The sequence below is a fragment of the Podarcis cretensis genome (assembly GCF_951804945.1).
Source record: "Podarcis cretensis genome assembly, chromosome: 11".
Lineage (NCBI taxonomy): Eukaryota > Metazoa > Chordata > Lepidosauria > Squamata > Lacertidae > Podarcis > Podarcis cretensis.
Window position 1 is genome coordinate 27,106,036 of NC_137180.1, and position 144,179 is coordinate 27,250,214.

General features: G+C 42.7%; 1 protein-coding gene across 1 annotated transcript; it reads left to right on the plus strand.

Annotated features, from left to right (window-relative positions):
• Positions 1-16,172: 16,172 nt before the first annotated feature.
• ST8SIA4 (ST8 alpha-N-acetyl-neuraminide alpha-2,8-sialyltransferase 4) lies at positions 16,173-105,827 on the plus strand. Its single transcript, XM_079995761.1, has 5 exons — positions 16,173-16,565; positions 28,632-28,763; positions 39,802-40,059; positions 50,967-51,260; positions 104,365-105,827. Exons 1-5 carry the CDS (start codon positions 16,453-16,455, stop codon positions 104,645-104,647), a joined length of 1,080 nt encoding a protein of 359 aa, XP_079851887.1. The 5' UTR covers positions 16,173-16,452; the 3' UTR covers positions 104,648-105,827.
• The last annotated feature ends 38,352 nt before the right edge of the window (positions 105,828-144,179 follow it).

Sequence of the window (144,179 nt, forward strand, 5' to 3'; positions counted from 1 at the left end):
GAGTGGCGCGATGACAATTCCCCCCCAAGCGCCACCCTCTGTCCCCAACCAGAGAGAAACGAGCGCAGCCATTGAAGGACTGTGCCCTGGATCCCCACGTCGGCAAGGCGGTGGTCCAGGAGTTCGTGATCGACCATGTCGAAGGCTGCTGACAGATCTAGAAGAATCAGCAGCCCCGACCCGCCTCGATCCAGCTGCCTGCGGAGATCATCTGTTAGGGCGACCAGAGCCGTCTCGGTCCCATGGCCAGCGCGGAAGCCGGACTGGAATGGATCCAGAGCAGATGTTTCATCCAGAAACCTACCAAGCTGTTCAGCAACCACTGTCTCAATCACCTTACCCAGGAATGGAAGATTCGAGACCGGGCGGTAATTGGATAGATCTAAGGGATCTAATGTTTTCTTTAAGAGCGGACGCACCACTGCCTCCTTCAGTTCCCCTGGGAATATCCCGGTGCCAAGGGACAAATTGATGATATCCCCCAGGGGGGCCCGCACCTCGTCTGGACACGCTCTAATCAGCCATGACGGGCACGGGTCAAGAGGACAGGTGGTGGGCTTTCCAGCTCGGAGGAGTCTGTCCACTTCGGCTGGAGATATCCGGTCAAAGTGGTCCAATACTGGACCCGAGGACAGTCGAGGGGCCTCCAGTTCCTTTATTGTATCCAAATTGGCAGGGAGGTCATGGCGGAGCAACAGGACCTTCTCCGCAAAAAAGCTCGCAAATGCCTCACAGCTGTGTGTCAGATTATTATTTAAATTTGGCTGTCCTAGCATCACCCTTAACAAACTCCAGAATTCTTCGTGGATGCCATGACTGTTTAAAGTGGTATCATCGTATTTTAAATGTATACTGTAAATGTAGTTTGGGTGATTTTGAACCAAACACCCTCTCTCAGCCTAACCTGTCTGACAGGGTTCTGGTGGGGATAAAATTATATGAAACCACTGCCATCAGACTTAGTTCCCGAACTGGCAATCACACTACAGTCATACATCGGGATGAATATTTTCGGGTTGTGCTCTGCGGTGACCGGGAAGTAACGGAGTGCATTACTTCCAGGTTTCGCCACTCATGCATGCGCAGGTGCTAAAAACAACGTCACGCACATGCGCAGAAGCAGCAAATTGCGACGCGCACACATGCAGATGCGCAGACATGGGTTGCGTTCACTTCAGGATGCGAACGGGGCTCCAGAACAGATCCTGTTCGCATCCAGAGGTACCACTGTATTTAAATGTTACAGAAACACAATGGGATGAATCCAGGGGAAGTAGCTTCCTTTTTATATGCTAACTTTAACATTCTATCAAAATAACAACAAAAATAATAATTAACAATGTACTAATAAAAGACAACAGCTTAAAATTCATTTACAATATCAAGCTTAAATAAATATCAGCTTTTACACCAATCCGTCACAATATCCTATATCCTTAATTTACAAAGTTTCAATAAATGGGTGGCAAATGCTAGCCCCAGCTGGTTAAAATGTTCTTAAAATGCAAGCATAACTGTTGCAAAAGATTATTTGTCCTACAAATTCTCAGCAGAGAAGTGAATTATTCCAAAAAGTTTCATTAAAAAATCTGTTGAGTTGTTTTGGAGATAAGAATTGGGGGGGGCACCTACTTTACACATCAAGGCTAATAATACTACTTTTTATATATATATAAAAAAACCAGAAATAAGCAATTTAACTAGAAAGGTTTTTCCAGGTGTTTTTCTGCACAGATAACTCAAATATGATGTAAGTTTAACACTTCAAACTCTGTATGCGTATAAGGCTGGATTGTGTGTGACACAGATAAACTCACTGCTTCATCCAAAGTGCTTAGGCAACTCAACTTGCATTGAAGTGAAAAATGAAATGCGTTCTCTTTGCCTCGTAGAGATGCTCAACAGTTTTTGAGGTTTTCAAAGAAGACTTAGAGTATATATAAACTGAAGTTTACAGGCTTGTTTGAAGAAGTTAGACCTAAAAAAAAAGTTATAGCTGTTTATCACAATTCAAACTGCAAATAGCATTTGACTTGAATGGATTTCTTACGAGCAAATATAATATTTCAGTTGCTGTTTAATAGTTTATTGCCCAATTAGGCATATATCTGTGTCCCTTCAAACCACAGTGGGGAGGCCCACACATTTAAAAAATATTCATTGACTATAAAAGGCTAGAGAAGAACCCACAGAGTTTTCTATGAATGGAAGAGCATTCATGTCACTGAGCTGTATAAATTGGTATAGTCCAAACATTGGCCCCATCTGCACTGTACATTTAAAGCAATATCATTCCACTTTAAAAAGCCTTGGCTCCCCTCAAATAATTATTTGAACTGTAGTTTGTTAAGGGTGAAGGCAATTATTAGGAGACCCCTATTCCTCTCACAGAGCATCCATTCCCAGAATTCCCTAGAGAGGGGTTGGTTGTTCAACCACTCTGAGTACTGAAACTCTGACAAACAGAACTCTTACAACAACTCCCATCACCCGTAACAAACTATTATCCTATCAGCAACTCTAATAGCACCGTTGAATCTGCTCATTGACCACACAAGCATCCTCTTGGCCCTGATGGAACCTCTCGTGACATGTGGCACACATCCTCACTGAACTTCTGTTATTGTGGTTTGGAAGAACCCACAAACGTTCTGTAGCTTTGACCCTCTTAACAGCCTTCATGCTCACTTTACCACAGTTTGTTCCTGTGTTTTATAGTATCTTCTTTATACAGTGCAACTATTCCTTTTTAGCCTCTGAGATACAGATAGATAGATACAGATGAGTCAAAAACTATCTATCAGCGAGTTCTTGAATAATTAGAACATTCGGTAGAAATGCATCTCAGCGCCACCATAAGAGCTCTAGCATAACGCCTGACAAATGGAGCTTTAACTTCACAATAGGTCTCACAGCAGGCTCGAAACACGGAGGAGGACGCTGTGGGCTTTTTCCCCTTCTTATTGTTTTATTTATAGTGTGTCTTAATTTGTTCCTGGATAGGAAAATAGCCTAGTTAAGGCATTTAGAATCCGCATTAAAAACTTTGTGGAGATGACGACATAGAGGGAGTGCATGTTTGGAAGGAGAGAGCTAGGAAAGAACATGGGCAAGTATGTGGTCCAGGTGAGACTGAGGTTAAAGTTCAGAGCAGTGAACAAATTTCATATGGGCCAGATTCAGATTAGGAAGATGAGAAGACTTGAAATATGGTAGCCAAAGGCAAGGCCAAGCCATATGAATGACCAACAGTTCTGTCATTGAAAATGTCTCAAGAGGAAGATCTTACGTCTTTCCCCCAACTTCTTCTAGTATCATGTCCAGTTGAAGATTTGCCCTGTACATTATCATCTCTGCAGGATCGTCTTCATTTTTTTTTAATTAGGTGAGCATCAGTCTCCATTTTGTTGCTCACATTTTTACTTGGAAAGTACAGTTTTCATTAGGCTAAAAATATTCACTGTTCTTTGAAAAGTCAAGTTCATTTTTCACAATAATCTTGCTTTCAACTCCTAAGCTGCACATCATCAGGTCTGTAATTAGTTTGATGGACTGCTCATATGACTTAGCTTTGCCATGTCTGTCACAGATCATAGTATTTTTTGAAATTCAAAGTGCCTTGATCCATTTATAATTTCTTTCACACTCTCAAATTAATGTATTACATATCTCTTGAATTTCTGGTCTTCGCACACATAATGCTGCAGAAAATATACCCTTCAAATATCTTTCCAAAATGACTAACTTCAAGAAAAAGAACAGTCAAGTTTCCAAACATTTTGTTTGGGGGGTGAAGGATAAAGATGAATCAAGGTTTGTCATGTTTGCAATCTTACATGTAGTGTAACTTAACTGCCCAATTATCAGTCCTGATATGCTAAGTATTTAAGCTTGACTATCTAGATTTAGGTTGATTTCGTCCCCTAGAGTTTGATGACATTAACTTGATTTAGCTTGAATATGAGTGCCCATTGAAATGGTTGGTCTATAAATGGTATAGTTGGAATTTCTTGGTCCAAATCCAATGCCTAATGGCAAGGTTACATTATGATTACCATATATAATGGAGTTAGCCCATTACGTTGCAACATAGGATAGGGACTTCTCTGTTGTGGTTTCCTGGCTTTAGAATTCCCTTTTCCTGGAGGCATTGAAGGCAGAGACTTTAATATAAACACATTTCTGTTCTCCTAGACAATAGGAGTCAGTCCATGAGAGTCACTGGTGTTCTTGATTTCTAGACTGCTGCCATACTGCACTGATTCCTATTGGTTGTTTTATTGAAATGTATTTTAAATTTAGTTGCTTTTTCATGTTGGAAACTGCCCTGGGATTACTGAAGTGATGAAGGACAGTCTATAAAACAGATTGTTGAATAAATAAATAAATATTTCCTGTGTTATAAGTTGGTGAGGGAGAAGTAGGCTGTACGCCGCCCGATATGTCTTAAGCATATCCAGCTCCGTGGTGCAAAGATCCCTTCAGTGCCCTCCCCCCCGTTTCCCAGACCTTTTTTAGGGGAGGGAACGCCAGCAGTGGCGGAGGAAGCCCCTTGGGAGGGGCCGGTGCTGCTGGCGACATGCCCAGCTTTGCGGGGCTGGAGGAGGCGGGCAGCGGCTGTAGGTCAGCTCCTCCGGCAGGGAAGAGGTGGAGGCTGGGCGCAGCACCTACCAGCTCAGCTGGCTGCTTCGTGCTGCGGTGGCCATGGCAGGTGGCGGCTCCAGGTGCAGTGCTGCTTCGGCACGGCATGGCAGAGGCAGGTGAGGGCGGCAAGCGGGCCGGGGGAGCCGGCCCTGCGGAGATCCGTGGTACCTGATGCCCGTCTCAAAGACAAAGATGGCTAGCAGGAGGGGCACCACGCGTGCCTGCGCCTCAAACCAGTGGGCAAGCGAGCACACTGAGCAAGCGGGCCTGCGCCAAGCAAGTGAGGGCACATGTGCCACGCCTGCCAAGCGTCAGCTCATTTTTTCCCCTTTTAGCCTTCTGGCACCCCGCAGAATTCGGTGCCTGCAGGCTAAAAGTGAAAAAACCGAGCCAATGCTCAGCGGGAGCGGCGCATGCACTCTCGCTCACTCAGCGTGCTCATTCAGTGTTCCCTGGACTCTCGCCTGGCACCCTCCAGAACTTGGCGCCTTGGCGCCCCGCACCACTAGTGTCTATGGGTAAGACAGCCCTGCAAGGGAGGTGTTCATGGTGAGTTCCAGCACCTCTTTTTCTAGAAAAATAGCACTACTGGGGAACAAGAGTAGAGGGGCATTAACATCATTTCCTGCCCATGGACTTTCCATAAGAATCTAGCTGGTCATGGAGGAAAAGGATACTGGACTAGATGAACCTTTGGTCTGATCCAAAAGGGCTCTTACATTCCTAAGGACACAGCAGCATTTTAAACTTTTGAATGGGGCAAGGCCCTGAGGGGAAAATGCAAGCTCCTTTTCTAATCTGTTACATCTTAGCACTTCTGGGGGAGACCATGAGTAGGAGGCTAAACCTCTGAAACTTCAGACTGAACCTGGAGACCTGGCAACCCTTGGAAGGAATAGCATAGAAACATTACCCTAGATGTGAGACTCTTCCTCCAGCAAAGTTGGACTAGAGTATTAATGGTAGCAAATCTAAGGGAAACGGTTCAGGCTTAAATAATTAAAAGTTATATGTAATGGACATCCCCCCCCCCAAAAAAAAAAATCCATTTAAAAAATGTGGAGGTAGATTATGGTATTTTTATTCAGACATCTGAGGCCCTGGGCCACTATCCTTAACTTAGCATTCTTAAGGTTCGTCCAAATCTGACTTGTATCTACTGAGTAAAATAGCAACAGTTTAATCTCTTTTGATTAGTAACTGAACACAGCTACTAACTGCAAAGCAGGATGCTTCAAGGCTGGGAGAATTGCCACCATTTTATTTCTTCTAGGTGAAGTAGAGGGTAATGTTGGAGGTCACAGTGGCAGGGTGAGCAATTCCCTAGCTTAAATGGGATTTTGATAACCTTATAACCTTCCACTAAAATAACATATCATGTGGCTCATTTTTCTTTCTTTCATGTTACACCAAACACTAGGCAGGAACTGATAATAACCCCCTCCCCTTCATTGCACACCCTTCCAGTATTAATTAGCATGGTTCCACACTCAACAAAGATCCCTGAAAGGCCCCATCTGTCTGGCAAGCAGTGTTTCACCCCATGATTCGTATCAGTTTGTGCAAAGCTGGGTAAAGATTGGAAAGGTTGGATACCTTGTACAGTGGTACCTTGGGTTACATATGCTTCAGGTTACAGACACTTTAGGTTAAAGACTCCGCTAACCCAGAAATAGTACCTCAGGTTAAGAACTTTGCTTCAGGTTGAGAACAGAAATCGTGCTCCAGTGGCACGGCGACAGCGGGAGGCCCCATTAGCTAAAGTAATAATAATAATAATAATTTATTATTTGTACCCCGCCCATCTGGCTGGGTTTCCCCAGCCACTCTGGGTGGCTTCCAACAAAGATGAAAAGTACACTAAAATGTCACATATTAAAAACTTCCCTGAACAGGGCTTCAGGCTAAGAACAGTTTCAGGTTAAGAACAGACCTCCAGAACGAATTAAGTTCTTAACCCGAGGTACCACTGTATGCACAATAAGCCCTGAAAAGTCTGTTAATACTGCTCATGACTTAGTTTATTATCATTTCCTGTTGTAGCAACACCTTCCACCCTGGCCTAGTTATAGCTGGCCTTCCTCATTGGGTGCCCGGTGGGTTTATAAGTCGTCTGATTATTTAGCAAAAATTATATACTGCTTATATGAATATATTCTAGGGGCAGATTTATGGCTGTGTGAGCAGTTTGCATGCACTAGGTGCTGAGCTGAGGGGACGCTGTCTCAAAACCCAGTGAGTAAGGCACTGAGCTTTGAGAAGGAGGCATGAGGCTCTTACACAGTCCCCCACTTTCCTAAAGCCCTATATATTGCTTTCCCAGCTTTGGGAAGGAGGTGGAAGGTTTCTAGGACCCTGCCATAGCCCTCGTACCTTCTTCCCAAAGCCGGACACCTCCTTACCCACCTTTGGGAAGGCAGTGCAAGGACCAGGGGGGAGGGGACAACCAAATTTTGGCTTTGCACAGGACACCATAGTACCACCACTGTCACTTCCCGGTGGTGTTTTAAAGGAATGAATGCAGAACCGAAACAAATGGCCACTACTATGAATTTTTCCATATAGTTCTCTAGCCAAGTAATGTGTGCAAAAGAAGGGCATCTACTTGAGTAAAGTGTGTGTAAAATGCACATATTAGTGAAAAAATAATACCAAATGTCTTAGGAATACAAAATGTGTATACGGGATTGTGCAAAATTGCATGCAGAAATGTGTATATTCTGCTTATGAACTTTCATCAGGACTTTTCAAACTGAAGAGGAAATGGGGGGAGCCAACCATGAGATTGGAAAAATGAGAAACTGAGGAAAAACCCCAAAATGACAGATTCATCCATCTCTAGTAGGCAGGTAGACTGCATCATTCCTCCTGGTAGGACTCACTTGCTAGGAAATTAGCATAGTGACAATGTCCCACCCAAAGATCTGATTCTGGTGGCATGTGACCAATGTTCTCAGAAGTCCCTAATTTGTGGACTGTCACAGTGTCTCTGTAGATGCTGGTCTTATCTTTTTGCTATGTTCATATTTTCTGCTTGTGTTCCTCCCCAACCTTCTACCCCAGCTAAGCACACATAGGATTTGGTGGGATATCTCAGGACCTGGTATTAGGTAACTATAGGATTGCTTGGCCTAACAATTAAATTCAGGACACTACTGGGCCACAAGGTATTAGCATATTCCTCATTGGTCATTTCGTCAACAGTGTTTGCAAGAAGAAAGAGTCAAACATGGATTTTAAGGACTGATATTTCAAAAGTCAAAGTTCAAATTATGCCGCCAATTTGTTAAGTCGTGTTAGCTTCAAAAAGGACTACTGCGTTCAGCTATAACTGCTTCTAATATTATGCCTTCCTCCATCAAAGGAAGTATTTATATGTGACAGGCATAATTATGCTAAGAAATAAGCAAAAAGAATGTTTTTTATTTTTTTAAAAAGTGAAATGTTCTTTATAAAGGAAGAAAGTACAACCTTCCCTAGTTGTTCTTAATAAAAGCGTATTTGAAAAGTTATAAAAGTGCTCTGAAGACGATATAATACTTATTTTTCTCTGACGGGAAAAAAATATTTCAGTACTGAATAGCTTCTAAAAGACTTTGATACCTCTTTTATCACTGTGGCCAGTTTAAACATTTCCATGCTTTAAGTTAACAGGATATTTTAAAATACAGTCTCCATTTCACTGGGGGAGATTGAAAATAATAGGATTAAGATTCTGATTGAAACTTTTCCAGTCATGGGATACATTGGTGATTAATTCACTTTTGTTGGAAACTTCTGGCAGCCAAAAGATAATATTCAGTACAACTAACCCTGGTTGTGTACATTAAAACTCTGAATGCAACCCTATGTGTTTGAGACCTAGAACTGGGTTTTCCACTCTTTGGGGATCTGGCTCATTAACTGCACATCTTCAAGGCCTAGTTCTAGTATAAACAACAGAAAAATATAGCCGTATCTCTTTGTTGTTATTATTTTGCTAAAGTTAAGCCAACACAATTCCTGCCATTCCTTCTCATTTTTAGAAACCACTAAATCCTTTCTTCTTCTTTTCTTTCTTTAATCGGGACTGTGTGTTTTAAATGTGGGAATTCATAACCTCCTACAGCACCTCGGTTGCTTCATCTTCCTATCACCCCTTTCTCCCACTGACATAGGGTGGGGAAACTCAGGCTCGAGGTCCAAATGCAACCCTCCATGTTTTTCTGTCTGCCCTGGGGACATTTCTCAGACAATAACCTTCCTCAGAGGACGCAGGTGGCGCTGTGGTATAAACCACTGAGCCTCTGGGCTTGTCGATCAGAAGGTCAGCGGTTCGAATCCCCATGATGGGGTGAGCTCCCATTGTTCTGTTCCAGAAAGCACATCAAAGTGCAAGTAGATAAATAGGTACGGCTCCGGCGGGAAAGTAAACAGCATTTTCATGCACTGCTCTGGTTTTGCCAGAAGCGGCTTAGTCATGCTATCCACATGACCCAGAAAAACTCTCTGCCGACCTATGTTGGCTCCCTCGGCTGGTAAAGCAAGATGAGCACCACAACCCCAGAGTCGTCCGCGACTGGACTTAATTGTCAGGGGTCCTTTACCTTTTTAACCCTCCTCAGACTACACCCATCCATGTCCACAGCAAAACACTGAAAGGAGACAATAGTGTGTGAGAGAAAGAACATTGCCCTATATCTCAAGTTCCACAAGTGCTAGAATCCTGTCTCTTTTCAATGAAAGATAGGAATCTGGGAATTTACCCCATATGGATGTCCATGGTCATCACCACCCTACTACTCCTGTTCCATGTCCTCCTATAATACTAGTTGGAATTTGTCCTTGAGCTATGGTAATACCTTTTGCTTGCCTAGATTGTGGATTATTATTTTTTGTAGGGAGCAGGAAAAAGGATACAGAAACTTCTAACCTTTGTATGACTGGTATGTGGCCTACTGTACATGGGCAAATCATGTATCTGCTGCTCTTCTCAGTATTTGCCTCCATGACTGGCACATGGCTGTTGGAAGGCTGTTTATGAGGGAATATGTCCCTCAGATTGAAAAAGGCTCCCCACAGTTCTGCTGATGATCGTGTTGTATTGCCAATCATGGAACCTCAGACCCTCCAAGTGTCCTTATTTTCCAGGGACAGTCCTGGATTTACAGAAGTCATCCCGGTTTCTGATTTGATCCCAGAATGTCCTGCTTTTCCTTAGGATGTCCCTATTTTTAATCAGAGAAATGTTGGAGGGTATGGATTTATGCAACTCCCGAGTCAAGGAGATAAGATACCACCTTTAGAAGAAATCTGAAGGCAGCCCTGTGTAGGAAAGCTTTTTTATGTTTAATGTTTTATTATGTTTTATACGTGTTGGAAGCCACCAAAGTGGCTGGGGCAACTCAATCAGATGGGCAGGGTATAAATAATGTTATTATTTATAAATATATTGTTTGTTTGTTTGTTTTGGAATAGGACGTCCCTATTTTCATTGGAGAAATGTTGGAAGGTATGGGACAATCCTGATACCTTTACAAAAATTACCGTAAGTCCTCTGTCAGACGTATGGGGCCGTTTTGCACTCTCCTGAGAAAACATACAAAAGGAAAGCCAAGCTTGCTCACTGCAGCACTTACTTGGGCATCTTGTGTGCAGCCAGCAAGCACTTGAAGCCTGGAGAGAGTATTATCCTGTCAGGATTATGGATGTTTCCACTGCCCCAGAGACCAAAGGAGACTGCCTGGCTGACCCACAAAAGACAGACTCAGTCCCTTTCCAATGCTTTATTATTACACACATAAGTATAGGTTCCCCTAGCACACAAATCTTAACACTAATAATCTAGCAGCCGATAATATAAATTTACTCGATCAGTCTGAAAACACTCTGGCTGGTTGCTCAGACCAACCAGAGGGCACACATCTTACCAAACGCTGCAGAGAAATGGGTGCCAGGAGAAATCTGAAGAGCTGTTTCGTGGTAAAACACAGGGGGCTTTTAAAGGGTTAGAGCTTGATGTCCCCAATAAGTTGGTCAGATGACGAAGCTCAGTATAAATTGCCTTGGGCTTAATGGAAAAGAAGATTCCTAAATTAATCTATTAATTATTATTAGTAGTAGTAATAATAATTTAGTAGTAGTAGTTTAGTTGTTGTAGTAGTAATAAATGGCTCAGTTGCTCTTCAGTAAAGCCCTCTTTAAAATACAGGTATATATAACAGACAAAAGCCCAAACATGAACTGCTGTAACACAGAGGAGGTGTTTATTGTGCAACCTATAATCATTTGTCTGTTGCATCAGCAAAGACTGGTTCCAAGGGTGGCTGAATTATTTATTCAAGAGTCAGAAACTGCATTGTAAGCCACAGAGGGGGAGAAACGGTCTTGAACAGTAGCCACCTGGAGAAAGCACTGTTATTGCATACATAGGAGAGCTTCATTTGCAAATTGGGAGGGTTTACGAAAGCATCATGGGAGTTGAGTTCAGGTGCTGTAAGCTGCCTTTCTTAAGAGTTAGCTGATGTTTTGGGAAATTAATTTGGAGGATGTTTGGAATGTGGCTCTGCTTTTTTTTCCTTTCCCCTTTACAATGAGGAATCTGCCTAAGAAAGCACACAGGCTTTCTTAAAAAGCGCAATAACGCTTCTTTACAAAACAAAAAGCCACTATTCCAAACCAAAAATGAGGGTGAGGTTGGGGGCTCTCTTATCTGACAACAATTGAAAATTGACTATGGTTATCACAAATTCGAATGCAAAGCTTCCTTCTCTGAATCCTAATCCACGGTATCAAGTTGGGCTTCCCACAGAGGATTGCTAGCAAAATTACAAGAGAGAATCCATGCTTATTAAAAACGCAGAACAACCTTGCTAAGCCGTACACCTTATGATTCACCAGACGAAAGCTCTCTCTAATTCTTAGCAAATACGGTACAACTAAAAAATCTAGAAAGGTGTTCCATTTCCTCTTATTGTGGTGTCCCTCTCTTTCTTCAAAAGTTCAAGCACTCTCAACCTTGGGGTGTTTTAACCCACTTGAGCGTGTGACACTTGGCTTAAAGTTGGGAGAATCCAGAAGGAGCCACACCAGGTTTTTGGAAGATCACCCCTTCTACTGCGGTGGGCATGGCTCCCAGATTTATTACGTTCTTATTCCAGCTTGTCTCTAAGAAGCTCAGAGCAATGAGCCATGTTATCTTCACAATCATCCAGTAAAGTAGGGGAGGCTAAAATTCTTCTTTTTTGCTCTGGCAAGCCTGCTCAGATGTGTACATCTGACATTTTAATATCTAATTTTATTTTATAGTGTATGCGTTTTTAAAACAGCTGATTTCAATAATATTTTGTCATTTTTTTTAGATCAACTTGTGTTTAAAATCTTCTTTTATTTGTATTTTTAATGTATATTCTATGTAAACTGCTGAGGGGTTTTTATTATTAAGCGGTGTTTAAATCCTGTTAAATAAAATAAAGATACTGGGGTCACATTTGCACATTATGCTGAGCTATAGTTAAGACACAACAAGCTTTGTAAGCTAAACAAACTGTGGCTTATGTTAAGCTGCAGAGCTAGGCTTGGATGATCAAACAAACCATGTGTATTTACTACTTAAAATGTTAGTAAATCATGGCTTAGTGTTATGTGCAAACCAGTCCAATGACTGTCCAAAGGTCACTCAAAATAAAAATAAAAATCCTTCCAGTAGCACCTTAGAGACCAACTATGTTTGTTATTGGTATGAGCTTTCATGTGCATGCACACTTCTTCAGATAAACTGAAACAGAAGTCACCAGACCCTTATATATAGTGAGAAAGTGGGGAGGGGTATTATTCAGAAGGGTGGTGGGAATGGGTGATTGGCTGATAGGTGTGGTAAACCTGTTGACGACTGTTAACGACTGCAATTGGTCTTACAGGAAAAAGCAAGGGGTGAGATGGCTCAAAATAGCTTTATCATGTATAATGAGATAAGAATCCAATCCAGACCAGGTCTCTCCATGGTTTTAAATTTGGTAATAAGTTGCAATTCAGCAACTTCTTTTTCCAGTCTATTTCTGAAATTCTTTTGTAATATGACAACTACTTTGAGATCTTGTACAGAATGTCCTGGGAAATTGAAGTGTTCTCCTACTGGTCTCTCTGTCTTGTGATTCCTGATGTCAGATTTATTTCCATTTATCCTTTGGCATAGGGTTTGGCCTGTTTGTCCAATATAGAGAGCTGAAGGGCACTGTTGGCATTTGATGGCATACACAATGTTAGAAGATGAGCAATTAAATTGTCCTGAGATGGTATGCTTGATGTTGTTGGGGCCAGTAATGGTGTTGTCCGGCATCTGGGTTTATTGCAGGCTCTGATACCGGTGTCCATGTTAAGTCTGGTTGTTGTATTATTGTGGGTGAGGAGTTGTTTAAGATTGGGTGACTGTAGGCAATGAAAGGTCTTCCTCCCAGAGCTTGAGAAAGAGAACTGTCATTGTCTAGGACAGGTTGTAGATCTCTGATGATGCATTGAACTGTTTTAACTTGGGAGCTGTATGTGATTACTAGAGCTGTACCACTCCCCACCCTCTCACTATATATAAGGGTCTGCTGACTTCTGTTTCAGTGTATCTGAAGAAGTGTGCATGCACACGAAAGCTCATACCAATAACAAACTTAGTGGGTCTCTAAGGTGCTACTGGAAGGATTTTTTTTATTTTGTTTTGACTACGGCAGACCAACACGGCTACCTACCTGCAACAAAGGTCACTCAGTGAGATTTATGATCAATGAGGATTTGAACTTGGCTCTCTCTGCTCTTAGTCCAATACTCTAACCGTTATGCAGTAACTGCCTCCATTTGTGTTCAATAAAATGTGGTAATAGAAGTGCAGTTAAGGCTTTTGCATGATAATGCTTTTTCTTCTTTTTTTTTTTACGAGATATGTAGTGCATTCCCTAAAACGCACACTGGCTGTGCTAATTAGCACATTGTAATTTGAATAGCTTAAATGTACAATTATTTCTATTATTCACATTTGCTCTTTCAGGACCACTTCATGAAGCAAACTGTGTCATCTTTAACGGCCATGAAACTGGATTTTTCTCAGCTGGTGTCTTCATTCCTTTAATTGAACTATTTAGCATTCATACATAGAAATGATTCATTTGACACAAGCCACATAATTTATATTTCAATAGTCAGCTTTGCTATCAAATAACTGGCGTTGTTTGGAAACAGGGCTTCCATTTCTTGTCACTTTTGTACCTTCCCACCACTGGAACACAACTTAAAAATCACAAATCTATTGGGATACTCCACTTCACAAGTAACACCCACCCACTCACCCACGCAAGCAAACATATCTCACAGCTTTTGGAGAACTATTATTGATTTTATTATAGGCTGAGTTTGGAGATGGCTTGTGCAGTACATTATTCTGCCTGGATTATTTTTTCCTTCAGTAGATGTGTTTTGAATTGAAATAAACATTATCTTTGAAAATTAACCATATATCTTGTGTATGAATGCAATGGGACTCTTATAAGTGCATATATAAAATTGCTCCAGAAACATGTCACTGGTTAGATTAGCTATATAATTTGACGTGGAATTTTATTTTGAATTAAAGTTGAAAATACAGACAACAAATACTCAAAATACATGTGTTTACTACTCAACTATGCCATGGTTCAGAAGTAATGTTAAATCAGGGATAGCCAACATGGTGTTCTGAAGATGTATTGGGCTACAACTCCCATCATCCCCAACCAATGAGTATGCTGACTGAAGATGTGACAGCTGGAATCAAAAAGGTCTGGAGGGTACCACATTGACCATCCCTGTGCTAAACCATAGTTTCGTGTTACCTGCAAGAGTATGGCCATGAGGAGGAGACAGGACACTTTTGCTTCTGTTTTCAGTTGACTGGTTTCTTATTGTTTAAATTGGGAACTATGGTCGGTGCCACCTATAGTTTATTGAAAGAAGGCGTAATTATCATTCATGGTTCAACGTTGGCTTATTTCAATCAATAGCTATTAATTATCTCAGTTGGTCCAGATTTGGATGGAACAAGAAACTGTGATTAGTTGAAAATAGAATCAAAGCTTCCCATCTCCTCCCTCTTACAGCTGCAGTAGAGAAGGGGAGAGGAGTGTGCATCAGTCCAAGGCTAGTGTGTGCAATGCTGAACTCTGGTTGGGTTTTATGTTGAATCTAAGACACAGATGCACCCATCACAGACTCTACTAATAGTCCTCACAGCATAGGAGCCAATTTACAGGGGCTGTGGGGGACCCTAGAAATAAAATATTTGAGCGGGGCGGGCCCCCACAAAGTTGATGGGCATTCCCATTCAAATGGTGTGTGTGCACTGTGTCATGCGATCAGTGCTTTTCTTCTGGGGGTGCACAGGGGTACGCATACCCCTAAACATTTTGTGAAACTAGGTTTGGCCTCACTGAGGGGCAGTATTTCAGTATGAGTAGGAAAATGAGAGTACCCCTAAACATTTTTTTCCAGGAAAAAAAAGCACTGCATGTGATGAATTATGTGGGGTGGGGCTTACCTGGGCCCCCACAATATTTTATTCAAGTTGGCACCCCTGCCTCACGGTTGTCCAGTTAACATCCCCAGCCATCTCAAGCAAGAAGAATTGGGGTAGGTATTTCTAGAATGGCCCAGCCTTTGAGCCTGAATTATTTGCTCACTTGTCTTTGAATGTTTTTCTATACCACTGAGTCCCAGCTATAAGCAGCCTGGAAGTTTGGAATGCAGCTTAATCCAACCTAAAACGCCCTTGAAACCCGTCCTGGGTTGTCTATTGAAGCTTGACATTCAAAGTCCACGCACATGGATGCGTTTATTGAACACGGTTATATACAACTCCAAGGAAGGATTTCTCCTAGTGGGATGGGGGAGAGAGAGAGAGAGAGAGAGAGAGAGAGAGAGAGAGAGAATGGAGGCTGGGCTGTATTTACAGTGCACCATAACTTACTGCACCTCAGTATAACACAGACCCAGCCGTGAGTCTGCTCCAGGCTGCGTTGACAGCACAAGCTTTTCGGCACGAGACCCTTAACCTCAGGGTCGTGGGTTCGAATCCCACTTGGGGCGAAAGATTCCTGCATTACAGAGGTCGGACTTCAGATGCGTCCTCTCCAACCATCAGTTGTCGTTCACATCTTTCGGGTCTCTACGAACAAAACCGGGCAGCGAGCTGCAACTTAGGATCATTCCTCCCGAGGGCAAGGCAGCAATCCTGCGCAAGCTCCCTAAGCCCCGCTGCGTTCATTTAGAACTTATTTCCGAGCAAAACTGCGCCCCGGGACTGAATTGCAACCCCTTAGATGGAAGAGATGCTGCTGCGTTCTAGAGACGCTTTTTCCTCTCCGCTTTGCTGAGCAGCGCCGAGCCGGGAGCTGTTTTAAAGTTCGGGCAGGCGCCGTCTCCGCCTCCTCTGGCCCCCTATTGGCCGGGCTCGGCTCATCATTTCACCGCCAGGAAGAGGGCGGCGCTAAGTGACGCCCCGGAGACTGGCGGCTGCCGCCTCTGCTGTTACCTAGACTGGAAGGCAGCGTGAGAGGAGCGCGGAGAGGCTGGAGCGAGGAGCTCGCGGGAGCGCGTGGGCAAGAGGACTTTGCCCAGGGGAAACAGCCGCCGCCGTCGCCGCCTTTGATCCCTCCAGCATCCCGCCGGCTTTTGATTTTTTGCTGCTGGTCCTGAATTTGATCCCTTGCTCTTTTTCTCCTCTCCTTTTTCAAAACCCATCCTGCCAAACAAAGGAAACAGAAGGAACATACACACAAACGCGCGCACGCCTATTTGCCGGAGGAAGGAGACATGCGTTCGATTCGGAAGAGGTGGACTATCTGCACGATAAGTATCCTCCTGATTTTTTACAAGACAAAAGAGATTGCGAGAACGGAGGAGCACCAGGAGACACAAGCCAACGGGTAAATGCAAAGAGTCTGGATGTCTGTCTGTTTGTGCACACCTTTTATTTTATTTTTCTTGACCAAGGGGGAAAGAGCGGGTAAGATGCAAGCGCCGCGTTCGGCTTGCCCCCCTGGACCTCGCCGCTTCCCATTCATCAGACCTGCCTCCTTTTGATGATGTTCGCGTGCTTTGATCTGTAGCCTGAGAACAACCCCCCCCCCCGCCTAATTAAGCGTTCCGATGGGATCCAGGAGGAGATGCCTTGCAAAAGGCAGAAATAAATCGCGGGGGTAAAAAAAAAAACGTGGTCTCAAATGATTAATGCCGGTTGGGTTAATTTGCAATTGATGAGCTGAACAAAGCGAAGGGATGGAGTGCGGTTTTTTGCTTTTTTAAAAATAAATAAATTTCTAGCTTTTGGTACGAAGGTAGCGGGAGGTTTGCAATGCAGAAAGCGGTGTCACGCCGGCTTTGTTATGTTTCTGTGTTGATAAAGGGGGAGTGGCATTTCTCCGAAGTTTGGCTGGCACCGATCTTTTTCCCGGAACTCCTAGCCGGATCCTTCCTGCTGTGCACTGGGAGTTACTCCCAAGTAAGTGTGCACAGGATGGTGGGCTTTGCCATCTCTCTCTGCTGTCCCAGAGCAGCGTTCCTCATAAGTCCCCCTTGTACCCCGCCCATAGTAGGGGAGTGAGCCTTCCAAGAGCCGTTGCGCAGCACGATCCTAAGCGTGCTAACTTCGAAGTAGTTACCCTTCGCAAGTTACCCTCAGAATGAAATGAATGGGTCGACTAGGAGGATAATAAGGCCGGAAAGGCGATTTATCTCCAGGTCCGACTGACGATTTATCTCCAGGTCCCATTGACGGGACTTGCTTCTTAGCGAGCGTGTTTTAGATTTCGGCCTCTCTTGATCCCCTTGAAGTTTTATTCTTAGCTAGTTCAATGACACGTAGGATAAGTTCCCTGGGACTCTAAATACTATTCCCTCTCCGTGTTTGTCAGCGACTCGCTATAGAAACAGGCGCCTCATCTCTGACAAAGATCCCCGTCTTTTTCTTTCTTTTCACTCTTTTTTATTGCCCCAAAACAAAACAAAAAACCCAAAGTCTCGTGCGGGTTCCCACTTAGGGCTTTGCTGTCCTTTCTCGTCTGTCAAGCGTGGTGAGTTGTTTTGTTGGTTTTTTTGTTTCGTTTTTAAAATCTTTAAAGCCTCCTGTGGAAAGTTGCTTTGGAATCGTAGAATCGTATCATTGCAGAGTTGAACGAGTCTTTGAACAAAAACTCCACTTTTTAAATTTATTATTGTTTTCATCCTGTACCAGATCGCATTTGGTTTTCGGAGGCTTGCCGAACTAGCTACACCAAGGAGAGAGAGGGAGTGGTGGGGATGGTGGAATCTGGAGGTTGTTCTATTTATGTCGGCGGCGGCGGCAACAAACCGGAGAGCTTTGATAGCTCCGCGGAGGGTATTTGTTGCTGCATTATTTCATTGACGACTGCAAGCATTTCCAAGCGTGGCAATAATAGCTAATGCTCAAGCAGGCTGGTTTGGCGTGGGGCGAGTTGGGATGTGTGTGTTTGTGGGCTTGCCTTGCACAGATGCTGTGGAGAGGGTATATGAGGCGCCTAGGAAATCCAGCATGGATCATTGTGCAGGAAAAGAAAAGCAAGCCTTTAGGAGTAACTGCAACCCTCTGCCCATCCAATGTGCGATTTTTTATTCTTCCGGCGCGTTGTCCATGCAGCCGGTCACTCTGTCTGTCTCTCCCTCCCTCTCCCTCGCTTTTCCATGCGTGGCTAGGCGAAGTGGTAGCGCCTCGTTCCGAGAAGGGAGGGATTGGAGGCAAGCGTGTGCAAGAGGGCATCGCCTTCCCTGTATGGGCAGCCTCATCCCCGCAGCATCTTTCCTCGAGTCTAATGAGACATGCTTCCAAGAAGGCTGCCACACCCCTCACTTACCCGGGAGTAAGTAAGCCCCGTGAGATTCAGTTGGATTTGCGCCTGTATAGGCGCCTTGAAGTTTATGCGCAGTGCGTTTAGGATCGCGCGCGGCGCTGCCCCTCCCACGCGGCATCATTGCGCACCTGAGCCCAGTTCCAAAATTTGCCGGCGAGCTACGGATCGTGTAGTCTGTGCTGGCGCTCTCTCTCTCTCTCTCTCTCTCTCTCTCTCTCTCTCTCTCTCTGCTTCACAGCTTTCTAGGCAGCCGTGCCAAAAAGGGGAGGCGCGTACGTTTGACTGCCCACCGCTGGGGTTCCTCCGCTGCCTCCATCTCTCCTGCCTGCCGCTTGCATCCCGGGGCTACGCCAGGCCAGATGCGCACAACTGGTTCCCAGCGGAGAGCACGCAAGCAGCAGAAGCCAGCCCTCGGCAGTGCTTTAACGCGAGCAAAAAAAAAAAAAAGAAAAATAGGCGGGGGAGGGGGCCTCTGCGCTTCCTCTGCCTAAAAATCCGCGCGGCGGTTTTGCGAGGTTTGCACAAACAGGAAAAGGCTCTCCGCTTGGCTTTAGATCGGCGCTGGCTTCCCGTGTACGAAAGACAAAAGACGAGACTCTTTGTTCCACTGCCAGCTAGATAGGAAACCTCCTGCTTCTCGTCTCCCGCGAAGAGTTTGCGCAACCCGTAGAGCACGAGGCCTCTTCCTCTATTAGTCCACTCATTACAACTCTGGAGGGGGTAACACATTGTGCAGAGAACCCTTCTTTCATTTTTCACCCATCCTTCCTGTTTTGAGTTCGTTTGCAAAATCAGAAACTCCCAGATAAGACTTCTGGAGGCTATTTACTCATTCCAACCCAGAAATGAGGAACTTGTGGTTGAATTAGTTGAATTAGTTCCCATTATCTGTGGCCATTGGTAATGCTGGCTGGGACTGATGAGAGTTGGGGTTCATGAGTATCACAAGTTCTCATCCCTGTTGGCTTTCCTGTCCAAACTTTGCTTGCTTCCAGGTGATCTGTTTATTTGGCATTCAACCTGATGTTTCTGTCCAATATTTGCAGGCGGTTTAGATGACCTATGTGATCTATTGATTCCTTCCAATTTTGTTTGCAGGGAGGTTATATGACTGTGCAAAAAAACCAAAAACATTATCCCACACTGCAGTACATTTCCCCCCTGCTGTTTCCGACTTTGTGGAGTGCCAAATTGGCTTTAGTTGTAACACCTGAATTTTCCACTATGTGATTGAATCCCACCTGATAATAGCGACAGTTTGAAAGTGCCCTTGATGTATTAAAAGCATAGGTTGAGTGCATATCAGGGGTTTTTTTTGGGGGGGGGGAGGTCCTCCAAAGCTTTTAAAACGACCTTCTGCGCACAAGATCTCTTTAACACCCTTTTACTATTAGACTCGTAAAGGCCATGTGCTTTCCCCATCCTTTGACTGCAAGGTTTCAAGAGAAGGAAAAATAGGGGCAGAGATGTCGAATCAAGAGTTGGTTGCTCTTTGCTGGGTACTTGCGATGCTACTTAACTTTACAAGACATAATTGGCAGGGCAAGGACTTGCATAAGGTGATGGGACCTTTCAGTGGAGCTGCAGCTAATCTTGTTTCCATCTGTGACAAAAAAACCACAACCACATTGTGAAACACATGTGCCCTAAATCACAGCAAAACCGGAGTCTGTATTCCCTGTCTCCTTGTTGCTTGTAAATGGAGCAATCAATACTCTTGTTTTTTTGGAAAGCTTTTTGCTCCCCTGCTAGCTTCCTCCTGGATCATGTATGCTGATGTCACTTTTCTGTGGGCAGAGGAAAACAACAATCCACCTGCCTCTTGTTTACCAACCAGAATAGTGGATCTTGTTACTAGCTCTCCAGTCTGAAGCCCTTGGCTTGAAAGTTCATCAGGAAACTTCCTTCCAAGTCCTTTAAATATTTGTTTAAAAGATTGGCTTATTAGAGAGCTGCAGCTAAATAATATTGCAAATAGGAGCATCAGCATATATTCATCCTTCGTTTACATTTTCTCATTTTATATCTGCTGCTGTAATTCTTTAAATGCTTATTTAGTATCTGCTTGAAAGATTTTATGGAATTCATGGAAAATAAGCCTATTTTTATAACATGAAATAAAAATGCATTGAAGTAAAATAAATGTATCTACAGACAGCTTTAGCATCTTCTGAATGAAATAACCACTATTTCCTCTTGCATAGTTTTAGTCATAGCTTGCTTCCAAACTTCTGTTTGCCTTTGAGATATTTTGTAGTGCAACTTGGTATAAGAAACTAAGACTTCCCTTTTTACTAAGATACCTAATCTCAGTAAAGGCTGTCTGCTAGATATAAAACCTACATTTTTTTGCATGTGGTGCAGATGTTGAACCTGGTACTGTTTTTGGCATGATGACATCTGCCTATCTCAGGAGACAATGGAGGATGTGACTTTGGAGGTCAAGTCAAACTGTTGGACCTGCTATTTGAGAAGTAATGTTACATGGTATCCCTCACTCTAGACTTCTGGTAATGTGCCTTTTGAAACAAACATCCATAGCAATTAGTTTTAACGGTGTGCTTCTATGATTTGTCTTTTAAAAGTTAATATCCTTTATGTTGTAGAATGTACATATGATGTTGTAGAAGCAATGGTCAGGGCATTGGTCCTAATCCTGCAGCCATAGCTTGTCAGCTTGCATTCCAGGGTTGTGTTCTGTTCATTTAGTTGTTGACCTCAGTGACACCTATTTCTGAGTAAACTCGCTTAGAATCAGGCTGTAAAAGTCAAGTTCAGGGATGAGTGGACCATAGGGTAGCTCAATGCAGACGAAGCAAGGACTCCTGCCCCTTTAATAGTTGTATAGGAGAGGGAATTTCAAGCAAGTGTAGATTGTGTGAGAATCTACATGGGTTAAAATCCCTTCTTCTATGCAGCTGTTATATATAGCCCTATGCACCATCGAAGTAGCACTTGAGTTTTGGACATCGAAGTAGCACTTTTTGGACAACTTCCTTACAAATCTGGAAAGACATTCTTGTTCTCTGTATGCTCTGCCTACTTGCCACAAACAGCAAAGCATGCTTTCTTGTGTTAAGAGTGTTGTGTTATGCTGACTGCTGATAATATGGATGATGCGTCTAGATGAATTGTCTTACTAGATTTGCCTTGGGTTTAAAGCTAAGACTGGCTTGCCCTTTTGTAGGATAAGAGAAGCTTGCTTTTAAACTAGGGTAAGGCTTTGCTGTGGTGAATAAAATAAGAAGAAGAAGAAGAGAAGAAGAGTTTGGATTTGATATCTCGCTTTATCACTACCTGAAGGAGTCTCAAAGTGGCTAACATTCTCCTTTCCCTTCCTCCCCCACAACAAACACTCTGTGAGGTGAGTGGGGCTGAGAGACTTCAAAGAAGTGTGACTAGCCCAAAGTCACCCAGCAGCTGCATGTGGAGGAGCGGAGACGCGAACCCGGTTCCCCAGATTACGAATCTACTGCTCTTAACCACTACACCACGCTGGCTCTCTAAGCAATACATAAAGAGAGATTTTGCTTAAAAACATTGGTGGGGTCATAAAAATTATGCTCAGTAGCTCAAGTAAGAGAGGCATGATCCAGCTAACATTAAGCACACTGAAGTCCCAGTGGGATTTAAAAGCAATCAGATATTGCTGAGATCCCAAGGACAGTGTCACAGTTTTGCTGGTTGAAAGAATGTCTTTTAAATGACAAAGTGAAAGTAAACATGAACCAAATGCATCAAGAACATCTCCTTGAGTGGGGATTTGGAGAAATGTCTTAATTATAAACAGTTGGGTCCTGGAGTGCCCACAACAGATTTAAGGTTGCTTTAATGTACTTTAAATCTGTTGGTGGGCACTCCAAGTAAATTGTGAGCTCCTGGGTCTGCTGTATTTCAGTGAAGCATTAGCACTTTTACGGACAAAAATGTTGTGAAAAGCTAACCTCTGCTCCCCATGCCATTCACTTCCTGAAAGTTCTAATGGGCTATACTTAGTCCAGCACAAGCAAGAATCCTTTCCATTGCAATTTAATGCATTTTCTTTCTTTCTTTCTTTCTTTCTTTCTTTCTTTCTTTCTTTCTTTCCTCTCTCTCTCTCTCTCTCTCTGTGTGTGTGTATATTGCAATGCGGCAGAGGATAAAGAGGGAAAATCAGTGATGGTTGTTTTGTGAGGACTTTTTGGAATATATTGCACATTGAATTAGAGGACGGAAAAACATCTTGTAATGAATCTCGATGTTGCTCTTTCCCTCTGGATTCATATAAGTAGTGTTCAGTGAAGATCATATAATTTTTCTTCACGGCATGACACTTTAAAGACCATGGTTTTTAATTTGAAAACCTTCCCCATCCCACAAAAATAATTGTGTCTGAAATGAGGAGTAAAGCACGTTTGGTTTTTCAGTAGGTGGCACTCTTAGCTGTAAATCAATACTGCATATCGGATGAGGTGCAAATCCAGTATATATTAATGTATGATCATTGATCCTATAATTTCTTCACATAGTCAGGTTCCTGGATGCTTTTGAGCAAACTAAAGCCTCTATGCATACCAATGTATTGGGAAAGATTTCTACCTGCAGTGCACAGAATTCCACTGACTTTTAAAGTGACTTGTGATCTGCTGATGAGAGGCTGCTTGTGGATGTTCAGACCCGGGTTTGGTGTTCTCCTTCATTTGCCAGCACAGGAGCTGCTGGGCTAGTGGAAAGGCAATAAAAGTGGTTGAGCAGTATGAACTCCAGTGCCACAACTGAACTAGCAGAAGCTGGTTGTGCAACAGGAAGTATTAGGGCTAAAGCAATCTGTTGAGTAACCAGCCACATGAATTGTGATGGCTTCTTGCACTTTCTTTTGCAGAAGTCATTCCACAAGCACAGCTGGTATACTGCTAAAGGACATTAACTCGAATCCCAGTGTGGTGTAGTGGTTAAGAACAGTGGACTCGTAATCTGGTGAACCAGGTTCACATCCCCACTCCTCCACATAAAGCTGCTGGGTGACCTTGGGCTAGACACACTTCTCTGAAGTCTCTCAGCCTCACTCACCTCACAGAGTGTTTGTTGTGGGGGAAGAAGGGAAAGGAGATTGTTAGGCACTTTGAGACTCCTTAGGGTAGTGATAAAATAGGATATCAAATCCAAACTCCTCCTCTTCTTCTTCCCTCCCTAAGTACACACACACACACACACACACACACACACACACACACACACACACACACAGTGAATGTTTGGTGAAGGCACTACAGTTCATGTTCCAGGTTGAATAACCAGTGTCTCTAGTTAAAAGGATCAGGTTGTAGGTAACAGGGAAGACTCTCTTGGGAGCTGCTGGCAGTCACAGTGAACAATACTAGACTAGATGGACCATGTAGTTAGACCTAGCATATGCCTCCCTAGACGTGGCTGGACTTTCTCAATTGGCAAAGAAATATTCCGCGTACGTATTTGATAAGAAAGAGGAGGTCTTTTTGGTAGGAAGAGCTTTCTATAGGTAGGAAGGTCAGTCTTACCTGTTCTTGCTCATTCTACTAGTTTTAAACATTCTGAATTTAAGAGCTGCTCAGGTTAGAGAGAGAGAGAGAGCTGTGTTGCCTAATGCATGAGACTCTTGCCTCCTGTGGTTAATAAAGGAAAATAAGAAAATAAGAAGTTTGTATGTTGTTAGGAAGTAAGCCAAACAGGACTCCTACTCATACAGCCTAGCCCAATGATTTCATACAGAATAATTTCAGAAAGCGAGGCCATGTTAGTCTCTTGTGGCAAAAGACAGCCTGTTAGCATGCTATAGGTTTCTGCTGCAATGCTATGCAGGCATGGGAGTAAGTTCTACTGTGTCAATTTGGCTGGTGAGGGCATGAATATAGAGTGGAGACTTAGTTAGTTTATTGTGACGTGAATTTCCAGGGGAAGATGTCAGCCAGATTTCAAAAACAGTTTGGCATCAAGGTGGGAACTGGGAAGTTGCTGTTTGTGTTGTCAAAATGTACGTTCAAGTTTGGGGCCATTGATTTAGAAATAGATAACAAGATTGCAGAATAGCTGTATGAATTCTTTGCATCTGTTTTCACTTTGGAAGTTGTGTCAGTTTCTCAACCAACTTCACATATGGAGTGTCTTGGTTCACACATAACACTAGCTACAAGTTGTTTCTTGGTGATAAAACAAATCATGGCTTGTTTTCCCCTCAGAATTTTATTGTTTCCCAGCTGCCGTTGTCTCATGTCATTATAACTTAGCAAGCACCTGCGGTGTGATGGTGAAACCAACCATGGTTTGGGAAGAATGCTGGGTTTACACGTAACACCAAGCCATAGATAAAACAAATCAAAGTTTGTCAGCCAGCAACATACTGGCTTCAGAACACATTTTGTTGGCAGGAAACAGACAATGGAGTTATGCTGCTGGGCAAGATTCACAATAAAATGCAAGCAGAACTGAATTTCTCTCCCATCCCTTAATAATGGTATTGTTGCTAGAATAGTGGTTGGTGGCTCTTTGTTTTTGTGGCAGATGAATGGGCTGGAGTATCCTTTTCCTTTGCTTCTGCATTCCCAAGAAAATTGACTGTTGGAGCCAAGGATTCTTCCTGGCAGGGAGAAAGAAAGCAAGTCTCTTGTAGCTGCTTCTTTCTGGCTGATGAATGGAACCATGTTGGTTTCCCCTGTTCCATTCCATGATATTCTTCCTGGGAGTTCAATCATCCAGTGGTCTTTGGTCCTCTTGGCCAATGTCTGAAGTCAGAGTGTGCTTCCTTTCTGCTCTGCAATCCCAGAGCAACGTTGGCTGCATTCAGACTTCACATCATTCTGCTTTTCCTGATATTTCCTCACTTTGTGTGTTATGTAATCTTTCACACAATGTAGAAGCTACCTACAGAAATCTATCAGAAAGTAGTGGATGTTCAGAGTTTAAAAAAATACGCAGCCTTGTTCTTCTACCGCAGCAGGGAAACAGCCAACTTTCCTATAGTACTTGGAAAAAAACAAAAACAGTTTATTGTAGCAATAGCTTTTTGTGGGCAAAAAACTAATATTTTTTTAGGATGCAGTGATGCTAGAGGGCTTGAGGGGCAACACCCTAGCAGGAAGCTTATATCTCTTGGGAAGGTGGGGGCAAATGTTTCTGAGGGTTATTTCAGCCAAATAGAAAACAGTTTGTTTCTTTGAAGGAAGAGAGAGGATTTTTGGTAAATTCTGTCTCTGTAGGACAAGGAGCATAGGAAGCTGCCTTATTCTGAGCCAGACCATTGGTCCATCTAGTTCAGTATTGGCCACACTGACTGGTGGTGGCCTTTCAAAGTTTCACACAGGGTACATTCCCAGCCATACCTGATGATTCTGGGGATTGAGTCTGGCAGAAGCTCTACCACTAACCTACAGCCCTTCGCCTGAGTAAATTTCACAATGAGTAGGGCTGGGCGATATCAGCTTTTCTGCATCGCAGTGTAACACCAGCCAAACATCACAATATAGTGATACAGTGGTGCCTCGCAAGACAAAATTAATTCGTTCCGCGAGTTGTTTCGCCTTGCGATTTTTTTCGTCTTGCGAAGCACGGATGCACCCTAGTACTGTATTATGAACATTATTACAGTACTCCTTTTATAATGAGAGAGCAGGCAAAGCACAAAGCGGGTCGCTCCCCAACAGGAGGAGTTTCCCCAGCCTGGAGGATCTGTTGCCGGGAAGAGGCAAAGACACCCCCTCCCACCTCCCCACGAAAACAGTCCCCCTTCCTCTGTCGCCAAGCCTTGCCGCGTCTTCGCTCCGCCAAACCGCGTCCCACATCAAAGCCCCAGCCCGCTCCACTCTCTCCATGAGGTGCCAAAGGAAGTTTGAACACAGGAACCAAGGGCGGACGCACGAAGCGCCCGGCGTGGACTCTCCCTTGCTCCCCCCGTTACCTTGCGCCACGCCACCAGGCTCCCTACAGTCTCGGCAGCTGCTCCCGGCTTCTTCCCACCCCCGCAAAAGCGACTTCGCGGCGGCCCAAGCGCAGTGGATGCCTCCTCCTACTCCTCTTTAGTCCCCCTTCTCCTGCCTTCGCGCAGTTAGGGCAAAATGGAGCAGCCACGTGGGGAGGGGGAGAGAGAGAGAGAGGCAGAGGTGGCGGCGGCAGCGCAGAGACCCAGCCAGATCTGCTGGATCCCAGCCCACCTGCCTCCTCTGTGCCCTCTCCAGAAGAGGATCCCTCTGCGTCATTCTGCTAGATCCCGCTTCTGTTGCACCCAAGTCCGTTATTTGTTCTTTGGCTCCTTCTGCAGTCTTTCTTTCGTGCGCTTTTACGCACACGCTCTGTCTCCGGAGTCTCTCTCTCTCGCGCGCGTTCATTCGCGGAGCGAGACGCTCTCCTTCCCCAAGGCTGAAACTGGAAAAGGTAGGTCGCTCCCTCGCTCGCTCCCTGCCAGCCCAGTTCCCGCTTCAAACTTGGTATAGTATTACAGTAACGGTTTTAAGAAAAAGGAAACAAACTCGCAAGACGTTTCGTCTTGCGAAGCAAGCCCATAGGGAAAATCGTCTTGCAAAGCAACTCAAAAATCGAAAAACCCTTTCGTCTTGCGCGTTTTTCGTCTTACGAGGCATTCGTCTTGCGAGGTACCACTGTACATTACAATGTTGAAAAGCGGATGGAGGAACAAGCTGCATCATCCCCGGCCCCACGGGGTGAAACTGCCTCAGCTCCCCTCATGGGGCCAATGCATCTTGTTCCTCTCTCTGGGTGCTGGCGACAGAGGGAGTCAGGTGCAGGCAAGCCCCACCTGTGATATACTGTGGAGTGAAGGTGCCATCGCACTCTGGCCCTCAAACTAGTCCTGGGCAATGTATCAATACATTGCCCAGGCCCAACAATGAGTACAGAAGGATTTATTCATTAACTATATCCGCCACAAACATATTTATTCATAGTGTTTATATACTGACTTTCTGCCAAGGCACCCAAGGTGGCTTACAAATCTTTAAAGTCCTAAGATAACATGCAGACTTGGGAGGGGGTGGGGAAAGAAGGAGACAGTTTGGCCGGAGCACGCCTTGATGTTGTCTGTGTCTGCCTCCCTGACATGCTTCTTCCTCATCACAGGCAGGTAGTTACCGTTGGCCTTCAACATATAAATAGGTCTGGTATCAACAGTTAGCCTTCCACACCTGGTACTCTGGTTGGGACTACAGTGGTACCTCGGGTTACAGATGCTTCAGGTCGCAGGCTCTGGTAACCCAGAAATAGTACCTCGGGTTAAGAACTTTGCTTCAGGATGAGAACAGAAATCGTGCTCCAGCGGTGTGGAGACAGTGGGAGGCCCCATTAGCTAAAGTGGTGCTTCAGGTTAAGAACAGTTTCAGCTTAAGAACGGACCTCCAGAACAAATTAAGTTCTTAACCTGAGGTACAACTGTAGTTGTGATGTTGACATCTGCCCTGTTCTTCCCATGTGCTCTCCTCAATACCTTGAAATGACACCAGGTAAGGTGCCCCAGGGCATTGTGAGAAATTGAAAGGGTGGCTCTCAGTTACCCTTGGAGTAGGAAGTGATCCAGTGGGTGCTTGGTGCAGAGCCATGATCCTACATGGATATAAATAAAACACCACTGCTGTTTGTGATGTAGATAGGGCAGGAAAAAAAGGTTTCTGGATGGCTAGTGCCAAGTGTCAGGGAACTGCCATCAGAGCCAGAGGGAGAGGGAGGGCTCCAGAGAGATTCCGGAGAGCGTACCGGGAGGGAGAGAAGCAGCCCATCTTCTGGGGAAGGAAATCAGTGTAACACTAGTGGAGAAGGGGGGCAGATGGGGGAATCGGCGAGGTGGCTCCATGACTCCTCGTCGGAGACCAGCAGGGAGAGCACGGGTCCTCCGCTGCCCACACCCTCCCTGCGCAGAAGGCTTCCGCGCAGGGAGAGTAGGCGGAGACTAGGCGTCAAAGAGCTTCTTTGCTGGAAGAAGTTCAAGAAACGCCCACTGACGGATTCTGCCAGGGATTGAGACAGACACGGTTGAGTGGCTGTCCGGACAGAAAGGGTTCACCTAGGTAACTCAGCCAAGCGTGGCGCCGATTTACGCACGAGCAACCCCTAGAACCATTACACCAAGCTAATTTTTAATGCTCTCTTTTTGTATTGTGTTTTCAGAGACGGTGAGCTAAGTTTAAGTAGATCAATGGTCAATAGCTCTGATAAAATAAACCAAAAGAGTGGCTCTTCAATGTTCCAGCATTCCGTAGAAAGATGGAAAATCAATTCTTCCTTGGTACTGGAAATAAGGTGAGTACCTTAAATAACGCACAGAACTCATTTATACATTGTGGTAGCTTGTTACTGGGTATATGCAAGTGAGGACTGGCAAATCTGTCTTTCTTTACAGCTGTTGGTCTTTACCAATGTGGAAGACAAAAGTTTGGGGATTTCAGTGTAAAAGGTGTCTCTTTAATTTTGAACATTCCTTCAGTAAAAACTGAATCCTTTACTAAACTAAATTCTTCATGCAGAATAGGGTCTGTATAGTGGCATCCAGTAAGTTTGACTGGATTGGTTGCAGCATTTCAATGTGCTGTATAATAAAGCACAAAAAAGATATTAATGGCATACAGCTAATTAATATGTGCAGAGTTGCATTAAAAGAAATCTGCAGGAGGCCTCTAGTTTGATAGCTCTTGGAAGGCTTCGCCTGTGAATGATCCCACTGTTTCATCACTGTAAAAGCAAATGGCCAACAGTGATTCTGACAACTTGTATTTCAGTACACTTGACTGACTGATCTTTTCTTTTATGATCTTACTAATATCATTGTACACACTTGGTTAAGAAAAAAGTATCAGCAAATCACTTCTGTTAAAATAAAGTGTAGTTGCTTGCTTTTGAAGAGTTTGTGTCTCTGAGTCATATCTTTCGTTTTCCGTTGCATCAGTCTAAAACCACAATGGCAGAACGGGGCTGGGGAGGGGGGATTCCATTTTCTTCTGTGAGAAGGAAAAGGGACATCTTTTAAAGTGAGAAGTGTTGGGGCTCACATCTGGCTGCAAGTCTCTCCCTGGATACATCCACACATCGGTTTATTCTTTTCTCCTAATTTAATTTCCATGCTATATGTGAGCTTTCACATGGAAACCATTTCTGGAAATCTAATGAAATATAGTGGGAGTTTAGTTCTCATTTCCATGTTAATTTCTTCCAGAAAACAATTCCCTTGCAACCCCATTATTTGCAGGAATAAAGTGACAAAATTTGGGGTGGTATATTAGCATATGGTTCTTTCCTGCTTAAAGCAGCATCATAGCACTTTAAATGTATGGTGTGAAGGTGACCTTGGTTACTCCTACAGTAAACACGATCAGTTCTTAGTGGTGCAGATTATACCCTGGACAGGACTCAGGCCACCAGGCATTGTGCAGCCTGATGTTTTACTATGATCTTTTCCATTATTGGTTATGTTTAAGGGCAGTTAAGGACTGTTTTCTGCTGTGCTGGGAGCGTTCAAACCCTTTGCTCTGGGAAGGCTAGTGCGTGTATCTTTTAAAGGTGGTTCAGGGTCAGATTTCAAGCGTGTTTTGGTCATATCTTCATCTGGGATTGATAGTTCATGCAATACTAAAGACTAAGACTGTTGTTTTATTATGCTTTTGTATTTGTTGGAAGCCATCTAGAGTGGCTGGGGAACGCAGCCAGTTGAGGGGGTACAAATATAGGAAGAAGAAGAAGAAGAAGAAGAAGAAGAAGAAGAAGAAGAAGAAGAAGAAGAAGAAGAAGAAGGTGGTTCAGTTTTCTGAATGTGGATCTTTGTGTAGGCAAGACTGGGCCATCCCCACCCAAGAGGGAAGTACTGGCTGACTTGGAGAAACCTCAAAGCTTGCAAAAGACCAAAAATACTTTACTGTCCCCTTACATTTTCTTATAGCACCCACCAAACAGGTGAATAAGCAGAACTGAGCATGCTTATTGGTCATGGAATGTGGGGGCAGCAGGGTGAGGAAAAACAGGGTGGGATGGAGTGTCCTACAAGAGGACATAGCTGTGTGTATGGAACCCCAAACTGGATCACTGCACACAGCAACCTTTTGTTTGTGGGTCCCACTTATCCTTTTAGTTTCAAAGCCAGCTTAAGTCAGTCATAGGATGGCTGTAGCCCAGGAGGACTTGCCCATTTAAAGGCAGTAGGGGGCTGGCAATTCAAAGGACACAAGCCATGATTGCTGTCAGCAGACATCTTTTAATCCCTGCCATTATGGATTCATTTACCTCCTTTTAGCCTCATCCTTTCTTCTTCACACACAGTGGCGTAGCGTGGGTTGTCAGCACCCGGGGCAAGATAAGTAATTTGCGCCCCCTAACCCGGGGCAAGGCAAGTAATTTGCGCCCCTAACCCCTAACCTGCCGCCGCTGCCAGCTTCTTCTTGCTGCTGCCTGGGCTGGGGTATTTACGGTAAGGTAGCCACGGCGGCGGCGGCTCCGTGTCAGGTGATCTGAGGCGAGTTGCCGCTGGCACTGGCGCTGCCGCCCAAACGACGCCGCTTGCCCGGAGGAGGAGGAGGGCAGAGAGGTGAGGAAAATGCAACATGGCCCAGCAGCTGCAGCAGCAGCAGCGGCGGGGCTGCCTGGCGCGCCCTCCGTGGCAAGCGCTGAGAGCTGCTGCCTGCCGGATGCCTTCAGCCCGGACGCGCGCACAGCTCGTCGGTTCCGCGAGACATGGGGCTCTGCTACAGCCTGCGCCCGAGGCTCTTCGGCGACTCCGGAGGCAGCGAGCGCGCCCCCCCAGATGTTGCGCCCGGTGCGGCCGGCCCCCCCTGCACCCCCCACGCTATGCCACTGTTCACACAAGAAGCAGTTTGCAAAAGTCAAAGTTCTGGAAAAGAAACAGGGCTGGGCTGAAAATGAAAATCTGTTATAGCAATCTGTTCATTTGGCATAATTTAACTTAATTGTAGAATTGAGATTCGATCATTGCTGGGTATTGATAGGTGTGAAATATCTTGACTAAAGCTGCGTGTCAGGCGTTCTCCTTTGTAGACATTGTGAACAGATGGCGTATCAGTAACCAGGCAGTCCAGATCAGTAGTGGCAGAAGAAACATTGCCTCACGTTGTTGCACGGCACCTATCACAGCGTCTTGGACCTGACAAGTGACAGCTCACCTGGATGTTACAGCATAGTCACTACTCCTGCCACACTTAACAGTGATGGTGTGAGCACATCACGGTAAACCAAACTTAATGGTTTACTATGCATGGCCTGATTGTGCCTGCTCCATTCCTCACTGCTAGTGCTGATTTAGCATTTTGTCTGAACGAGGGGTTGTGATCATCATGGTAGATGAGCCAAAATCAACTCCCAGCTTTTCATTATGGTTTGCTGGGAGGAAAACATGCCCCTGAGTCTGAAAGTAATGATAAGCCATGCATTGTGCTTTGTTTCCTCAGTGTGATGTTGGGGAGGACCATTAAGTATGTTTTACTGTGGTGTGTGAACTGCATGGCTCTGCAGCACTGTGTGATGGCTTGGGGTATGTGCAGACAGCCTCTCGGTTGAGACTATAGCCTGATACACTTTCCCCTAATGGGTGCTATTACAATGGGTGCTGATTTCCATTGATTGGGGTTATAGGATTAAGCCACTACGAGTCTCTGTCCTGTGTTGGGCTGGAGTGAAGTTTTGCCTTCCATCTATAGAAGGTTTTTCATCCAGTGGAGTGATCTTACTGTCTGGGAATGGGTGACTTTTGTTGATCTTTATCCTCCTGTCCCCATTAAAGGTTTCATGGAGATGGGGGAATCAGAAGCATTAGCTATCACTGGGACTAAAGTCTTCATACAACCTGTATGTATATTGTAAGCAGTTCTGTTCAGTGACCTCATACAGACAAAAAATAAAATAAATAAAAAATAAAGCATTAAGACCAGCTAACTGCCCAGGCTGCAAAGGTTGGGTTCAAGTAAAAAAGAAAAAAAGAAAATAATTCACACATTTATTATTTGGGACCTATTTGGTTCAGAGGAAGTGATTTCAATTGTTAGAAAAATGATCAATGAAGTGAAGGCTTTGTTTACAAAGGTGCCTCATAGGATAAGTAAAATAATGTGGAGTTAGTTATAATAGTGGCCATTTGTCTTTTGGTAATCAATAACTCCTAGGAGAATCTAAACATAAATCTTCCATTTTCAATCCTCACAATAAATTAACTGCAACTCCAAAATACGGGAGCTTTCCTAAATGCATATCCGTAAAGCAGTTGTTGGGCCGTTTGTCTTCTTGGCAGTGTTATAGGGGTACGTACTAAACTTCTGATCTGCATAGCATACGCCTTTAAAGAAGGAAATAATATCTTGAAACAAAAAGCCGATCAAGTTAAATGGTGCATTTTTCATTCAATGAAAAGCATTACCTTAAATTGTTAAAAGTCACAAATTTCTTTCATTTGGATGCTGAAGACAGGACAGTTGGAATGCATTACCCCTTAATTATTTTCTTAATGTAGCCTTTTCATATAAACAGTCAAACTGAAATTGTAAGATCAAGAGCAACAACAAAAAGTCGCTTTCTGCACAACTTCCTTTTTCATTATAGTATGCAGGAGCTGTATCTCTCTGTGTTTCAGAACATAATGTTACCCCCCATTCATGTTTGCATAGCAATGTGCAATTAGAAACAAAGGTAATTTAGGCTGCAATCTTGTGCACACTTTTTCTTGAACTTAATGGGGCTTGCTTCTGAGTAGTTACACATCGTATTGCATTGCTAAGATCTCTGCAGTTTTGAGAAACTAACGTTTAATGGAGTACTTAGCTGTTTTACCCAAGACTGGCTGCACACAAGCCGGTTAATCTGCAGCATTTCAGTAGAGAATGAAGGTCTTGTGTATGCATGTTTGTTGTATCTGAAGTTGAACAACAGCACAGTTGTTCTTGTTGAAATACTTTTAGAGGCTTTAGAACCAGCTTGGAGCTTTCCCCCCAGGCAGAAACTTAGTGAGTTTCTTTTGACTTCTGGCTGCAGAAGCTACTTTTAAGAAAACCAGATAGAGGCAAGACAGACAACTTCTAAAATATCTGCATACAGTCCATTTAGAAACTTTGTCAGCCCAGTTGAGCTTTCTTTAGGCGGTAGGCAAAAACATTCCTCTTCAACCAGGCCTTTGGCTGATTAATATTCTACAGCCTTTTAAATGTGTCTGTGGGAGGGGGTGGTTATTGTTTTGCTGTTTTGCTTTACTCATTTTCATGTTTTTATCCTGTATTTTACTCTGTGAATAGTCCTCAGTAGACCCGCTGCATGTTGTTCCCTTTTACAGTGCAGGCATTTGCAGAGAGGGGGCTTTTGCATGTCTCTGCGTAGCTGAATCCATAAAGGCTTCCATGGGATCTGGGACCATAAGTGAGTGAGTGCAGATGCATGTGCAATTCCTCCTTTTCCCACAGTTGTTTACATTGCATTTGCAAATGTCAGGAGAAGGCACTACAGTCGTACCTTGGAAGTCGAAAGGAATCCGTTCCGGAAGTCCGCTCAACTTCCAAAACATTCGGAAACCAAAAGGCAGCTTCTGATTGGCTGCAGGAAGCTCCTGCAGCCAATCAGAAGCAGTGAAAACCCCGTCGGATGTTCGGCTTCCAAAAATAGTTTGCAAACCATAACGGTCACTTCAGGGTTTGCAGCGTTTGGGAACCAAAGCGTTCAAGAACTAAGCTGTTTGAAAACTAAGGTACAAATGTACTTAGTAGTTTGGGGATACTCAGCACCTTCTGGTCACACCAGTATAACTCCTATATGGGTGTCAAGGCCCAAATCCTATCCAGACAAGGGAAGTCAGCATTAAACTTTACATCCCATGAGAGGTCTGGGTTGCAAGTCTGTCAAGATGTAAGGCTGCCTGCACTGTGGGTCCGGCTGATTAGCTGCAACGACTTGGTACTTCTGTTGCACATTTCAAATGCATGACCTTGGAAATCTTTAAAGCATCCCCATAAGACATGGCAGCATGCTTATCACCATCACCATCTTGCAGACAGTAGGTTGAAGGAACTGTGCCTTGCCCAAAACCACAAGCAATCTTGAATCTGAGGTGAACTGTGGGGATTTCCTAGCTCCCACTCATATCCACCATGCTGCAGCAGCTCTCAAGATTAAAAGATCAAAAAGTCATTGCCTTCTGTGAGCCTTTTGAGAAGCTGTGCTGTGTGCTTCAGCTTGCAGAGCAAAAAGGCCTGTGCTCTGTTCATAACATGATCTAGAGATAAGGTTTTCTCTGAAACTTATCTTTGATGCTGCACAGGTGTTCTGCTATATCAATAGGCCTCATTTCCTCCTTCGAAAAGCCACAGATCTAAGGCTTCTGTGTAACTATGAATCAGGGGGGTGTTCAACAGTGTTTCAGTGTCAGAAGAAGCACAGGAGCTCCCTTAGAGTTGAGGAGAAGCCGCGGATTGGTGATAAAGCCAGTGTGGTATAGTGATTAAGAGCGGTAGATTCGTAATCTGGGGAACCGGGTTCGTGTCTCCGCTCCTCCACATGCAGCTGCTGGGTGATCTTGGGCTAGTCACGCTTCTCTGAAGTCTCTCAGCCCCACTCACCTCACAGAGTGTTTGTTGTGGGGGAGGAAGGGAAAGGAGAATGTTAGCCACTTTGAGACTCCTTCGGGTAGTGATAAAGCGGGATATCAAATCCAAACTCCTCTTCTTCTTAAAACTTGTATGTTGTGATCCTGGGTTCAGTCCTAGGCATCTCCAGATAGGGTTGTGAGATTGGTGGTCTTTACTCAGTTTAAAGCAGCTTCCTATGCTCTTCTTCTCTAAGAAAATATGGGTTATCTTGTTAGATGAGATCAATAGTCCATCTTACTGATAGGACTGGTATCTGATTTTCGACACCATGATGCATCACCAGCTAGCATAGGGATATACCAATACATATATCACAATGTCTGAAATAAGGATGGAGCTATGTAGAGGCATTGGTGATTTTTGGCAGTGCCTGCTCTTGTGATTTTTTGCCCCTTGCATGAAACAGGGGAGAATTCAGCCGGCAGAGTTAACAGGAGCTGCAGAAATTGAAAGAAGCATTGACTGGCTTCATGGTTTTTTGCATCGCGCGCGCGCGCAGCACACACACACACACACACACACACACACACACCATGATTCACTATATATTGCCAGGTCAAAAATTATGGAACCAATGTCACAATATGGACTTCAAACCGCTTTGGGACAATGTATCAATATATCGCCCAGCCCTGCCAACTGACAAGGCAGACTGTTGGCCCATCATTCCCACAAGGATTGCTTAGGGCTCTTTGGGAGTGGGGGGCAGACACATGCCACTGAAGGGTGGGAGAGGGCAGGCACTCTTCAGAGTCAGCCACTCTCCACTGCCTTTCTGCACGGCGGCTGTGCCCCAGAAGCAGAAGCGCTGCAGCGGGATCCGGAGCTCCACCGCTGCCACCACTCCTTTCCAGTGCCCGCTCCTGGCTGTGCTGTTTGCCAGACCCTCTCTGCGCGAGGCTACAGCTTGCTGGTGCCGGGGGGGTGACTCTGGGCCACTGAGTGGCTCCGCTGTGGAGCTGCCTCTTCCTTTCCTAGTGGTCACTGGCAAGGTCATGTCCAGGATCTGGCCCGGGGAGGAAGGCTCATTGCTTTGCGGCTTCTCTGGTCCTGCCTGAGCCTTCCCCAGCAGCAGTGCCCCCCCCCAATGGCTGCTCAAGTGTGGAAGGGGACGCAGCTGCAGGAGCTCTATGGTCTCTCGGGTCCTACTCAATGCGGTTTTCCCTTTTCTTGCGAGGAATCCTATTTGGAATAAGGGAATTTCCCTTTAAAAATGGGAAACGTTGACAGCTATTGTTAGGGGTGCCACTGCTGCTGCTGGGGAAGTCCCAGACTCAGTGAGGCACCAGCAAGCGGAAGCCTCTGCGCGAAGGGTAAGTCTGTCAATATGGCAACCCTAAGAGAGGGGAAGGGAAGGAGGGGGAGAGCAGGTGGGTGAGGAAGGAGTTAGCAGTAGGGAAGGGGGTGAGCGACAGAGATGCAGGATGGTGGGGGGTGTCCCAATGATGGGAAATACCCACATATTCTGTCCAGCTGGCAGACAGGCTACATATAGTTAGTTCTGCAGTACATTGGAAGCCACCCCCTTTCAATGTCTACCTAACTGTTTATTGGCCTCATTTATTTGGAAAGTTGAGTTATGAAAAACTCAATGTTACTTTCAGTGTCGTTCTGTGGGAAATGTCCCACTACTATGTCATATCATAGAAATGCTTCCATTTCAATAACCCTTTTGAAAGTAAAATTTGTTAGTAATAATTGATAATCTTTAGTCTCTTGTCATGAATTCATGGGTCCCATCCTTTTTCCTGAATGAGTGGTTTTTCACCCCCTTCATGGAATAAGCACCTCTTTTTCAAAAGGATGATTTAGAGTGCGGAATTTTCTGTTAGGTCTGTAGGCCAATCTGGAGTTATGGGGACAACTTTAAAGGTAGAGGATAAGCCACTGGTTAGCTGTGAAGCTGTCTTCTAAGTAGGATGTTAATTACTAAGGTGCCAAGGGAGAAGAAAGGAATAACTGTGCTAAGACATAGATGTTCCTTAAGTATCTCTACTTAATGGGACATTTATCAGGTGGGCAGGATGTGTACTGTGTTTGAAGAGATAATGTGTGAGAGAGACAGTCTCCTGGGGCACTCTGTCTGTTTCCTAAAAAGTGACGTACCAGCCCGTTCTCACAGAAATCTCAGGCTGGTCTTTAATTTATAGATGTCTGGAATATCAAAAGGTATTCAAAAAGGCATTTCTCTTTCAGAGACCTTAGTTGCTCTGAGCAGTGGCGTATTGTGGGTTGCCACTTTCCGGGGCCGCACAGAAAGGGGGGAGGGAGGGAAACGGGTGGAGCACACCTGTGCACTGATCTGCCTAATGGTGTCTGCATCACCCAGGAGATCTCAGCTGCAGAGATAAAAAGAGCCATTCCATTGTCTGGAGGGGTCACTTCCTGGTTCACATGGAGAAACCATTTCTCAACGGAGCCCAGCAGTGGAAGCACACAGCTGTATTACTGAGGCATCACTGGCTGCGCCTGACAATTTTGCACTGGGGGTAACCTTCCCTGTGCCCCCACCAATGCTGCACCACTGTTGTGGATAGTTTGTGTGTATTGTAGCAGAAGAAATTGTGCAGTTAGCTCAGGGCAGAAGGGAAGAGTCTTTCTCATCTTCCCAGAGCGGCTGAATATTTAATACAATGGCTGTGCCATCTCCTGTCTTCAACCCCAAATCCACAGAAATGTCACGGGTCACCTCAGTGGTACTCAAGGACCTCTGGTGGTCCAGGGCCCACAGTTTGGGAACTCCTGGTTTGGGCCTCAATGCTAATGTGCAGGATTAGCTTAAATGCGACCAGCATGTATCCATGCCTTGTGTTCATAAACAGTGCAGTAATCTGCACCTCTGGAACTAATGTGCATATTGAAATTTCGTTATCCCTGGGATTTTCTGTTTCTCTGAATGTTGCAATATAGTCCTCTGGTGTTTAAATGTATCATAATATGCATTCACAGAAACATTCTGAGAGAGAACTTGAGAGAGCATGAACATTTTTATAGGTACTCTGAGAGGACTTTTTTAAAATTGCAGATTGATTAGGAAATGGGTAGAAATGTGGAAGTGGCCAGACCAGAATTTAATTCACCTATCTCTTTCTTTGCACAATTACTTAATAAGATGAGAATTTCATACGAGCCTATAATTTAGAATATTATAACCCTGCTAAAATCAATGACCATGTTGCTGCTGACTTCTATGAGGTTTTTTATTGTGCCTTATGTGATTAGAAACCATAAACATGCTGGTTTTGAGCCTGGGCTCCACAAGTTACATTTATTTTCTCAACAATATTATTGAACCTGATTCTTGCTCTAGAACTGTTGATTGCTGTTTTGATTTTAATAATAATAATCAATATTTTTTTGTATAAAAAAATCAGTAAAGATGGATCAATGGAAACTGAGCTTTGACATTTTAAAATCAAGTGGTGGCTTTTAAATCATAGGTTTACAAATGCAGTCTCATCACAGTTTAATGAAACCCACAAAGTAACAGTTTTCATGCTTTGTTTTGTTTTTAAGATGTGTCAGCTGTTACTGGAAAAAGGAAAGTGAGGTTGCACATTGAAGGCTAACTTTGAGGAGGCCAGAATTAGTGTGATCAGATGGATGAAGTGTATCTGTGAAAGGGTGGTTGAGGTTGGAATGCCAAACCATGGCTTGGTTTCATTTCATATGAATGAACAATCAAGGATTCTCATTGCTGCCCCTACCTCCTGATTTCCCTATGGTGATTCCTTCCTGGTTTTAGCAAAACATTTCATTTCTTTTGAATTGGAAATCTTCGATTGTGGCACTCGCCTTGGATATCAGTACCAAGCCATGGTTCGATGTTGCATGTAAACCTTTCTAAAAGTCCATGCAAGATTACGCTGCAATTTTGCTCCAAGCAATGGGCTACTCTTTTGGAATACAGTGGTAGCTCAGTTTTTGAATGTAATCCATTCCGGAAGAGCGTTCAACTTCCAAAATGTTCGAAAACTGAGGCGCAAAGGGCAGTGTGCAATTTCAATGGAGAAAATTGGAAAAAGAAACTTAGCGGAAACTGTTCGACTTCTGAAAAGTGTTCAGAAAAGGAATCAATAATTTCTGGGGTTTTGGCATTCTAAAACTGAAACATTTGGCTTCCGAGATGCTCGGAAACTGAGGTACCACTGTATACCGTATTTTGCGCCCCATAGGACGCACCGGCCCATAGGACGCACCTAGTTTTTTTTTTTGGGGGGGGGGGGAAATAAAGAAAAAAAATTATTTTCCCCCAAGGTGCGGGGCTGGAAGAACCAGGTCGGGGAACAGCGGGAAGGTGCGCTCCACCTCCCCGCTGTCCCCCGAGCTTGTGGGGCTGGCAATGGGGAGAAGTGCACTGAGCCCAGGACTGGAGGCAGCTCTGCGCAGCCATCGGGAGCTGGGCGGGACTTCGCGCCCCGCTCCCGATGGCCGCGCAGAGCTGCGCTGAGCCCGGGACTGCAGGCAGCTCTGCGCAACCCTCGAAGCCGGTCTCCCGAGGGTTGCGCAGAGCTTCCTGAAGCCTGCACAGCGAGAGGGCTCGGTGCACACCGACCCCTCTCGCTCTCCAGGCTTCAGCGAAAACCTGCATTCGCCCCATAGGACGCACACACATTTCCCCTTCATTTTTGGAGGGGAAAATGTGTGTCCTATAGGGCGAAAAATACGGTACTTTGCAGAGGTATCATAAATTTTCATTCTTGTTTTCAATACAGGAAGAACATTCTTCGTTTCTTGGATGCAGAAAGAGATGTCTCAGTAGTCAAAAGTAGCTTCAAGCCAGGAGATGTAATCCATTACGTGCTAGACAGACGCCGCACACTAAATATTTCTCAGGATTTACACAGTCTTCTTCCTGAAGTTTCACCAATGAAGAACCGCCGATTTAAGTCATGTGCTGTTGTAGGAAATTCTGGTATTCTCCTTGATAGTGGCTGTGGAAAAGAGATTGACAACCACGAGTTTGTTATAAGGTGAGCTTTCATCTCTCACTTGACAGGTTGTCTTTTACTTCAGCAGTAATGAACACAAATGTTTTAACTTGGAACAATGATTTGGAATTGCTAAATGATAACTTTCACTGTGTGGTGCCCAGAGTTAAATATATTTCACAATAAAAAGAACAGGTCCGTCTTTTATATTGCAAATGAGAATTTGCACTGTTGGAGACCGCAGTGAGATTTGTAATATTGTTTTGTAGGTTCTGGTTTTGCTCTTTATGCAGGCAAAAATCACTATTCCAATAGCAAGCTGGCTCTGCAAAATGAAAATGTTTTCATTTTCTCCTTCCTGCCAATAGTCATAGCAGAAAATCACCACCTTTACTTATTATATATGCACTGTATGGGGTACAATTTATGTGAAATGCATTGAGGATTAGCCAGATAGCTCCCATTAAGGAAATTGGAAGTCACACATCTAAACCCTTGTGTGCTGCACCGAAAATATATTCTGGCTGCATCTGCAAATATATTCACATATTTTGGTTTAAATAATTAGTTTGTTTGTCCAAAACAAAGTGTTCTACTTTGTCAAAGGTCAGCGAGAAATTGAAAGGAGTTGTGGCACTGTTTAATAGACTGTCACGTACGAATGTAAAACAAGTTTTAGTTGAAAATACGAGGCATTGGGTGCCATCCAGAACCATTAAAAATCAATCTGAGTCTTGCTGTTGGCTTGAGTGGAATATGGTTATGCCCACTATGCTTTTAGCAAGTCACAGTTTTCCATGCCTAATAGAATGGACAAGATCCTGCCACTTCCATCTGTTTGAATAGCATATTCTCAGCTCTTGTATTGAAATCAGTGGGCCTAAGTCTGCAGTCCTAAGCAAGTTCAGTATTATGAAGGCTCGAGTTCAGTGGGACTTACTTCTGAGTATGTATACCTAAGTCATAGCTGTCAACGTTTCCCTTTTTTTAAGGGAAATTCCCTTATTCCGAATAGGATTCCTCACGGGAAAAGTTGACAGCTATGACCTAAGTACTTACTATGTAAGTAAGTAAACACTATTGAAATCAGTGTGAATTATTGTTGTGCCTCATTTTTGTGAGGTTTGGTTTTTGATGTGAATGTTGTTGCTTTAGACTATAGAATGAAGATGTCTGTGAAAAATTCAAAACTTGCTCTTTGCACATTTGTGGCACCTATTTACTGCTATTGTTGCCCTAATATACTGCTGCTTCATCGCCCTGTACATTCTGCCCCAGTGTGACTTGGCTGGGACAAGGGGAGAACAGCCAGATTGCCTTGGTCATGGTGACACATGCCCTCATATTGGATGTCCTGTCCCCTCTGCCTCCCGGAACAGTACCCGTGCTTTCACAAAAGGCTGTATGTTTCATGGGAAGTAAACATTTTCTTGAAATATGCCCCATGCCATTTTAGCTTAGTGTTACTGAAATCATGCATAGGGTTTCACTGTGGAAAGTGCAGATGGATTGAACCTCTGCCCCCTCTCATCACTGATAAGTACATACAGGACTAAGTGCAGAGAGATATGGAATGATATCTCAAAATATTACCGCACCTTTCTTTTCTTAATTGCGGAATGCTGTTCTTGATTAAGGGACTTTAAAAAGATCAAGAATGCACACCCAGAACCCTGCAAGGCGCTCCTTAGTCTACATGCTAAACGTGATGTTTTCTCAATTGTTTGTTAAGATGGGTGCACCTGATACCTTTTAAGAGTTTTAGACCTTAAAGCATGTAAGATAAAAAGAAGTTAAAATGTACTTGCTTTTTCTATGTATACAGTGAAAGAAACAGTAAGTGAAACAAACATTAAATAACTCCAAGACATGCGCTGTTCATCCATCAACTCTATCTAGGGTTTTCACAAGCATATACAGTAGATTTTTTGAGCTTATATTAGAATAGCACAGGGGTCAGCAGACTTCTTCAGTAGGGGGCCGGTCCACTGTCCCTCAGACCTTGTGGGGGCCGGACTTTTTTTTTGGGGGGGGGGGAATGAACGAATTCGTATGCCCCACAAATAACTCAGAGATGCATTTCAAATAAAAGGACACATTCTACTCATGTAAAAACACGCTGATTCCTGGATCGTCCGCAGGCCGGATTTAGAAGGCGATTGGGCCGGATCCAGCCCCTGGGCCTTAGTTTGCCTGTCCATGAAATAGCATATTTGAGGCCTGGGTCTTTTATTAGTGCCACCACCTGTTCTCCTAACTTAGGTTCTCATATTGCTCTATTTGGACACGGAATGCCCTGTGATTTACTCTTCTTTCATCTGTGACCAATGCAGACCCATTCCTGCTAGCCAGAATCTGGGAATACTCTTCTTATTTGCATGTGTTTATAAAGGGGACAGAATCACAGGAGTCATTGCTTGTCTGAAAAGTATAATGCAGGCAGCTGTCTTGGGATTCAATTTTGAAAATAATATCACATTCAATACACTGGATACAAGTCTCTCAATGTGTTAGTCAAGTTAACTGCTATAGATGGCATTTTGGAATCCAGGGATGTATAAACTTTTAATATCTGCAGAGTAATTCCAATTTATCCAGCAGTGAATCTGCTAAAGCAAGATGAATGCATAGTATAGGATATTCAAGGATGCCGTGTGCGAAGTATTTGAAATCAGCAATGTATGCATTTATTATATTCTATTAAATGAATCTGGATTTCTATTTTTAAAGGGGCTAGACTTGATAGATCTTGCACTTCTGTAAGATAGCACAAAAATACCCCTGTACTGTTCCTAGGGCAATTCTCTGGAAGCAGTCTGTATTACAAAAGATAAGAAAATTTATTGCTAAGTCTCTGTGCATCTGTAAATGGCATGGTTCTACGTCATCCTTTCCCTACATGCTCTCTTGCAAGAGATTCAGTCAAGAACTGGCTAGATAGTTAAGTTGAAATACCTACCATTAAATTGATCAGATAGGTCACAACTGACTTTATTGATGAATTATATGAATAAAATGATAGGAATGTTGCACTCCCCCACCAGAAACGGCAATCAAACATTTGTTCAGTTGATTAGAGCATCCTTGCTAGTGTGAGCACAAATCAGCTACTGACTTTCTGTTGCTCTTCTGGCTCCAATGTAGGAACTGAATCAGGCATATGTGAAAAGCCGTAAGGGAGGACAAATAAACCTGTATGTATGTAGACAGGAATGTAACATAAGACTGTGAAATAACACAGAGATGAAGTCAAAAGATGGAACTTCTGTAGATTCCGTTTAGATATACTTTCTTTCTCCCTCTCTTTCTCCACTCCATCAAATTTCCTGCCCACTGTTATACAGGCAGAGTTTAATAAACCTGATTCTTTAAGTGGCCTGTGTACCTCAGAAGAAGCCATATTTTTCATTCTCTAGAGTGATGTGTGGTCAGTGTTTTAAAAATTTTTATGGGGTGTCATTGTTGTGCTAGCTAATGATGCCATTGCACTCTACATGGTTGGAGAAACTTGCTAGTATTATTCGAGATAGTCTTAGTGTCTGCTACATGGCCAAGTATAATGTCTAGATGGGCTTAAGCTTTCTTGACTCAGGAGGAAGGCCCATAAAATAGCCATACTTAGCGAAGACTCGGGAAGTAACAGATCCCTTCTGAATAAAGGAAATTGGTCTTCAGCATATTTGGTTGCAAGCAACACTTGTGCTCTGCCTGCGCAACAGATTTTCACTCATACAGTGGGACTTCCCTTTCCTCTTGATTGCAGACTCCACCACACCTCAAACCCTCAATATCTGTTAGGGAGAAAATTAAGGGGGATACAAGGAGATGAGGAGAAGGAGGAAAGTTCTGTTGTGTGCTCACGCAGTGTTGAATATAGCCCATTATGTCTGTGTCTAAATATCACTCAAGAACAAGCATGCATGCAAAAAGATGGTAACTTGTTGGTTATGTAATTCCAAGCAAGTAGTTTATCCCTGCTTCACAAAATACTACTGAACTAGTAAAAGGTAAAGGTACCCCTGACCCTTAGGTCCAGTTGTGGATGATGTGGTGCTCATCTCGCTGTATAGGCCAAGGGAGCTGGCGTTTGTCCACAGACAGCTTCTGGGGCATGTGGCCAGCATGAATAGACTGCCTCTGGTGAACCAGAACAGTGCACGGAAACGCCATTTACCTTCCCGCCAGAGTGGTACCTATTTATCCACTTGTACTTTGATGTGCTTTCGAACTGCTAGGTGGGTAGGAGCTGGGACCGAGCAACGGGAGCTCACCCTGTCGCGGGGATTCGAACTGCCAACCTTCCAATTGGCAAGCCCTAGGCTCAGTGGTTTAGACCACAGTGCCACTCGTGTCCCACCACTATTGAACTAGGTCATATTTAATAAGTATGCTTACATTTTTATTATCACTAAACATACCTAGAATTCAATGTAACACCAAGGAGACAAAGCGACGGTCCCCTGTACTGATTGTAAGCGGCTGGTCAGAAATGTCATAGCAGCTGCTGCCCATGGTTCTGAAGTTTCATGGCTCTTCAATGGAGGAGAATGTACTATTGGAGGAGAATGGGGTGGCATGGCAGGCAGAATTTGGCCCACAGGCCTTAAGTTCCCCTCTGCTGTACTAAATCATGCACTATTCTGATTCCCAGTACCTCTGCAATTTCCACAATACCTGTTGCAGATTATACCCCAACATCTTACATTTATATTATGTGGATCTATATTTTCCATGCAGCAGATCTTTAGCTCTCCAGCTGGTGGTCTCATGGGCATATAAGTATTATCTGTATAATCTTTACATAGCAAAGCAGACAGAAAGATAATGTGTATGTAGATTTGAAGAACTGGATTGTAAAGTTAAAAAACAACAACCAGGAATAAAGTGTCTAGGCCACATCTGCTTGTTGAAGCAAACACTCCAGTCTCTCCTACAGAAAGCATTAGAGTAATTTCAGAAGGTAGATGTATAGATCAAGGATGACAATCATTATTTTATGCCGTGTTATTTTTGCTACCTGTTATTCACATGGAAAAACTAGCCTTTGAAGCTGTCACACAAAAGGCCATGCAGGTCCCCAAAGACTCTTTTATATCCAAAACTGAAAAAGTCACTGTAAAAAAAAAATAAAAAATGAGTGAACGTGTTGTTGGCCCTCCAAAAGAGATGAGATTTTGCAGATCAACAATGAGAGGCTGAAATGAGTGACAACTATTTTTAAAATGTTCATTTTCGTTAAAAAAAGAAAACAGTGGTTCAGCCTCTTCTTCATATAGTCTGAAAATGTCTTGCTTTACCAGGCAGGTGTTTAATCTTGCCTAAAGACCAGATGGCAGGACTGGAGAGGCTTTCACTCTCAAGAGACTTGGGTGAAACATGGGTGAAACTGGCTACCTTATATTCTCTTTCCCCTTGAAATTTAAATATATCCCTTTTGCTTATTTTTTTCATGCCCTTACAAACTACTGGCTTCAACAGATGAAACAATCTGAGAACTATGTTTAGCATCCTTCATGCAACTCAGAACTGAGAATGTGAGTTCTTTCCCCCACTTTGTTCTTTCTTCCTCAAACTAATCAATTGCAGCATGCTGAAACCACTGCCACTGTTTTTAGCAAAGCAACACACTGTCCATAAATAGGTACTGTAAAAAGATAAAATTCACTTTCCTAAATTTGTTTCTGCACAGCATGAGTGGCCTCATGCCTGTAGATTTACTTACTGCATGGTTGCGAAAGTGGGGACTCTCAAGTGACGTTAATGAAACCTCAAAATATAAATGCAAAATAAAATTTTGATATTGCAGAAGAACCTACTGCAGTTTTTATATTGCAGAAGAACCTACTGCAGTTGGCTCATAGTATCAGGGCCCCAGAGTCACACAAACTGGCTATTGAGTGTCAATGGAAAAGAAATATATTTCCTCTTTTTCAAAATCCAGATTAACAACAAGATCTATACCAGGCTTCCTTAACCTCGGCCCTCCAGATGTTTTTGGCCTACAACTCCCATGATCCCTAGCTAGCAGGACCAGTGGTCAGGGATGATGGGAACTGTAGTCTCAAAACATCTGGAGGGCCAAGGTTGAGGAAGCCTGATCTATACATTAGGCAAGCAGCATGCACTTACAGTCCTAGTAAGGTTAGCTCAGAGATGTAGATCCTGTGGCCCTCCAGATGTTGTTGGAGCCCATCAGCCTCATATAGCATAGCTTAATAGTCAGCAGTCATGGGAGTTGTAGTCCAACAATGAATGGAGAGTCCTGGGTTCCTTATCTGTAGGGTAATAATAATAATAATTTATTATTTATACCCTGCCCATCTGGCTGGGTTTCCCCAGCCACTCTGGGCAGCTTCCAACAGAACACAAAAATACAATAACCTATTAAACATTAAAAGCGTCCCTAAACAGGGCTGCCTTCAGATGTGTTCTAAACTTTCGTAGTTATTTTTTTCTTTGACATCTGGTGGGAGGGTGTTCCACAGGGTGGGTGACACTACCGAGAAGGCCCTCTGCCTGGTTCCCTGTAACTTGGCTTCTCATAGCGAGGGAACTGCCAGAAGGCCCTCGGCGCTGGACCTCAGTGTCCAGGCAGAATGATGGCAGTGGAGACGCTCCTTCAGCTATACAGGACCAAGGCCGTTTAGGGCTTTAAAGGTCAGCACCAACACTTTGAATTGTGCTCGGAAACGTACTGGGAGCCAGTGTAGGTCTTTCAAGACCAGTGTTATATGGTCTCAGCAGCCGCTCCCAGTCACCAGTCTAGCTGCCACATTCTGGATTAGTTGTAGTTTCTGGGTCACCTTCAAAGGTAGCCCCACATAGAGCGCATTGCAGTAGTCCAAGCGGGAGATAACTAGAGCATGCACCACTCTGGCGAGACAGTCTGAGGGCAGGTAGGGTCTCAGCCTGCGTACCAGATGGAGCTGATAAACAGCTGCCCTGGACGCAGCTGAATAGGGTGTTCCGATTCATATCTTTTTTGCAGCCATTTCTTGATCTCTCATGATAACTGTTGTTTTTTTCATGGCCTGCTTCAAAACTTAAGAGATGACATGTTTTATGATTTGCTGCATGCATGAACTGTTAAATAAAATATCTGTTTGTATCCTAAGTGTCAGTGCCTTGACACTTGAAACTTTGAAGTTTAAGTTCTGTATTGGTCTGGCCCATAAGAATTCGTTGGTAAGGCTAAGACCAGTAAAACAGCAAAAGGGTTTAGTGTCTGTTTTTAGTTAACCTCATCACTTTTAACACAGCAATATGCGCATATGTACCACAGGCTTTGTATGGAAGACAAAACCTGGGAGGGTATGCTGGAAAAGTGTAACTCATGAAATAGCTGGACACGGAAAACCTTGAAAAGAGCTCTTTGCTTCTGAAGAATAGTATAGAGGCAAATTTGTGCAATGATATATATAAAGAAAAGCAGGAAAAGTGCTGGGGGGAGGAAAGTGGTGCTACGAGCTGTGGCTTAAGTATGTTACAGTGGTGCCCCGCAAGACGAATGCCTCGCAAGACGAAAAACCCGCTAGACGAAAGGGTTTACCGTTTTTCGAGGCGCTTCGCAAGACAAATTTCTCTATGGGCTTGCTTTGCAGGATGAAAACGTCTTGCGAGTCTTGCGATTTTTTTCGCTCCCCCCTTTTTCTAAGCCACTAATAGCCGCTTTGCCGCTTTGCCGCTAATAGCCGCTTTGCCGCTAATAGCGCTAATCCGCTAAGCCGCTAATAGGGTTGCTTCGCAAGACGAAAAAACCGCAAGACGAAGAGACTCGCGGAACGGATTCTTTTCGTCTTGCGAGGCACCACTGTACATTGGCCAGACAGAGGCTTCCAAAAAGTGCATCCCTGTATAATATTCTCTGATACAGATCTACGCACAAGTTACAACATTGTACAAGTACTTATACTTTTTTTAGGGGAGAGGGCTCTATCATAATGGGAAATTCTTCTTCTCTGACTGTGGGTAACTTATAAATACTCATTTACTTGATACCTACAAAGTAACCCGTGTGTCTTGCCTAACATTGGAGACAGGTCAAGAGAATGATATATAAGTATACAGAGATGGGGAATCAGCCATTGTGTATTTCTCCCCCACCCCCCTAAAGGCTGTGGTGCAACATGAAATCTCCATAGCACCCACAGTCTATGTAGTTTGAATGTCTGCCACCTTCTTCATAATCCACCTTAACACTCTTTCAAGATGACTTTACATCATCCAGCTTTTCTTCTCCATACCTTTGCTTTGTTTATTTTGCCTGATGAGTTCTTACAGAAGTGCACTTAAAATATGTATATGCCTCCAACCCTCCAATATCTAAAATGTACTGAAATTTTCTGCTCTGGAGAGAAGCGGCAACATAGAACCCTTATCCTTTTTCTAACTATGTTTGATAGTAGCTACGGAAACTCCCAATTTTTGTTTCTGTTTCATTTAGTTGCAATGCATTTTTTTTTAAAAAAAGCATCACTAATTTTCCCATTGTGAAACACTGATGTTAGCTAAAATAGTAAAATCTTTCTAAAGTTCTTTTGCTGCCATTGTTTCCTGGTTGCTCACAGACTGCATTTTAAATCGTTCCATAAACATATTAATGGAAGGTTCTGCAACAAAGGTATCAGTAGCATTGCAGTCTTTCACAGGAAGTGATGAATCTCTGATACTCTTGCTGTTCATATTTATAGTCATGCACCTGCTTCCTTGAGTCAATATGCAGTCTGAAGAATGGCACTTATTTCAGATATGTGCTCATGGTGGAATAGACCATGCTGCAAATGGCTGAAATATTTACAGGAGTATTTTGTAAGATGAAGTGCTTTTTGAAATAGAAGGAGAGGTGGCTAGATTATCACAACAACTGAGATTTTAAATAACAAAGCTGCCCAGAGATTATTTTGAGCAGATGCAAAGGAAAGCTTTTCTTCTTTCTACCTTCTGAGTAAAAGAGACATTAATTTAGATGGGAAAAGTAAAGATTAGGGTATAATCTTATTTACAGTAGGTGGTTGGGTGTGATGATCTAATACTTCCAGTATTCTTCAGCTTATACTTGGCATTTAGAGAACTCCGGCCTGGTAGCCATTTAAGACTTGTGGACATGTGTTTTTTTTATGATAATTACTGAAAACATGTGGAGTTTTGCAGGTTGTACTTTAGTTGTACTAAAGTAACAATGCTGGGTCCAGGATGCCAGGGGCATTGCCTCCTCTTGTACCAACCTACCTACTTCCCTAATATGAGATGGAGAGGCCCTTATCTGTGTCCCATCTAGGATGAAAGCGTGGTTGGTGGTGGCATGGGATGGAGCCCTTTTAGTGGCTCCCACCATCATTGTGGAACTGTCCAGGGTTCAGCCCTTCCCAGCCCTTAAACCTGAGGTCTCCTCAGAAGAGGAGCAGAGGATACGGTGAACCAGGTAGGAACTTCAGAGCTGCATCAAGCATGGATGGACTAGCTGGATGCGAGGCTACTGAGGAAGCACCTGTTCAGATCAGGGCTGGCTGAGAGCTTGGGAAGGGGCAGAACTTCCAGATCCTGTAGAAGCTCCCAGTCTGAGATGATTCATTGTGGAGGCAATAGTTCTTATTCAAACTCCATTCTGGGGAATATGGACAGGACACATTGCCCTGAGAAGACTAGATGTACCCCAGTTACCTATAGCTTTTTAAAATGGCAATGATTTTTCTAAACCTGAATCCAATCCTTAGCAGGAGACTTGCAGAACAGACAGCTAAATCTTATGGAGAGGCTATTGTCCCTACTTCCTATAGGAAGCAATAAGATCAGTCCCTCAGTAGCCTTTGCCATTGATGTCAGCCTGTGTCCCCTGTTCCTATGTAGTGATGCCTAGAGTTATACTAGGTGACCAGTATAATAAGTTTGCTATGCCCTCACACCTGCCTTTGCTTACAAATGGCAACACATTTGGGATTTTAAAATAGAAAGCTGCCACTTATACAATGGCATTTGAGGTTTTATGGAATATTTGACAGCATTTTACAATGTTCAAATAATAAGCAGTCAGTTTATGTCAACTAAGTAGCATGGCAACCATTTTTTAAAAATATACATGTTTTTACAGATAAATATGTGAGCAGGGCTGCCTTACAGTTTGAAATACCAGCCGTAGAATGATTAATTTGATGGTTCTTATGACAGCATTCTTATCAGTGCATCCTGATGGCAACTGTCGAAAGGGTGTGTGCGTGAGTGAGTGAGTGAGTGAGTGAGTGAGAGAGTGTGTGCTAGGGATGAATCCTTCTATTCCAATCTGTGTCAGATCTGCCTGTGCTCATCCATAAACCCATTCTGCCCATTTCTGAATTAATATATGAAATCTGCAGGGGAATGTGGGTTTTAAACACATTTTGACACTTTTTGAAGCCGAGAACTGTGTTGCAAAACTTGGAGAAGTGCAAAACCCCTAGGATAATTGTGTGATGATTGACACATTAGTCTGGGAGGTGTTGATCAGGTTAGTCCGCATTGGAATTCAGAGAAATCAAATTCCTCTAGAACCCTTTCTGGTACATTTAGAGTAAACAAACACTCTGTTAATTTCAAGAGCACTGGTTAGTTCCTTACAGCCTAACTATAAAACATTCTTCAGAAGTTCATTGCATTCATCGAAATGGTGCTTATCTTCTAGGGAACGTACTTTAAATCAGTGGCCCATTCATTCAGCAGGTATGCTGTTCTTCGTCTTGCTTAAGTGCATCATAAAGTAAGAGGTCCTTGTTGATTTCAATGGGATTTAAAATGCTTCTGGATTTCACCCAATATTTTTTAGATGGTTAGATGCCACACAGTGCTTTGTGAAAGCATGTGGGATGCCACAGCCTTGCACGTTCATTTTCAGCCTTTATTTCACGCACACCTTTTTATCTGAGTTAATGTTTCATATTTATTATTTTATTTTTTCCCATTAATCTCTTCCTCTTCAGGTGCAATCTAGCTCCCGTGGTGGAGTATGCTGCCGATGTGGGGACTAAATCAGATTTTATTACCATGAACCCATCAGTTGTACAAAGAGCATTTGGAGGCTTTCGGAATGAGAGTGACAGAGAGAAATTTGTGCATAGGCTATCCATGCTGAATGACAGTGTCCTTTGGATCCCTGCTTTCATGGTCAAAGGCGGAGAGAAGCATGTGGAGTGGGTTAATGCATTAATCCTTAAGAATAAATTGAAAGTGCGAACTGCCTATCCGTCACTGAGACTTATTCATGCTGTCAGAGGGTAAGTGTCTGGAAAAGACTGGCCTGTCCTTGGCACAATAGAACTCATAACTAAAATTTTCACTAGAGTGAAAGAAAGCACTGGAAAGGTTTATGATAATTCTGTTCTTAGCACAATGGAGTATGCTTTCGATAAAGTCATGCTTGTTTGCCTGAAAACGTTTCCCACTCATTTAGTCCAGGCAGAGGCAAACATTGGCAATGATTTGATTTGGTGACCTCCTCTTTTTATGGGACAGAGCCACTTTATGAGGAATTATTTGAAACCTTCAATTTTATAACAGAACTAGCTAATGCCAATATTAAACACTCTTATTTGAAAGTTGTGTTTTTGTCCTCCAGCTGTATGCATTAAATTTCTTCTTCTGAAACAGGCCTTTAGTAGCCATAATTCTCCTGTACAATCAAGAAAATGGATAAGCTTAACAGGCCAGACATGGAGTACCTCTTCGTGATTTGTTTTTCTCTCAATCCTTCTTGTACCTCTTTTTAAATCCTCCCCAAAAGTTTCTATGTCAATTTAGAAAATATAGACAAAGTTGCTATTCTAATTTCAGCTTACCTGGTTGTGCAAAAATCATGTCTAGCTCCTATTGCCCTAGTTCTTCCTCTGTTTATGCATTAAGAATTGCATTAGTCATTTTGTCACAAAAGTCGAATTCTTGTCTGTTGTGATGTATTAAGTCTTCCTTAGAGACACTTCTTTCTAGAATTTATTTCTTCATTGTGCTGCATTGCTGTGCTGTGTGTTTTCCTGTTTCGCTTTTTCCTCTTTTCTTTTTTTAAAAATTGTATCATAGCATATTTGTGGCTAGAATTAGCAGTTTTTTAGTCCATTAAGCATTGCTTGCTTATTAAATGGGAGATACCCTGTGGATTGAAGATGCTTTATGAAATGATAGGATTTTCATACTGAACTTGCTGTCAGAATTTGTGCCCTATGCAAATTTAACTGTCAAGTATATAGTGGGTCGGATGCAGAGAAATGCATGCATAAGGAACTGGAAGAAGCACAGTTTAATACCCTTCCTCCCTGGCAGAAAACCTCCCCCATGAGCTGTGGCACAGGGGTCCGAGAGAGCAGGGAATATCTGAAAACAGAGGTTGCCCTCAGCCATTTTTTTCATAACCCCTCTTTTTCCTCTCAGCCCACTGCTTTATCCCATCCAGCAATGTCCCCCGATCCCCTGGGAAGCCTTCTCCAAGAGCTTCTGGTGGAGAAGGTCCTATTAAGCACACATTTCTCTGGATCCAACAGAATATTTTCTTCATTGATAGAACGTTTGAATGATATTAATCTAATACAGGCGGTGACCATATTGTGTGTGGGGATTCCATTTCCAGTCCCTGTGCATGTCGGGTGTGTTCGTAAGCCTGCCCCATTCCACCCTGTTCTGCCCTCTTCCGAGTCCAAAATAACTCATGTGTCGGCAATCGCATGTCAGTTGGACACACCTGAAATGTTCACCGCTTGTATAAAAAGGTAAAGGGACCCCTGACCATTAGGTCCAGTGGTGACCGGCTCTGGGGTTGCGGCGCTCATCTCACTTTATTGGCCAAGGGAGCCGGTGTGCAGCTTCTGGGTCATGTGGCCAGCATGACTAAGCCGCTTCTGGCAAATCAGAACAGTGCACGGAAACGCCGTTTACCTTCCCGCCGGAGCGGTACCTATTTATCTACTTGCACTTTGACGTGCCTTCGAACTGCTAGGTTGGCAGGAGCAGGGACCGAACAATGGGAGCTCACCCTGTCATGGGGATTTGAACTGCCAACCTTCTGATTGGCAAGTCCTAGGCTCTGTGGTTTAACCCACAGCGCCACCCGCATCCCATTGCCGTTTGTATAGATCAGCTTTCAAATCTCATTCAAAACATTGCATCAATTTGGAGATTGACTTGGCTCTGCCACCACAGTTAGAAGCTTCCACATGCCCATTGCTGGAAACGGCAGGACGGGAGAGTCTTCTTGGGCTGGAGTCCTGCTTGCAGGTTTCCCATAGGAATCTGGTTGGCCGCTATGAGAACAGGATGCTGGACTAGAATGGCCATTGGCCTGATCCAACAGGCTCTTCTATGTACCCCATTAAAGCCATTTTAAATATGTACCAGAAGGTTTTGTCCATTTTCAAGTGTCCCTGATATTGTTATGATGGGGCTCTTTCTTATATCCGCATACGTTCACAAGTCATTTTTGAAAAAAAATAGCTCTAATGCAGTAAACGGGTTTTTTTAAAAAATGAAATAATCTAGAAACAAATCAAGCGTACATTAACTTCCACAGAGAACTCTCCTTTCAGCTTTTCCGTCATCTTCCCCAGTCTATAGTTACCCACAAGCAAGCAAACAAACAAAACCCTTCATATTTTTCCTGTGAGAGTATCGGTAGAAGTTCAACTTCTTTCCGCTCGGATAGGGATTGAGCGTGGGAGAAGGATTTGATTCAGTTCTCATTTAAAGGTAAACCTGCTTAATTTCCAAAACATTGCATGAACTGAAATACAGCCATCCTTTGAAATGGCTGTACAGTGTCTACAAAAATGCCTATGAGAGGGTAAAGTGTGCAAAAAAAAATGCATATATTCATGAAAATGACATACCAGAATGCATTCTATCTGGAGAAGTAGCTTTGCAAAAAATGTGTGGATTTGGAGAAATTTGCACTAATTAATTTTCACGGCAGCTGACATGGAAATGGGGAGAACTGAACAAAAGATTAGAGAAATGAGCAACTTAGAGAAACCACAATTGACAGATTCTCTCAGCCCTGTTCTTGATAACACATGCTGGCAATATTTGCATTATACTTACATCCAAGGAAAGACTGCACTCAGAAGCAGAGAGTGGAGCCAAACATCTGAATGCCTTTTCCAATTGTTCTCTGTGTGACTTTTCTCACAAGTAGTTGAAAGGATTCAAATGCAGGCCCTGTTTTAAAAGGCTGGGGTTTTTACTCAGCTGTAATGTTTAAGCCAGTCTTTTAAATTCAACTTTCCCCATCTTCAGATCGTCCCAAGAAGAAAAACTGTGACATTCCACGCAGCAACATGAATGATCTTTTCACTCTAGCATCTGAACATTTTTCAGCAGCACTTTTCTGAGGCCCTTGCTCCCCATAGCTTTGTTGATTACTCTGTTAAATAAGCTCATATCACCTGTTAGTTACAGAGGTAGAGAGTTGCCACCATTATACCTGGTAGGACTCCTGTAGAGCTGCACAAAATTGAGACAAAAAAACCAGAAATGAAACAGTTGCAGGGTTTTTTGGGTTTTTTAAAGTCTGGTTCAAAGATGCAGTGATGGAAGAAAGCTATACATTAACTTCTGTATGTCATGCAGGTATTTTGTTTGCTGTTGGATTGTTAGGGGAGAATTTAAGACCATCAGAGCCATTTATGGAGGGTGGGAATACATCAAACAACAAAGCAGACAGGCTTTCAGAATTAAAAATCAGGATTAAAAACTAAAAAGCAAAAATCTTTTCCTGCAGTTCTATGATTCTATAATTCTTGGGAGAGTCATGGTGTTCCAATGGAACAGGTCCTGTACTTGCTTCAATTTCAGTTGTGAAGGGACCATAGCGGGCCATTTGTGGATGGTCTTAATCAGAGACGCTTGCAAAGTTTTCCTGAGCCAGGTTTAGGGAAGTCTTTTAGGAACTCATAAAAAGCATGCTCCAAAGGCAAGGCTGACATTATTCTGTTTGGATGAAAATCCATGGCAGAAAAGATGTGCCAGCTTCCCTGGCTGATGAATGCTTTCCATGGCCAGAAGAGAATTGTCTCCTGGCTGAGCAAAGCTTTATCATCCAGGCATAATGGCAGCAAAAGATCCAGTTGAAAATAGTTTTGGCATGCTGAATATTCGGCTGCCAGAACCTCTACCAGCCACTTACTTCATTACTGTTTAATGTGATGGAACAAAGTTGCTCCATCCCATTAAATATCACCAGAATCAAGAAGTACAGGGGCATTAGAGAGAGTAGGGAAGCCAAACCTTCATGAAGGACCTGCGTAGGTTGGTGTTACTCTCCCATTTTTGGACTTGTGTCCCTGCCCCTCTTTTCCCCAGCCCTCTCTGATGTACTCAGTTCACTACTTAAGTGTTTATGCCACCAGATGAACCCACAAAGACCTTTATTTTCCTAGCTAAGCAGAGGGAAAGTGTCTCTTTAACTTCTTGCTTAAAAGCAGTGATGGGGCACACCAGCAGAGCTCATCTGGCAGGCCTGCTTGGGCATCTGTTAAACCCTGTCCTTGCCATCTCCCTGCCCCAGTTCTGTCCATGTAAGTTGTAGCAATGCCTGTGTGAGGAGTGCAATCCCACATCTTTGCCCCACCACACCAGCTGCTACTGAAAAGTAGGCCTTTTCTGAGATGGTGCTATAGGAAAAGAATGCAGTGACTAGAAAAACTGGGAAAGCTGCTGGCTCTGGGAACAATTCGTGGAGTTGATACTAGAGTTGGGCATAAATGATGCTGGGTCTTTGGTTGAAGCAGTTCCCTTTTCCTAATTGGACATATTTAGTATTTTTGGTGTCATATTTAGCAGAGTGTACAACAGGACTTTTCAGAAATAATGTTGCCAAGAAGAAAATACATGAGTATTATGTGGTGGTTAAAATTTAGAAAAATGTAATATTTTAAATGAAATTGTACATTTTGTGTGTGTGTGTGTGTGTGTGTATGTGTGTGTATCCCCTTCTCTTGTTATGGAAACCTTTAACAACAACAACAACCTTCATAATTGGTCTGCACTCATCCATAAGAGCTTAGAAGTGCAATACTTATTAAGCTATGCTGACTTTAAAGAGTATTTAAATCAAATTATATTATATGAGTCTTGGATTCTTGGGTACCACACTTCCTTTCTGTGGGCAGAACAGTAAGAACAAACTGGAAAGTACTACATACATATTGCCCTGACCACAAAAATAATGGAACTTAAAAATTGTATGGCCTAGGGGAAACTGTTTCAGAAAATGTTGCACATCCCTATTCATTTGTTAAGCCTTTCCTCTCCCCATTGGAAGAAAGTAGGTGTGTGTGAGCGAGAGAGAGAGGGAGGGAGAGAGAGAGGCAGAGGGTATGTGTGCGCGGGCGCTTTTCATGCTGGGTTGAGAATTTCCTCTGGGATGCAATGCCTGAACAGGCACAGTGTTGTGTTGTATTCTATTATGAATCAAGCCTCGTATGCACTTAATATGATCTGTGCACGTCAAAGCAATCTTGCTCTTCCGACAAAAGGGAGTGATATTGTTGTCGGCTTCAGCTGCTATTGAGCACAGCAAGATCTTGAAAACATGAGCCATTAAGTTACTATCTAATAAGCAAATTATGGCAAATTAAGGAATGCAAATTTAGCAGAGGCATAAGAAAAGAGTACAATGGGGAACTGAAGATTGCTGCTAGGCGGGGTGTGTGTGTGTAAGAGTCAGGAAATAGCAACATACTCACTGAGGCCTTGCCTTTTAATTGAAGAAGGGAGGAAGCTGTGAAAAAGCTTCTTATGATGTTCCCGTTAGATAATACCTTTTATCACTGGCTGCACAGCAACACCAAAAGGAGATAATGTGGGTGCTACTGTTGAAACACAGATGAATCTGATTTGTGGGAAATACGAACCTATGGAAGTTAGTCTAATGTGTATGCTCTTAGACCACCCATCACCACTCCCAGTTAGTAGATGGCTCTGCGTACTATGGGAGGAAGGAGGTGCAGATAAGACTAGAAGAGCCATAGCTCCATGGTAGAGTGCACACTTTGCATTTAGAAAGCCCCCAGCCTCTTCCATTAAAGTAGGACTGGCTAATATTGCTGTATCCCAACTCACATCATTCCCAGACAGCATGGCCAGTAGTAGGAATTACTGTTGCTTTTCCAAAGCCATCACTACACCATTGGAGGCAGTGTTAAAAACTGAGATATGAAAGCTAGGAGCTAAATGGGACCTTAAACCTAGGTTATGCGTAAAGGCCACAATCCAGCCCACCCCCCTGTGAAATAAAGACACAATGACACATGATTTAAGTTTAAACGTTAATGGGCAAAATTTGGCTACAACTTTATGGATTACTGAATGTGAGTGGTATTGGCTTAGGCATTGGCATCCAAACTATAACTGATTCTGCCCGCCTTGCAGGGAGATTGGTAAGGGTAACCACCTGAAGAGGGAGCTTGGTCGATGGCAATCAACTCAAGCACTACTCCAAGCTCCCAGTGGGACGTGGCATGGCCCTCACCCCTCCGCAGGCTTCAGATAAAATCCAGATCCCCCAGATTCCTTTAATGGAATACCCTTGATCATGGAGGGGCAGGTGATAGCCACACCTCCCCTCCCCCACACACCACTAATCCAATGCCTAACTGCCACACGAGGCACTCGCTCGCCACCAATACCCTCACACCCGCCAGATATGAAAGCTAGGAGCTAATGGCACATTAAACCTAGGTTATGGGCACAACAACAGAATGTCTAGGCACACTTTTTTAATAACAATAATACAAAGCTGAAAATGAATGAACTGAAGCCAAAATATTATGTTCATTTTTTCACATGGTCTGGTCCTTCCCCTGCCCACCCATCCCCTAATATTCTTAAGAGGGTCTCTTCTCCAGTCGTCAGAGAGTAGCTGGAAGTGGGGAGGCAGGAAAAGGTCCTCCTTTCCTTCCACTCTGCAGTTATAATCTGAAATCTTAGGCACTGTACTGCACTCAGAGCTCAGAAACTGCTCGCGCTAATGAAATTTTGTGTCACAAAATGCGCCTCAAACAATGGCAGTTTCAAACACTGATTGGAGGTGCTCAGTCCATAACCCATGGGAGCTGTCTCATAGCAAAGGTACTAACATATTTATAGACAGTATTGCATATTTATAGACATCATTGGGAGAAGTTGTTGGTGATGCTGGGACACCTTGGGCCTGTTCTTCCTACAAATCAAAAGCACTCTAGTCTTACCTCATCGATCACTGAAGGGATGAAGTTTAGCCTTTGGGAAAACAAATCCCCTCAAGTCCACACATGCCTGCCTTGGGCATGGACACAGGCACCTGGAAAAGCTGCCACTACCTCTTCGAGCCCAGGCTGTGTTGAAGAGGGTTCCCGAGTGAATGACTGGCAATGTCACTTGCCTGTTCAAGCTTAAAAAAACCATACACAGCCCAACAAGACAATGACAATAATCCACCAACAGCATACAAATCAATATGGCTAACCTGATCCAAAACACCCACCCACCCTACTCACACATGAAAAAAGATCACCACAGCCTATCACAAACAAACAACCACACCCTAGGCCAACCCCAACCTCTCTCACCACCAAATAAACACAAATGAACAGCAGAGAACCTGCACGAGCAATGCTGACACCAAACGCCACATATATTAAGTAAAATAGAAACATCGCCACCCGACCCCCCCATCTTCCCCCCCTCCCCCCCCCCAATGTCTCAACAAATGAAACTGATTTGTAAAAATGTTACATGGAAAAAATATGAGAGACATTGCACATACTTCTGTAAAACAAGAAAATCTAAATAAATAAATAAATCCATCCATCCTGAGCTAGGTAATAGTTGCCATAGTGGTAGCAGTGCCTGCTGGATTTCTGTGTTTGTGGCACAGTGGAAAAGGAACACAGGGCTGCTCTGGAAATGACTGAGTAGTAAAGCAAACAAAGGGAGCAAAAAGATGGGCGATTAACAAAGCGGAGAGTCTGTGCCAGCCAGAAAAGGGGTGAAGCCCCTCGTTGATCTCAGAGTTGGGTAAAAGAACAAAGGCCTGTGGCAGAGTTCCAGGACTGCAGTTTGTCCTTGGAAAAATGTTAAGACACCAGTCAGTTTGGAGTTAGCTCAGCAGTTTATAATTTTATGGAGGGAAATAAAGATGTAAGATTGCTGCAGTTTAAACGGCAAGTGGTCATGCCCCAGCGATGCGGGTGGCATCCCTCCGCCCTCCAGCCGGGTCACTAGCTGGTCCTGGATGCCCTCCCGCAACACCGCCCCCCAGGGAAGGGGAACGGACATGTAAGATTGAATATGTAGCCATAATCGAAGGAAACCATGGAAGGAAGGATGGGAAGTCAACTAATTGTATTTCCCCCCTCCTTTTGTGCTTATTTCTTTCTTTGTTTTTTCTTTCTGTATTTACCAATCAATAAATTAAGGTTATAGCATTAAAAAAGCATTGCAGTTTTCCCTGGTGTGCTCTAGAGGAAGTTAACCTGAGAGCAGGAGAGCAGGGCAGTCTGCTAGGCAACAAACAGGACTGTGCCTGTGGGAAAAGCGAGACCTTCTTGGAGTGTAAAGCTGGGAGCCCTTCCATCCTAGGTTCAGGCTGTATACAGTGGTACCTCAGGTTAAGAACTTAATTTGTTCCTGAGGTCCGTTCTTAACCTGAAACTGTTCTTAACCTGAGGTACCACTTTAGCTGGGGACGCAGGTGGCGCTGTGGGTAAAAGCCTCAGCGCCTAGGGCTTGCCGATCGAAAGATCGGCGGTTCGAATCCCTGCGGCGGGGTGCGCTCCCGTTGCTCGGTCCCAGCGCCTGCCCACCTAGCAGTTCGAAAGCACCCCCGGGTGCAAGTAGATAAATAGGGACCACTTACTGGCGGGAAGGTAAACGGCGTTTCCGTGTGCTGCGCTGGCTCGCCAGATGCAGCTTTGTCACGCTGGCCACGTGACCCGGAAGTGTCTCTGGACAGCGCTGGCCCTCGGCCTCTTAAGTGAGATGGGTGCACAACCCTAGAGTCTGTCAAGACTGGCCCGTACGGGCAGGGGTACCTTTACCTTTTACCTACCACTTTAGCTAAGGGGGCCTTGTGCCGCCGCCGCACGATTTCTGTTCTCATCCTGAGGTAAAGTTCTTAACCCGAGGTACTATTTCTGGGTTAGTGGAGTCTGTAACCTGAAGCGTCTGTAACCTGAGGTACCACTGTATATGTGCAAATAAACCATATATCATAAAGATACCACATTTGTGTGCCATTTCCAAAGGAAACATGAACCCTTGAACGCCTAGAACTCTCTGGAATCTCACACTGCAGTGGAGATTGTGGGTGGCGTGTAACAATATATGGTAGACTGTACAGTACTTAGATTTTTTTTTTTTTTAAAGCAGCATATAAATGCTTTTGCATGCATACATACATATATACATCCACTCCCGGTGTTGTAGATCACATCACCAAGTGTAGGCTAAGAGACAGGCTAGCTGTATTATCACCTATGGCCCAACGATCAGGAAAGTCCTCAGATGTTGAAGGAACTTGTCTCCAATACCACCAAGATAGCAGGTGGGTAATCATATCATCTCTAATGACGTCCTGATGATACAGCAATTGCCACTTTAGTAGCAATGTTGTGCTAACATGTAAGACATACCCTCATAAATTAATATATTTTATCTGGAAGGTAAAGGAAAGCTTCCCTTTTAACATTTGCAAACAGTTTATTTCATTCTGATCCATATTAGCAGCCAGGCACTGCCTTGTGTTTTATTTAAAATAGGAACATTTGCATAGAACATCCATTTACAAAGAGTGTTGTTGTTTTTTAATTAGATTTTAATGATGAGGATGTTAGTCAGCAAAGTCACAGAGGCTGTTATGGCACTTTTTAATACATAGAAATGAATCCAGTGTCATATTTTTTTTAGAATAAATAAATGCAGGAATCTTTCTTTTTAAGCTCTACAAGAGGCACATCATTAGGAACATCTCCTCAAGTAGCAACCTGAACTCAAATCGATATAATCTGAGTAGGGAACACATAAACAGGACAGTATTATATTTAATAGCCTAAGTGAGTCCATTAAACTGTTTTGGAGTAAAGGAATATTTATCTCCGATAGTAACATGTCCCTTTGTGCCTGTCTAACAGGCTCTGTTTTACCTTCTGAAAAACACAACTGCTCAGTAGATACTCTGGAAAAGAATAGAATTCTTTTTTCACCCTGTCTTTATATAACATTTTATTATGAGTTCTATCTCTAAAAACTGCCTGAACACAAACAATTGAATTGTTTATTATTTATATCACAGTAATGTCAAAGTTTCCAGCTGAGCATATGGCCCCATTGTTCTACATTTTGTATAAAATACAGCTCAGGATATTAGTGGCATGCAGTCAAAGCATGAAAATTTCATTGTCAGCAACCTTTTATATTCAGATTATTTTGCATCCGCTTCTATATCTAGAGCTCTTTGGTGTGACCTTGAGTTGACTTACTGTAGCTTGAAGTTTGGAGGCCTTTTTTGGCTGAAAAATGATATACAAATAAATTGGAAAAATAATTTATTTGATTTGATTTGATTTCATCAATTCTTGATACCAGCACATGCTGGAGCATACAGTATCATTAAGACAACCAGAAAAATCTGTTCAAATAAATAACAAATCAGATAAAACATGCGAAATTGGTATAGATAGATAACATTCAAAATTAAAAAATACATAATGAAACACCAATTTACAACTTAAACATCAGGTGCCCTCCATAAAAGCTGTCACCAAAAGGCTAGATGGGCTGGCTCCAGCCTTTCTGCAATGAGGAGGGAATTCTGCAACCAGGGGGCCACCATGGAAAAGAACCTGTTTTATGTTGCTGCACCATGATATATTTTAATAGTAAATGTTTATCTTAAACAATCTCTTTGTTTAACTTTAAGTTATGCACCTCTCTTGATTAGAAAAATCAATAGTTTATGCCCAGTAAACTATTTTGCAGACAAATAAACACAGTTTCTTGTAACTATTGTATTGCAATAAATGCTGTGTGTTCATTCCCTTTCTTTTTCTTTTTTTGGGATCAGAGCTGTGCTCTGGATAACTGCACAACGTGTTTGTGCATTGTTTCTAAATAGTTTTTGCAAAATTTTGTTACATAATTGTGGGTACATTGTTGAAAACATAATTGGGATAATCAGTGCACTGCAGTGTTCATTAACAGTTGAAAGCAGTTGCTGAAAGGTGACATTAAAATTATTACTTTCTGCATCTAGACTTCAGTGTCAGGTTAATTGCAAAGTCATTCCAGTTTCCAGGATAGAAATGTAACAGTGAAACATAAGAGGAATTTGATGGATGTTTTTAGGGACATGAAATGCATTGCATCCAGACTTCCTTGAACATAGATCTCCTAGCCGAATTCAGTGGAAAGAACATAACATATATGTATAGTAGTATCCCTTAATACTCCACAGCCTTCCATAATGATACAGCTTGCTTTGAGCCAGGAATCTCAGACACAGTGGTGTAGTATGGATTGCTGGCACCCGGGGCAAGGCAAGTGTTGCTCCCCTTGGTGGACTGGGCAGCTGTTGTAGGGGTGCACGCTGGGGTGGTGGTGTGTGGAACCCGCACAGAGGGTGAATGGATCCCGCCTCCAACAGGCTCCTCGCCCGCTGCCTCCACCCACCCACTAGACCAGTGTTTCCCAACCTTGGGCCTCCAGCTGTTTTAGGACTACAACTCCCATCAACCTTAGCTAGCAAGACCAGTGGTCAGGGATGATGGGAATTGTAGTCCGAAAACAGCTGGAGGCCCAAGGTTGGGAAACACTGCACTAGACCAACCTGTCTGCCACTGTGCTTCAGCTTCCAGGGCTCTGTGCCTGTCGTGGGAGCCCTCAATTTTGCCCCCTCAAAAATGTGTGCCCAGGGCCTTGGCTTCCCCATGCCACACCTCTGTTCACACAGCCTCAGGTCACTGAGGCTTCAGAGTTTCAGTACCACTAATGTGCCCTGTATAGTCCTGCTATTTGGCAAGACACGAGATAATTCTGTAAGGGCAAACATGTATCCTTTTGTTACATGAAAATATTTTGTGTCCTTTTGTCTGCCACCTATACTTTGCCAGGGGTGAGGGACTTCCTTGCATGCCTTATTTTAAATGGAGGAACCCATGATGTTTGTTTGTTTTTATAATTTTGCCTTCAGCAATCTAGGAGGACCCTTTGGGACTTTCCTACTCATTCCTTTATACAAGGAACTGCACAAAGAGTATCCTGTTCTCCCCCTCCACACACACACACACACTACATTTCCAACTCTAGTTTGTGAAAGACAATAGCGTTATGCCTCCGTATTTCCTACCAAATGCTGGGAATAATTTAATTGAGTATGTGCTCAGGAAGACTATGGCTATTTATGATTACTTTTCCAGGGAAAATTCTTTCTCTCCCCCCCCTTTTTTTGGCAAAACATCAGTTAACAGCTGTGCTACAAATCACCCATCTGAGGAAGTTTAGCTGCCCCATTTTTACATAGGTCTTTGTAAATTCTAACTAAAAAGAATCCCATCCTTCGACTGTGTATAAGAGGTACGTCATTGCCATCAACTCTCTGTTTTGCTTTATTTGTTTATTTGGTTGGTTCATTTATGTCCCATCTTTTCCAGAAGGGGCTCAAGGTGGTGTAGATGGTTCTCCCCCTCCTCATTTAATCCCTCATTTAATCCACAGCAATGTTGTGAGGTTGGCTAGGTTGAGAGGCAGTGACTGGTCCAAAGTGGCCCAGTGAGCTTCATGGTTGACCAGGGATTTGAACCCTGGCCTCCCAGGTCCTGCCCTGACACTCTAACCACTGTACCACACTGGCTCCCATTCCATTCCATTGTTTTTTTCTTCCAAGGCAGAGGGTGTCTTTAGGAATATGGCTGTGGGGAGATATTTAAAGACTGGTCTCTAATCCACCCTCTTATTTTTTGTGTGCTGGGCTTTCCAGTCTCCTGGTACCCACTCTTAGCCAGATCTGTGTGCTGGTCCCGGGGGGTTACTGTGCAGCGTGGTCTGAGTCTAGTCCAAGGTCGAGAGTGTGGTATGAAGGCTGTCCGTCAAGGCTGAAGTGGGGTCCAAGGCAAGGAGTCGGGTGTGGTCAGGAACTCTGGCAGAAGAGCAGGACAGGGTGCTGGCAGGAACAGGTTACCAACAATGTTGCTCCCGCAACCTGGGAGGCATAGGGCGGTCCCAGCCCACAGGTGACTCACCTCTCCTGGCCTGGAGGCGAGCACTCCTCCTGCAAGAACTTAGTTCCGTCCTCTTCTCTGCCCTGAGCCTCTGCAGCTCAGGAGAGGCTGGAGGGTTACTGGACCCTGAGGCAACCTCACCTTCCCCTGACGGGGCTGATAGTGGAGCACCTGCAGGCGATCACCTCCGGAGCCAGAGCAGAATGAGCTGGTGTCTGCTCCTGAGGATCCGGCACAGGTGAGGGCCCTTCAGGTTCAAGCCCCAGCCCCAGCTCAGCTGGTCCTGGAGGCAGGGACTCCCGTGCAGGCTGGGATTCCTCAGGTTCAGCCTCTGAATCCGATTCCCAGACCATCACAATCTGTCACTTTGCAGACATCTGGGAACACAGGATTATTCTTGTGCTGCAGTTTAACGCCAGACTTAGAGCAGTTAAACCACCCTTCTTTTTCTTTCCCCACTTCAGTAATGTACATGTTTGGAGGCATCAAGCAAAATAGACAATTCAGAAAGGAAGAGGTACAATTCCTTTTCTCTCATCTAACTGCCTTGTTGGAAAGGTGGGATACATACATATATACATACATGCCTATCTATCTGATAGTTCCTTGAGAAGCTGGTCCTAAGATTAAATTTAAAGTTAAGATGCAGACACATATTGATGAAGGACCTTCTTCTTGAGATGTTTCCACACCATCCCCAGAGGCGAAACCCTCTCTTTTTCCGAAAGACAATCTCCTGTGGCCATGTATCCCACAAAACAAGTCAGGTATGAGGTTGATGACTGAGCATCATGTAAATTTTGACCAGCTGGTTTTTGAAGTTGTGCTCTGGAGAGAGTGTGTTAATTGCTGCAGGCAAATGAGATCAGGAAAGGACACCCAATAGAGACTGCTACAGAATTGCTGATACATATTGAGCTTTTAAGCTGTTTATCACTTGGGGGAAAATGCACAGGAGATGAAGGTAGAATAGGGGTGAGACCTTGAGACAACTTCACTATTTCCTGAAATATGAGGTCAGTGTGAGCAGATGAAAGATGACTTAAGAGCTGTTTCTTTGTTAGTCCTACGCACATGTAGAATACATATGAAGGGAGGAGTGGGACCACACTCTTTGGCTTTGAATTTGGCTCCAGCACATTCAGTGGAATGTCAGACATGAGACCCTAGCCTGTGTGCATAAGGTCTCCATTCTGGCATTCTTCTTGCAGACATCAGCAGTAGGAAGACCGCACACGAATGCACAAGTGGAAACAACATCCTGTCCCTCCTCCTTATAGAACTTAAAACATGGCTGCCATCTTTCACACTGAGCTCCATAGAACAGCATTTCACCCAGTCCAGGCACAAGATTAGGCACATGGTCGGTTCTCTCACTGAAATATTTCAATTGAATATATTGATTTAAAAACCAGGTTTCAAAAGCAAAAACTACCAATGACAAACCACCCTCATCTCCAAGCAGTGAGACATTTCAGGGATTTCGGTTTCCATGGAATGAAGGCCACTGGAGAGTGTGGTGTCTTTTCGATATGCGATTTTTATTTACACTGATATACAACCAGAGCATAAAAGGGAAGAGCTTACAGCATTATCACTTTAACATATCTTGCTCATTGGGTCTCTAGGAAGGCCCCTTCCCCTGAAAACTATAGCAAGTTAAAGGTAAAGGGACCCCTGACCATTAGGTCCAGTCGTGACCGACTCTGGGGTTGCGGTGCTCATCTCGCTTTATTGGCCGAGGGAGCCGGCGTACAGCTTCCGGGTCATGTGGCCAGCATGACTAAGCCTCTTCTGGTGAACCAGAGCAGCACACGGAAACACTGTTTACCTTCCCGCCAGAGAGGTATCTATTTATCTACTTGCACTTTTGACGTGCTTTCGAACTGCTAGGTTGGCAGGAGCTGGGACTGAGCAACAGGAGCTCACCCTGTTGTGGGGATTCGAACCGCCGAACTTTGTGATCGGCAAGTCCTAGGCTCTGTGGTTTAACCCACAGCGCGGGCGTCCCTAAACTTTTGCCATGTGTAATCCCAACTCCTGTCATTTTCCTGCTAGACAGATATGGCATCCAGCCAGGTCAGTGCTGTGGGGAGGTCTATCTGCTCCTTCTGAAGGTCTCTCTAGCTAGTTGTTTCTATGGCAACACATCTGCACCTGACTAACTGTTTAAAAGGCTATCAGCAAATAAAATGGTTTGACTACTTCAGGAGTTCCTTCTACCACAACCTATGATATTGCAGATGCAAAACGTATTGTCATGTTCTTATGTAGAAGAAAACAACTTCTTTCCATTGTACCTTTCTATCTGCAAAGGTACATTAATTAAAACAAGAATTAAGACTTTCCAAAGGGAAAGACAAATTAGTGTATACTGGTAAATGTATTAATAGCTACCTTAAGCATTATGTGCTCACTTACCAAAATAGAAATGGATAACCAAGTACTGCTTTCTGTTTTGAGTTTCGGGTTAAGATGCTTTCATTCCTCTTCCTTGAATTTTCAGCGAGCCGTGAAATAATTTTTGTTCTGCTTGTGTAGAGTTGTTGTGCTCATGTGTAAGTTGAAGATGGCATAGCATGTAAGGTAGAGATTCACACCAACAAAGCTTATGGACATATAGATGTTGCTGGACCATAACTGCTACCTCCTCAGGCCTTGCAAACTGGGGCTGATAGGAGCGGGAGCCCACAACATCTAGAGGAAACCAACTTGGCAATAGTTGGAATACAGCATCAATTGCGGTGGCTATGAGGGACAAGAATTGGGGGTGGGGGTGGGGGAGGACGGAGCCAGGACATACTTTTTGATGACAGCTGCAGAAAACTGCTAATCCAGCTTCTTACGTTTTCCTTTCACCTTTGAAAATTTCATATCGGGCTCCGAAAGTGTAGTGTTGGTTACTAAATAAATATCCTTCAATATTTCCTCTCTGTCTCCTGTTGTGGAGTGTTTCTCCATTGATTTTGTTGAAGATCAGGCTGTGAGTCTGATTAAGTAGAACGGTAGTGCTTGACATCCTGTAGTGAATTTGGCACCTTACTATTAGTTTTCTTTTTTAAAAAAAATGACCTCAAAGTTTGCTTTCTAAATACTTGAGAGAAGTTCAGTGACAAAGCTCTCTTCTTCCAGGCAGTTGCTAAGAGGAGCATGTGACATACCCCAGGTGACGGCCACCCTGTATTTAGCCATTTAAGAGAGAAGCGAAGTGTGCAAGCCGAAAGCCATTTTGGTGCTCTTTAGTGAACTGTAGGGTTCTGAGTGATACCTTGGCACCTGATGGGGAAAAAACACCAGTTCCTCCTGGCCTTGCAAGCATGCTTGACTTCCTGACTGAGATAGTAACCAGGTAACCAAGGCCTTAGCTCAGAATGTGGGGTGGGTGGGGGACAGAGAGAAAAGGTTTTAAGGTCTGAGACTAGAGGAGGAAACATACATGTGTACTCTGCCTGCCTGCAATCTAGTTGTCAGATTTTATCAGAAAACGGAAATTAATTATATTTGCAGGGAGGGTGAGCCAAATTGACAAAAAAAAATGGTACAGGGCTTAGTACGCTGAAAAGCATAATGGAAAAACTGATAACAATACCATATACAGTGCAATCCAGATTCAGCTAGGGGCCGTAAATGTACACACCTGTAAGGCAAAGGACCCCTGGACGGTTAAGTCCAGTCAAAGGCGACTATGGGATGCGGTGCTCATCTTGCTTCAGGCCGAGGGATCTGGCGTTTGTCCACAGACAGCTTTCCAGGTCATGTGGCCAGCAGGACTAAACTGCTTCTTGTGGAACAGGGCAATGGGGCAACGGGACACCGTGACGGAAACCAGAACACATGGAAATGCCCTTTACCTTCCCACCGGAGTGGTACCTATTTATCTACTTGCACTGGCATGCTTTTGAACTGCTAGTTTGGCAGGAGGTAGGACAGAGCAATGGGAGCTCACCCCGTCACACAGATTTGAACCACCGATCTTCCGATTGACCAGCCCAAGAGGCTCAGTGGTTTACACACCTGTATCCCAAGCTGGATAGGAGATTAAGCTCTGCTTGCACAATTGCCCACCTTTATCCTCAGCTGGAACAGAATTTTTGTGACCGTGTAAAAGTTGGACTCACCCAAAGAATTTTTCATCACTGCGTGGATACATCATTTATTGTGTAGTATATAAGCCTTTAAAATAAATAAATGTAGAGACTTCCGGAGGCGGCGCGAACGGCAATGGCTGCCCTTTCCTAGCCGGGAAGGGAAGCTCCGCCGAAAAAGGGTCTCCCGCTGCGGCGAAGCGGGGGCCCATTCTGGAAAACCACAGGCAGCAGAAGCCTGTGGTCTTGGGGTCCGGCGGGCGCCAGGAGCAGCCCCCAAAACGTTGAAGGAGCTCCGGATCGCGGAGGGGGTTGCGGCGCTGTGGATCGTTCCGCAATCGGCGGAGTGAAGCCGCGTTGCTGCTGCCGGTGAGCGCTGTCCTTTCTTCCTAAACTACAGATTCGGAAAACAACAACCCGTGAGTAAACGGACTTTAAAAGTTTCGGGACTTTAAGTACTTAATTTGGCTGAAAGCGGAGTGACGAAAAATAGGAAGTCCGTCTTCCGCTGTCATTGAATCATTAAGCAAAGAGCCGGAGGAGTGGAGGCAAAGAGTGAATTTTTAATCTAACTGATCTGGACATCCGTGGAAATTATTTTTAAGCAGAATAAGGACTTTAAGTAATTGATTATATGACTTTTATGTGGACTTTGATACCTTTCTTCTATTTGGATTATAATTAAAGCAAGAATCCCAGGTGCTGGAACTGCCTGAGTAATTGAGTAGCCAGCTTGCAGGGCTGGATACTTTTGAACTTAAACTTTGAAACAATCTGAGGGAGTTTGAACTGGTTACTTTGAAGCATCTTTTGGAATACCAGCAAGCACTGTTTGAAACATTGTGACTTTTTAAACACTAACTCTGCTAAAAATTACCTTATTGAAGGCTCTCGGACATTAAATGGGATTATAATATTTTTATTGAAATTGTCTTCTTTCCTAAAGACATTTTAAGTTCCCCCTAGAGGATTTGGGATTAATAGCAGTGACATTGTTTTACTTTCCTTTTCCCGGCCTCCTGTTTGACTATTACCATCTGGGCCGCTGCTTTCTCATGGGAACAACTCAGCTTGACCTTGAATTTTAGATAACTCTGGAATGAGTGGCGCAAGAAAAAAGGGACCGAGAACCAGACAAACAACTCTAACCGCAGTCTCCCAGGCACGCAGATCATCTGTGCCTACTGTGCTTACTTTGCCTACTCTGACTTCTGAGAAAGAAGCTGCTTCTCTGCCATGGGCAGAAACTGAGGAATTCCAATTGGAAGAGATGGCCTCAGGAGAAATCAGTTCTACTTTAGAGAAAATTCTTGAAAAACTGGAATCTTTGGATAAAAAAGTGGAATCTTTGGATAAAAAAGCTGATCAGCAAACAGCTAAAATTGAACAAAATACTGAATGTTTAAATAGACTAACTGGACAAGTTGCACAAAATGTGCAAGCAATTGGAGAACTGAAGGAGACTGCAGGTGAAAATCGGAAATTGGCTGAAGATACCAGCCAAAGATTGGGAAACTTAGAGAAAGAGGTAAGACCACTCAGCAAACAAGTAGGTGAACATCAGACCTATCTTTCTATGATAGAACTACAGAATAGACAGACTAATTTAAGGATAAGGTCGATACCAGAGGTGGAAGAAGGCAACTTAGCTGAGTTCCTGACTAAAGAATTTTCCAAGTTTTGGAACCTAGAGGAAAAAGACTTTAAAATTACATCAGCCTTCAGACTTGGAAGACTTATAAAGAGAGAGAAGCCCAGAGATTGTTTAATAATACTGAGATCGAAGGAGGAAAGGGACAAGATTTTGGGTTTACATTACGGAAAGTCACTGGACATTCTGGACAGAAGAATCGAAATTTTTAAGGATATTCCTAAACAACTGTTGGACCTTAGATCTGATTATTTGGAACTAACAAGATTGTTAAGGAGCAACACGATTATCTTCAGGTGGGATTTTCCTCAAGGATTATCCTTTACTTTTAGAGGGAAGAAGATTAAAATCAGATCACTGGAAGATAGAGACAAATTTCTGACTGCGCACGGAGAGGACCTTCAAAAAGGACTGGAACTACCCTCGGGGCCTGTAGTACCAGAGGTGCCCGCACCCTCGGATTCTGAAGACCCAGCGAACAAGGTACTACCCCTAGAAAAATAACCAGACTTATCCAGGATGTCTCTGCAACTTTTGAGCTGGAATATAAATGGCTGTAACATTCCGGAAAAAAGAAGGAAAATTTTTCATATATTGAAAAAGGAACAATTGGACATTATTTGCTTACAAGAAACACATGTGACTAGGCTCCACCGGAAAGTACTAATAAATAAAAGACTTGGTCAGGAATTTATATCTTCAGACAAAGTAAAGAAGAGAGGCGTGGTGATATATGCAAAAGAGAGCCTGTCACCTAAATTCTTATTTAAAGATGAATATGGAAGAATTTTGGCAATTGAAATACAACATCAAGGAGAAAAGATTCTGATATTAGGAATTTATGCACCAAATGAAGGGAAGTCGGAATTTTTCAAGAAGTTGCATGAGACTATGCTGGAATATCTGGATTATGACAACATCATCATGATGGGAGACATGAACGGGGTCGTATCAACTAACATGGATAAGTCACAAAGCCAGAATGTCACTAAAGATGGCAGACTACCAAAGACCTTTTTTGAACTGACTGACAATATGGACTGGATTGACATTTGGAGAACGAAGAATCCCTTGGGAAAAGAAGGAACATTCTTCTCTGAAGCTCAGCTGACCTGGACAAGAATCGACCAAATATGGATAACTAGAGGTCTGGCACCGAAGGTCAGAAAGGTGGAAATCTGCCCAAAAACCTGCTCCGACCATAACGCACTGAAAATGGATATGATACTATTACCAACTGGTTCCTTTAGATGGAAGATGAATGACAATCTGTTTAGAGATCAGGAGATTACTAAGAAGGCCCAGAAAGCATTGAAGGATTACTTTGAGATAAATATGAACACTGCGGTGGAAAAAAGAATTATTTGGGATGCAAGTAAAGCTGTGATGAGGGGGTTCTTGATACAACAGAATGCGGCAAGGAAGAGGATACAAAATGACAGAAAAGATAAGATTTTGGAGAAAATAAAAGAATTAGAGAAGAAGTTAAGATCAAACCCGAAGTCCCTGCCGATCTTGAGAGAAATCAAACTCTATCAAGCACAGTATTCTAAACTGATAAATCAGGAAATAGAGTGGAAGATTAAATTAATGAAACAAAAAACTTTTGAATCGGCAAACAAATGTGGGAAACTGCTAGCTTGGCAGTTGAAGAAGAGACAAAAATTGAATACAGTTACAAATTTGGAAATTGAAGGAAGAAATATTCAGAACCCCACGGAGATTAGAAAGTGTTTCCAGAAATATTTCAAAAAATTATATACCCAAGGGCCGCAGAATGAGGACGAGATAAAACAATTTTTGGAGAAAAATGGACTTAAAAGGTTGTCACAAGAAAATAGATCTCTCCTGAACAGTAAAATAACATGTCAAGAAATTGAACAAGCCATTCAAAACATGAAACCGGGCAAATCTCCAGGGCCAGATGGGCTAACCTCCAAGTATTATAAGATATTAAAAGACCATTTGATTCAACCACTGATGGAGGTTAGCAATGAAATTATGGAGGGGAGGAGGGCGCTGGAATCGTGGAAGGAAGCTTTCATCACATTGATACCAAAATCGGAAGCTGAAAAGACGCAACTTAAGAACTACCGTCCCATCTCCCTTTTAAATGTGGATTACAAAATTTTTGCAGATGTTTTGGCAAGTAGATTAAAAAAAGTTCTAAATGAAGTAATTCATAAAGACCAGGCAGGCTTTCTCCCAGGTAGACACATGTTTGCTAATACAAGGAACATTATTGACATTTTGGAACTTTTGCAAACTGATATAAATACAAAAGCAGTGTTAATCTTTATAGATGCGGAGAAGGCCTTTGATAATATCTCTTGGAAATTTATGAAGGGAAATTTAAAAGAAATGGGAGTGGGTCGGGGTTTTGAGAATGGGATTGATGCAATATATTCAGAACAAAAGGCTAAATTGATAGTAAACAATGTGGTTACTGAAGAGTTTAAAATTGAAAAAGGAACACGACAAGGCTGCCCGATTTCCCCTTTGTTATTTATATCAGTTCTGGAGGTGCTCTTGAATATGATTAGAGGGGACCGGTTGGTGGAAGGGATTCAGGTCGGAGCGAAACAATATAAACTTAAAGCTTTTGCAGATGACCTAGTTTTGACCCTGCAGGAGCCAGAATCTAGTACAAAAAGAGTATTACAACTGATCCAAGATTTTGGTCGGGTGGCAGGATTTAAACTAAATAAACAGAAAACTAAGGTGTTGGGGAAAAATCTGACAGATGCAGAGTCGGAACAGTTTCAGAGAGAAACGGAACTAACTGTGGTTAAAAAAGTAAAGTACCTAGGGGTAAACATAACAGCAAAAAATCTGAGTCTATTTAAGGATAATTACGAAAAATGTTGGTCTGAAATTAAGAGAGATTTGGATAGTTGGACAAAATTGAAGCTTTCTCTGTTAGGCCGAATCGCTGCTGTTAAGATGAATGTATTGCCAAAGATTTTGTTTTTGTTTCAAACATTGCAGATTGTGGACAAGACAGAGTGCTTCCGGAAGTGGCAGAGAGATATATCTAGATTTGTCTGGCAGGGCAAAAAGCCCAGAATTAAGTTTAAGATACTAACTGATGCGAAAGAAAGAGGGGGCTTTGCCCTGCCAGACCTAAAGTTGTATTATGAAGCCGCAGCCTTTTGCTGGCTAAAAGACTGGCTACTTCTCGAAGACACTGACGTACTGGATTTGGAAGGGTTTAACAATGCCTTTGGTTGGCATGCATATCTATGGTACGATAAGGTTAAGATTAATAAGGTCTTTAAGAACCATATTGTCAGGAAAGCAGTTTTTAAAGTCTGGACAAAATACAAAGACTTACTGGAAAATAAAACCCCGAGGTGGCTTTCACCTCTGGAAGCTAAGGCCCGAAAAAGACCCAATATGGAGGCCAACTGGCCAAAATATTGGGAAATATTAGAAAAAGACGGAGACAATTGGAAATTGCAGAGTTTGGAGAAAATGAAGGATAAAGTGCGAGACTGGTTACATTACGCTCAGATTAAAGAAGTTTTTAAAAATGACAAAAAGGTAGGGTTCCAGGTGGAGAAATCGAAGTTGGAAACAGAATTGCTAGAACCAAAAACTAAGGTATTATCAAGAATGTATAACTTGCTGCTGAAATGGAATACACAAGACGAAATGGTTAAATCGGTTATGATAAAGTGGGCTCAGGATATTGGGCATAATATTATGTTCGAGGACTGGGAAAGGTTGTGGACCACCGGGCTGAACTTCACTGCATGTAGTGCTTTGAAGGAAAATGTAATGAAAATGATATATAGATGGTACATGACCCCAGTTAAACTTGCCAAAATATACCATTTGTCTGATAATAAATGTTGGAAATGTAAAGAACACGAAGGAACATTCTTTCACCTCTGGTGGACTTGCCCTAGAGTGAAGGCCTTCTGGGAAATGATTTATAATGAGTTGAAAAAGGTATTTAAGTATACCTTTACCAAGAAACCAGAGGCCTTCCTTCTGGGCATTGTCGGCCAGAAGGTGTTAAAGAAGGACCGAACATTTTTTATGTATGCAACAACGGCAGCAAGGATACTCATTGCCAAGAGTTGGAAAACTCAAGATCTACCCACACTGGAAGAGTGGCAGATGCAGCTGATGGACTATATGCAACTGGCCGAGATGACTGGCAGAATTCGAGACCTGGGAGAAGAGAGGGTTGAAGAAGACTGGAAGAAATTCAAGATTTATCTACAAAAGTATTGTAATTTGGTTGAAGGCTAAGAAGGATGCTAGATCATAAATAATTGCCTACCATTGAATTAGATTTGAAATTGACGATAAGCGAGATTGAGGGAAATATAAAATTTGTGAAGAATAGATTAAATTAACTGAACAAAATTTAAGAATATAAACAAGATGATAAATTGCTGGGAAAAATTTATAACGATGTAAGTGGGAGTGGGAGACGTGAGGGAGTCCAAAGAAGTTCTGAAAAATGTGTTATGATTTATGTTATATTGTTTATTATTTTTGCATTTTGTATTCTAAAAAATCTCAATAAATATTTATATATAAAAAAATAAAATAAATAAATGTAGAAATAAATTGCCAGAAATAAATTGCTGTTGATACTGGACTATACACATACTATCCTGGCAGCTTTGTGACGGATTCCCAAGTTTAGGTTCTATGCTTTCATGATAATTGATACTTCCTTTGTTTGCTTAAAGGGTTATCTTTTATATTAATGCACTGTGGTTCTTCTGGCTGGCAATTGTGCCCAGGCACCAGTGGGATACACAACGGTAAAATCAATAGCTTTTATATCTGATTAATCTAACCTGTTTAAAACCTAAGCATCTGTAAATGGATATTTGATATGATAGGGCTTTGAAAAGGATGTTTTGCATTACATTGATTGAAGGGGAAAGAGGTCAGAGTTTAGCGGCATGATAAATTAATATTAAATATGTGATTTTATCAGGAATACAAACCACAGTTGATTCATAGCAGTGTGCCTGAAGAAGAGAATCCTAGGTAGAATTTAAGCCCCAGAGTTCTATCATTGCTTTGCAATTATATTGAAGCAGTGAGCATTTCTCAGGTCTCATGTTGTCTATAATTCAGAACCCTAAATGTTTACAGGCCTCCCATTGCTGACAGAGATTATGACTACCCTTTCCTTCAATGAAAAGTCTGACTTGCAGATGCAGGACTAAATTGGTGGGTTGCAATTTCTGTCATTGGTGTGCCCAGTGGTTTTTTTCATACAGCCATACCTCATGTTACGTTTGCTTCCTGTTACGTTTTTTCAGGTTGCGTCCCGTAGTGACCCGGAAGTACCGGAATGGGTTAATTCTGGGTTTTGCTGCTCGTGCATGCGCAGATGCGCAAAATTATGTCACGCACATGTGCAGAAGCGGTGAATCGCAACCTGTGCGTGCACAGACGTGCCTCTGCGGGTTGCGTTCCTTTCATGAGGTACCACTATATAGATAAATGTTTAGGGGTACTCTCATTTTTCTACTCATATTGAAATACCGCCCCTCAATGAGGCCAAACTTAGATTCACAAAATGTTTAGGGGTATGTGTACCCCTGCCTCCCCCCAGAAAAAAGCACTGGGTGTGCCTGTATTCTATGTTTGCTTTAACTAATAAAGCTGGTGGAAAATAGAATGGGGACCAACCTCAGAAAAAAAGACTTGATTTAGTGCTTTTGTGCCTGTTCCCTTCAGGAGGCAGGTGGGAAATTGCACACTAGAGTGTTTCTTTTGTGTCAAAACCTTCCTAGCTGAATCGTTGGCACATTTGGAAGCAGAGCATTAGCTTAACTTTTCCGCTGAAATGCAAGTTTTCTAAACAGCAGTTCATTCATTGGTAACCTCAAGCCTTGATTACTTTAACAGGTTTTATGCGGAGCGGCCCTTGTATCCGATCCAGAAGCTGCAACTGGTACAAAATGCAGCAACCAGGTTGCTCACAGGAGCAGATTGCCAGCACCATGTTATTCCACTGCTGAGAGAGCAGCACTGGACCAGGATCAAGGCACATGTGTGAATTCACAAAAGCCCTAAACAACTCAGGCCTGAAATACTTTAAGGAACAAGGAACACCTGATCCCTTATGTTCCACCTTGATCACCGGGATCCTCTGATGGGGCCCTTCTGGTGGTTCCCCATACCCCTGAGGTTTGGTTGGCCTCTGTTAGGGACCATACCATTAGGGTTGCTGGCCCTGCCCTACGAAACTCCCAAACCCTCCAACTTTTGTCTTCTGATGAAAATAAAGCAGTCCTATTCAATATTCAATAATAATAATAATAATAATAATAATACCCCACCCATCTGACTGACCCACTCTGGGCAGCTTTCAACATATATAAAAACATAATACATCATTAAACATTTAAAAAGAAACACTTTCCTATACAGGGCTGCTTTCAGATGTTTTCTAAAGGTTGTCCAGTGGACGCTCGGGTTGCGAACGTGATCCGTGCGGGATGCACATTTGCAACCCGCAGCGGCACGTCTGCACATGCGTGAGTTGCAATTCGGCACTTCTGCGCATACACAAAGCATAATTTAGCACATCTGCGCATGCACGACCGCCGAAACCCAGAAGTAACCTATTCCAGTATTTCTGGGTTTCGGCAGTCTGTAACCTGAAAAAACGCAACCTGAAGTGGCTGTAACCCGAGGTATGACTGTATAGTTACTTATCTCCTTAACTTAGGGTTCGCATAACTCCATGCCCTCCAAAATTTATCCGATCAAAATAATAATAATAATAATAATAATAATAATAATAATAATAATTTATTATTTATACCCCACCCATCTGGCTGGGCCTCCCCAGCCACTCTGGGCGGCTTCCATAGAAAGCAAAAATACAATAAAATATCACACGTTAAAAACTTCCCTGAACAGGGCTGTCTTAAGATGTCTTCTGAATGTCAGGTAGTTGTTAATCGCTTTGACATCTGCTGGAAGGGCGTTCCACAGGGCGGGCGCCACTACCAAGAAGGCCCTCTGCCTGGTTCCCTGTAGCTTTACTTCTCGCAGTGAGGGAACCGCCAGAAGGCCCTCGGCGCTAGACCTCAGCGTCCGGGCAGAATGATGGGGGTGGAGACGCTCCTTCAGGTATACTGGACCGAGGCCGTTTAGGGCTTTAAAGGTCAGCACCAACACTTTGAATTGTGCTCGGAAACGTACTGGGAGCCAATGTAGGTCTTTCAAGACCGGTGTTATATGGTCTCGGCGGCCGCTCCCAGTCACCAGTCTAGCTGCCGCATTCTGGATTAGTTGTAGTTTCCGAGTCACCTTCAAAGGTAGCCCCACGTAGAGTGCATTGCAGTAGTCCAAGCGGGAGATAACCAGAGCATGCACCACTCTGGCGAGACAGTCCACAGGCAGATAGGGTCTCAGCCTACGTACCAGATGGAGCTGGTAAACAGCTGCCCTGGACACAGATTTGATCTGTGCCTCCATGGACAGCTGTGAGTCCAAAATGACTCCCAGGCTGCGCACCTGGTCCTTCAGGGGCACAGTTACCCCATTCAGGACCAGGGAATTCTCCACACCTGCCCGCCTCCTGTCCCCCAAAAACAGCACTTCTGTCTTGTCAGGATTCAACCTCAATCTGTTAGCCGCCATCCATCCTCCAACCGCCTCCAGACACTCACACAGGACCTCCACCGCCTTCACTGGTTCTGATTTAAAGGAGAGGTAGAGCTGGGTATCATCCGCATACTGATGAACACCCAGCCCAAACCTCCTGATGATCTCTCCCAGCGGCTGCATGTAAATGTTGAAAAGCATGGGGGAGAGGACAGAACCCTGAGGCACCCCACAAGTGAGAGCCCAGGGGTCTGAACACTCATCCCCCACCACCACTTTCTGAACATGGCCCAGGAGGAAGGAGCGGAACCACTGTATGACAGTGCCCCTAGGGATGTTCTAAGGAAAAGCGGGACATACCAGGATCAAATCAGGAACTGGAACAGCTTCTGTAAATCTGGGACTATTCCTGAAAAATAGGGACACTTGGAGGGTCTGAACTCCCTACTTGTAGAGGTTCTTTGGGAATTGTCCCTGCCTTCTTTTGAAAACTATTGTGTAGACAGGTATTTGGAATATGATTTCTTTTTCTTTTTAATTGACCATTATTTACTGATGTTTTATCGATGCTTGTATTTATGTTTTTACTCTTGCTTTTACTGGTTTTATTACCTGTATATTGCGTACTGCCTTCTTGTACTGGTAATGAAAGCACAGATTATCAATACTTCAATGAACAAGTCAATTCAGGGAACTTTTCATGAGGGGAAGTATTCAGAAATGTGATTCCTGTATATGCATATCCCCCTCAAATAATGCAACCCCAAGAAAGTTCTTTTGCACTTAATATATGTGTAGGTTATACCATTTTTAGAGCAACACTGGTAGTTGTGTGTGGGACCTATTAATATTATTTTTTAATTTGGATAAGTTCCTTTATTATTTTTAAGGCCCTTAACATCTTGGGTCCAGGACACCACTCCAAACAACAGTTTGGCTATAAGCCTTTTGGCTATAAGCCTAGGACTTCCATCAACGTCTAATGATTTTCAGCCTTCATCACTTAGTCTTACATTTCATTATTTTCACTATTACTTTTAATAGTCCATAACTTAAAATCCATTCTCCTAATTTCCCCCTGCAAAATTTCATATAGTTCTCCTTACAAAACTTCTTGTAATCCTACAAGCATAGTCAATTGATTACAATTGTTTCTCAAATAGTTCACATATTTGCTCCAATCTTTCAAGAATTTCTGGTCCGCCAGTTTCAAATTCTCCCTGTCATCTTATCCAGTTCTGCATAGTCCTTTAATTTCATCTGCTGGACGCAGGTGGCGCTGTGGGTTAAAGCCTCAGCGCCTAGGCCTTGCCGATCGAAAGGTCGGCAGTTCGAATCCCTGCGGCGGGGTGCGCTCCCGCTGCTCGGTCCCAGCGCCTGCCAACCTAGCAGTTCGAAAGCACCTCCGGGTGCAAGTAGATAAATAGGGACCGCTTACCAGCGGGAAGGTAAACGGCGTTTCCGTGTGCGGCTCTGGCTCTGGCTCTGGCTCTGGCTCTGGCTCTGGCCAGAGCAGCGATGTCACGCTGGCCACGTGACCCGGAAGTGTCTCCGGACAGCGCTGGCCCCTGGCCTCTTAAGTGAGATGGGCGCACAACCCCAGAGTCTGTCAAGACTGGCCCGTACGGGCAGGGGTACCTTTACCTTTTTTACTCCTCTTTCATCGGTAGTTCTTCCTGCTTCCATTTCTGTGCCAATAATACTCTTGCTGCCGTTGTCGCATATAAAAACATTTTGTTATCTTGTCTATTAATATCCTTGCCTACAAGTAGAAATGCTTCTGGATTATTATTTTTTATAAATGTCGATTTCAACATCTTTTTCATCTCATTATATATCATTTCCCAGAAGCTTTTCACCTTCTTACATTCCCACCACAAATGATAGAAAGTACCTTCTTTTTCCTTATGTTTCCAACATTTATTATTTGTTTTGTGCATTTTAGCTAATTTCACTGGTGTAATATACCATCTGTACATCATTTTCATCACATTTTCTTTCAAAGCATTGCATGTTGTAAATTTTATTCCTTGTTTTCACAGTTTCTCCCAGTCTTTTAACTGTATATTATAACCAAAATCTTTGGCCCAATGTATCATGACCGACTTTACTTCTTCTTTACTTCTTTACTTCTTTACTTCTTCATCAAAGTACCAACTTTTCAAATGCCATTTGTATTTGTCCGGCACCACATATGTCGGGGCTATCATTTCCTCTTTTGTGTTATTGTTCCAGTGCACAATGTGAACTTCCCTGTAATGTGTTTGTGCATGCCTGTGTGTTTGTAAAACATTCCTTGATGGAGAGCTGAATGAGACAAGCTTTGTGTTTCTTAGGTACATTGGATACCCACATTGTACTCATGAGTGCCTCATGTTTTCAGAGCAAATAATCGGTTGAAATAGGCTTGAGAGATATTTGTGTAATACTTGCCTTTCATTTAGCGTTTATGCTTCCAAGAAGATTGGCCTCATGCTTGTTAGTTCCACAACTCTTAACTCATCTGAATTACAGCACTGACACCCTGAAATCGAGACAGAGCACTAGTCTTTTAACATCTGGCAATTGTGATTTAGATTGGTAGTTCAAACAAGCCTGGAGGTCCCTGATGTGTGTTTATATACTTCAAAATCACAAGTCTGTGCCGTTTACAGGCTCTGACCTCAGATCTGCAACCTAGCAGTATGGATTGATTGAGGTGTTGCAAAGGTGTGTGGTTCTGTTCTGTTATACTTTGCAATAATGTGTTCAGTCAGCAAGGTACATATATATTTAAAAATCTTAAACTCCCACCGTACATATGGCGTGGTGCCACTTTGCAGCTTTTCCTTTCCTCAAAAGGCAAATTTGTCCACAGCAGTTCCAGCATTCACTTAATCCTTTGGGTAATTGTACCCAGCAATTGTACCCAATTGTTGTATTCTTAGCAACAGAGGGTGTCCATGTTAGCAAATCACTCCTCCGTTGCTAACATTGTGGCTGGTGTGTCACATGTCTGTATTCCCTGAGCTGGGAAAGTTCTGAGGACAGAAGTTATGTCTTATCTCATTTGTCATGTTGTGCTGTTGCACTCTTTCTTTCTCTCACTCTCTCTGTTGCTGAAGAAGAGAACAGATGCCATTATGATTTGTCCTGTAAATATCGTAGAATAAATCCTTAGGATGCTCAGATTCACACTTCCAGTCATTACTGCTATCTCTGCTGATTAATAGCGTGCACAGGATCAGCCAACCTGTGTCGCTGGGCGCACCGGGATGAAGATTGATGGCGATCCCGGGGGAGCGCAACACTGGAGGATGCCCGGAGAGGTTTGTCTCATACCGGGGGCTGCGGGTGCCCCCAGCTCCTCCAGACAGTCCATGGAGGGCAAGTGGGGATAGTCCCTATGGAATTTCCTCCCACAAGAGGCAGTGATGGTCACCTACTTAAGATGGCGCAGGAGGGCTTTGATACCCATCCACCCCGCGTTCCCAGAGCCCGCACCATTCCACAATTGCCGCCGCCACCAAGAATGGCAAGCAGCCCCCTCCCCCTTATTTTGAAAAACCAGGCTGTGGATAGAGCAATTATCATCTATTTCATAAGAAATCTGCCAGTGTATGTTGCAAAAAGGATGTATCTGTATTCAAGTATGCGATGACGATTTATTTATCTATATAAAATTGCCTGGAAATATGATGAAAGGTTAATTTATGACATCGACCTTTGCAGAAACAGGTTTCTGAATAGTTGATCAACCCACCTCCTTTCCTAATGCATTGATAGAATGGCACCACTTTATTTAAGCTTTACTTAAGTAATTTAAATTTCATTTGAACACTCCTGCCAGCTGTATTACAAGAATCTAGAGAGCATACAGTATATGCTGTTTGGCATTGGTACACATTGGCAAATCATATGGCAGGAGGCTGATTGAACTATCTCTTGCCTGCAGATGTTCTTAAAGGAGCCGATATGCTTTAAAGAAATATGAAACTCCTCCCCCCAAAAAGAAATATTCTTAGAAGGCAACTTTGTTCTGCAATACTTCAAAGGGCCTCCTTAAAACCCACTGTGATGTTCCCACAAACTAATGGAAGTTCTTTATGAAAGTAAAGTTTTACCTTCTTTGTTTTGTTTTGTTACACAAGCATCAGTTCTTGGCAAGAGCAGAGTATATTTTGGTATAGAGAGCGAGTCCATTGTGCATAAAGAAATGCATACAGTGTACTGGTAAGAACTGTGCTCTCATTTTTATTATTTTTGTATGGAGAACTGCAAAGCAAAGATAAGTGGGTTTGGCACTCATGCCACCCAGAAGTCGCAATACATTTAGCTTAACAACAATGGTACTGAGTTGCTATGCATGAAGTTATAGTAAATTGATGGGTAGCTTAATTTTTGTGTGTGCACACACATACAGTTGTGTGTGTGTGTGTGTGTGTGTGTGTGTGTTATATTCTCCAATATAATATTGGCATGAACCAGTTTCTAGCCTACTCTCAAAATTTATTCCTGTGCCTACTGTCATCAAAGTCTCTTCCCTAACTTAACAATAATCCTAGTATTCTCAGAGGGACCGTCACAATACATTTATCAAAGCAGGAGAACTTCAGAAAAGCAGTGACTACTGAAGGCTTGGGCGGGTGTGCAGATAATGAGGAGTGACAAAATTCCAGGCACAGAGAGCATTCTGGTATGGCTTGAGGCACTGAGCCATGCTTGAAGCTCCAAAGGCATTTCTGAAAAGCTGTGTTCTGCAAACATAACTGCTCTGAGGGAGCAACAAGAACTCAGAGTGGCCTTGGACATTAATGATATTATCTATTAAAGGCATGTTATAAGCACTTGCCTCCCTTTAAATGTTAATATTTGAAAATACACAAAGTGTGGCTTGGTCATTAATGTCTGAAGCCACTGAAACCAGATGAGTTTCACAGCGTTTTCAGGGGAATTCACTTGTTGAAGCACTTGCAAAGATAGGCAGAACAGATCCAAAGGAATCCATCATTCTCAAGGCATTCAAAGGCCTATTTGAGTACTAGCACTTCACACAGTTACCGTTCTGTGAAGGAGAGAGCAGGGCTTCACTTGCTCCCTTGTCATAAAAGTCCTCACCAATATGCCCACCACATTCCACATGTTGCGGTGGGGAGGGGGGATCTATATTTTTGGGCTTTCAGACCATGTGAGGAACCTACATACAGAGAACATGTTCCCCTATTCAGGCCTAGCCCAACCCAAGTGGGTCAGGAGAGTGATGTGGTTATGGCTTGGAAAAGGCAGTCTTACTCTCTGCATGATGTAATAGTGTTTGCACATTGCTTTACATGTGAACATGAGACTTCACACAAGTCGAAGTGAATTTTGCAAATGACTGTACCCATGTTGTTGTTTTAAATCAACACTGCTGCTTGAGCCCTCAAACTGAGGGCATTTCTGTACTCACATTGTATGTGCTTGGATTTGATCATCTGCAATGTTAGTGTGTGAAGCAATAATGTCTGAAATCAAAAGTATGACTATTCTTAAAATGCCTTATTAGTTCTAGTAAGAAGAATGTGCAGTGCATGTGATGAAGTTTGTGGGTAATGAAATATTATGGGTAATCACATTCAAAGCAGTGCCATTGTAACCACACACCAATCCATCTCCCTTAAGATGGAAACAAATATGTATATGTGTAATAATATTCTCTACAGTTGGCTCCCCCTTTTGGGGTAACTTGGCTACCATACTTGCCCAAAGCAAACCTGTTTCTCTTCCAGTCATCTCAATTAAAACCAAAAAATGTAGGAAACAAAAAAGTGTAGGGGAAATCTGCAAAATATTTATTGAAATTGGGCTGAGGGCCACATGCCCTCAGTATTGTGTATTTGTTAAGAGTGTCAGACCAGGGTTAAAATCCTTACCCAGCCCTGAAGGTCACTGAGTGACCTTGGGGCAGTCATGATATCTCAGGCTGACCTCAGAGAGGTAGAACCATGTATGCTACCTGGAGTTCCCTGCAGGAAAGGTGGGATATAAATGTAATAATGAGGATGCTGTTGTTGCTGAGACTGCCCTATAAAAATGCTTGATAATGTGCTTCTTTCTGAAATATATGATGAAAAATAATTCTGTTTCAGCATTGTAATTAATGCATTCTGTAGGGAAAGGGGAGGGAAACAAATTATGTTGCCAAGGCACCATAGTTACAGATGAATAGCCAATGTAAGGAGTTCCACTTTTGTTGGGGGGGGGGAGTGTTTCCACACTCTTATTATTTACAATGCTATTCCTGAGTCCTTAATCCTAATTGCCATATTCTCCAAAGAAAAATGTTTTTTGTGTATGTGGAGAAATAATTTAAGAGCTGCTCCTTGCTAATTTTTTTCAGCTTGTGTCATTTAATTTCATAGGTCTTTACAATGCTTGAAATATTTATTTTTAATAAGAATAGGCAAGTTTCAGGTAAATACAGAAAGCAAAGGTGTTGGGGGAATTAGTAACAACCAGGTTTTTGTTTTTTTAAATTGGGGAAAAAATACTACTTTTTTAAGGCTGCCAAATTCTATGCCCGCATCTTGACAGAAGGTTATCTTTTTAAAGAGGGCACATACATTTGCAATGACGGATGTTGCAAAGGCACTGATAACTCCCCAAAGCAAATGAAAGCAAGGAAATTTCCATGGAGAGAGTAGCTCTCTGCCAAATGAAAGGCATTAGGTTTCCCCAATGGTCTCATCTTTCTCTACCTCTCAGCTTCCAAATAGTATCTCTCCTGCCCATTCTGTCAAAGGGGTTCAGGGGCAAAGGGTGGACATATGTTTCCTCTGTGAGTCTGTCTCTCCACCATCTTCTTCTGAGATGTGCTTACGTGGACCAGTATTTTGAGTGATGAGACTGAGATACAGTGTAATTACATTGTTGAAGTCATCCATTTATTTTTAGGGAATGATATCCATTGCTGTCCATCCATTTGTGGACAGCTCATTGATCCAGTTGAGGATTCCCAAAAATGGAAGGGGAAGGGATACAATTTTTGCTGAGTCCCTTACACCCCCATAAAAACCCTGGTCTAGAGAGTTGGGGTGCCCTCTAGAATGTCATGAGAGGTGGCATAGAGGACTGCAGGAGAAAGGTGAAATGTGGAAAAGTCCTTATGAGGATGACAGGACAGTGTTGGCTACAACCCAGTGTTGTTGTTTTTAAAATGACTGAATAAATGAAACCATCCTTGTACCAGGGATTTATTTAGGGAACAGTCCACTGCAAAGCAGCTAAAATAATGAGAGATGTGCAGAAATGCAGTTGTGCTCTTGTGCATATCCCATTTATTTCACATTTCAACCTCTTTCTTTCTTGAAAAATAAGAACACTTTATTTTTGTCCTGGGGATGCAAGTCAGAGTGATTTATCGTGCCCTTAAGGTCTGTCGGATGTTGCTCATTCAGTCAGACGCTTCAGTAGTGCTGCTGACACAACTAAGGAGAGGGAAATACCTATGAGAGTGGGGGAAAACATTTGTCTGCCTCCCCCCCCCCCATATAGATAAGAAAAGTAGTCATATGAATTTAAAATTTTACCTATTAAAATGTATTTAATTTTGGCCTGCTACCATGCTGAAACAAACATTTACGTAGACATATGTGCATCTTTCTCACACACCCACCAGTTAATAACTTTGTCATGATGATCGCAAACATATTTATTGTCTCTCGGTTTGTTTTGTTGCCATTTTATGTGTCCAGATATTTAGTTCCTTTCGGTGTTCACAATGTAAGATATATATATATATTAAAAATAGTACATTGTAACATAAAGGTTGTAATCCAACAGCCAAGTAACACAAATGCCTGTGGTACTTCCCTGTCGTCAGCTATGAAACAACTTGTAGCAGTGTCTCCATAGCTATTGATGCTTTTGGTCTCACACATCCTGAAGTGTACTGAGTATACATAAATGCTTTGTCTTGCCATATGACAGTTACTTGACACGACACATGAATTACACTCTTTGTCATGCAGTTTTCATACCGTGTTTGGGGGAACCCTGAGGTTCCTTGGAATAAGCATTGGCTGAGTTCTTGAGAACATTTTTGTTCTTTGCAAGCTGGGGAAGAAGCTCTTGTCTGTGCATTCCACGAGCTCACTGTATATCTTAGAATATGCTCATGCAACCTGACAATCTAGATTTCCATGGGCCATTAAGCAGACAAGTCTATGTAGAACTGGATCCCTGAACATACTGTTGCAATGTTCTTTTTACAAGCAAATTCTCACACTCTCAAGTATTGTGTGCGGAATTACCAATAAAGAAAGTACAGCTGTACTAATATGAATCAAATCACTTGAGAGAATGGACTTTATAAAAGTGTAGTTTGCTTTAAAACATTGGACCATATTTACAGGGAAACAAGATATGAAATGAGAGCATAGAACATATATTTTAAAAAATGCATTAGTGGTAGGTGTAATAGTGGAAACACATTTCAACAGCTTTTTAAGCATTCTTAAAGAGTAAGGTAAAGGTAAAGGTACCCCTGACCATTAGGTCCAGTCGTGGACAACTCTGGGGTTGCGGCGCTCATCTCGCTCTGTAGGCCGAGGGAGCCAATGTTTGTCCGCAGACAGTTTTTCCGGGTCATGTGGCCAGCATGACTAAGCCGCTTCTGGTGAACCAGAGCAGCGCACGGAAAAGCCGTTGACCTTCCCTCCGGAGCGGTAACTATTTCTCTACTTGCACTTTAACATGCTTTCGAACTGCTAGGTGGGCAGGAGCAGGGACCGAGCAACAGGAGCTCACCCCGTCGCGGGGATTCAAACTGCCAACCTTCTGATCGGCAAGCCCTAGGCTCTGTGGTTTAGACCACAGCACCACCCGCGTCCCATTCTTAAAGAGTAAGCCTTTCTTTAAAAAGTCTTTCCCAGATTACCTCTGAGATTGCCCCAAAGGAAGGGAAGAAGCCAAGGTGATATGAGGGGGCAGGTATCAAAACCATCCTGACATATATTGTCTTAACTGGCTCGAATATGAGCTTTGCTAGTTTTATGTCTGACCTAAAAGGGTCTCCTGTAAGCATTCTTTAACACTAGATTATTTAAGTTACAGGATATGACCTATAGTCCTATAACTTAATATTTTATGATTATATTATTAAGCAATGTGAACCTTCCTGATGATCCACAACAATGCACCTGCCAGGAATGTAATACTGGAGCTCTACTCCACCTGGTAAGCTTCTGCTTACATTTCAGCCTTTTAGAAACAAAGAGCTTCCAGAAACAGAACACTTAACCAGCAATATCAACATTACCAGCTTAACCAAGCTTCTTCTGCCTGAAGCCTTTCTTTTTTTTCTTTTTCTTTTTTAAAAAAATAATTTTTATTCATTTTTCAAACACATAATAAAAACAAAGCACAAAACAGAAAGTCATACAAAAACATACAAAACATTTAAACAAATATAACTTCAAAATTGTATTTTCATACCCTTCTTTCCTTCGACTTCCCCATACCTCCCCATCCCTGCATCCTTGTTTTGTAATTCTTTAGCAACCCTTTGATCAATTTATCCTGATTCCCTTTCATTAAATTTCCTTTAGTTTTTTAGTTACAGCTGTAATTCTCTGTTTCTTACCCCTTGACATCTTAGCATTCCTCAATTTTGCAACAGTTTTTAAGGTATATTTTAAATTTCTTCCAGTCCTCTTCCACTGTCTCCTTCCCCTGGTCACGGATTCTGCCCGTCATCTCAGCCAGTCCCATAAAGTCCATCACCTTTGTTTGCCATTCTTCCAGAGTAGGTAGTTCTTGCATCTTCCAATACTTCGCCAGTAGAATTCTTGCTGCTGTGGTAGCATACATAAAGAAAATCCTATCCTTCTTTAACACCAATTGGCCAACCATGCCCAAGAGAAAAGCCTCTGGTTTCTTAGGAAAAGTCCACTTAAGGACTTTCTTAATTTCATTATAGATCATTTCCCAGAAAGCTTTAATCTTCGGGCAGGTCCACCAAAGGTGATAAAAAGTACCTTCAGTCTCATTACATTTCCAACATTTATTATTTGGCAAATGATAGATTTTTGCAAGCTTGACTGGGGTCATGTACCACCGATAGATCATTTTCATAATGTTTTCTTTTAAAGCATTACATGCAGTAAATTTAATACCGGTAGTCCATAACTGTTCCCAGTCAGCAAACATAATATCATGACCGATGTCTTGTGCCCATTTAATCATAGCTGATTTCACCGTCTCGTCCTGTGTATTCCATTTCAACAGCAAATTATACATTCTTGATAAGTTCTTAGTATTGGGTTCTAACAATTCTGTTTCTAGTTTTGACCTCTCTTTCTGAAATCCTATTTTCCTGTCCTTGCCTGAAGCCTTTCTTGACTCTTTCTGGAAATAAGACTAGAGCAGACAAAATTCAGATGAATAGAAGTCGAATCATATTTTAAACTGTTGGGCGGAGAGTTCAGCAGTAAAAAGTACAGTAGGTTTCTAGGTCAGAGGTTGCAGCGTGAGTCAACCAGAGTGAATCAGTCTGCTCGAATCAAAATTATTTCAACTCCTATTCTCACTTTCCCCTCTTAATATCTCTGCAAGATCATTAACAACACTCCAGTCAATAATAATAATAATAATAATAATAATAATAATAATTTATTATTTATACCCTGCCCATCTGGCTGAGTTTCCCCAGCCACTCAGGGCGGCTCCCAATTAAGTGTTAAAAACAATACAGCATTGTTTTGTTTGTTGAAGCAAAGATTACCAGGCAAGCTCCTAAGCCAGCAAGAGTTTACAAAAGTAGTTTTAAACTAAGTGAAACAATATGCTGGAGAAGAAATTTCTGGGATAGGAATAAGTCTATTTTTGTCTCCTGTCTATTACGCTAGGAAGTGTGAAAATGATTGGTGTAGATCATTGCTGAACTGTTTCACAACTCATCTCTTAATTGCTATTAGATTGCTGTCTAAAAGGCATAACTGATGACTCTTAGTGCTTGGCAGAGAAATAGAGGCACATCTAACCATTGTGAAATGACATGTTCATGCATACTAGAAGGCAACCTTAAGGTACATGTATCTAAAAATAATTTCAGAAGGAACCATGAAAATTGAAATCTTGTCCTAACAGTGAATTTAGTGGAGTTAGTATTGTGCTATGTCACTAGAATAAAAAGGAACATTCACGTGTTAGTGGAGAACTTAGAATTGTCCATACATATGATTGTCTTACAACACAGCTCATTTATCTTGGTATTTATTTATTTTGAATTATTGCTAACATGCTCTTCCTCACAAAGAACCCAGTAAACAAAACTAAAATCCAGTGTATTGCAGCACAGCAATATAAATAAATACAGAGAAGAAAGTATCTAGCTGACTTTATGTGACTTGCTTACATTAGACAACCACAAGGAGGAATAAGGGTGAAATTCAAATCAGTGTGCATTTATAGACAAATCTGCCTAATTTACATTTTCTGAAGCACAGCCTTCTTTTGAAATGTGCTCTTCTCTGGATATTGCAATGCGGTATTCTTCAGCTATGTAATGTGTACAAAAATGCATATATTAAAGAGTGCATATGAATGCATATATTAGTGAAAATGACCTATATAAAATTTGTAGTTTTTTTTTAAAAAAAATGAAATAACATATAAAATGCATTATATAAGGGGAAATTGTTTTGCACATTTGTGCATATTAGACAAAACTGCATACAAAAATGAGTATATTAGGAGAAATCTGCATTAAATGCTGCCACGTTTTCATTAGGACTTGGGGGGGGGGCGGTCCCCTCCAAAAAAGATTACAAACTGAAGTGGAAATGTGGAAATCTGAATTTAAGGGTGAGAAACTGAGAAACTGAAATTGATTGGCCCATACCTAACCGCCAGTGTTCAGTTATGATTCTGCCAGTCCAGTTGCCTTAGTCATGTGGAACAGAGAGAAATGCCATACTGACTTGCAGCAAAATACCTTGGCCCAGCTCTGCTTAGGCCACAGTTCTGATGAGCACACTTATTCAAAAATAAACCCATTGATTCCAAAGGGGTTTACTTTCTAGTAAGGACTGACTTCCTCCTAAGCAGACATAGGATTGTGCTATATGTTCTAATTGGCTGTAAAGCTGCAGTAGCTGAAGCTTCTTGTTCCGTAGGAGAACAGGGGACATAAAATTAAAGGCCATACTAATGGCCTTTTCATTCAATATCTGCTTTACAAACAGGAATCTTGTTGTTCCTGCAATATTTAGCAGAAACACTTAGCATTGACTGAGGTCAAAGTGGGAACGGGGAGGAGGAGGAGGAGGAAGGGAGGTGGTAGTATTGATTCACTGAGTGGAACTCGTCATTAAAGGAAGATTGAATGTTTGACTCTTATCTCTCTTTATTACAGTGTGTTTTCACCTTGCATAAAACAGCTGTTTGTCTTATTTTATGTTACCTGCTTGGGAATGCTCTTTAGCTAATGCTCATATGTTGACATTATACTGACACATTCATATGGTGCAGTTTGGCACACACTGGCTGCTGAAACCGTCACTTGGGTGACACATTATCTGGACCTGAACCAAAGACCATGATAGTGAGCTGCATATATGGAGTGTGTGGTGGTGGACTTTTTGGAACTGGGTCCACCAAGCCAGTAACTCCAGATACGATACAGTGGTACCCCAGGTTAAGAACTTAATTCGTTCCAGAGGTCCGTTCTTAACCTGAAACCGTTCTTAACCTGAGGTACCACTTTAGCTAATGGGGCCTCCTGTTGCTGCCATGCCGCCACCACGCGATTTCTGTTCTCATACTGAAGCAAAGTTCTTAACCTGAGGTACTATTTCTGGGTTAGCGGAGTCTGTAACCTGAAGCGCCTGTAACCCGAGGTACCACTGTACTGAGAAGCTGGTTAAAAAAAAAAAACGGGAGCAAATTCCAGGCACACAGAGCTCTTCCGCATGTCTAAACACAATCAAATTGCAGATGTATAGACAGTTTCATTGTGTGGATAGTTATTTGTATATCTAGCTAAACTGCTTCTGCTACTCACCAATTGCTACTTTCAACAAAAATCACTTTGGGGTCATTTTGAAAACAGCAAGTATGGGTATGTTGATTATTCTCCTTCCTTTTTATCCGTGTTTATCAAACTTGGGTTTCCAGCTGTTTCTGGACTACACTTCCCATCATCCCTGACCACTGGTCTTGCTAGCTAGGGATGATGGGAGTTGTAGTCCAAAAACAGCTGGAGACCCAAGTTTAGGAAACACTGCTTTATATTGTACCATGACTGTGCATTGTTGTTTTACAAGAATGGAACCTGCAGTCAGGGCCTAACAAGCTAGAAACCAGGGGAACCTCAGGCCCATGGCCAGATCCAAACCTTCAGGCATCTCTGTCTGGCCACACTCCCTCCCTGAACACACTGTCTTTCTCCTGGCCACACCTTTCACTTTGCTTCATGTCCTCCTTGAGCATCATTGGCTGGCTGGAATGTTTCCTTGAACTCTGACAATTATCCTTGCTTGCTTAGATAGAGGGTGGGGAGGGGTCTGTGATTGTGTGCAGAAACCTGTCTACTGTACAAAGGTCAAAGTTATATTCATGGCTCTGCAGACTGTTGCCTCTGGCACCACTGACAAGTGCCCAGAAAGTTGCCCAGGGGGGGAATGTGGCTCATGTGCTGAAAAAGGTCTCCCGCCCCTGCTATAATTTAACAAAGAGAAAACAAAAGAAGCAGGAATAAACAAGAAAGGGAGGCATGGATAAGCAGCAGAAAGCAGATGTGTTTATTTCAACTGCATGTGCTTAGGTTTAGCATGGGAACTGGGGAGGGAGGGGCCGTGCCAACGGATTCACAACAAAAGTGGGATTTGGGGAGGGATTTGAGGAAAGGATGAATCAGCTTTTAAGGAATGCACTGGTTTATAAAACCTTCTGCAATATTTGAAATATACTTAGGCTGGGATCCAAAAGCTGCTTTAGGCATTGATTTTTTTTTCCCTATTGAAGAGATCTGCATGGCACGTCACAAATAACTTTTGAAAGTCACCTTTGGTTCAAAAGGGTTCGCCATGTGACATAAGTGCTGCTGTTAAGAGAAATGCAAGCCCATAGTGCCATTGATCACACAGAACTAGTATCACGGTTATTTGGACCCCATATTGATTGATTGATTGATTGTTCAACATTTCTCATCAAACATAATCCTCTGAAGAGGACCAGGTTGACATGGGTTGGGGATTGCTAGAAAGTCCATGGTAGACCTTCTACGTTTTGACACTCCTTAAATACTGTTGTGCTGAGCTGATTTCTTATGACTGTGAATATTTGCTTTTACAAGCATCTCCCCCACAGTTCCTTAAATTTATTTACCCTTCCAATACACAGCTGACCAATCTACATGTTCCTCATCTACAACTGCCAATAACATCTAATCTGACACTTACATGTCAGTTGTTAAATAGGAAGTAACAATGCAAGCATGGGACTTCAGTGTAATAAGGTGGAAAGTTATGTTTCAGGAATGTCTACTTCTTGAATCAGAAATGGTGTGGCATGATGCATTGTCTCTCTGGATTATGTTGCATAAATGTACATTCTGGGCATTCAATATTTAACCAGCATTTCTCTAAAATTGGCTGCTTCCCCAAACCTGCTCATAGCTGCCTGTTATGTGTAGATGGTGCTATTTGGGCTACACAAAGGACTGTGCTTACTCTTAAATTTTAGGATTCCTTACCTCCTGTTTTAAACTTAAACAAATATCTTTGCATTGCTACCAAGGGAAGCTTTTCCACTTTTCCACAGATCCTCTTGTGAGGAATGCGTTCCAGAAAGTATGAGCTTCTGGTGCGTCTGCAGAGCCAGATATAATACACACACACACAAAAATTCACCCATCTCGCCCACCTTAAAACATTAAAACAGGTAAACGCAATTTGGAGAATTTCTAACAAATTTATATTCCCCTCTTTTTAGGGTGATGTATGTTTAGGACTTCCCTATGCTAATTGCTAGGAGGAAAAAATCAGTCAAAACCTCAGTACAGCTCAAAATTTTCTCTTGTCTCATGTGCCATGCCAGATTCTGCAGTATCTGAATAGTCCTTAAGGTGAATCATATTGCAAAGCATTGCTCTAGATTAGTCAGAACAAATCTAGTCAATAATGGCAGTGTGAGCAATATCTATTTTACTTCACCAGCACCCATCTAACATAATTCAAATTCACATCAGTCATTCAGTGTTTTGCATATGAAATCTCACCAACAGAGCTTGGACTCAGGATATTTTTTCTTTAAGGGGAAGAAAAGTGTCTAAACTTTCTCCTTGGTATTTGTTTGCATTTTCCTTGCTTCCCTGTTAACTGCTGCAGGCTGTATTGATAATGCATTCTTTCCCATTAATCTTTTCTGTCCAGAGGAATATTATGGGTTCATTTGTCATTTTAGGGAGGAACTAGGCATTACGCTTGAAACATGAGTGCTCAAACTGAGTTATCTGCCTTCCTCTTCAAAATATTTAGGCACTCTGTGGTGTGATTTTACATGCTTTTCCATACCCCCAGGCAAAAGCAGGCAGTGATATAGAACAAGTGGTGATGTCACAGCATGCATTACAGAGAGAGGTAAAGGTAAAGGTACTCCTGACCGTTAGGTCAAGTCATGGACGATTTTGGGGTTGCGGCGCTCATCTCGCTCTATAGGCCAAGGGAGCCGGCATTTGTCCACAGACAGCTTCTGGGTCATGTGGCCAGCATGACTAAGCCACTTCTGGCAAACCAGAGCAGCACACGGAAACACCATTTTCCTTCCCGCTAGAACAGTACCTATTTATCTACTTGCACTTTGACACGCTTTCAAACTGCTAGGTGGGCAGGAGCTAGGACCTAGCAACGGGAGCTCACCCCGTCGCGGGGATTCAAACTGCTGACCTTCTGATCGGCAAACCCTAGGCTCATTGGTTTAGACCAATGAATGATCGGCTTGCTTATATTTCTGAAGATTTGATAAAGACTGATACAAAATTCTAGAGTCAACCATAGTCAAGTCTGAGGTGGAGTACCTAATTTTTTTCATAAAACAAACTGTTTGCATATAAAATGGGCATCTATTATACATCAGTTCTAAGTTGTGGTTGGTGGTTGGCATGTGGTCTAAACCACACAGCCTAGGGCTTGCCAATCAGAAGGTCGGCAGTTTGAATCCCCGCGACGGGGTGAGCTCCCATTGCTCGGTCCCAGCTCCTGTCCACCTAGCAGTTCGAAAGCGTGCCAAAGTGCAAGTAGATAAATAGGTACCGCTCCAGCAGGAAGGTAAATGGCGTTTCCGTGTGTTGCTCTGGTTTGCCAGAAGTGGCTTAGTCATGCTGGCCACATGACCTGGAATCTGTCTGCAGACAAATGCCGGCTCCCTTGGCCTATAGAGCGAGATGAGCGCTATAACCCTAGAGTAGTCCGCGACTGGACCTAACAGTCAGGGGTACCTTTACCTTTGCTAAGTTGTACATAATGATTACTTGATCATATACAGATCATATGGTTATATACACAGATTTGTATATATTGAAGGCACAGCATCAGTTCAATTTACATGAATTTGGCATCCTTTTGAGATGCTGGAACTAGTAGAGGACTGTTGGTATCTTTTTCATCTTCTTTTAAATATCATATGGCAGTTGTTTGACACGCTGAGACATTTGTGTTTCCCAGAAATAACATCAACATGTGGCGCATTCAGCCACCCTGTGGCATTAGAGCCTGATATTTTCAATCTACTATGCTCTGGATAAATCGGCGCTATCAGTTCCTAAGAATAAGACTTCAGATGATAAATAGTCCAGGCTGCATATTTAACCTTGTCTTCCTTACAGTCCTATTCTGGGAAATAGATCCCACTCCGTTTGGTGGGGCTGCTCCGGGGTCATTATAAGTTAGGTTTTTACCTTATTCTTGCATATAGTGTTGGGCACAATAATGGTGGATCGCAGCTTATTCATTCCCTTCTTCTGGTTCCGAATATTCTGTATGGCACAGCGGAGTCTGTTTCTTCCTTTGTATTGTTCACGTGTTATTTATATGCAAAAATACACAAGTTGCATTCAGTGAAGGCATGTGCAACATTGAGAAGTTTCCTTAATTGGGATCTCAAGCCAGCACTTTGAGACAATTAAAGCCAGATGAGAATTTCTGCACTTACCATAAGTGCTCAGAGGACAGAGTAGAGACAGGTACTTAGCATCCCTGGAAGAAGTCCTTTACTTTCCTTGACATCAGCAAGGACACCTACCAAGTGAGCATCTATGCACCTGCATGGTGCTGAGTGATTTGCTTCCCAGTGCTTAAACACAGGACAGAGAATCTTTCCGGCTGCCCACCCTTGGCCCTGCGGTGGTGTGTAGCAGTTTGGCAAACTATCTCACCTTTCAAAGAATCACCTTAGACTCATGTCAGAATGTAAGTGAAGTTGACAATGGGAATGTGAATTCCTCCTGGAAGAGAAGTACGTATTTTCATTGTGTATTGTTGGTTTGTGTCAGTTATTTTCATAAACTTCTGATTGCTCAAACAGGCTTTAAAATTGGAGGCACATAAGGAAGCCTTAAGGCCTCAAAAGGTTACTTTTGGGCAGTGTTATTAAAAGGAGGCTGGCTCAGAGTAGTGACTCAAATAGTGCTGCAACAGGCATCTTCTTCAAAGGTGAGATAATTCTGCCATGTCTTTGGATCAGCAGCAGGAACCCTAACTTTCCCAGTGTTTATTGTTGGTGAAGGGATAAGGTGATACAAATTTCCACTAGGCCTGAGCAGCAGTAAGCTGTGGTTGCCAGTCCTCCATTGTTAGCCAGCAGAATAGTCCTGAAGTGGAAGGAATGCCTGCTTTGACATGCCTGCAACACTACAAATTCCTTCAGTGCAATCCTGAGCACACTTACTTGAAGTTAAGGGGACAAGGGGTTGTATTCAACTAAAGCCAGTGCTTCTTCAACTTGGGTCTCCAGTTGTTGTTGGACTACAACTCCCATCAACCATGATCACTGGTACTGCTAGATAGGGATAATGGGAGTTTTAGTCCAACAGCTGATGACCCGAGTTTGAGAAACACTGAACTAAACTTTACCTAGAATTGTTGTTGTTTAGTCGTTTAGTCGTGTCCGACTCTTTGTGACCCCATGGACCAGAGGACGCCAGGCACTCCCGTCTTCCACTGCCTCCCGCAGTTTCAAACCCATGTTAGTAGCTTACCTAGAATAGACCCACTGAAATAAATTAATTTCAGTGGGTCTGCTCTGAGTAAAACTTTGTTGGATATCACTCTTAATCTTGAGTAAGCAAGCTTTGGATAACATAAAGAAAACTTCCAAAAACGTCTTTCCCCCTGGGGAAAATGAGATCAAAGACAAAATGAGGCTTGTGCAGTGACAGATGTCAATTATATTACTTAATGCACTACTTGAGGTCCATTGAATAGATTAACAAATTGTGACAAAATGACAAGTACATTCTGTGGTGATTGATGAATTGATGTGTTATCAGGGTCTTCAAACTGCCAGACCCAGAAAAATAGAAATGGTGTGAGATCAGTGTGAAATCATTGCTAAGCAAATGCTGTTACTTATTTTGTATGAATAGGCTGGATTGTTTTATCTTTTCCTGATAATTTTCTTTTTTATTTATTATGTTTATATTCATCCTTTTGTTCCTTGATAGTCTTATGTTTAAGGCAGGGACCAGACCCAGTGCCTTCCAATAATGCCCCGACATTCCCCAGCTTGTACAGTAAATCCAAGGATGTACGAGGTGGGCTATGTTTATGGTGGTTGCCAACCAACAAGGAAAGCTCTTTGTGTACAAGTGGCTATGTTTCCTCTAAGTTTCACAGATAGAAGACAGCTCACAATGGCTTCAGCCACACCAACCTGATCCTTCATCATATCAGCCATATGGGCAATAGCAACTGGCAAAAAATGGCGGGCCTAGAGTAGATCTGCTTGAGGTGGACCTGCAAGTTCTTGCAAGTGAGGTGGCCCCACTTCCTCCTTCACACCACTGCATTTACACAGATGGATTCAATGTGGTGTCCATGTTTAAGACTTGGAAAACTTAGTTTTGTTACTAAGCATAGTTTTCACAGATGACACCATTTCCATCATTTTCCTCAAAGGATCTGCTCCAAAATACTGCTTTCATTATGAGAAAATAACACATGTGTAATGAACAGCTGTGGAGCCATTTAAAGGCATGCATAATGTGCGCCCTTTACTTCCCTCCCCAACACAATCCAGATTGTTCTCATCCAGATATACTCTCATGCATCTTGTTAACAGATGGTCAGCAAGGATTGGGAACTGCATGGTGGACAGCCTCTTGTGTGTGTGCATGTCAGTAGCTAATGTGCAGATAAAACAATTGCTGGATCACATGCACAGGAGATTTTAAATGGGACATTTTATCAGATAATTCTAAAGTGCTTGCTCCATGCCTGTTAAAATTTATGTCCACTGAGGCCTCAAACTGCTTCTTTCCCCCTCCCAATCCCCAATTCCTGTTGGGTCATTGTCTTGGTAATTGTAGTGGGAAGGATTTCTATAAGTAGAATCTGTGTCTTCAAAGAAACACTGCCATGTCAGGATTTCTTAATGACCAAGAATTACCTGAATTTACTCACCCATAGGACAGAAACAGTGCAAGCAGACTATTAATCAAACAATTACTTTTCTGGTTAAGCAATTTTCCAATAATCAGATTTGACTGATCTCTTAGGCAGCAGTGCTGTTCACTAACCGGTTCAGTTGCATGATCTAGGAACAAATCATAGAAGCCAAATAAACCCACAGGTCAGTTTTAAAATCATTTAAGCAGAAACTGGAAGCCAGGGATTTACTGGGATGAGATGTGTTATTGACTGATTAATTACAAATTCAGCTTCTGGAAAGGGATTTAAGTTCTAAACTGCAGGTTAAATGCCTCAAGTCATTTTTGTTACTTGGATGCACTTGGATTCTCTCTGAGATGGTTAGAAGCTGCAAAATTTCACTGTGAATTTCAAGGTGTCCTAGATTTATAGAAATTGAGATTGAGCCTGAGCTCCTTTCTCATTTATAAAGTACCCGGCCATTATTTTTGGTTCTGCCTTTTGGCTTAATATCACCACATCAAGACTTGTGCAGAATGTGGGAAATGTGTCTTTTGTTTGTTTATTTCCCCTCTTATTTTCTAAGGGTCAACTAAAACTACTGAATTTCTTCACGCAGTTGTGTATACAGGTACATAGCCAAGTGGAGAAAAGGGTAGTGTGAACCAAGCAGGCAGCAGATGCGATGAGCCAGCATGCATCTGCATTCATTTCAAGAAAATGCAAATTTCGTTCATAATGTGTGCCACCCACTCATACATTTTAATGAGTGAATGTGATTACATTAGACCCATCAATTTCAGTGGGTCTGTTCTAAGTCTGTTTTAGTTGAATACCATTCCATTTGTGGAACACATTTCCATTCTCTCCTTCCCATGCAGCCACAAATCTGCCCTGGAGGGTTGGGGCACCTTCCAGAGCACCTTTGAGGAGGCATGAAGGACTACAAAGAGTAGGAGAAGAAAGGAAAGTCCCCTTGCGCAAGCCCTAAAAGTCTCACCCCCTTTTTATAAGGAAATTGTGTTCATGGCAGCTCACAATATACAAGATAAATGGTCAGTTACACCAGTAAATAAACATGAGCAATGCACATTTCAATGGCAACACATTTCTGATCTCATAAGGGCATTTCAATGATGTCCCAAATAACAATTCATATATTTTTTTAAAAAAATAATCAAACCGATATTTCTTTATAGTTATTAAAAATCACCCACAATCAGGAGTTGTAGAAAAGACTGAAAACAGAGGGGGGAAGTCTCCCCTCTGGTCTGCTTCCCAGGCCACGCCCCCTTGGCCCACCAACAATTGGCTCAAGCCATGGGTGGGCTCTGACAGCCCCCGCAGCCAAGGAGGAAATGACATCATCTGCCAGCTGTGCAGGGCACAGAAGGCTGCTTCGGCCCAGGGGCAGGCCGCCCCGAGCTGCAACCACCACTCCCTGACAAGAACAAGGTGTTTCTAGAAGCAGCTGCCACTTGGAAAATCCTGAAGCTGAGCCATAAGGCTGATGGTAGCCAAAGAGAGAGACTTTCTCAGCCTCACTTTCTTCCACTCTATACTTTCTCCAGTTAGGTCTTTGTGTCTCCCCATGTGGACACCATGAGCCAGGATTTATTGCTAGGTTATTGGGTTGGTGTTGGTTGGCACTTGGCAGTCCTATAACTTTTTAAAGCAAACGAGAAAACATTTTGTCCATTCTCAAAGGCATTGTCTTGTTTTTGGAAGCTCTGTGGGCAAAATGTTGTCTAGGAGGACCTACTGACAAGGATTTTCTTTCGCAAGCACCCAATAAAACCTGGAACTGGTTGTGCTAAGCATATGCCAGCATAGTAAATCTGAATTTGCAGTAGGCACTAGAAATCTAGTCCAGGATAAAAAAACTCAGCAGATGCTCACTCTAGGCATGGGTCCAAGCAAAGAAAACTGGGCATTGGCACCAGCCTAACCAAGGAAGCTAGCCCAAGGCAGGGCAGTGCATCTGGCAAATCCCAGATGCTCTATGAGATTCATGTAGAAGGAAGCTGATACCAAGTTCCAGCTGATAAATCCAAACTTCTGTATATGGGACAGTGCGTCTGAGTGTGCCATCTTCACCTTTCATTTTAAAGTTGCTTCAGCTCCATGGGACCAACTCCACTTTTGTAAATTGCTTGACTACAATGCAAAATGAGGTTGGGTTATTTCTTCTTTCCCTGTGATATGAATGCCAGGGTTATTTGAGCCATAGAAACATATTCTACTGCATTCCTGGAAAGCTGAGACTTTTCATGTTACAAAAAAAACTACAGCCATCACAAGATTCTAGTTTCTGCTGGCTAAAGCTGATCTTTCCCAAAGCAACTTCTGCTTGAGAATTGAATGCCTGGCTTGGGATCCAGAGTTCCATTTCCTTGCTGCTCTTTATTTCCTCTTTATTTCCTTGCTCAGGGTTGAATGCAGGTTCAGTACAGTGGGCAGCCAGTGCTGGCATGAGGTTCTCCTGCCCCACACAATGCCTGTTGAAAGAGGGACCATTGTTCCATCCCCAACAGCCAAAGAAGGAGCTCTGTACTATAGGCACATGATGATCAGAACGTCTGTCCAAGCAGGACATTTATAGAAGCCTGCAATCTATTTCTCTAACACTTGTAGTGTTTCTGCACACAGTGGCGAAGTGACAATGTCTCAAATATATGCAGCTGTTATTTCATTATTTCTGCCGCTGTGCTTTTATTCAACTCTTTTAGTAGGACCAAGGAACAATTGCCAACAGAGTTTCCTCCCAGTGTTGGAGGAGCGCTTCCTGACATGAGCTTTATATAGCAAATGGGTTGTTCAGATCTATTTCCCTCCCCCCCTCCCCCCCGTGTGTACAACTGGTGTGTTTGCATCCACACAGTCCATTCTTCTCATTCCTTGGCGTTCACTGCTATTTTGCTGTTTGCCATCCGCACCAGTAGGGGGAGCTTGACTGTTTGTCTTTACTCTGTTACTTTGTTGCTCCTCCACCTTCTCCCATTCTGGACATGTATACAGTTCTCGAACTCAATCCGTTCTGAAAGTCCATTCGACTTGCAAAACCTTCGAAAACCAAGGTGCAGCTTCTGATTGGCTGATTGGCCCTGGAAACAATGCCGACAGCCAGAACAAACCAGAACACTTACTTCTGGGTTTGCGGCATTCGGGAGCCTATTTGTTCATCAACTAAACCATTTGGGAACCAAGGTACCAATGCACATGTTATTTCTGTACCTGTGCATGTGTACTTAAAAAAAAAAAAAAAAAAAGATCACCAGAAACAGGCAACTATTACCACCTCGTAGGTATCATTTTTCACAATGGACAAAGTGGAGGCTTGAAGTTTTGGCCCTTCAAGACCCATTTCTATGGAGGTTTTGTACACGCTTGATATCTGGCTATATTTATCTGCTGTTTAATTTTGGGGGAGCAGAGAGGCAGTATAAAAGTCCCCAAGAATACCTTGAAGGACCCCGTAACAGTTGACAGACAATCACACATTTCCCCCACAAAAACGGGGGGCAACAAAATTAGTCTTCCAGAAAACCCCCATATAATAACTTTTTTTAAGGCCAGTGTATGTACTGTGATTACAGACCTTGAGGCAACCATTAGTTACCCACATTTACTGTGTGGAAATCTTCCTTTGAATTGGGTTGTTGAAATTCGGAGGTGCCATTACATTGCAGCCATCGGTGGAAGTAGGTGTCAAATACACAATTCGGAGTCACACTCACATCATTTAGTATTGGGGGCTAACTAAACCAAATGGATAGGCTGTGATTTGATGGTGAACAAATGGGAGTAGGGGACAGTTCTAGAGAACACCCCTCAAAACATCGCCACACACATATCCTGCCCCCAAAATGAGGTGGGGGCTTTCCCCCCCAGTAATGAGTTCCCACACCAGCAGTGACTATGGCAACATAATAGATTTTCCTTTTTTTTACAAATTGGATTTTTCACAGTAAGGAAAAATCCGGATTAAAGAAAGAGGTGTGCCTGGCATTTTGATGACGATGATGCCACAAAACCTGTATACAGTACATGAGCTGCTGAGATTGCAGAATAAATTCCTGGCTGGAAGCATCCAGAGGCTAGTCTGGAACCAAAATATGTATAGCTTTATGTGTCTCATATTCTGCTTCTAACAACAACAAAAGAGCTCCTGGTTGAACTTGTGAAATGGTAAGAAGCTTGAATAAAGATCAAACTTCGGTAAGACAAGTGTTTTGGCTCAGTGTCTGTTTTCAGACTACATTTCTTTTAGGTTTATTCATAGCATACCAGAAAAGTGGCCCTTAATTATCTACTGAAGGATTTGCTGCGAGTCAGGATTCTCCCTCCCTCCTCCCCCTCTTAACAGACAAGAAAATAACTCTAAAATTAGCAAATGCTTCACATATTCCATCCCCTCCCCAGGTCTGCTACTGTTGCTTCAACATTTGCTTTTTAGAGGTTTCAAATCACAACTAATGTAGGCTTTGGAAGAGGGGAAAAAACCTGCCCAACATGTGACTGATGACAGCCAAAGCTAAGCCTGGCAAAACAGATTTTAAAAAATAAAAATAAAAAATTGTTGCTAAATTCAGCTATATTCAGAAGGAGATTTTGCTGAAAACCAGAGAAGGGCTGAGGCGCAGCATTAACAAAAGAGATAATCCTGTTTGATCGTTTCTATTTTGCACAAATACATTTCCATGTGCTTAAGCCTTCATAGAGTGGGAATGGCATGAGCAAAAGGCTGGTTCTGAGTTCTGGACTGATCATTCTAAACTAAGCAAGGAATTACAGATTTGTGAACTGATCACCCTTCCCTTAAGAATTGTTGTTTTTCTAAGTAGCATGGTGGAGGGTAATGATGGACTGCATTGCAGCACAACAGGATGGGTGGGTAAATCCAATCTCCTTGCCACCTTTATGCCCCTCTTCCCCCAAGCTGCTATTTGCCTTATTGGGGAACCCATATTGCATCCACATACAGTGGTACCTCTGGTTGCGAACAGGATTCGTTCTGGAGGCCCATTCGCAACATGAGCAGAACGCAACTCACAGCAGCGCGTCTGCGCACACACGGGTTGTGACTCGCCGCTTCTGCACATGCGCGTGACATCATTTTGCGCATCTGCTCATGCACGAATGGTGAAACCCAGAAGTAACCCTTTCCAGTACTTCCGGGTCACCATGGGACGCAACCTGAAAAAACATATCATGAAGCAAACATAACATGAGGTATGACTGTACATTTCTCCAAAATGAGTAGGAGGAGAAATTATTTGACATGAAAACAGTGGGGGAAGGGTTAACACCCTTCTTCACCCAGTTGGCTTTGGTCTGTCTTGGGAGACAATGGAGGGGTACACCTTTGGGATGAAGTCAAACTGTTGGAGGTTACAGTGTTTTGTGTTGTGTATGAACCTATTAGGTCCGTAAATTACCATATAGCATACGTTCAACACACACAAAAATGACAATTTGTTGTTGACATAGGACAGCTGGACATATAAAGGACTCCATTACCTTCAGTAGCTTAGGGCCTCATCAAACCTAAATCCGGCCCTGTGGAAGAGACATGTTTTGTTGCAGTTGAGGCAGATGAAGACATCCAGTTGTGCTGCTGCAGATGCACCCTGGTGTTTCTAGCCATCATTCCTCCTCTGGTCACTGCTGTGGATAGACAACCTGACTGTTGTTGTACTGTGGTCATCTGCAAGGAATTCCCACAAGGTGGTTCTGATTCAATTTGGGGCTGGAGGCATGGTTGCTATAAAGAGATGCTAGAGCCAGTCACATATCTCAAAAGTCGCAACTGGTTCATCGCATACATACACAGCACCTGACTGACAGTTGCCACTGTCAGCTGGTCACTTGACCTGGAATGAGGCTCACTCCAGATTCTTTCTGCCCCTCCACTTTTCCTCCGCTGAGCAACAGAAGGCTCAAATTCAATCTCTGTGTTTACTCACTGCTTTGAAAATACCATTCACCCAAATAATGATGATGATAGCAATAATGCACAAGGCATATATTGTATCACAAGTGCCCGCTTTACTGGTGCAACATTTCTGCACCTGATTATGGGCAATTCCCCCTTCACACTGCAGCCCTCTGCCACATAGCTTGTTCAGGAAGGTCCTGCAGCTCTGGGAAGAATGTTTTCAGGGCCACACAGGACTGCAAGGGACAAAACGACAAGGTATCTTCAGCTCATGCAACCGTTGGGTACAAACTGTTGCTGATATTGTAAGTTAGCCCAGTTGATCTGTTGATCTCATATCCATACTTAGCAAGATGTACAGTGGTACCTCAGGTTAAGAACTTTATTCGTTCCGGAGGTCCGTTCTTAACCTGAAACTGTTCTTAACCTGAGGTACCACTTTAGCTAATGGGGCCTCCCGCGCAATTTCTGTTCTCATCCTGAAGCAAAGTTCTTAACCAGAAGTATTATTTCTGGGTTAGCAGAGTCTGTAACCTGAAGCGTCTGTAACCCGAGGTACCACTGTATAGTCATAATTGATTCTGATGGTTTGTTGGGTTGTGCGTGTGGGAGAAAAATATGGAGGTGTTATGTCTCACCCCCAGGAAAAGAAATAGAATGCCAATCAACGAAGAAGCTAAATAGTAATATGCTTGGGAGGTAAGTGGCCTTTATACTTGAACTGTGTACCTGCAAAGCGTATACTCCTCCTGGACTTTTCCACTAGTGATGTGTGAGTAATTCAGTCTTTCTAGATTTCAATATGAATTGACCTGTTCTGCACCTCCTCAGGTACTATTTGGATTGAACTTTTGTTATCTACCAGCTTTCTCACTTCTCAAATGTTCCAATGCAGTTCTCAGCTCAAAAACTGTATCAAAATGCTCCTTTTTTAAAAACAACAACACAAAGTTTACTCTAATAGAAAACACATTTGCAAGCGTGTTTCCTAAAAGGAACTATGTTTAACAATACATCATTAATAGGTTTAATTATTTTTTAAAAATTAAAAATCATATTAATGCAGAAATAGGATGGGATGGGCCACAGAAATAGAATGGGACTTTCATCTCCATGGTGATTACAACATTTGTAATTATCAAAATGCATTCAATGTTGTTATAATTTTATTTATTTTATTTGAGAGAGAGAGAGAGTTGTGCATGCTGAAGTGGAAACAAGATATCCAAATAATCAAATGTGCATCTCTTGTTTTTCACTTCCCTTACAGTTATTGGCTGACCAACAAAGTTTTCATCAAGCGACCTAGCACAGGACTCCTCATGTACACACTTGCTACGAGGTTCTGCGACGAAATTCATCTCTATGGATTCTGGCCCTTCCCGAAGGATATAAATGGCAAGCCAGTCAAATATCATTATTATGATGACTTAAAGTATCGATTTTTTTCTAATGCCAGCCCACATAGGATGCCATTAGAGTTTAAAACTTTAAGTATGTTGCATAATAGAGGAGCACTTAAATTGACAACGGGGCGGTGTGCGCAGCAATAAAGCACAAGTCGAGGACTAGGAGAAGTGCCGGATCTGGGCTTCGCCATGCAGATTTTATGGAAGAGCAGTGGGATCAAAACAGTGGATTTATCCCTGTGCGCTGTACCAAGCCATTGGAGAACAAGGAAGTGGACCGGAACTCCCATACCAGCGAACATTTTTACCTGTTGAAGTGCTAAATCTTGAGTGCAATGGTTCGAGTAAGTGCCACTTTCTCTAAGAGCAAAGCTTGAATGTATAAAATCAGTAGTGTTTACAAGATCCAACGATGCATTCATCACCTGTTAAAGAAGCAAATAGTCCATTTACTGCTCATTTGCCAACAAAAAGCCTGGCAGCGTGTAACGAAATACCCAAGAGGTGGGGTCTGCCCTGAAGGAAATACTTTGCATTTGGCAGCAACAATCAAGGCGGAATTGGCAGAGCAGTGGATAACATCACCAAACATCAAGCAAAATACCTTCAGCCGGGGCCGTCCCTGGCTTTGTATTATAACCTTTCTCTTTTTCCTCCCTGTTTTTAAAATTGTCATTCATTTTCTATGGTGTTTGGGTATTGGAGCCCCTTAAGGGATTTTGACAAGATAATACTATGAACATTTTAAGTAATCTTCAAGAAGTGGTCTTAGAAGATCTTATTTTTTAAACAAAATCTTCATTGCATCTTATTGCTCAGCTTACGCATCACAGCTGAAGTTGCCTCCACATGACAACTTGCTGCTGCTGTAACACATAGAGCCAGTCATCAGGTTTTGCCCCCACAGCCCCATATCTCAGCACCAGCCACTGCTAGGAACATGTTCTGCTGGTGAAGGCGATGTCGGGACGTGTATGGGAAATGGGAGTGGGGAGGGTCATCTCACTAGGTTGTTCTGGATGGTATAACTTGTTGAAAAAAGCTTAGGATCTCCCAACTGCTTTTAGGTGCTTCTTTTAGGGTGAACTGCATGTTACAATAAACACACAACAAAAGTGTGCTCAAACTTCTGAACAAAAAGCAGCTGTGTAGTCACAATCTGGACTGGTGACACATTCCACATCGGGGCTCCAAACTACCGTATTTTTCACTCTATAAGATGCACAAGACCACAAGACGCACCTAGTTTTTGGAGGAGGAAAACAATAAAAAAAATATTCTGAATCTCAGAAGTCGGAACAGCAAGAGGGATTGCTGCGCAGTGAAAGCAGCAATCCCTCTTGCTGTTCTGGCTTCTGTGATAGCTGCGCAGCCTGCATTCGTTCCGTAAGACGCACACACATTTCCCCTTACTTTTTAGGAGGGAAAAAGTGAGTCTTATAGAGCAAAAAATACAGTAATTTTTCTGCTAACCTCTTCTCTCCAGCTGCTGATGGATCCTGAATGTATTTAGGAAAACGCCATACGAAATACACGGTGTGTACAAACTTGTATAGATTGTACATTTTTATCTTTGGGAGACAAATCGCAGGAAGGGCAAGGAATTTTCCACAGGCTACTGTCCTGATATAGGTGTGTGTTCCAGATCCCAAAGTTGCTTTTTCTTCAAAACAGAAGTTAGTTTAAACATACTTTTTTTCCTGAAAGTGTGTTTATCGTAACATTTAGTCTGGCCTAAAGTACAAACTTAACAGAAGCTAAATTGCAAGTTAGCACTTTTAAACAATCTGATGTTTTGAGCTGTCTTTAAGGCAAGATTTTTGTTATGAAGATGATATTGTTAACAAGCAGGTGCCCTTACATTTGGTACCAAAGATTATGCTGATTTTGTAATCGATGTACATTTGTTTTCCTTCAAATGATGAAAACGTGTAAAATTTAGTACTTGTTGCTGTGCTGCTTTAGAAACTGTTTTCAGTCATTTTTTTTGTTTATTTGTTCACTGCTAACTTGGTGTCTAGATTTTGTTTGAAGGACAAATTCCTTAACTTGACTTTGCTTTTTATATATGCCTTGAAAATCTGAAACAGATGTTTTCCCTTTAAAAAAAATTAGACTATGACCATAATATTCTTGAATCAAGATATTTAATCAGAATTAATGTAAATTATAAATATCATTGAAATGTCAAAGTCTGTATAGTTTAGTTGGCATAGTGGATTTTGTTTTTAGTTTACAAAACCACTTTTAAAATGCAGATTCTTCATAGTGCTGGACAATATGTGCATTATTCCCGTTCTATAGCATCCTGATGAGCAATATGTGAAAATACCACTGACGAGTTAGCTTGCCTTTTCACTTCTTTGAAGCTCCACTTTCTATAGGGGGCTGTGTTTTTTGTTCTGAGACAGCAGACAATGAGAATTATTAATGGTTTTGTATGAACAGAAAGGGTTGTAAACAGAATGGCTGTAAATCTAGAGTATCAAAGCACAATTGATGGAGTGACTTCAGAAATGCATGCTGGGGGAACAACCAGTCATTCTCTCATGTGGTTTCACCTGCAGATTTCTGCCATATAGAAGCAGCAGAAGAAGAAAACCGAAGAAAAACAAATGCAGAATAAATCTTCATATTAGCCCTTTTCAGATATTCAGGGCCTTTTCACCCACACTCATATGACTTTCACATATTTAGTGTATTTAAAGGAACAGACAGGACCTGCACAGGTTTTAGTGCTCAATGCATAATAGTCTGAGAGGGACCTCGAGACAAAGGGAGTGTAGCCTATGTGCATGCCTGCATCTCACTACTCTTTTAACCCTTATGTGTTCAGACCAGTGCCTGAAGAGAGTGATGCAATGCTGTGTAGAAGGAAGGGTGGGCTGATTATGCCATTCCCAAATGCATGGAATAATCTGCAGGAACCTACCAGGCCAACAAGTCTGTACCTAGTCCAGCATCCTTTTTGCTGCAGTGGCCAACCAGATGTCCACAAACAAGACATGAAGGCAAAAGCCTTCTCTTTTTCTTTTCCTAGAGTGCATATTCAATGGCATTCTGCCTCTTTTCTCATCAGGATATTCATACATTGGATGAAACGGATAAACCCATAAAGGAATGTGATTTCCCCTGCCCACAGGAAACTATGAATAGTAAAATACTGCTTGTTGATTTTTGCAGCACAGGCAGTGAGCTTCGCCATTGTTATCATTCATTTTTACTATTCTTTTCCTTACAAAAGGAAGCCCATAGCAGAGAGAGAGAACATTTTTTGAGGAAAGTGTAGGCTTAAGGATTGGTTTTGTAAACTCCAAAGATATTACTGGAAAACGTATGGTGTTTAGGATGACACATACACAAAAATAGTCCAAAATAAAAATTTCTTAGGCTGCTTAATGACCATAATAGTAATGTTGGCATGTTTCCTTTTGAAATAGAGTAATGTTAGAGCAGTCTAGCTAAACTGATTTTCCATAAAAGGTGTTAGATTTCACACAATCACCTTAAAGAAGTTGAGAAGTTCTCTTGAGTAGTGCCTTTTTCATCCTCAGGCATAACTTCAATCCTATTACTTAATTCTTTTGTGTCATGTTTTCCTCCCCTTATCAAGACTATTTCCACATGTCTATAAAGGGCTAATAAACTAGTTAACAAAACCACTTTTATGTTTTGCATCTCAGGGAAATATCAGTTTTCCAATATAAACACAACAGGAAAAGATAGAATTGAAAGTGGATGAAAGCCTATCATATTACATAAAAAAGAAGAAGCAAGGTTTTCATGTAATGAATGAGGCTGCAGTCCTATGCACCTTGAAAGAATTCAAGGGGACATGTATGGGATTGCACCATCAGGCTGCAATCCTATGCAAGTTTAGTTGAGAGTAAACACCGCTGGGCACGCTGGACTTACTTCTCAGTAGAAGTGCATAGAGTGTGAAAAAAAGGCACTTAGATGAAGAATAAGGATGATTTAAAAGATGCTAGTAAAGATTTAAACGATGGAATGGTCTGCTTAAAATACAACGTTGCAGTGTTTGCCTCAGCATTTCATTTAGGTCTTGTTTCATTGAAAATCTAAAATGACAGTAATTTTAAATCCGGATGTCACAACTGTCTTTTTTTATGCATACTACCATTTTGTGTCCTCCAGCCCCTTCATTGTTTGCATATTATGCAGAGATCATGAGCTTCTTTCTCTTTGTCAGAACTCTGTTCTTAGTTACATGAGCACAGATTTTGGATTTTTCCCTGGATGACAGCAGCCCTGCATTTCACCAATGGGATGTTGGCAAAAACTTATCACATCCTGCCCTGTGTCTTTGCCTTGAGCTTTTACTATATATCCCTTCTCTTGAGTAGTAAAAACTATCACCATTTAAGATCTACATTCCCCATTGAGATCAAGCCCTAGAGTAGCCATCCACAACCCAACACCCTCCCAATGTTTTGGATGACAACCCCCATCAGCCTCAGCCAGCATGACCTTGTTGCTTGGGTGTGATGGTAATTGTAGTCCAAAAAACTTGGAGAGCACCAGAATGGGAAAGGCTGTCCTAGAACTTAAAGAGTCAAAAAGGTAGCCTATAGAAACTTTTGCAAGGTTACAGTTAGTGGGATTTACATTTGCTCATCACATTGCAAAAAATTACAATTGTTCAAATACAGGTAAGGAATAAATGGCTTCTTTGTTTTCATAATTTTCCCATAACATATATTTGTTGCTTGTATCACAGCTACTGTGATAGAGAATCATAATTGACCAGCACTATCGCCAACACATACCCAGTGGTTAAAATCTGATCCCTTAATGCAAAACTGTAGGAACAGTCTCTTTAGAAATGCACAGTAAGAAAGGGAATTTGTTTTCATTCGGATAATTTTACTTGTGGAGACTTGTAATTCATAAAGCGGTGTTTTATAATTTGTGTTTTTCTTTTTGTTTGGAGCTCTGGAGCTTCTCAGATTAATGAAGATAAATGTATAATATATTCATGTTTATCCTTTGAGGAGATTCTCCTTCTTATTCCCTTTCTAAAATGTGAAGACTACTCAACGTTTCAATTGAGTTTGGAGTCTCTCTCTTCAACAATGCCAGAATAACGTCCCACGAAAAAGAAATACAATGTAATGGAGCTAAATGAAAATGAATGCAATTGCCAGCTAGTATTCTGTTTGCATGTGCACATTTGATACCTTGAAAGACCATAAAAGCGAGGATTCAAATTAGTCTGCTTTGTGGCAACTTTCAATACTGGTTACCCACTGCCTTCAGCAAGTGTGGAAATTATGCAGCCTCTTAGATCCTACAAGGCTTAGGTAGGCTGTGATCCAATGATATAACATCTATTCATACAAGCAATAGTGGTGTGTGCACTGACCACAAGTTTCCATTTTGCCCTTCAGAAAACAGTTTTGCCCTTCAGAAAACAGTCTAGGGACCATCAGCTCAAGGACCACCCAAATACCTGGTGTTCCAGTCCACCACCTCCACCCCACCATCTGAATTCACTATTGGGAAATTTAAAAACAGCTACAACTCATTTTGACAGTGGATGAAATTTGCAAGTCCCTCCAGTGTGGATAGACCTTCAAAATTACTAGCACATTGGTTTTCGAGCTTTTGTGCTGGGCACAATTCCTTTTGTAAAGGAGATATCTATATTATTTCATTTGGAGGGCAGAATTGGAAGAAATTTACAGACAATATTGCCCCTTCTCAATGTATTACTCTTGCCAAATTTCAGAAGAATTTCTCTTAAAGTTTTAGGATAGGTAAAAAAATAAATCCCTTAATCTCCCAGGCTAGTATCTTGAGGGCAATAGGTCTGAAAACTGTAGATATGAAAGCTGCCTTTGGGTAAGAAACCGACCACATTCCAGGGGAATAGGTCTGGGGCTTTTGTGTTAAGCACCTGTGGCATTTATTTTGGGGGGCAGATGAACAAAACAGTTTTCACTTTTGGAGTAAAATCACTCCCTCTGATTATAATCTTGACTTGACATTCATAGCAGAGCTCCTCCTCTGCCCCCTTCCCACCATGGTGTCTGCTGTCCATTTCCCCATCACTTAGAGATATTACTTTTGTTTTTATCAGATGCTTGTCCGCAGCATTTTTTGACATTTGGATCGCTGAGGTGCCGTGAAATGCTTCAGGGGTGCCTATTTTTATTCATGACACCTTGAACAGAGCCTGCTTTGCTTCTGTAAAGCTCAAAATCTCTCCAAGGCATCCTTCTTCAACTTGGTGTTCTGGTTCTGATGCACACCCGTAATATATTTCACAATTAGCCTTTCCGTATATGTTCCAGTATCTCAACTGCTAAAGCTCCGGTCCTTTTTCTTTTTTTGTAAATGACGTGTGTTGTGGGGTAAAGAATGGGGCAATTGACTTTTAAAAAGACTGGAAAGTTTCATTATAATTTAAAAATATGTGCTCCAATCCAATGGGAGGGGAACAGTTACAAACAAGTATTTGCATGTGTGTTTCCTGGGCCAAAAGGTTCCAGTATCTGGATCAGACATTGAGCTCTATGAAACAGACACTCATTATCTGTTTTTCCTATTAGATTGAGATGGTGGACACATATCTCTGGATCTTGGTGCAATTTCACTTCTCTCCCCCCCCCCCCTTTTCCCTTTCTTTTTTCTTTTTAAGAGCACTGTTACCCTGGATAGGCAAAAGCACAATGGTTTTAACTGTAGATAGTAAAGGAAGCAAGTTTGCCAAAACCAGCCTTCCTGGACAATACTACTGCTATTGAGCATATCCAGCTCCCATTTGTGTGCACTGTTGAGATGTATTCTGTCAGGATCATCTTGTCTGATGCTTTTTTTATTATTATTTTGTGTACAGGAGTTGTTGTTAATTCTTTGTTACTTGTACAACCTGTAAAATAAATTAAAACTTTTTTTCCAGTACTTCTTTTGTTGAGGTTTTTGTACACAATAATTTCGTTTCACCAAAAGCCATAAATAGAAAATTAACACATATCAGGATCACCTCTCTCCGTATGAACCTTCCCATCCTCTGAGATCCTTTTTCATGTGCCTCCTCCATGAGAGATCCAGAGGGTGGAAACACAAGAACTGGTCTTTTTCTGAAATGGCTCCCTATTTGTGGAATGCTCTCCCCAGGAAGTTTTGTCTGGCACCTTCATTATACACCTTTAGGCACCAGGCAAAGACATTCATTTTTAACAAGGCCTTTGGGGCTGATTGACACTTGATGCCTTTTAAATGTGTTGCGCGCTGAGGTCCCCCAAAACACCCCTACCCCAATAACTCACACATCACACATAATTTTTGTTTAAGGTTTTTGGCATAATTTTGGCCACAACTTTATTAAACATATAAGATGTGAGTGGTTGCTTAGGCATTGGTTATGACTATCTGTCCCCCCCCCCCCCGCCTGGGGACAGAACTGACTCCCGGATTCCAGCGAAAGCCAGTGAGGGGAAACAAGATCGGGGATAACTGGAGCTGCGACACAGACCCTAAGCTTCTCCCCGCATGCTCCCAGGGGCTTACGCAGCCCAAACCCGATTCCAGGGGTTTGGACGAAAGGATGGTAAGCCCCTGAATTCCTTTAACGGAATTCCCTTGCAGCAGCAGCATTGGAGGGGCAGGCCCAGCCAATCCATACCCCTCCTCCAACCAATTTAAACCAATGCCTAACTGCCAATCTTACAAGTTGTGACGATTTGCTATGCAGTAGGCAAAAAACCAAATGGCACTCACTAATCAGCCAGATGGCAAAATTCCTACCGGGCCTCTGCCCCAAAGCAGACGACCCCATGACAGGCATAGCAAGGTCAAAGCACAAGCCCAAAACAAGGGAGGGCGGGCGGGTGATCCGGTGCCCACAGCGAAAGAGAAAGCAGATCACTGTGAGCACTGTTTAAATAATCTCTGTTCCCACCCCCAAATTGGCAACATCAATTTTACCCCAGCAACACAAACAACCAATCCTTGCCAGGTCCCTCAATCCTAACCTGCCTGGCAACTACAAGGTGTCTTGCTTGGCCCCATCCGCAAAACGCACTCTCTTTTAATGAGAACACGCTTTATGGGAGGGGGCACTATGGATTCATTTTTGCTTTTATTTCCATTATGTATATTGTGTTTTTCATATTGTGATTTAATGTTGTGAACTGGCCTGAGATTTACGGCTATAGGGCAATATACAAATTTAATAGATAATAATAATAATTATCCTGTTGGATTTTGTAACACTTCTGTAGAATTCTAAGGCCTAATATATAATGAAATTAACATATTTATCCAGTATTCATTGGCTTTGGTGCCACCTACTATTGACTTCTCTGCCTTTCACCCTAGTGATCTCAGTGGCCACCAGCCACCATTGCATAAAGGTGATTTGCTGTTAGGAAAAAATGGGCACGCAATTGCATAGTTTGGGTTTTCTGCTTGAAGCCATTCAGTACAATGGCATAGGTGTCACTGAGCACAGCTGCGTAGGACTTTACCAAATAATTGCGATCATTGCAATCAAATGGTACACATGACTTGACATTCACTGTGCTAGTCTTCACACTGAAGGCAAAAGTGTGAGAAGCATTACTTGTAAGGAGACAAGTGACACTGTGAACACACACACACACACACACACACACACACACACACACACTTACCATCATGATCCATCCATGTTTTCCAATATAAACAAGCAGGGTATCTATACTGGCTTCAGATTGTAAAACCAAAAGTGTCTTCTAAACGACTCCTTCAAAATGACCTTCATATTGCTTCTTAGAAAGCACCCTTCCACATGCTTAGAACAACCCCTCTTTGTCCTTTCCTGTTTGATACCTCCATTTATGTGAGGGATCAGAAAAACAACTGGAATACTGAATCATCTTCCTGCCCTTCAATTTTCCCTTTTGCTTCTATTCTCAGCATTTTATTTATTTATTGATTGACTGACTGACTGATTGGTTGATTGATTGATTGATTGATTGCCTCCTTCACTTTCTTGCTGTTAAGCACTTAGTAGACCAGAACACATGGCTGGTAGGTATGCTTGAAGACTTTTGCCTGGTTGGTCCAAGGTGAGCCCTTGAGAATCTGAAATCATCACATGCAAAAGTGTTGGTTGAGTCCATCACCAAGTTTTTTTGTGGACCTGACCTTATTCTGGATATCATATTGCTTTAAATGCTTGCCAGAAAGAAAACAGCCGATGGACCGCTTAAATTACTGGGAATCGTATATCGGAAAGATTTTTTTTTTTTTTGAAGATTACTCTTATTTTAATGCACCACACCATTATGTTAATTTATACCAGGCTTCCTCAACCTCAGCCCTCAGATGTTTTGAGACTACAATTCCCATCATCCCTGACCACTGGTCCTGCTAGCTAGGGATCGTGAGATTTGTAGGCCAAAAACATCTGGAGGGTTGAGGTTGAGGAAGCCTGATTTATACCATAAAGCAGGGGAAGAGACATGTTATCTGGGTTCATCATTGTAAGACACTGCTTAGGGGTGAGTTCATTCTGCCAAAAACAAGGATTAAAGAATCACCCTGAAAAAATATATATTTCTCTGATATTCCAAATCTTTATCCAGAATCAATAATAATAATAATAATAATAATAATAATAATAATAATAATAATTTATTATTTGTACCCCGCCCATCTGGCTGGGTTTCCCCAGTTGAATCAGTCTGTGCAAGGTCCCTTTCATAACTCCAAAATATTTGTTTACACCAAAGCTTTATTTAGCAATAGAGGGAAATGTTTAACTATCCATTAGGCTGACAAATGCATGAACACCATAAAAAGACAGCTTGCCTCAGCTACCTCTTAATTTGACAAAATTAGAGAATTAATGTAGCCTTTCCCCTCTAAAATACATGATTCAATCAGAGGCCCCCACCACCTACAGCTTTTCCAGTGCATAATGCTTTCTCAAAGAAATTATCTCATTGTAGCTGGCTAGTTTGGAGGGAAAAAATTACAAAGCCATCCATCACTGTCCATGAATGAGATAAGAGTATTAATGTGGAACCTGTTTATCTCCATTCAGGTATAAAATTACAATTATTTTAACATTAATTCTTACCATTCTGTGTTTTTCTTTGCTCTCAAGGGTTATCAGTTCACAAATTTGCTCCTAATGCATAGCTAATAGCAAATCTTTTTTCCTCATTAAAATAGGCCCGTGATATTCTCTCTCAGAAGCTCCTGTAGGTCTGGGCTATTACGCAGAGTGCACAGCATGCTAAACCGCCATCTTAAGTTCACGTTGTTGGTGACAGCAGAGCTTGACAAAAGGAATACTGCCAAAAAGTAATAAAATAATGCCCAAGAGAAAATATGCAGTCAAGAAAATATACTGCAACGCCACAAAGTTACAACAAACCACCATCAAATAATGCAAATCATATTTTTGTGGCTGCTTTGTAAATCTCAGGCAAGACTGGGCCCACCATCAGACACAGTGAGGAGCTAATTTGGGGTGTTGTGAAAGGCTAGCTATTTTTTTATATTAAAAAACACTATCTTTTATAGATATTATACAGAACAATAAGATTCAATAAGCTCCTCTCTGCCCCACTTGGAAGAACAGATTCATACAAGAGATACAGAAAAGATATCATTTGAAAGTCATCCTACTAAGAGATGTTAAATAAAAGTATCTGTAATTTGCTGTGAGTTGCAGGTGGTTGACAGTCATGCTCTTTGTATAAGCATATGCATATATATATATATATATATATATATATATATATATAAAAAATCATGTGTTCTGGAACGTGTCTCTCTTGTCTATTCTTTGTTCACCTAGTTTCCAGTCAATTTATCCATTATTGCCATGTCCCCGATTTGATTCAGCCACATTTTATATAAGTCAACATTTAGAGTTCTTCAGTTCCTGGCAATGGCCAAGTGAGCAGCTATTGTGAATTGTAATATAAGATTTTTAGATGAAAATTATTCAGCATCTCCTTCAAACATAAATGATAAAGGAATATTGGGACTGAGAGCTACCTGCTGTTTACTTACGGTACTTATTTCACAAAAAACATTATTTCCAAAATGAGAAGACAAATTCACCACATGTAGGCAAACAAAGCTACATTTTTAGAGTTTCTCCAGCAAATTTTTGGGAGAGCGTCATTGATTTTATTGAGTAGTACAGGGTGCATAAACCATCTATGAGTGAGTTTTAGTGTGTTTTACCTCACTTTATCTGAAGAAGATCTAAGAGAAAACTTCTCCCAGATTCTATTCCAGGAAGCCTCATTTATAGTATCGTTCAAATGTCTCTCCCAGTGGAGTTTCAGAGCTTTTAAAGGTTTGGAAGAAAAATTGGCCAATGAGCTGTGGTATATGTTATATTTCCAGGGGAGTTAATGACTAGGTTGCCTGAGGTGTGATCTGCCCCCCCTCCCCACAAGCACATTTTAAATTTAAAGTCTTTAATAATAGGTTTAAACTTTTAAAGTAAAAGTAAGTTTCTTGGAATCAATGTACCCAGATATTTTGTATATGTTTTCTCAGGGCTAAGTCCAGTAATGTTGTGTAATTTAGCTCTTAATTCCTGTCAGGTGTGAATACCTAGCAGATCAGAGTTAGATACATTTACGATAAAGCCCAAAACAGAGCCATACAGTTTTAGTTCCTGCATCACTGCCAAAAGTGAGATTTCATATTTAGTAATAATCAATGCTACATCATTGGCAAACAGGTTGATGAGAAAGGCTAGCTAATTAGTTCTTTCATGTATTGTCTTGCAGGGAGAGGAATAAGCCCTTGTGTAACATTTTCTTCTCCTGCCTCAGCTGTCATAATATCTTGATTGGCTTGGGCGCTATATACCTTGACTTGCAAACAATGAATTCATTTGCTGCAGCAAATCTCTTCAGCAGCAAAATGTCTTGAGCCAACCTTACAGTCAGGGCAAAAATACAAGAAATGTCCTTACTGCTACTGGCTGAGAGAAGCACATTCCTGTTAGTTGTATTGGTCCTAACTAAGGATGATCAAATATGTCAATCTTGGTTTCTCTCAGTTTTCCAGTTTTTAAGCTAAGTTCTCCACATTTCCATATCATCTTGTAGCCTGAGAATGAGGAGCAATGCCAACAATGAAAGAGAAGAAGAATGAAAATAACTGGATTCATGTGGAAAGTTTTGTGGGTTTTTTTATTTTATATGTATATTATTAGTTTTCCGATATAGCCCCAATAATAGCCAAATTATAACAATAACAATTAATTCCCAAATTATACAATTATCAAAATGCCAGTCAACTTCCAATTAGCACATTTTAGTTAAAGTCGCCCCCCACATGGTAATTTGGGTGCATTTCCGATCTTATTTTACTGCGTTCCATAATCTTAATTAATGTCAGTTACATTTCAGTTATAATAATAATCCCTTAGTCAACAGCTACATAATTAATGATTTCCATTCATGATGTTACAGTATATATATTTTTTAAGCTTTAAGTGAGGAACTCAAACTATTATCTTTATTCTGCCCTGTGTGTGAAAACTGTTATGTCCATGGAGATTCCTTCTGTCCATATATGGTGTTGTCCTTTTCACTTCCTAGCTGTTTTCTTCCATTGTGGTTTGGGATGGAGCTGAATCTCGAAGTTTCTCAGAGGTCTTATTGTCTTATCTCTCCATCCCTTGCTTCAATGTCTCAGAACAGGCAACAGTCTGCTAGAAACCATTCTGTCTCGCTAGTAGACAGAATGGCAGATCTTTACAATTTTCCCCTCAGCCTAGGAAAAGGTGGGCAGTTTTCGAACACACTGAAGATTTAATACTTCTTTCCAACCCCCAGAATTTCTGCAGCACTCTCATGACAGCCCCCCCTTTTTTTTTCTTTCCAGCAATGAATTTATGGCCCAATTAAAATTTATCTTAGATTACATTCCATCAGTAGCACACACAAATCTCATGCCGAAGAAAATCTTATCTCAATTCAAACGTTTGATCCATGTAGCTGGTATATTCCGCAGTATGTTGTTGCAACCTTTTCCCATCATGCACTGGTACTTTACAGCCAATTAAAGATGACAATTAAATGGAGAATTTCTGTTTCTTAATGGCAGTGTAGGAGGGTTTTCACCATACAAAGTGCTTTTGCACTCAGCACCTCCCTGCCTCCCACATTCCATGCTGGAGCCCTCTCTCCACAGGAGGTTGCCAGCCATGTGCATTTTCCCTTGTTCCTTATAGGAACCTGGATAGATATTCTCGAGTAGTTTCCTTGAAAGAATGAAATTCCTGCATTCCGCCACATTGCTGTGAAAAAGCTCAGTATAAAAACCATTGCTACTGTTTCAACCAATGCATTTTTGGCCTTAGTGTGAAATGGGCCATAAATAAGAAATTAAACTCCTTTCCAGAATGCCACTTTCCTCACCTCAGAACATTTCTTGTTTCGAAAGGTTAAAATATAAATGTAAATACCTGAAAATACCACTATTGTGATTTTTGAAACAATTACTGTAATGCCAGTTATCTGCTAGGTACTAGGGGTGTGCATCAATGACAAGATTCAGTTCAGAACCCTCTTTCATACCCTCCAGCATTTCTCCAATGAAAATAGGGACATCTATCATCATCATCATCATCATCATCATCATCATCATCATTATTACCCTGCCAGGGCCAGATTTAGGTTTGATGAGGCCCTAAGCTACTGAAGGTAATGGGGCCCTTTATATGTCCAGCTGTCCTTTGTCAACAACAAACCAGTGATATTTTAGGGAGCAGGCTAGCAGACTTACATCATAGGAGTGTAGACAACACAAAACACTGTTGCTGTATGTAAGTTTTATTTTATTTTATTTTATTCTAATATTTTGGAAATGTGCATCCAGTTTTTTTCCCTTTAAATTTTTTTTGGGGGGCCCAAGAGAGTGGGGCCCTAAGCTGTGGCTTGTTTAACTTATACGTAAATCCGGCACTGTACCCTGCCCATCTGACTGGGTTGCCCCAGCTACTCTGAGTGGCTTCCAACATAGTTTATAACATGCATGCCATGGAGAAACTGGATAGAAAACTTTTTTCTCCTTCTCTCATAATAATGGAACTCACGGACATCCAATGAAACTGAATGTCAGAAGATTTAGGACAGATAAAATAAAGGATTTCTTTAATGCAGGACATCGTTGAACTATGTTTCTCATTCCTCCAGGAGGCAGTGATGACCACTAACTTGGATGGGTTTAAAAGAGGACTGCACAATTTGACGGAGGAGAGGACTGACAATGGCTATTCGGCATGATGATTATGCTTTACCTCTACAGCTGGAGGCAACAAGTTGCTGGAAATCACAGAAGGGGAGAGTGTGTCAGTGTTTGAAAAAGAAAAGGTTCTGACCTCCTTTTTACTCCTTTGCCTAGTCCTCAGACCTTAGTTGGCACAAAAGAGTCTTTGAGAAAGAGTATTGTGCTTCGAGCCCCAAAACCCATCCCAAATGGAAATAAAGACACAGTGGAGACAGAATTTAGTTTAAATGTTAATGGGCAAATTTTGGCCACAACTTTATTAAAATACACAAATGTGACTGGTATTGGCTTAGGCATTGGTATCAAACTATATCTGGCTCCTGCCCCACCCTGCAGGAAGCCTGGAAGGGTAAACAACCAGCAGGGGGACCTCCATCAGTGTATATTGACTGGTGCTCACCCCTAGGGTTCCCGGGGGTCCTGGCATGGCCCTAGCCCCTCTCCGGGCTTCAAATGAGATCCAGACCCCCAGATTCCTTTAACGGAATACCCTATTCATTGGAGGGGCAGGTGATGGCCACACCTCCCCTCCCCACATTCCCCTAAACCAATGTCTAACCGCCAAACCTTACAAAGTTGTGACGATTGCTAAGAGGTAGGCAAAAACCAAGTGGCCAAAGCCAATCTGCCACATTGGGAAAAAATTCTATCTGGCCCCCATTCCAAAACAGGCGACCAACCAAAATCCAAAGCAAGGCCAAACATGACCTAAACACAGCAGGTGTTCGGCAGCGCAAAGCAAAAGGAGGTCCCTACATCGCGCTGCCAAATAGATACCCCCAACCCCCAACCTTGTCATGCTGCTGATTGGCTAAAGGCCATTGGCATAACTGTGGCACCACCGGCTTGGAGCGGGGCAAGCCCCACCCACAAGCCGCTTAGGGAAGAGTTTCAGGGCCGAACACAACATGGACCCTCTGTTAGGAGGATCCATCTTCTTGCAGAGCATTGCTGCTTTTATTCTTAAAAAGTCTTCTTCTCCAACCACGACCAACAACTTTTACACACACCATACAAAACCAGCTTTCTACCATCCAACCAACCCACCAACACTAACATTGACCATTCTACATATACAGGTACAATTTGGTGAAAGGTTGCATGAGTCATTGACTCATGCTGACTTAGTTCTTTTAGCATTAAAGAAACAGTGGCCAATTTTTAGCCGTGACAGAGTGCTTGAGTGCAGCTCCCTAGTTTCCCATTGACATCTGATTGGCCACTGTGAGAACAGGATGCTGGACTAGATGGGTCATTGGCCTGATCCAGCAGGCTATTTTTTTGTTAACATAATTTTTTTTATATCTATATATGAAATGAGGAAGAGCGGAGGACAAGCACAAGTAGATTCAGAGCTGATGAAGCGGCTGGGCCAAAGCCGAAAGGACCCTCAGTTGCGGATATGCCTGGAAGCGAAAGGAAAGTCCAATGCTGTAAAGAAAAATATTGCATAGGAACCTGGAATGTAAGAACCATGAACCTGGGTAAGTTGGATGTGGTAAAAAATGAGATGGCAAGAATAAATATTGATATCCTGGGCATCAGTGAACTAAAATGGACGGGAATGGGCGAATTCAGTTCGGATGACCATCATATCTACTACTGTGGGCAAGAAACCCGTAAAAGAAATGGAGTGGCCCTCACAGTCAACAAAAGAGTGGTGAAAGCTGTATTGGGATGCAATCTCAAAAATGATAGAGTGATCTCAATATGAATCCAAGGCAGACCTTTTAACATCACAGTAATCCAAGTTTATGCACCAACCACTGGTGCTGAAGAAACTGAAATTGACCAATTCTATGAAGACTTACAACACCTTATAGAAATGACACCAAAGAAGGATGTTCTTCTCATTATAGGGGATTGGAATGCTAAAGTAGGGAGTCAAGAGATAAAAGGAACAATTGGCAAGTTTGGCCTTGGAGTTCAAAACAAAGCAGGGCAGCATCGAAATCAGATTGATTATATTCTCTGCAGCCAAAGATGAAGAAGCTCTATACAGTCAGCAAAAACAAGACCTGAAGCTGACTGTGGCTCAGATCATCAACTTCTTATAGCAAAATTCAAGCTTAAACTGAAGAAAGTAGGAAAAACCACTGGGCCGGTAAGATACAATCTAAGTCAAATCCCTTATGAATACACAGTGGAAGTGAGGAACAGGTTTAAGGATTTAGATTTGGTGGACAGAGTGCCTGAAGAACTATGGATGGAGGCTCGTAACATTATACAGGAGGCAGCAACTAAAACCATCCCAACGAAAAGGAAATGCAAGAAAGCAAAGTGGCTGTCCAACGAGGCCTTACAAATAGTGGGGGAGAGAAGGCAAGCAAAATGCGAGGGAGATAGTGAAAGATACAGGAAATTGAATGCAGATTTCCAAAAAATAGCAAGGAGAGACAAGAAGGCCTTCTTAAACGAGCAATGCAAAGAAATAGAGGGAAACAATAGAATGGGAAAAACCAGAGATCTGTTCAAGAAAATTGGAGATAAGAAAGGAACATTTCGTACAAAGATTACCATAATAAAAGACAAAAGTGGAAAGGTCCTAACAGAAGCAGAAGACATCAAGAAGAGGTGGCAAGAATACACAGAGGAACTATACCAGAAAGAAATTGATGTCTCGTATACCCCAGGTAGTGTGGTTGCTGACCTTGAGCCAGACATCCTGGAGAGTGAAGTCAAATGGGCCTTAGAAAGCACTGCTAATAACAAGGCCAGTGGAAGTGATGGTATTCCAGCTGAACTATTTAAAATTTTTAAAGATGATGCTGTTAAGGTGCTACACTCAATATACCAGCAATATACCAGCAAATCTGGAAAACTCAGCAGTGGCCAGAGGCTTGGAGAAGATCAGTCTACATCCCAATCCCCAAGAAGGGCAGTGTCAAAGAATGCTCTAACTACCGCACAATTGCACTCATTTCACACGCTAGCATGAGGGTGAAAGAGGAGAGCGCAAAATATGGTCTGAAGCTCAACATCAAAAAAACGAAGATCATGGCCACTGGGCCCATCACCTCGTGGCAAATAGAAGGGGAAGAAATGGAGACAGTGAGAGATTTTACTTTCTTGGGCTCCATGATCACTGCAGATGGTGACAGCAGTCACGAAATTAAAAGACGCCTGCTCCTTGGGAGAAAGGCGATGGCAAACCTAGACAGCGTCTTAAAAAGCAGAGATATCACCTTGCCAACAAATGTCCGTATAGTTAAAGCCATGGTTTTCCCTGTAGTGATGTATGGAAGTGAGAGCTGGACCATCAAGAAGGCTGATCGCTGAAGAATTGATGCTTTTGAATTATGGTACTGGAGGAGACTCTTGAGAGTCCCATGGACTGCAAGAAGATCAAACGTATCCATTCTGAAGGAAATCAGCCCTGAGTGCTCACTGGAAGGACAGATCCTGAAGCTGAGGCTCCAATACTTTGGCCACCTCATGAGAAGAGAAGATTCCCTGGAAAAGACCCTGATGTTGGGAAAGATTGAGGGCACAAGGAGAAGGGGACGACAGAGGACGAGATGGTTGGACAGTGTTCTCGAAGCTACAAACATGAGTCTGTCCAAACTGCGGGAGCTACAAACATGAGTCTGTCCAAACTGGTCCATGAGGTCACGAACAGTCGGACACGACTAAACGACTAAACAACAACAATATGAAAAAGCTATGCCTTCATTACTCTTACAGCTCTCTTGAGAGGCTGTACACTATGTGAAAGTAAATAAATAGGAGACACAACTTGTGGTATAATTGGCTCTTAAAACAACAACAGACTACACTTGTGATACTATTAAAGTTTAAAGTCTGACATAAAAAAAAACTTTTGGTGGAAATCTGGAATAACTGGTTTCTAGTTAGGGTTAGCACTATATAAAAAAGACGTGCTAACCCTAATTAGAAAGTATAGCATTAGGTCTCTACTTCAGGCAGCAAAATGTCTCGGCCTACCACTGTGATGATAAAAAAATACCGAATGAAATATGCTCACCAGCAATCCCAGAAACAGAAATCTATGAAATAAGTAAGGAGCCTTTTCTTCAGCTTCACTAGGATCTACACTATTTCAACAAGATGCTTGGGGAAGTTTCATCCAACATTAAAACATGTGTTAATAAGACCTTAACATAACGTGGCCTTGAAATGAGAGTGCTTTGATTGTATTTTCATTTACTTTTACTGCCCCATCGTTTATGTTGCTGTCTGTAGGACCCCATCAGCAATAAATCTGTTCTGCCTCAGTTCCTTAGTTAGTATTCCAGAAAGATATCTGCGTTTAACTGAATCAGACCCTTTCAAAGGCAAGCAGCCATATCCCGTCTGAAGCTCTGCAGCTGATGCCTTCCTAACAAAACAATATCCACTTTTTAATCAGCGGCTCGAACATATGATTGCATTTCTGGCTCTCAGTCTATAATTGCACTGTCGGCTGTGAGTTGTATCATAGGGGACTGTGAGAAAGACATGGCATCTTGGGGAGACATATGTGTGCTCCAGCTGAAGCAACAATAAGACTGCTGATTACAATCTTAGACTACTATGGAGTGATCCTGAAATGTAGTTTGATATAAAAATAGCTTTTTCAGCCGTTGTCACATAATAGCACGCCAAAGTTGCAGGGCTTGGACAACCAGGGCGAGTGTGAGCTTCTGGCTTGCCATTCTATCTGCCGCAATTCACAGCAGCAGATGTGTGGGAAGACAACTGAAGTCTGAAGATGTCTCTCTTTTTTATTCAGTGACCTGCTGAATAAAAGGAATGCACTTTGGGGGAAGAGATTACAGCTTGGCAGTACAAAATATGGCTCCAAAGGCAGTAGGTTTATTTTGGTTGACGTATTATTACTTTTTACAGGAAACTATGTGTGCATATGCATGTGTGTGTGTGTTTTAGTGGCATTTGGAAGTGTGCTATGTTATAAGCAGGGAACCTCTTGGTCAACAAAAGAGGTTTAAAGATTGTCTCAAGGCAAATCTAAAAAAATATAGTATAAGCACCAACAATTGGGAAACACGACTGCCAGCACTCCCATTGGAAAATAGCCTTTACCAAAAGTGTCATGGGCTTTGAAGACACTCGAACTCAGGACGCAAGGGAGAAACGTGCTAAATGGAAGACATGCTTGGCAAATCCACACTGTGATCAACTGCCACCCGGAAACCAATGTCCCCACTGTGGAAGGATGTGTGGATCCATAATTGGCCTCCACAGTCCCTTACAGACTCATTATTAAAACCGTATTTATGGAAGACAATCTTACTCAGCTATGGGTGATCAAAGAAGAAGAGGAGGAGGAGGAGGAGGAGGAGGAGGAGGAAGTGGGGAAGCACTGCGGGGAAAGAAACAAGGACCACAAGTTGGCAGCTCTTGTGTACATCTGCATCTACACATACATAGATGCTCCCCTGGTTTCTTCTAGGAACAGGGAAGGTTCCCCACATGCAATACAAACTCAGAGATGTTTGTAGAGTGCTTGTTTTTATAGAAGACACAGGGAAGCTCCAGCATATGAGTTTTGGGGCACACCAACAGCATTTTAAAAGAAGAGATGCATAAATGTTTAAGTATCTACTTGGACCTGAGTGTCTGTGTTGATGGAGATGATAGTGTAACACCTCATTTTGCGATGGCTGACACAGCAAATGGTATCCGATCCTCTGCATTTACCAGGTGGCCCTAAGAAAAACCTCTTTGTGTTGTAACCTTATCCTGCATCTGGTAAATGATTACAGAAATCATCTATGTGAAAGATTTTAAAGATTTGAAATGCACTGTAAAGATGTATGAAGATGGGTATTTTCACAATATTGTAGGGGTAGCCAATGGGGTGGTTTCCAGATGTTTAGTGTTAAGTTGTGGGCGAACATATCAGACGACACAGCGATTCTTCAAACAGCTCTCGTTTATTCAGAGGCCAGTCAGCTTGCTTATATAGAGCTCCAGAACACGTAACTGTAGCAACTTTCTAAAACTATCCAATCACTGAACGTCACTCTCGATCCTTCATTTGCATACAAACTATCCAATCACTCAACGTCTCTTTCGATCCTTCATTTGTATAACTATCTACAGTATCCCCCTGCTGGCCCAGGGTGAGAACTTCAGTACATAACATTTAGGACAACAACCCCATCATCCCCAGCCACTGGCCATGCTATCAGGAGATGATGAAAGTTCTAGTCCACATTGGGGATCTAGAGTATTGTGTGAATGGAACTTCTTGGGTTACTTCATGATGCACCAATACAACAAGTTGTGATGTTGGACCTGAAATGGGGGACATAACAATTTGTTCTGACTGCTGCTTGGCTCAGGTAGTGGCTTCAAGGTTCAGATTACTGACTTTCTGGCATGAAATGAGAGATCCCAGCACCCATTATCTAGCGTCATTGTTATGAAAATGTGTTTATCTGTGTATTTACTATTTGTTTAGTACAGTTATGTACCACGTTTTCAATTAATTGTCCAGGACTGTTTACAGCAAAAATATAAATCCCTAAAACAAATCACAAAATGCCATGTAACAAAAGCAGTCATAAAACCACCGGCAGTAACATAAAACAGAATATCAGCTTCAACAGAGAAAACAAGGGGAAAGAAAATAGCCTTTACATGGGGACTGAAAGAGAGCAAAGTAGACATCTTGGAGGAGGGATTTTAAAAAAGCACTTAATTCTTTGCAGTGATTTCCACTGTAATTTTTTTGCCATGGGTTTTACAGCATAGAATTGGGTAGAAAGATCTAAAAACTCATTTATTAAGCAGGTACGATAGTTTTGGTGTTGTTGTTTTGTTTTGGTAGTGGCGCTTGCCCTGTGGAACGCCCTCCCACCGGATGTCAAGGAAATAAACAACTATCTGACTTTTAGGAAACATCTGAAGGCAGCCCTGTTTAGGGAAGTTTTAAATGTTTGATGATTTATTGTGTTTTTAATATCCTGTTGGAAGCCTCCCAGATTGGTTGGGGAGGCCCAGCCAGATGGGCGGGGTATAAGTAATAAAGTGTTGTTGTTGTTGCTTAAAAGTATAATAATGTAGACAGGAGGCCATATCTTTGCGTGCTGAGGTCCCCAAGACACCCCAACCCCAATAACTCACACATCACACATTATTTTTGTTTAAGGTTTTTGGCATAATTTTGGCCACAATTTTATTATCATACAAATTGTGAGTGGTTGCTTAGGCATTGGTTAGACTAGCTGTCCCCCCCCCGCCTTGGGGGACAGCACTGACTCCGTAGTCAGTGCGGAGGAACAGGATCAGGGTCAACTGGAGCTGCGATACAGACCCTCAGCTAATCCCCGCATGCTCCTTGGAACTTACGCGGCCCGCACCCTGCACCAAGGGTTTGGACGAAGGGGATGGTAAGCTCCAGAATTCCTTTAACGGAATACCCGTGCAGCAGCAGCATTGGAGGGGCAGGCACAGCCAATCCATACCCCTCCACCAACCAATTTTAACCAATGCCTAACCGCCACTCGAGCCCTTATGCTCGCCGCCAACCACTCACAAACCAAACCACACCCTCAACTTGGACACCACTGCATTCAACCACACATCATTCCCAACCGGGGAAAGATGCACCCCATCATCCCTGAATAATTCAGAGGCCTTGAACGAAATCAGAGGGTGAGGAATCACGAATCCGCCCAAACCAACCACCAACTTGCCTGCCGTGGAATTAATCCGCTTCCTAACTCGTTCTGTGGCCGCTGGGCAAGGACTGCCCCTCCAAATGCGGCGTTGAAGCAGCTGTGACCAAATTAACGTAGTCGTAGGCACCAAGGCCGCTAAATCCCTCAGGTCCAGCAATATAGCAGCACGCAGCCCAAAGCAGGAAGAGGAAACCATATAATTCTCCCCGAGCTGCACCACGATCGCTGTAGGAGGGCCAGCAAGGAGGACACGCCTGTGCATGAGAGGTAATAATTCCCTCCACTGCATCCCACTTCTGGAAATCCAGGACACCTGCACGTGCTGCGGAAGGCCCAGGCCAACTCCCAGTTCGGATTGACGAGCTCTGGCAGCGGCCCAGTGCACAATACTGTGTCCCACTATCCAAATATGGATAGTGGCCAGACCTAGGGTTAAAACACAAAATGTCAGTACACAAACCACAATTACTTCCGCACATATACTTTGAATGCATCCGATCTCCACCGACCCAGGTCTTTTATCCTCCTTGCCGACAAACCCCAATGGGCAGCTGTCATTGCAGCACCAAACCGGAAGGAGTGAGGAGCAAAGTCTGATGCCTTGAGGCCACAGGCCGCTACTACCTTGCGCAATACCTTAGTGAATTGATGCCGCACCAAAGGGTCCCATTTTCATGAATAAACAAGGGCCCCTCGCCTGCCGGTCGCAAGGACAAATACTTCTTGAGATCCTTTACCGGGCAAGGGCCACTCTCTCCCGTTGCCGAGAGCCGAATAACGGCTCCGCTACCCAGCTGGTCCGTCTTTGAATTCCTGATATTAACCCTCAGGTCGGACTGAGACATGCTCACGTCCTGCAACAACAAGCCCCTAGAACCTCCATCCCGCTTTTGCTCAAGGACCACCTCACCTACCCTCAGGGCCCCAAAGAATGCCAAGGAAAAGGCTGCAGCGAATAAACGTGCCTCAAACCTGGACCAACAGATGCTCCGAAGCTTATTGCACATCTGTACCAGTAACTCAAATGTGATGGGCCGTCTGGGGACAGGCCTGGACGGAGTGAGTCGGCCCCAACCTACCAACGCCCTGTGCACCAAGGAAGCAAAGGCCCGCAGCAGGACCACGCAGTTCCCCGTATCGCTTGCCGAGGCCAGTAAAAAATCATCCAAATAATGTGTGACCCCGCCCAAACCAGTTCTATCACACAAGGCCCACTCCAAAAATGAGCTGAAACACTCAAACGCCGCACAAGCTACCAAGCAGCCCATGGGCATAGCCTTATCAAAATAGAATCCTCCTTCAAACTGAAAACCTAGCAACCAGAAATCCTCAGGATGAATTTTCAACAGCCGAAACGCCGATTCGATGTCGCACTTGGCCAATAGGGCGCCAGGCCCAAACTTCCTTATCATCTTGATCGCGTGATCAAGAGAGGCGTACTTCACCGAACACAGCTCCGGGGGAATCACGTCATTTACTGACGTGCCTCTAGGATGAGAGAGGTTATGAATTAGGCGAAACTCCCCCGGGGCCTTCTTAGGAACTATACCCAAAGGTGAAATATGCAAATTGGGAAAGGGGGGGTGGCAAAAGGACCAGCCATACGACGTAAAGCCAGTTCCTTTTCAATTTTCTTACGCGCCACCCCTGGCATGACCTTAACGGATTTCTGATTCCTAGGATTCTTAGCTACAGGGGTCAACACCACCGGGATCCTGAACCCCAGTGAAAAACCATCACGCAAATAAGACGCTGATTCTCTGTCCGGGTAAGATTCCAATAACGACAGTAACGGCTGTAGCCGAACCGGAGTATAGGCTAAAGAAAAGAGGGTATCATTTTCCTGTTCCGGGGGCCAGGGGCTGGGAAGGGGCTTTCGGGGGCTGCGGGGGGCCCCCTCCTCTACGAAAGGGCCGCCGGCCCCCTGTGCAAGCAGAAGCCGAATGGCTCCCTGAGCATTTTTCACAAATGTGTGCGTACTTGCAGGATTGACGTTGGCAGACACCCTTATTGAAATCCCAGCAAAACCACTTGCGCCCTACTTTAGGGGGGGCAGGCTTGAATTTTTGCAAATCAGGAGCCTTCTTATCAATACGTGGGGCCACATAAGTGGTCCACACATCCAAGTCCTTCCTGTCCCAGCGAGCTGTTGGGATCTTGGCAGCCCTACGCCTGAAATTCTGATCATAAGACAATGCAGCAGTCTCGCCGGCCATCGTAAAGGCCGAACGAACAATAGACAGATACACCCATAAGTGCAAAGACCTCCTGGGATAAGCTGCAGAAACCACGCCAGCGAAGACTTGGAAACTGTCTAACCAGCGTTCAAAAGTCCTATCCGCTTTCGCTACAATTGCCCGTTTTTTGGGGGCGGGAAGGCCCTTGTTCAGCGGCTCCTGGCCATCAAGCGGAGGAGCCAAGCTGAAAATATCTACGTAGCGGCCATCCAAAATCCTAGACCGCAACTTGGCAGACAAGTGGGCACCAGGAATGATATCCCTAGCAGAGTTGGTGGAGACTCTTACGTCAGGCACCAGGACCCCTTCCTGACACTCTTGTACAGCACCGTACTTGGCCCTATGGGAATTTGCCCTCCGCTCCCAAACCCACTTTGGAAGCCCCGACGACTCCACGAAGCCCCAATAAAGCTTAAGGGGAGCTCCCTCATCGCTACTGGAGCTGTGGGAAGAAGTACCTGTAGTGGAGGACGAGGTGTCCCTCCGTCTCCTCTTGGAGTGCCTCCTGGAGCCCCTTTTGCGGTGGCAGTGCCCACCAGAAGAGGACTTTGGAGGGAGAGGAAGGCTGTCCTCAACCGAGGATTCCGATGCATCACCCTGTTGCGCAGCACCTGGAGCTGACTGAAAAGAGACAACTTGTGAATGACCCGGAATAGAACGCCCCACAACTGGGGGCCGTACAGGTGAACCCCGTGCAACGCGGCCCCGGATCGATGCCCTCCTTCTGGCACCGACCCTGGTATGACCACGGCCCCTCGGCACTGCATCCTGTGATACAGGTAGTACCGAAGACTGGGCCTGTCGAGCGTCTGGTAAGAAAACACCGGCTGAAAGTGGCTCTCTCTCTTCACTAGATGATGATGCAGGAGACGATGCATCCACCGGGGGAGGCGGGAACGCAGATGATGTTGACGGGGTCGAGCAGCGGTGCAGCAAGCCATCCATCTCCGCCTCCACCCTTGCCAGTGCCACCGGGTCGCCAGACAAACTTGAAACCATGGACTGGATGCGTTTCAAAGACTGACTAGGCTCCGGAGAGCGCAAGGCCTTGGACGGGCCTTTTATAGGCCGCTTCGAAGAGCGGGCTGGATCAGGCCTTCTTGCTGCCTTCTTAGGAGCCATTCCTACTACTGGTGTAAAAGAGAATAAAATTAATAAATAAATAAATAAAAATAATTAAGTCGCTAAATCTGCAACAATGATAGGCAGGGAAATTAAATTGTTAAATAAAATTCAGGACCACGACGATAAAATAAAGCACCAGTAGGCAGGAGACAAACCACTTGCCACCGATCTTACAACGGTTTAGTAGTACCCAGGAGCAGCTGGCAAGAACACCAACCACTAGGAGTAAAGGCTGTCCGATACGGGGATCAAACCTGCAACCTTGTACTCAACAGCAGCACACTCTCAAGCAATAGCTGACTAGGCTGCGTGCAAGTGAGGAAATTAAATACCTGCAAACATATCAACAGCCACTAGGGGCCGCAGTATAAGGCTAAATATGCTCTGACCTAGGACGATGCAGCCACCAGGCCCTGCAATTACAAGGCCTGAACACTAGAGGCCGCCACGTGGCCGAGAAGAAATAAAATGGCGCTCCCGCTGAGTGAGGCTGCAAAATGGAGGGCCTCCAGCCGCCTCACTCAATCAAGGCCCCCTCTGGGGCCTGCCAGCAGCCCCCTGCCACCAGTGGCGGAAGCCGACTTCCAGGAGCCCGCCCTAGGGCAAGGTCAGTCGCCCCCACGGCCAAGCAGCCTACCACGGGGCAGCGAAGGCCTGGGATTGGCAATTACGGGGGGGGGAGAAAAAAGGCCCAAATCAGGCCGAAAACCAGGCCGCGGCCCGATCGCGGCACCAGCAGGCCCCTGCAGCGCGCGCACCCTCCCGACAATGCCCGGGGGATCGGGGCCCCGCTCCTCCTCCGGGGGCCGGTGCGGGCCTCTCCGGCGCCTCCGGAGGCCCGGGCAAGGTAGGAGGCTGCGGCGCGACCCCGACGCCCGCAGGCCCGAGCGGCGGGGGGAGTAAGCCGTGCGTGGGGTGCAAAAAAGAAAAGAAAAGAGAAGAAAAACAAACAAACAACAAAACCGGCCGGCCGCCGCGCGCTCTTTGCGCGCACAGTTTACGTGGGCCGAAGCCCCATTCCCGGCCCGCGGGACCAATCAAGGGGCCTTCTCCGGCACCCCAAAGGCCTGGGAAGGGCGAGGGGAATAAAATTAAGGCCCAGCCGGGCCAAATAATGCCGCCGGGCGATCCCCGCAGCAGGCACCCCGAGGGGGGGTGGCACTCACAAGCAGGCTTGGTTAAGGCTAGAAAATCGCACCCCCTGCCCAGGTCCCCTGGCTTGGCCGGGAACCGGGCCGTAGGCCACCCGGGGCCGAGAGCCCCCCCCCCCGCCTTGTCTGAAGAGAGGTAAAACAAAAGGAGAGGAAATAAAATAAGAGAAAATTTTACATCAATAAATAAAGAGAGAGGAAGAAAGGGAGAAAAGGGGAAAAGTATACGACCCAAACTTTTGCTGAAATCACTCCGGTGCAGATCCGGTGTCCACAGCAAAAGAGAAAGGGAAAGCTGTGGACCTTGCTTAAATAGCCACTGATCCCACCCCTAAATTTGCAACATCAAATTTACCCCAGTAACAAGATCCACCAATCTAATCAACCATTGATCCTAACTTGCCTAGTAATCATGGGGTGCCTTGTATGGCCCCATCCGCAACCCGTGCTCTCCTTTTAATGAGAACACGCTTTATCAGGAACCTGGTGGGCTGGCAGCACTAAAAGGGCTTTAACCATTTTCTCCACACTATAGCCCCAGTTCAAATCAGGGTCCCACCCTGCATATTAGAGGCAAGCATATCACTGGAACCATTTACAAATTGTGTGAACAACCTCATGTATACTTTGTCCCCAACAAAGTAAGTCTGAGGATCACACTGCATGTGCTTTAATGATGATTTCCCATTTTGAATCTACTCAATGATCAGAATATTTTTCAATTATCTAAAGAGTTGGATATAAAAGAATATATGTTGCCATATTAAAGACCTCATGGCGTCCCATTTTTGAGTATAGAACAGGACGTTTATATTCGAATGCCATTTCAAGCCTAGACAAACTGATATTGTGTTTACAATTTACTGCCCTCCAGTTTTTATATTCCTCTTCTATAAAACAAAAATGCTAATGACCTGCAATCTCAAGCGATTGTAGGGATACAGAATACAAACCGCTTCTTACACCTAGGAAATGCTACATAAAATATTCATAATACAACAAACATTAGGACTTGTTTATGCATTTTGAAAGCATGGTATTTTCATTCCTGACTTTGTGTTACAACTCGGCTGTCATTTTGAAAATATCTAAGGGTTAAAACATCAAGAAATGTCAACAGGGACAATTAATCTTTGTGAAATGCTCCCGAAAGTCACATAGGTGAAACATTGCCATGGCGTATCCAACCTGGGCTGTATTGCAATGGATTAATATTGAACTACTACTAAAACTGTGTGAATTTGATGTTTGACAAGAGACTGGAGGCTGAATGAAGAAGAAAAAATGCAGAAACAAATAATATAATATAATATAATATAATATAATATAATATAATATAATATAATATAATATAATATAATTAAATGACACCCCACCCACATTCCAATCTTGAATTTGACATCTATGGAATTTAGATATACATGCTTTACTTTGCTGCATATTTTGTGATTTTAAATCTCTGCTGGGGTACTTGGGCCAAACTGGATCCTGGCATCCAGGAATCCTCCTTTTATATACCTCCTCAGGATCTTCCTCCCTGAGTGGCTCCTTGGTTTCCCCAAAGACTGGATAAGGATTGATAATGGGCGCTTCCTTCTTCCCATCGTCTTCATCTGGCCAACAGCCCCTGCCCTCCACAATGTCTCCTTAGAACCTACTTATTGACTTTGCTGCTGGGCCACCTCTTTGAGTGTCTTTGCCTGGCTGGAATGTGTCCTTGATTTAGGTGAATGCCTCCAGACTGTCAGGATGAAGAGATGTAGGCCTGGAAACCTCTGATCTACCCACAGCCCCGCCCGCAGCTTCCTTACACATATTTTGCCCTTGTTTCAATTGTGCCACATGTTGAGAAGTTTCCTCAAATTTAGCAGATTTCTCCTCAAGTTCCTTCACTTTTTTATCCATCCTTTCTATCTGCTGTGAAAGTTGGGCTGTGCTATCTTCTATTTTCATGCTCGTTTTTTGGAACAGCTCCACCATCTTTAATTCAAAATCATTCCTTTTTTGAAGAAATTGCTCCATTGCGAACTCTGTCAAATCTGGTTTAGGGTCTGTTTTTTCAGTGTCTCTTCCTGTGCAGAGCCCCTTCTGTCTGCTTTCCCCCTAGGCCTGGAAACCTCTGATCTGGAGAGATTTGTGGGTGTGGGTATAGCAATACCTGGCTTTGGTGTGCTTGGAATGTAGTCGGTTGTACAAGGGAAGAATAACACCTGTGGGTGCACTAGCTTTTGCGTCTAACCCCACCAATCACCAGCATGTGGGCTACAGAAGGCTTCCCATGGGATAATGGAGCCAGACTCTGCTACACAGAATCAAGAAGATTGTTCTTCCCTCTGTTCCATCCTCTTGTGCTTGGGCTGGTTCCAAACTCCATCTTATCCACAGCATTATCAAATACCGAATGTCAAATAGAGAACATCCAAAATTAGATACCAGTGCAATGTTAAATTGGGCAGAATACAGCAAGCTTGCTTTGGCAATCCTTTCCGATCAATGACTAGCTAGCCTCTTCTGCCATGGCATTGTGGTGCGATGGATGTTATTCTTATCTGGGTATAGTAGGCTATATTGAAAAGTCAGAGGGAGCAATAAGTCACGGTTCAAGGAAACATCCCAGTCAGGCAAAAGTACCTGAAGAGGATACAGATTAAGTATGGTGAGGGTTGTGACCTGGAGATAATCCAGAAAGTGAGAAAGGCCTGGTCTCAGGCTGCATTATTTGGCTGCAAATAATGATTTGCTGCAATGGAATCCTTGATCTGGACCTTGTGCAGAGTAGAAATGAATGCTCTCCACCACAAGAATGAGTATGCAGCCCTATCTTCTGTTTAGTCCTGAAGGCAATTCAATAAACTTACTTCTCTCTGGTCCCAGAGAGAAATCCTAAATTACTTGCCTGTTTTATAATTGCAGAGCATAGCTTCTGCTGCTATGTGCTGCAAGCTCCTTCTCCCAACACGCTGAACTGGTTCCCTTCCGTGCTTGATCCCTCAGACTACAGGGAGACACTGAGCTCTCTTGTTTCATTAGACACTGTTTTGGTTTCCAGTGATGATTAATCAATTAGCCTAAATGCTCAAACAGGAAATATCCAACCTTTCCTTACTGTATTTGCTTTAGTTAAAACTCCTGTCAAACGTAAACCTCTCTTTATAGTGGTTCATATACAATGCATGCAAACGCAGCATTTTATGCTTATTAACTTGTAACTTTAATGTGAGATGCCCATCCCCTGATCTGGGTCTGATGGAGAGGTCTATTCACCCACCTACTAGTTGTTGCCAGGGATTTGAATCAGAGCTTCTCTACATGTAAGAACATAAGCAGGACCTAAGCACAAGATCACTTTACCCTCCTGCGGTTTCCAGCAACTGAAGAAAACTCCCTCTTACCACAGAGCCAGAACATAGCTTGTCATGGATGTAAGTACAGTCATACCTTGGTTTACAGACGCTTCAGGTTGTGTTTTTTCAGGTTATGGACCCGCCGAAACCCGGAAGTACCAGAATGGGTTACTTCCAGGTTTCGGCAGTCGCTCATGCACAGGCGCGGTGCTGTGGGTTGTGAATGCTGTGGGTTTCGAACGTGCCTCCCACACAGATCACGTTCACAACCCAAGCGTCCACTGTATAAGTGGCCCCTTGTTGAGCGGCCATTTTAAAGATTTATAATGCTGTTGGACTTTTACCTGAAATTAGCTTTATAGGAAAGCTCAGAAAACTTCAGTTGTCCTCTGTGTTTACGCAGTACTTGTGCTAAAAATATTGCTTTAATTGAATTTGATCACTGAAATCTTAAATTTGCTTATAGTTTGCTGCAAAATGTAGGTGCTTTTGACAGATGGTGTTCTTTTGTGTTTTTTAAAAAAATAATTTTCACAAGCAATTCAGTGGAAATGCTCGTGGAGCCAAGGCAAACCCATTCACCTGTCAAAATGAAGTTATTCTAACTGGTAGTGGAAATAAAGTGGGGGGGGAGGATAAAAGACATCTAATTCACCTAAAATTGCTTTTGTTCTTCTTGGATTTAAAGTAAACTGTGTATATCAAGTAATCAGTTTTGGTACAGCGCATTTCATTGTTGGAAATAATGGATTTTTCTTTTTGATGAATAATTGGAGGCCAGACTGTTTTTGAATAAAATATATATTTTTTATTTTTCTGAAGAAACCCTAGAATGACAGCTCTTAAAATCTTGTCGTATATAATGAAAGCTGAAATTGCTTCTATTGTATTATCCTGGCTGTACTATGAGTTAAGAACATATACCGTGTCAGAATAAATAGAAAAATTACTTTCCTGTCCACTGCCTTTTGTTTAAATGATGACCAATTCACTAAAACCATAATTGGCTCTTGTTTGCTAGGCATAAAGAAGATGCCATTCATCGATAAAGGCTATAATTAAGAATTCTGCTTTATTAATTCTATTTCCAGGTCCCTTGTAGTATTTCCTTGGTCTGTGCTTTCTCTAAAAATTAGACAGGAATGAAATGGAAAAAAGAAAGAAAGAAAGATACATTTCCACTGGAATGTAGCCATGATCTGTATGAAAACCATCCGAAAAATAATTTCTCACCAACAAGGATCCATCTATCCCCAAGTCCCACCCCTATCCTGTTCAGATGTTTTTACCAGGGCATTTCAGGTTTATTCTGTGTGATATGCATCCTGCTTGCAGGCCTATCAGCAAGGTCAATTAAGTTGGTACATTCAAGACACAGGGCCTCCTCAGTGTTGGTCCCATATCTATGTAATTTTCTCCCCAAGAAGATACAAATGGCTCCTTTCCCAAACTTGTAATGCTATACTATTCTTCTATTGGTCTGCATTGGGAATTGCTTCATGCTACTGTTTTAGTTTCAAAAATTGATATACCGGTTTTAAAATTTTTATGATACTGATTGTACAGTGCCTTGTATAAACTTTGGGTTTTCAATGGTAGCATAGAATCCTTATACATTTTATGAGGTTTGTTTGTTTGTTTGTTTGTTTATATTTTTTCATACAACCTTTTAAACAAACCTGCCACCTGAAGTTAACTGTGATTTAAACACAAATATATTCCCTTAAAACCAATGGGAAATGCTCAAAAGTCATGTACTGTAACGTCCGTATTCATAGCTCTGGAACTATCTTTTCTGCCAATTATTAAGCCCATTGTCATTCTCAGAGCCATTTTTAAAAAACATCTTTTTACTAGCCAACAAACTTGGGGATATATGGAGGCAGACATGTATACATGTGGGCTGCTACTTTTGGTTCTTTTCCCATCACTTCAAATTCTATCACTGTGTAATTCCTAAAAAATGATTTCTCCATTATCTCATTGCGTGCTCAGACACAAATTGGCACAGATGGGACAGGGTGGAAAATGGATGCATCAGTTGGCGGCAATTTTATATTTCCTTTAATATCTTTCATTGGTATCAAACAACTGTATGTGGTTTGTATTTTTGCTTGAGTATATTTTCTTTATCTGTTGGCTGCAGCTGCTGGAACTCAACCAAATCTAACCTTGTTTTCTTAGGGCAGCTTTGGAGATGTGTTGCTCTAGCTCTAGTCTGCAATTCCAGGTGTAGAGGAAAGATGAGTCTCAACGGTGTGTTGCTTTCAGTATGTTATTAGAAATAAGAGCTTGTTCAAAGCATTGGACTTTTCAGCGTGGCATGAGGAACCACGCTTACACAGAAATATGCAGCTAGGTCAGACTGTATGCAGAGAATCCATACAGGAGTCTGGGCCAAGAAATAGCCATAGTGTAGGGCTGCTTTCATAAACTGAATCTCAAGCCAAAAGGAGCTGGAGGGCATGGCAGGATACCCACAGTGTAGTATCAAATTGTGACATTCAACATACAAGTAAACAGCTGAATGAGGAGAGAAGCCATTTTCAGCAATCCACCTTCCCCATAGGTTAAAAAAAAAAAGGTAAAGGACCCATGGAGGGTTAAGTCCAATGAAAGGCGACTATGGGGTTGCGGCACTCATCTTGCTTTCAGACCAAGGGAGCCGATGTTTGACCACAGACAGTTTTCCAGGCCATGTGGCCAGCATGACTAAACCGCTACTAGCACATGGAGGACCATGACAGACAAGTGCCAGAGCATACGGAAATTCCTGCCACAGTGATACCTATTTATCTACTTGCACTGGCGTGCTTTCGAACTGCTAGGTTGGCAGGAGCTGGGACAGAGCAACGGGAGCTCACCCTGTTGCGGGGATTCGAACCGCCGACCTTCCGATCAGCAAACCCAAGAGGCTCAGTGGTTTGGACCACACGGCACCTGTGACCTCCCGAAACCTGTGTTCTGCACAGTCCTCCAACCCTCTGAGGCTGATCTGGGGTATGAGAGTTGTAGGGGGCAGAAGGAATCAACCCAAAAATGTTTTCCTTTCCATTCTGCTGATAAAACCTTTGTCATCAGCCGAGCAACACTACTGGGGTATAAAAGGCAGGAAACAGATGAGAGAGTATTTGGGAATCTTCCTGAAAGTTGGTGGGAATGATTTAACCATTCCCATTAACATCTGGGAGAGTTCTGGTGTCAGGAAGAAGCAACAGAGATTAGTAAATCATTTCTTTCCTTCTTTTGACTGAGATCAGCAAAAGGATAAGGGGAAGTGAAGAGATTGTCCCTAGTGAAGTACCATCTCTATGGTAGTATCAACACAATATATTCAGAACCAGTGGCTTTTCCAGATTTAATAAGCCTCCCAAATAACTGTCCTCTTCTACAAAATAATGCTTTCAGTACATATTATTTGCATCATGGGGGGGTGCTGGTGGGGGCTTTTTTATTTTAGTGTGAAGACTCACTCTTCAATGGGTATTGCTGCCCCTTCCATAACCCACTCAATCAATAATTGTCTGTATATGAATGGTATATAAAGCCATATAATCTTACTTTCCCCCATCATTCTTAATCATGTAGATAACCTTTTATTCCCTTGCCTACACAATAGAGGTCTCCAAGGCACCTATTGTGTGCCTACAATAGGTTCACTGGATGGCTTTGAAAGAAGATTAGACAAATTCATGGAGAATGAGACTATTGATGGCTGCTAGCCATGATGGCTGTTTACCATCTCCAATATAAATTATATGTTCATAAGTCACACTTTTGTCCAGCAAATCTTGCTGTTTGTTGCCACCCCTTTGAGTCATTTTTTAAAAAATGTGAAGAGCTATAATTTGTGGTGAGGGAGAGAAACAAGAAGTCCAAGTATTGCGGCATATAATATCATTTTAAAATGGTCCCTCTCTCTCTCTCTCTCTTTAATTGACTAAATTCTACAGTTCTGTCTTTTTAAACATTTCTAGCTGCTCTGAAGAAAATGGAATTGAAAGGGGGAATAAAACTTGCTGTTGAGCTGGCTCATTTGGGCTGTTGCCTTCTTGGATTGGCTCAAAATGCTGGATGTGTGAAAAACTTGAGTGTGAGCCAGGGGGTGGTGCATAAGCCTTAATACTACTGCATCAGATTAGATCTGAGAGCTTAATTCAGTTTTGAGAAACACACTTTCCCATGACTACTCCTTTTTGTGTCCCCAGTCGACTAGGGTTTACTAAATTATTTTCCTTAGCTTTTGTAGGCTTCTCAGGACAAATGCATTCTAGAAGTGGAGAGCAGATGGTTTAGAATAACACATTAACTAGTTTACAGCAAGGATTGATTTCTTCAGACCAAGAAAACAGGTTGATTAGTAGAAGGGTGTTTGTTTTCCAAAGACTCAAAATGTAAAATATTTCATATCCATGGGATTATTTTAGCTAGAGGGTAGGCCATGGGAATCTAAACAGCAGCTTTTGCTTTATACTTGGGCAGAAAATGAGTGCTCTATTGCCTCCCTCTATCTGACTTTATTTTCATTTCCATCCTACTAAGTAGAATACTAATGTTTATTCATGAAACCAAACAAAGGACAATCTGCCCATCATTTGGACATCAAACGATATTTCCCTGCAATGAAGAAAAAAATGTTTGAATCAATGGAATCAGGAATCTGCTTTGCTAAGAGTTTTACCTTGGTATTATTTTTTCTCTCTTTTTAACCATTTCATGATGTATTTGAGTGCTCAACAGAAGCAAACATACAATCTAGGATTAAGCACCATTTAAGGGAGCAGCTTCTCATCTGACCACCAGCTTTGTAACCAGATACTTTCTCCAAAGGTAGGAGCAAGAATAACCCCTCTGCAGCATAGCTGTACCACACAGGAATATTTGGGGAGATTGGCTCACCAACAGTTCCTTAAATCTGTGCAATGGACAATGTGCTGCTTACTACAAAGTGCAATGACTTATTAGGGACAATAACTTGTTGGCGGAATCCAGTGTCAACGGGTTGCCGTTTGCTTATGCAAGTGGACTTGTGCTTCCTCTCACCTGCAGCTCCCCAAAAATGCTCCAGAAGATTGGTGCCTACAATGGGAAGAAAGGAAAAAGCAGACCTGTTGTGCAATTAGAAATCCTTTGTGCAATCATGGGGACATCTTTGGCTATCATTCATTGAGTTTTAGCAGCTTACTGTTTGCATTTCATTTTCATGTCTCCATTGTGGCACCTGTCATTTAGCCTTATCTTCTCACTGAGTTGGGTGTTTTCATTGTCAATTGCCTACATACCTCTTCACCCAGACTTTTTCTCATCCTTAATATTATTAATACTTCTTCCTGATGTCCATGGTCATTGTGATGATTTTAGTAATTGCATTGACCAATACTGATTTTTATGAGATGTTATTATGCTTTATTATAGGATGAAGCGGTTTGATGTTTCTTTTTGTAAATGGAAAGTGCCATAGAAATCCTTTAATTAATTAATAAATGTCTGGTATTCAGTAACAGTAGACTCAAATACATACCCTTGATTTTGTAAATAGCCACATTAACAATGTGTACGAAAAGGATGTATAGAAAGACTGAAGTGTGTTTTGAGTGCAATTTGTGCAAATAGGTAGAGTGCTGTAAATCTTCCACTCTTACCAAGGAGAAAATTTCAATTCACCTGTGGTGGAACAACAAGCCAGCAACCACTGGTTTTATCTTTCAAATGCTGAAATTCTGTTGGCAGGCTGAAGATGGAGAAGGAATGAAGAGGTGCAGGCATCGCTTATCATCTAATCTTAGCATGAACGGAGTCCATATGATCTGCAGTGGGAACATTAATTGCACAAAGGCTGACAGCATCTGAAGATTACTTGGGCAACTGCCTGCATCAAAGGAAAAGGTGGCACTGTGCAAAATATTGATTAGGTCTATAAAATAATATTGGTATTTGTTGAAATAGCCACAGAGAGGCCACACAGAAGCTAATATGTTACCTAGAAATTGCTGTTACTCTCATACACAACCACACTGGTATTCTAAAGATAAAATGCCCCCACAATACATTGAAATGTCATTTTCAAAGCAGCAGTTCTATAATTTACTTTCACTCACAACATTCCTTTTATTTCCACCCCTGCCCCATATTTCATCCCATGTACCTTTCGTGACTTTTCCAAATACAAGTATAGTAGTTATAAAAATGTGATTTCCTCACTAATATAGGAATGACATACATAGCACCATTTAATTAATGTATTGCCAGCTAGGAAAACAGGATTAGAAGATGGCTGTATGATGTTAGCAATGGTATGGAACAGAGCAGACTCAGTCCTTAAATTGGGGAAATGTTGTAACTCAACAGATGAACTGATCTCTGTTTTTCTGTTCCTTCTGGGTTTCACATTTTTCAAGTTAAATACCATTTCATTATTAAAATGTGGATTGTTAAGAATTCTCCACGTACAGGTTTGCTAAATTGTGGATAATGTATTTTTTATTAAAGAGTGCAAAGAAATATTAATTCAGGGAAGCAGAGAGAATTTAATCCCCAGTGCGAACTATTTCCGCCGTTTACTGTGGGTTACTTTCCTTACAGAAGAGGGGAGGGTTTCGTTTGAAGATAATCTAGAACTATTACAAGAGTTTATTAAACACAAACACAAAAGAACTAGCGGAGCTTTCTAAGTGGTTAATTAGGAATAGCTGGTGTGTGTCTAATGCCTTTCTGCACAATCTTTTGAGCAGCAAATCATGATAATATATGTTTAACTTTTCTTCCAGAGGCACAGAAATGAATATCTCATAGGTTTGTCACAGATAGCTATGTCAGGATTATACTACAGATATTGTACGTTCTTTTAAAGAATGCAGCTATTATGTATGTTTTAATATCTCACTCAGTTTAAGAGGAAATGTTCATAGCACAATTAACCATAGATATCTTCTCTGGACTGTATGCTTTTGAGATCACCAAAATAAAAATGAGATCTCACTCACGCAAGTGGGAAAAATAAGTTTTCTGTTCCTACATATTACTCTGTAACACTTCACTGATACTTATGAATGGCCCATCAATGTCAAGCTTTTCTTGGCACTAATGGATCAACATCATGACTGATAAGTTAGGAATCTGCTTTCTCTCTTAAGTAAGTTCTTAAGTAAGAACTTCACACAGACAGCAGTGAGCAATGTTAAAATTAATTTTACTCAAAATAAAATTGCAGATCCGAATGTAATAGATGGGTAATAAGTTGCATGGAACTTATTCATGAAAGAGATATAATTAAAATGATGGATAGAGTTAATAAAGTATAACAATGAAAGAGCCCTGAAAGATCTTTCAGTATAAGAAGCCAAGTGTTATTCAAATGAGTTCTGGTTTTTTGTATTATGTTTTACTAAGTTTTACTCACAGTAAACCCACTGAAAACAATAGACCCGAGTTAGTTTATTTCAACGGATCTGTTTAATGAGCAATGGGGAATACATTCCTAGAGGAGACTATCTGATTGCCTAGCATAGGATTGTATAATCTTTAATATGGTGTTTTAAATTGTTGCAGCACACCCTGAGACCTTATGGTGAAGGACAACTAATACCTAAAATTAATAATGTTAATAAAATAATACTAGTGGTAGCAGTAGTAAAAGCAAGAACATGAACCTGACTGGCAACAGCTCTCCAAGATATCTAGCAGATGAAGATGTTTCTCTTCATTAAGGCTCCCTGATTTGTCTAACTAGATGCCAGGGACCGAACCTGTGACCTTATACATACAAAGCGAATGCTTTACTACAGCCTGAGGGAAAGAGGTTAAAAGAAGAAGATGTTGTTGCCACCCTCATCTCGTTTTCAGGCCGAGAGAGCCGACATTTGTCCACAGACAACTTTCCAGGTCATGTGGCGAGCATGACTAAACCACTTCTGGCACAACGGAACACCGTGACAGAAACCAGAGCACACGGAAACACCATTTACCTTCCCACCACAGTGGTACCTATTTATCTACTTGCAATGGCATGCTTTTGAAATGCTAGGTCGTCAGGAGCTGGGACAGAGCAACGGGAGCTCACCCGGTTGCGGAAATTCGAACCGCCAACCTTCCGATCGGCAAGCCCAAGAGGCTCAATGGTTTAGGCCACAGCTCCACCCGCATCCCTAAAGGAAAGAGGAACTACCCTTCAAGCCACTGGGAGTATAAGCAATAACATAACATACAATCAGAGTGTGACACTCTGCCTTTCTTAAAGAACCCTGACTACCACTGTGTGATATCATTGCCCTAAGCTGAAGCTGTTTTTCCTCGTAAGAGTCCAGGAGCAATTGAGAGGCTTGTACCTTCGCTGATGATACCTTCCCTTCTTGAATTGTCTCTGATTCCTCCATGAAGACTTGGTGATAAAGCTTCCTGGCACATATTTTTCTGACAAAAGTTTTCTCCAGCTGCTTTTGTAACTCTGAGCTTCCTGCTAAGTCTACAGCTCCTTTTGAAGTTGGATAAGGAGTTTACATATGGTTTGTGATGGGGAGACAGGCAAGATGTCCGAGTCACTAGGAGTAGGGTGGGCTCTTCCAAGGCACCAGGTGTGCTGAGCTGCTCTATGGAATTCCACACCTCTTCCTTGAGGAGGTCTCTCTGGAGTCTTCATTGGTTGGGCTACATGAGCCTCACCAGCAATTTTTGGCAGTGAGTACACGCAGGTGGTGCTGTGGGTTAAACCACAGAGCCTAAGGCTTGCCAATCTGAAGGTCGGCGGTTCAAATCCCTGTGACAGGATGAGCTCCCATTGCTCGGTCCCTGCTCCTGCCAACCTAGCAGTTCAAAAGCACATCAAAGTGCAAGTAGATAAATAGGTACTGCTCTGGTGGGAAGGTAAACGGCATTTTCATGCACTGCTCTGGTTCGCCAGAAGCGGCTTAGTCATGCTGGCCACATGACCCAGAAGCTGTATACCGGCTCCCTCGGCTAATAAATTGAGATTAGCGTTGCAACCCCAGAGTCATCCGCGACTGGACCTAATGGTCAGGGGTCCATTTACCTTTACCTTTTTACTATTCATTGCAACAGCATTTACTTCCAAAACATGCTTAAAATCAGAGTGTACATGTAGAACCACCAGAATAAACCAAAGGGTTTAATTTTGCCATCCTGAAGCATTTCACTGAAATACCATTTAAAAAATCCTTTGCATTTTATTATATGTAGGGCATAGGAATGAAGATGTTGGGACTTACCTTCTTTGCCATCATTAAGAAACTTTGCATGAGCAATTAATCTTAAACAAAGTTGTAAACATGGATTTCAAAAGGCAGAGGTTGCTCTTACCTTTCTGTGTTTTCAGTTTGGTGGTGAAAGGTGGATGAGAATGGCAGGGACATAGTATCAGGAAAACATGGTGGAGTTTTATCAAAACATTTCATTCTTCAGTTGAGAGTATGAAATCACAATGTTATGGACATTCTATGGCGAAAGATGAAATCCACTCTATTTCTCTCCCTTCCAGTTGTCCCTCTCTTCTGGGAAATACAAACTATCTCCTGTTTTTATTATTATTATTCATATATTTTCAAGCCTTGTGTGATTTCATTTAGACATTTGATATTCGCAAATGCCAATTTATTCACTCTGTCTTCCACATTATTCACTTCTTCAGTTCCACTGACCCATGATATCACTTTCCTAATCTTCTTGTTAGCTCCATCAACTATTTCTACAGCATTCATCAACTGACTTAGTAATTTCTTATAGCCCCATCCCAAATTGCTTTTTAAATGCCATGTAATGTCAAATTGTAATCTCTCTCCACAAAAGTTATTATTTACTGCAACATCCTCATGATTGATTTTGGTAGGAGAGGAAAAGACATTGTCGGGTACACATATTTTTTCTGACAAAACTTTTCT

What these genes read in the sequence shown, in the direction of transcription:
- ST8SIA4 (XM_079995761.1), top strand. Translation starts at nt 16,453, where the DNA reads ATGCGTTCGATTCGGAAGAGGTGGACTATCTGCACGATAAGTATCCTC. An exon ending in CAGGAGACACAAGCCAACGG is followed by an intron (nt 16,566 to 28,631) that starts GTAAATGCAAAG and finishes TTGTGTTTTCAG; the next exon opens with AGACGGTGAGCTAAGTTTAA. An exon ending in CTTATTCATGCTGTCAGAGG is followed by an intron (nt 51,261 to 104,364) that starts GTAAGTGTCTGG and finishes CTTCCCTTACAG; the next exon opens with TTATTGGCTGACCAACAAAG.